Source organism: Esox lucius, chromosome 22, assembly GCF_011004845.1.
Source record: "Esox lucius isolate fEsoLuc1 chromosome 22, fEsoLuc1.pri, whole genome shotgun sequence".
Lineage (NCBI taxonomy): Eukaryota > Metazoa > Chordata > Actinopteri > Esociformes > Esocidae > Esox > Esox lucius.
The window spans coordinates 22,628,221-22,772,399 of NC_047590.1; the positions used below are offsets into that span (position 1 = coordinate 22,628,221).

General features: G+C 41.2%; 2 protein-coding genes across 5 annotated transcripts; both read right to left on the reverse strand.

Moving 5' to 3' along the window:
• Positions 1-3,982: 3,982 nt before the first annotated feature.
• LOC114830095 (zinc finger protein 385A-like) lies at positions 3,983-58,229 on the reverse strand. The gene is made up of 3 exons (XM_029116878.1): positions 58,155-58,229; positions 4,429-4,782; positions 3,983-4,122 (listed from the first exon to the last, which is right to left on the reverse strand). The coding sequence occupies exons 2-3, from the start codon at positions 4,778-4,780 to the stop codon at positions 3,983-3,985; spliced, it is 492 nt and encodes a 163-aa protein (XP_028972711.1). The 5' UTR covers positions 4,781-4,782; positions 58,155-58,229.
• A 3,725-nt stretch (positions 58,230-61,954) lies between these two features.
• Positions 61,955-72,637, reverse strand: LOC114830034. Of its 4 annotated transcripts, XM_029116545.2 has the most exons (11): positions 72,397-72,637; positions 72,211-72,260; positions 69,876-69,968; positions 69,359-69,523; positions 67,314-67,465; positions 67,076-67,212; positions 66,874-66,967; positions 66,391-66,714; positions 65,926-66,094; positions 65,701-65,822; positions 61,955-64,757 (listed from the first exon to the last, which is right to left on the reverse strand). In XM_029116545.2, the coding sequence occupies exons 3-11, from the start codon at positions 69,958-69,960 to the stop codon at positions 64,443-64,445; spliced, it is 1,563 nt and encodes a 520-aa protein (XP_028972378.1). In that variant the 5' UTR covers positions 69,961-69,968; positions 72,211-72,260; positions 72,397-72,637; the 3' UTR covers positions 61,955-64,442. The 4 variants fall into 4 exon arrangements, with proteins under 4 accessions (XP_028972378.1, XP_028972380.1, XP_028972377.1 ...); XM_029116547.2 differs by having other exon boundaries at positions 67,314-67,390; positions 72,211-72,637; XM_029116544.2 differs by having other exon boundaries at positions 72,211-72,637.
• Positions 72,638-144,179: the final 71,542 nt, after the last annotated feature.

Here is a 144,179-nt window from a genome sequence, read left to right on the forward strand (position 1 = left end):
CTTTTGGCAAAGCCTTAGGAAGAGTATGTGTAAGAGGTGGTGGAGGACGAGGAAGAGGACAGGGATGAGGAAGAGCAAGTCAAAGAACAGTAATTTCAGATGAAATTCGGGCAACTGAGGTAGACCATGTTCTTTTTTGTGGAATGAAGCCAGACAAAGAGTACAACCCAATTTGAGCAGACTGAGCATAAGGACTGCTATGTTCTCCCAAACAGAAAGAGGCTCTCATTGTTGATATGGTCCTTTAAAACACTGCGTGAAACACAGCAAAGAGTTGTTGAAGACAATGTAAACTTTGAAAGAATCAACAGTGTCAGGCTTTCTACCATTGACTGTGTCCTCCTACACAACTTTGTGCTTAACTCAGAAATGTTAAAAAAAATAAGATTTCAGTATGTGCAAGTACACTCACCTAAAGGATTATTAGGAACACCATACTAATACTGTGTTTGACCCCCTTTCGCCTTCAGAACTGCCTTAATTCTACATGGCATTGATTCAACAAGGTGCTGAAAGCATTCTTTAGAAATGTTGGCCCATATTGATAGGATAGCGTCTTGCAGTTGATGGAGATTTGTGGGATGCACATCCAGGGCACAAAGCTCCCGTTCCACCACATCCCAAAGATGCTCTATTGGGTTGAGATCTGGTGACTGTGGGGGCCATTTCAGTACATTGCAAGGTTATAATCGTTAACGAAAACGAACAAAACAATGAAAACTAGGTGGGAAAAAACATTGTCGTTAACGGAAATAAAAATAAAAACAAGGCATTACAAAAAAACGATAACTAACTAAAACGGTAATGTGTGGTTGACAAAACTAACTAAAATAAAATTATAGAGTAAATGTTCTTAGTTTTCGTCTTTGTCAATGCTGTTTACATATTTGTGCCCATATGTACATTTTATGTACTGGTTTTATTGTTGAATAAATATTTTCTAAAATTGTATGATGTTTTTGTTGAGTTATTATTACACAATACTTTTTCGGATCTTTTTGAATCTTGCCCCTGACAAATAGCCCATATTACAAAAAAAGACTAAAAAAAATTAAAACTAAACTAGCAAACCCACTTTAAAAACTAATTAAAACCAAACTGAATAAAAAATAAAAAAACGTCAAAACGAAATAAAAATAAAAACTAATAAAAAATGCAAAACTATAATAACCTTGGTACAGTGAACTCATTGTCATGTTCAAGAAACCAATTTGAACATCCAGGGCATGAAGCTCCCGTTCCACCACATCCCAAAGATGCTCTATTGGGTTGAGATCTGGTGACTGTGGGGGCCATTTCAGTACAGTGAACTCATTGTCATGTTCAAAAAACCAATTTGAAATGATTCGAGCTTTGTGACATGGTGCATTATCCTGCTGGAAGTAGCCATCAGAGGATGGGTACATGGTGGTCATAAAGGGATGGACATGGTCAGAAACAATGCTCATGTAGGCCGTGGCATTTAAACAATGCCCAATTGGCACTAAGGGGCCTAAAGTGTGCCAAGAAAACATCCCCCACACCATTACACCACCACCACCAGCCTGCACAGTGGTAACAAGGCATGATGGATCCATGTTCTCATTCTGTTTACGCCAATTTCTGACTCTAATGTCTCAACAGAAATCGAGACTCATCAGACCAGGCAACATTCTTCCAGTCTTCAACTGTCCAATTTTGGTGAGCTCGTGCAAATTGTAGCCTCTTTTCCTATTTGTAGTGGAGATGAGTGGTACCCGGTGGGGTCTTCTGCTGTTGTAGCCCATCCGCCTCAAGGTTGTGCGTGTTGTGGCTTCACAAATGCTTTGCTGCATACCTCGGTTGTAACGAGTGGTTATTTCAGTCAAAGTTGCTCTTCTATCAGCTTGAATCAGTCGGCCTTTTCACCCACAGGACTGCCGCATACTGGATGTTTTTCCCTTTTCACACCATTCTTTGTAAACCCTATAAATGGTTTTGCGTGAAAATCCCAGTAACTGAGCAGATTGTGAAGTACTCAGACCGGCCCGTCTGGCACCAACAACCATGCCACGCTCAGAATTGCTTAAATCACCTTTCTTTCCCATTCTGACATTCAGTTTGGAGTTCAGGAGATTCTTGACCAGGACCACACCCCTAAATGCATTGAGGCAACTCCCATGTGATTGGTTGATTTGATAATTGCATTAATGAGAAATTGAACAGTTGTTCCTAATAATCCTTTAGGTGAGTGTATGTGTACACTCAGACACTTTCAGCACTGATGCCCACAGTACAATTCAATGCTACTAGCCTACTATTACTGTAAACTGCACTATATTGTAGTGTTTGTAAATCAGGTGCACATAGAAATATACTATTGCAGAAGTATTACTAAACTACTAAACTATTATATGTTTTCATATAGAAAGAGTTTGAATTAAATTCCATGGAAATGCCCCATGAATACATTTTGGAAGATGAAGCAGGGTTTAATCTGGCGAAGAGGAGAAAGAAAGGCAGGAACCTAATTGGCCAACGTGCCATCATGGAAATCCCTTTTCAGAGTGGTGTTCAGCGTGGTGGTCTGCGTGGTGGTCACCCTTGGTGCAGCCATAAGTAATCGTCAGGTTCTCCACTGTCATGCAATCCTGGGGCCACATTACAATTGATTATCTTCTTCCATTTCTGGGTGGTCTTGTCAGGTTTTATCATGGCATCCGGATGCACAAGTGGTTCAACATCAACCAGCGATTCATACATTTTTGCCTTCCACCATACAGCCCTTTCCTCAACCCAGTAGAAGAGTTTGTCTCTGCGTGGCAGTGCAAGGTCTGTGACCACTGTTTGTAATATTTTTTTTATTGCAAAATGCATTTATGATGTAAAATACATTTTTTAAGTTCTGTAACCACATGCCCTGGATGCTTGGAAGATAGGGTACTGTGTTTAAAGTTTTGAGAAAATGCATGAAGGTTTCAATAAACATGTCTTAGCAATTGTGAAAAACTTTTTAATTATTTGACACGTGTTCCTTGTTGTTTCTTCCCGGTGCACATGGTACTAGTAGTAATGTTTCATGTATGTAATTAGATGGTATTTCAAGTGCCCTTTGTTACGCATGCAAGTACCCTGTATGTGCGTTTGTGTTTGTCCCCTCCTCCCGTTTCCCCAGGTGTCCTTTATGTTCCTGATTGTGATCGTTGGTGTTTCCCACCTGGCAGTCATGAGTGCATCGCCTAATTGTCCAATCAGTGGACACCCCTCCTAATTGCACCACCTGTTCCTTTTTTCCAGTACCCAATCACATCACACATCCCTGGTTTAAAAACACAGTTGATTCTCCCAGAGAAACTATTTTGCTTTACCCCACATGGACATAGACACTCGTGAGATATGCACCCTTTTTGATAGACAGACACTTTGTTAATTCATACAGCAGTTAGTTTAGCACATCTCACTTTGTCCTGTTTCATGTGAGTAGGTATTGCTGTGGTGTTTTGTTTTGTGTTGTCCAGTCATTTGTTTGCTGTTTTTTTTTAGCAAGTCGCCCTTGGGCATACACAACCCGTAGGAACGTTTTCTCTAAAAACTTTAGTTAGAACTGAGTGGACCACCCACTGTATTTTTGTATTGGTTAGTAGTTAGCTAAGCGGTTCTTGAGGCAGGCAAGTTCAATTTAGGGGTGTTTGGACTATTTCATTTTCTTTCTTGGTCCAGCTCAGCCCCTTTTCCCTAATCCCTTTACCGTGTGTTTATAATGAACATTATGTTTGACGGTAGCTTTGGTTGTCTGTGTTTGTTCTCACTGTTTTATTTACACTAAACTAATTTGCATGAGTTTTATGTTATTGGTCTCTGTACCATCCTCCCTAGACTTCTAGAGCCACAGGGTTTGTAACACCCTTTCCAAACTGTCTACAGAAAGGTGGCCATGGTAACTGTAGTTAGATCATTCTACCTTACCCCACATGACCTATGTAATCCTCTCTCGACCCAGCCGACTCACAATCCCAGTGTCGGTTCAGGCACCCCCGAGCTCCAGCCCCATCCAACCATTAGCCCCAGGCTTCCCCAAGCCACATTGCTTCTCCTTGTGAACTGTTTTCTTGAGGTATGCAGGTGTTTGGGGCCCAGACTCTGGACCTACACAGGCAGCCCCAGCTGGGTGTATTCAGGGGAGAGAAAGGGGCACAGCCAGGCCCATCACAAGCCTCACCGACCCCACAGGGACTGGGAATCTCCTTTGCATGAGTAACCCGCAGATGTCCTTTTCTCTCACTCAAATAAACCACACTCACACGCCCATTCACATACACAGTACAAATGAGTGAGATAAACTGAGTCACGTAAAGGAGTGGTTTGGGGCAAATAGCGGAATACTTATGTCTCAGTTGATGGACTATTATGCCAATCTATTGATATTGTATGTTCCAGTAAATTACTGAAGGGTGAGTTGTCCCAGCTAACCTGTGTTGGAGCAGGTGACCACATCGGCTGGTGCTGGACTGGTGCCAGTGCTGTCGTTCAGAGGGAGTTCTCCAGTGTTGAGCTGCTTGACTCGGCGCAGGTGGGAACGGCCGTTATAATGAACCTGAGCCTGGGCGGGGGAGTTGAGCTGGAGGTTACAGACCTCGCAGAGGGAGTACAGGAGTCTTTTCTTCTGCTGAGGGCCTTCCAGGTGCCCCTGATGTCCAGAGTGTCCATCTTCCAGCTCCTGGAGAAGCTCGCCACGTATGCTGAAGGGCAAGCATATGGTGGTGCCATGGCTCCCGCCACTGCCATTTCCCATCAGCTGGGTGGGACTCAGAGGGCGTTTCATACCTGAAACAAAAACACAGCATGGAAACTTGATTCCGAAGATGAGAAATTCACAGAAATGCGTCTAGGTCATTGTCCTTCAGAAGAATTCTGCCCTTACATTTTCTATTGATTTTGAACACCTCAGGTACAAAAGGCTGGGATTTGGTAGAAAAACTTGCTAGGCAATCCCAAGAGTTTAATAGACCGAAAATGGATAGGAGGATGGTATTACAAAGTAAGGTAAGAGTAGTAGTAGTTCTCGTGCATTTCTCACAATATATTCAACAGTAAGTTCTCCACACCTATTCAACACAGCCTGTACCACCTGTCCAAGGACAAAATGTCACTATATCTTACAGACTAGAGTGCCATTTAAGACAGCAAATTGTATAGCCCACAACTGCCATCACTAATTTATCGCCCAATCGCCTGTGAAAGGTCAAGTGTCTATAGTGTGATGTATAGATGAAAGATGACATGTGTCAGATATATGTTGTGTCAAACACACAGCCTGGGGTCCAGAGATGAACCCAGCGCTTATCAAAGCAGTGTGGCTCCCTTTGTTCCAAATATAAGCCAGTTGGAAGTCTGCAGGTCACATCCACTCATATCCGCACAATCACACATTCACATGCAAAGAAGTCTGGGACAGACATAGGCTGCATTTACATAGGCAGCACAATTGTAATTTGCGTGTTAACATGGCCATACATGTCTGTAAAGATTAAATTCACCACTGTCAATGGAGCACAAGGTCCAATCCAAATCTGACTTTCTCTTCTAACACAGTGCCTTGGGGTACAGGTTCTGCTACTTTGGGTGTCCAGGGAGTTGAACAGCAGATTTTTTCCCCTTGTAGTCTCATGTATTTAATCTAGCAACCTGGTAGGATGTTCTAACCACTATAGCTTTATTGGTAGAGTGTGATGCGTGTAATGCCAGGATTATGGGTTTGACTCCTGGGGCCACCTACATGGAAAACGCCACACGCTGGAATATTAGCTGCTTTGGATCAAAGTGTTAGGTTAATCACAAATAGTATTACACACACACACAATCTCATGCAATCACTGGCACCCCTTGTGTACATCTTAACTTACAAAAGCACTAATGCGAGTAGTCACGCTAGTCTCAAATGTGTGCTGCAAATCTTTAACAAACACTATAAACCCTAATGTTCTGTCATTACTCAAAACTTTTGAGGAACCAATTGTGCTAAAAATATTTTTCTACAGGTAGTTACTTAAAATTGTTTTGTAGTAATCCGTCAAACCAGTTAAGTCAAACTGGGTCCAAATGTGAATTGTATTTGCATAAAACTATTGTGTGATATACTAAGCCACATTCCAATATATTTGCACATTATGCATTGCCTGTCACAGCGCAGGTGAGGCAGCACATGTGGAGCACAGCAAGATGGTATCATCCTTTTATTATTTCTCTCCAAAAAAAATAACAAAAGAAAGGGCACACCGCAAACTGAAGGCTAAAGCACAAACACAAAGCAAACGCCAAACATTGACAAACAACCAAAGGAAAAACAGGGCAACTTAAATAGGGTCCCCAATTAGAGACAATGTGGCACAGCTGTCTCTAATTGGGGAGAACAGAAAGCAGTACCCCAGAGATGCCTAGAGGCATAAAGTGTTATAAAGTTAAAACATTTAATACATTACAACGGTGTTACTTTGAAGACTTGCTTTTCATTGTACAGTGGCCAGATAGACATGGTAAAAAAAAATGTTTAAACTTTCCCCAAATTTCCTGATTTCCAGAAAATAACATTACTGAGATTTCTGGAAAACCTGAGACATTTAAAAGACTTGTGCAACCCTACCTGCAAAGGGAAAGGTAATTCCTATTAGAATCCAGCTTTAATTTGGACCGCAATATGAAATTCTTACTAGATTATTGGATTACTTTAGAAAAATGTATGTTTAATCTGTGTTGTTAAGATTAATCAGTCAGTGTGCATGCAAAAAAGGATAATAATACAATTCCATAATGTAAAAAAAAACTTAAATTCAAACTTTCAAAACGTGAGTGAAAATCAGAAGCAAACATTTTATGTCATTGGCAAAATGTCACTAGCTTTGAGTTGAATTTACTAGAAATATTTGAATTAAAATGCTTTGTGGTTTACAACACTATCCAGTCATCAACTTGTCCTACACAGAGGCAGTGAGGTGTTCCGATATATACTTTCCTTGACTTTGATACTCCCTGTTAAATAGCCTGTTCCAAACCTAGTGTTGACAGAAGCTTCCCTTTGGGCCGCAACAGCAACCCCTAACACAACTCCCTGTCATCAGTGCCAACTGCACAATTAGCTACTGCAACTGTATTATTCTGGCAGATGATTGGCCACTAGACATAATTACTTAGGATGTCTCTTTCTTCAGTAACCTTCTGAAAAAAATATCCAAGTATAGAGCAATGCTCCAACACTACTTGTTATAAAAGACATACAATAGTACCAGAATAAGTTCAGTATGCTTGCGTGAGAGCCATTACTTTCCGTCACATCTCCAATACAGAGACAGGTGGGTGAAAAGGCATATCCTAAGCATCTCAGTTGGTAGAGCATGGTGCATGCTATGTGGGGATTGTGGCTAGGGTTAGGCTAAGGTTAGATACAGTTTTTTTTGTCTCTATTATGTACAACCATTGAAGGTAAACACAATTAATATTTTTCCACTTTTTTGCATGACAGTTTACCCACTATAGCCACTGATGTCTTTTAAATCTCTGTAAAGAGTGTATTATTCTTGCCAAATACAATGATTTGATTGGGCTCATATTTCCCCTTTTTTTCAAATGGCAACCTAGTTCTGTATGTTGTAGTACAAACACAAATAATATGTTTTTTAGGACGCTACCTCTGTGTTTGTCAGCAATACCAATAAGTAGGGTAACAGCTGGGGAAAATGTCTCTTAGTTCTCCTATCCAGGTCAGAATGTTCTTAATAAACTTGCCTCAGGTTGTTGGTTTTCTCATTTAGCGTATTTGACACACTAGTCTTCAAAGGATTTCAATGCCAAACAGAAGCCCCATCACGGAACGTTGATGAATGCGGGAATTTAAACAAGGAAAACACTGAATGAAGAGTTTACAGAAAGTGTGTCTCAGCACAATCTATATTATGTTTCCCAATAGGGGCTCCCAGTAGACTTTTTTTAGTATTTTATTTCCCTAATTTAGCCATACTGCCTCTCCATGGCTTGCATATTGCCAGGTTTTGTGTGGACACAGGGCTGTGAGGTAATGGCCATACTGGCAACTGAGAAGCGAAGCTACTGTATTTGAATGTCCATATTGTGGACAATAATCAATGTCATATTTTTAAGTACTATAAATGCATTTTGTTTTTCTATTAAAAGTCCATTAAAATATTTCGGTCAGTGATGTGTCAAATACCCCAATTACAATAGGCCTGTTGTTCAGTGTTTTTCTATGCTGATAATATAAAAAATACCAAATGTATAAACTGTAGCTGTAGGAGAATATAAGGTAGGGAAGAAGGGTATATGTAGGGGAGAGGGCCAAAACATTCACAGCCTCTGCAAACATTTCATTTTGTTTCTCCTGGGAGGGCTCTAGACATGGTAGTGTTAGTGGGGGGGCAAAGCAGAGAGGGTATGGGGTAAGACTAAACCCTCCTCCATCTGTCATCCCGGGCTGTGGAGAAGCAGAAGTCAGAGTGTCTGCGGTGTAAGCACCTGCTCAGCACAGCACCCTGGGCAGAGCATGATATCATTACTATGATGACGGACACACCCGCTAAATGCATTCTGAATGTCAGTTGACTAAATCTCTCACATAAACACCTGGTCTGGTCTACTGGTAGCACTGCCGAATCCAGGCCATATTACATTTTCTAGTGATTGGTATCATGAGTCATGTCTCATGATATAATTATACTGTTTATAATGTGCTGTTTCTACACAAGAGCAAATTGGGTTAACTGTTGCTCAAGGACAGAACTACAGATTCTACACATTGCCACCTTACCCTGTAAACAATTTAAAGTCAATTCAACAAATTATTATTTAACCAGTGCTTATTAGGCTGATATATATTTACCTTCCACCCTCTTAACAATCTTTTACATTTTTATTGGATTGCTAATTTCGCTTTGGTCCATTTACAGATTGATTGGATAAGCAAACACTCAAAGATTTTAACCAAAACAACTATCCCTTATAAGCACAGTGCTTTCTCAGGGGGAGTTTTATATCGACAACCAGAAAATAGTCATATTAAGTTATTTATTGGATGGGCCATCATTAAGAATAACTAATTCGACCAGGCCTCAAGCACCGACCAGTATCTATATTTTCTTATTTGGTGTCAATTCACCACTGATCTGTTTGGTCAAGCACATACGATTCATGAACATAACGAGTCATTATCACTCTTTATGCTGTCAATGGGCTCTCTACATTAGGAATCTGTGGATCACCTACTGCCTCTGGCACACGTTTGAATCTGGCCTGCTTGTTTTTGCAACAACTCTCTCCTCTATTGTCCACACTTTTGTGTAAAATAAAGCATAAAATACCTGTAATCTTAACTATTTAAAAGAATACCAGATCTTCAGGATGTCACTTAATTAACAAATCTACCAGTGAAATGAATGAGCACTTATTCAGATTGAATGCACGTGCCTTTCTAAAAAAAGTTAACAACCATTAGCAGTTGTTCAGATTATTATTTGGTTTATGTTGACTGAATTTGAATCTTCTTAGCATATGTAAAGCATAAACATTTTGACTGGATTGAAAAATACATTACATAAAGTTAGTTCTGGAAATAATTGGGACACTGACACAAGTTTAGTAATTTTGGCTGTTTGCCAGAATATATTCAAGTTACAGTTAAATAATGAACATGGGCTTAAAGTGCAGACTCATTTTAATTTGAGGGTATTCACATTCAATTCGGAGGAAAGGTTTCGGAATTAAAGCTCTTTAATAAGTAGCCCCTTCTTTTTCAAGTGACCAAAAATCATTGGACAATTGACTCAATGGACATGTGTGGGCTATTCCTTTGTTATTCATCAATAAAGCAGGTAAAAGGTCTGGAGTTGATTCCAGGTGTGACATTCACTTTTGGAAGCTTTTGCTGTGAACCCACGACATGTGGTCAAAGGCGCTCTCAATACAAGTGAAAGAGGACATCCATAAAAAACACACATGTGAATTCGTTAACTGTAATTATTTAAACCGAAATACAATTATTTGGCTGGAAATATAGCTGTTGATTACAACCATTAAGTTATGGTATGCTAATTGCATACTTTTACCAAGTTGTCAAGGCTAATATCCCTTTCAAACTTTTCTTTAGCCTCTTGAGGTTAGAGAAGGAGTCTCTTCCATACACATGTCCATTAAGCACTCAAGGAGATGCAGTCATAACAAAATGCTTCGGTTTATTGATCATAATATCCGGCTGTGAGCATCGATTACATAGCATGATTCATGTGATTGAAGAAACTTTTGCTCTCCACACTCTAACCTGACTCTGCCAAACAATTCTTCTTAATTATTAACACCTGAGTTCACGCACCGTGGTGTGTCAAGGAGGAGGAGCTAATACATATACTTAGTCAGGTTAGTCCAAGTATTAAAAATTTAACATAAAATGTCATTAAACATTTAAATCATAATATTTTAAGATGCATAAAAGTAAAGCAAATGTAATCTTTCAAGTTCAATCATATTCCTGATAATGCACAAAATTCAAAATACGGCTCCAACATCCTGGCCCCTAATTGTTAATGCTTAAGCAGAACAATTATCAAATATAAAATATCTAATGGCGCTAGAACTAAGAACTAGATACAGTCTTGCCATATGTGCAGTATACCAAATCAAATGTCGATTCATATTGCATTTCATTCATCATTGGAAATACATTGTGATATTCCTTTTTTTGTTTTCATAACAACACCCATAAACCCCCCCCCCAGGGTCAATGCCATACACATGTGGCTAACGCACATTCCATAAGGAAGGAGACAAAGAGTCCAATGGGTGTGTAAATGTGGTGCAAAAGATGAAAAGTCCATGAATGTGCAGAATTTGAGTGTATATGTGTGGCTAAATTGAAAAGTCCATATAGGTAAAGATATGTACTGGTGTGTGAGCACGCAATGATATATGTAGGTTTGTCAGGATATGTGAAAGCGTGCATATTGAACAGGCCATAGAATGCTGACATTGCATTGTCAGGATCTCTCAAGCTGACTTGTCAGCTTCCAGAAGCAAACAAAGTTTGGTGATGGGTCTTTGCAGAACAGTAGTATTAGTCTTCAGTATGACACTCCGGACAAGACCTTTGGGCCCAGGCAGGGTCTTAATCACACGAGCTAAGGGCCACAAGTTTCTTGGTGCTGTGTGGTCCACTATAACTACTATATCATTTACCTTGAAGTTTCTCTTGGGATCGACCCACTTTTGCCGTTGCTGCATCAATGAAAGATATTCAGTTATCCATCTTTGCCAGAAAAGGTTTGCAAGGTATTGCACTTGTTTCCATCGCTTTCTAGCATACAAGTCATCCCTATTGAAGAGTCCAGGTGGCAAGATTGGTTTGGATTTCAACTGCAGAAGGTGATTTGGCGTTAGGGGTTCAAGATCATTTGGGTCACCGGATACAGTTGTGATGGGCCGGTCATTGAGAATGCACTCAACTTTGCACAAAACTGTTTGTAACAGATCATCTAGCGTCTGTTGTTTCAGGACAGAAAGCAGTGTCTTTTTGACTAGCTTGATTAATCTCTCCCACACTCCTCCAAAGTGGGCTGCAAATGGTGGATTAAAGGTCCACTTGACATGATTGCTCAGCAGTCTCTTGAATTTTGTGATGGTCCATCTGGTTCAAGGAGGCCTCTAATTCCTTCTGGGCACACACAAAGTTTGTGCCACGATCAGTTCTGATGGTCAGTACTGGTCCCCTGCGACATAAAAACCGTTGAATAGCATTGATGCAAGAGTTTGTGTCTAGCGTGCATGCCACTTCAAGATGTATTGCTCGGCTTGCCAAAAATAAATATAACCCCCCATCTTTTCACATGTGAGCGGCCTCGTTTGACTTCAATAGGTCCGCAGTAGTCAATACCTACATGTGAAAAAGGTGGTAGGTCAGGAGCGACACGTTCCTCTGGGAGGTCAGCCATTTTCTGTTCTCCAACTATAGCTTGCATTCGTCTGCAAAAGACAAAAGACTTTATTATCTTTCTTGCAGAGGAGTTTGCAGATGGTAACCAGAACCTCTGAACCAATCTTGAGAGCATGTAATTTCTTCCTGAGTGTCCAGCCCTTTGATGGATATCACGCAGGATCAGTCTGGATATATGCAAATCTTTGGGTAGGATAATTGGGTTCTTTAGACTCACTGGCATGGCTGCTTTACTTAGTCTTCCTGCAATCCTCAACATGCCATCATCAATGATTGGATCCAGTTGTATAAGGAGATATTTGATTTGATGAGTTTGTCTTCTTTCAAGAGCGTGATCTCTGAATCGAAGTAGCGCTGTTGTTCATAGAGAATGACAGACTTCTCTGCTTCGTCCAAATCATCTGGAGTTAATCCTTTTTGTGCCACTTTCCACTTGGAATCTATAGTAAGACCTTTGTCTTTCTGATTTCGAAGCATCAAGAGTCCTTTGAGCCGTAGCCACATAGCTCTCAATAGTTTCCTCCATGAAGAATAGTACTCAATTATTCTAGTAACTGCGCTGTTCTGCAGGTTCAAGTAGTTGGTAGAGAGTTCTCTTTTTACCTCAGTTTCGTTTGGTGAGATGTAACTGAGATCTTCTGGCATTTCAGGCCATTCAGATTTCTCCTTCGACAGGAAGTGAGGACCATTCAGCCATCTTGTGGAATTCAGGAGGGATTCTATCTGTAAACCATGTGAGCTGTCATCTGCCAGGTTGTCTCCAGAACATACATACCTCCACTGATGTACTTGCGAGAGGTTATGTATCACTGCAATCCTGTTGGCAACATAAGTATGAAATCGTTTTGTTTGGTTATGGATGTACTTCAGTACTACTGTACTGTCTGTCCAGAAAGTAGAATCATCCAGTTCCATGTGAAGTTCCCTTTGCAACATTCTATGCACCTTCACAGCCAGGCTTTTCCCAGTATGAAGGTGACATGAACATTTTTGACACTATTTATAAGTTTGAGGTAACTTGCCGTCCCATATCCTAACTCAGAGTAAATCCTCCTAGGGTGCATATATCTCTGAGATCTTTAATGAGCTTGATTGCTTCTTCCAAGGAAGCCACAGATTTGAGACAATCATTGATGTAAAAACTATGATTAATTGTATCAATGACCTATGGGCTGTATCGTTCAGAATAATCAATTCCTGTTTGCTTTAATGCAAAATTGGCAATGCTGGGAGAAAATACTGCACCAAAAAGACGAACATTCATCCTATAGGCTTCAAGTGGCTGGTTAACATCCCCTAGTGGCCACCACAGGAATCGAAGAAAGTCACGATGATGATTTTGAACTTGTTCCTGATAGTACATTGCTTCGATGTCTGCCATTATTGAAATGTGTTCCTTCCTGAATCTAAGCAGCACACCAAGAAGTGGGTTGGTCAGGTCAGGACCTTGGAGAAGTTCAGAGTTTTGCCTTTGAATGAAGATGAACAATCAAATACAATCCGAAGTTTCCCCTTCTTCTTGTGTAGCCACGTTAGCGGATGTGTTCCGTCGCTTAGCAGCAGCCTCCCTAACGCTGAATTTAGCGAAATGTGATTTCGGCAAGGCAACAGTGACCTACTTAGGGAAGGAAGTAGGTAGGGGCGAGGTACGTCCCATAGTTAAGAAAGTGGAAGCTATCGTTTCATACCCTGTGCCAACCACCAGACGCCAGCTGCGGCGATTTGTTGGTATGGTTGGTTATTACCGTACATTCTGTAAGAATTTCTCTACCGTAATAGCTCCTCTCACCTCATTGCTGAGCCCGAAGGTACAGTTTACGTGGTCTGCAGAGTGTCGACAGGCATTTGAGTCAGCTAAGGCTCTTCTCTGTTCCTCCCCGGTTTTAGCAGCACCCGATCCCAGCAAGCCGTTCAAGCTGGAAGTCGATGCCAGTAGTATGGGTGCAGGGGCAGTTCTGATACAGGAGGATGATGAAGGGATCGATAGGCCCGTTTGTTTCTATTCCAAGAAATTCACACCCTGTCAGACACGTTATTCTACAGTCGAGCAAGAGACGTTGGCACTACTGTTAGCGTTACAATTCTTTGAAGTGTATGTTGGGTCTAGTGCCTTACCTGTGGTTGTTTACACCGATCATAATCCTCTAGTTTTCCTCAGCAGGATGTACAACAGCAACAGGCGTTTGATGCGGTGGGCGTTGATTGTGCAGGGATACAACCTAACTATCCACCATATTAAGGGTTCCAACAACGTTGTTGCTGACGCGCTCTCGCGAGTCTGGTGAGACTTCCGCTGCCGGAGTGATTGTCTACAGGGAACGTTGTGTACAGATGGGTGACACGAACTATTCGTTGTGTCTTTTTGTGGTGGGCGTGTTACGTCCCCTGTTCAAAATCCCTGTAGTGTTCTGTGTATGTGTCTTCTCAGTACAGGTGACAATATTCTTCAATCAAGCTCATCAATGACTCCGCCTACCCCGTTACCCGGTTCAGCTGTTTCCACTCACCATCTGTCCCATCATGCATTTCTGAGCAGTATATGTACTTCTGGTTTTTGGTCATTCTCTCTCTCACTCTCCATCCGTAAGGTTGTGTATGTGGTTTCTGGTTAGTTGTGAAGTGTTTTGTGGTTTTGCGTGGTTTAGAGTGAGAGCTGTGTGTGTGGTTGAATTGTTTGTGGTTGAACTTTTGTTTGTACAACTGGTACGTTGTCTAACACTTATTTCCTCTTGTTTCTACAGGGAGTGAGGAGTAGTTTAGCCCTGCTCCGGAGTCTACATCCCTGCACGTAGGGTAACTCCCCTGTCTAGGCACACTAGTTACACCTGGCTGGGCCACCTACTGTAAGTTTGGGTAGGGCGCCCTGACAGTGTGCCAGATCAGCTTCTGTGTTTTGGGTGGGAGTTAGGACAGGTAAGGGGGTGGGAGGCTGTTTGTTTCTTTCTTTGATTTGGTACCGCCAGTTCTCCTCATCTCCCTGATATTAATTTCTGTGGCTAAATAAAAGCCTGCTTTGTACGGTACTTCTGTGTGTTGTGTCCTTACTTGCACTACGACCCCATACCCTTTTGCTGGCTGCAGGGCGTCCTTGTGCAGTGGCGTGGCTCCCACTCCCCTCCTGGGGAGGACAGAACGTAACAGTATACACCATGATGTGGTATGTACCATACTTGACCATCATCCCTTTGGAGTTGTTCTTGCGGCACCTTTTCTGCGTATTCCTTCTTCAGCACATCCTCCATGAACACACTATACTAATTTGCATAAGTAGAATCCTTCTTGAATCTCTTAGCAAGGTTAAGTGTACGTTGTGCTGTCACATCGTAGTTGTTGGGCAAGGTTGGATCTTGATTGCGAAAAGGTAGGGGTAAGTGGTAATGCCCATTTTTGAGTTCCACTGAAGACGTTGCTATGTTCATGAATGTTTTGTCTTCTGCTGACATTTCTCTTTTCTCCTCATAATCCTTTTCAGGAAAGTCATGATTATATTGCCTGATTAGCAGATCTTGAAGATTCTCCATAGAGATGCGGTTGGCCATCACTGACGTTAATCCAGCTTCATCCAAAGACGGACAAGAATTGAGTGGGCCATTAACCACCCATCCTAACAGAGTCTTGACCACATATGGTCCATTTCCTTGACTGTTCACCATTTTCCATGATTCCATAGCCTTTGGAACATTAATTCCAATCAAGATTTCAATATCAGCATTGATTCTTTTCAGTTCGATTTCTTTCAAATAAGGCCATTTTTGAAGATCATGGTGAGTGAGTAGGTTATCTTTTGATACAGGGATCTTGGGTTGAGTGTATACTTTAGGCAGATCTATGTATCCACCTCCATCAATACTAGTTACTTCTAGTCCTGTGAGCTCATAGCTCTTAACAGGTCTCTTCTGCCCCATCGTTCTCAGAAGAATCACAGTTCTGCGTCCTTTGGAATTCAGCTGATTCATGAGATTCTCAGTGCAGAACGTCGCCGAACTGCCTGGATCAAGAAAGGCATAGGTTTTAATGATCTTACTGCCTTTGGCAACTTTAACTTGGACTGGCACGATTGCTAGTGCACATTCCCTACTGGCCCCAGTTGCATGATCAGCTGATACTAGTGCACTATTAACTGGCGTTTCCTTTGGTTCTGTAAAACATAGGTTTGGCAAAATCTGCTTCTTTGAGTTTTCATTGACAATGTGGAGCAATGTAGGATGTTCTCGTTGACATATCTGGCAATCCATTTTCTTATTGCAATCTTTGCTCATGTGACCCTTTTTTAAGCATCCAAAGCCGTGACCATTTCTTTTGAGGTTTGCAACCTTTTTGTTTTGGGATTCTGATTTTTATATTTTACAGTCAGTTCATGGTTGCCTTGGCAGATATTACAAGAGGTCAAACCAGCAACAGGGATGTTAGCTTGCTGCCGTGCTTTATATACCTCTCTGCACGCCTGCTCAACAGGTTGTGTCACCGTAGTAACAAAGCTGCTGCCCCTTTTAGGTATCCTCAAGCTGGCTGTTCTTTGTTTTACAACTGTACCTTTAACAGGAGTAGGATCTTGGATAGCTCCGAAAACTGGATGGAGTAGAATTTCAGACTGAGTTTCCAGAAATTCTACGAGATTTCTAAATCTTATATGAGTATTTGTTCTTTGGAATGACTCAAAAGTCACTGTCCGCCACCTTTCATGGAGCTTGGGAGTTTGGATACAATCAATTTCAAGTTTGATACAATGTTCAGTTCATCCATGTAATCTAGATCTTGCATGACGTTGCAACATTCTCTAAGGTACAGAGCATAGGCATGAAGTGATTTTCCATCATCAGTTTTGATGGCTGTCCAATTCAGTGCATCTTCAATGTAAGCACTTGCAATCTTCATTTCATTGCCGAAATGTTTCTTTAAGAGTTGCTGAGCTTCAGTGTATCCTCTGCGAGCTTCCATGTGCAGACAGCTACGAATAAGGTCTCGGGCTTGGCCAGCAGTAAACTGTTCAAGAAAGTAGAGCCTGTCCTGACTGCTGCTGGCCTTGTCTTCAATCAGGTATTTAAAAGCATGAATGAAAGACTGGTAGGACAATGGGTCTCCATTAAAAACTGGTACTTCTCTTTTTGGCTATAGAGAAAGATTTTGCTGCATAATCGTAAGATCAGTCATTTCCTTTTGCCTTTGGTTTAGGCTAAAGCCTTTGTTTGAGCCATTACTGACCTCCAACCTTGGACTTGCTGGACTTGCGGCTGCTGCTACTCGAGAGCCCTTTTGCCCATAACTAACTGCTCTCTGCAGTGGAGTTTTAGGTACTGCTGTAACAGGAGCAAATTCTATTGCAGAGGCATCAATAAAAGTGGGTCCAACGTTATCTTCCATGTTTGCATCATAATAGTCATTCATAGCATCACCTTGTGACTCAGCATTAATCGTCAGCACTTTAATCTTTGCATCTGCTGCTGCTATTTGTGTTTGCAGTTCTGTCCTTTGAATTTTTATTTTATAATGGCTTCTTCCATCTGCAACGCTTGTAAATCAGGCAGAGTTTTAGCGCATGCTTCTAACGCAGCCTTTTCAGCGGCAGCTAATTTGGCTGCAGAAGAGGCCTTAGATGATGTAGATCTTATAGACACTCTAGAAATGTTTGAAATACTGTCTTTTGGTTCGACTGCTGTTAGTTGACTTTGTTGTTCCTTCTTCAAATTTTCAACATCTTTAATCAGGTAATCAAAAGTCATCATTCTAGTTTCAAACCAATCTACATGATCATTTTCTTTTTCTTCTTCTGCCAAAAGCTCTTGCACTGCTTTATGCAAACTTCGCGGATATGAAGTAGTAATGCCGACATGCATTTCTCTACCTCTTCAACGATACCACCTTCAGTAAGCAGAGCTTTAATTTCATTCATTTTCCTCGTGCATATTCCTAGTTTGCCTCTACGCATTGCAATGCATGACTTTAGAAGCCTTTCAGCCGCAGCGGCCGTCTGAGTCTCCTCTTCCATCATGTAATATTCAGAATATAAATGCTAGCAGCTCCTTTTAGCGTTTAAACGCACATTGTATGTCTGTGTTTGCATGCGTGTACTCAAACATTCAATCCGAGCTCAGATTCATTGATCAGTTGTATTGTTTGTATCTGTCGTACTCACAGCTGATGCGTTGTTCATCCCTTAAAATCGTGCTCTTCATCTGTGGCCGTGAACGGCAGAGCTTCCAAGTTTCTTGAGAAGATAATCCGCAGTACAGTCCTTTTGTGTCACGACGCTCGATCTTAAGTGCAAGTTTCTTCAGTAAATTGTCAAGGCTAATATCCCTATCAAACTTTTCTTTTGCCTCTGGGGGTTAGAGAAAGAGTATCTTCCATACACGTCCATTAAGCAGGCACGGAGATGCAGTCATAACAAAATGCTTTGGTTTATTGATCATAATCTCCGGTTTACTTTTAAACAAAAACAATACATGAAACTTTCCAAGAAAACAAAATATTGCTATGAGCATCGATTACATATTACATACCTACATGCGATTGAAGAAACTGTTGCTCTCCACACTCTAACCTGACTCTGGCAAACAATTCTTCTTAATTATTAACACCTGAGTTCATAATAACTCAGGTGTTAATAATTAAATTACAATTTATTTTTTTTCTAATAAAATGGCGTTTGAACAGAACATGTAATTTTCTTATTTGTCTTATCAAAACGGCCAATATTCTGGACAAACAGAAGAGCTACCAGACATGTTTTAAATAGCCGTACTACGTATTACTGTGGGGATTTCTTTAAGACTGCAAGGGAAGCTCGGCTTCCCCTATAATGTAAAAAAAAATATGGTCAAATATGTACTATTGTGTAAACATTTTATTGACAAAAAATGCATTAAAACACGTTAATCTCTAAAACTAGTTAGTTCAGAATCAGCTACAGGTCGGTGACTCGATTTTCTTCTCATGCAATCCCGCAGAATCACAGTGCATTTCCCTGTTGAAGCAGAGCATCCATTGACTTCAATGGGGCTGCTTAGAACAGTTTTTTTCAGTGCTCCGAAAGTAGACGGTGATTGGATAAATACTGCGATTATGTCCCGCCAACGGATGATCAGCATCTCTGGAGGTGAATGAGGAGTGGGCTGGCCCGGACTCCGGGCTTCCACGTGATGATTGGAGGATCCAACGATCTGTCAAACTGCATCTCCTTTTGACTGACAGCGGTCTGTACTATAAGAAGTCACTGAAGCTATTTCGCGCTCAGTCCCATCGCGGATTTCTCAAGTGTATTCGAAAGACAAACTGATGCAATATTTCTTGATATTTGTTTGGCGAAATTGCTAGCCGATTTGCATCATACATTTCACACAATTATAGGCTACACCACAATCCTTGTTTCAGTTTTACAAAGTAATTTTAAATTTTTTTTTCCAGATCGCAATTATGTTTATAGACAATTATGTTTATAAAAGATCCAAGGCTATAGCCCGGACACCCAGGCCACTGGGTTGGAGTCTAGCTAGCGAACGGCACAATTCGCTTGCCACGATTAGGGCTTATTAATGTTAAGCCTTGTGTCGCCCTTGCGTTCCGTGCATACCCCCGTGTCCTGCGGGTCAGTTCGCGCCTTGCTGTGTACACCCCAACTCGTTCGTGTTGGGGAGACCCAAGAGAAAGGGCAGGGTGCTGTCTAACCGTGGGTCAGTGAGACCCGACAGGGAAAGGACAGGGTTCTATCTAACTGTGGGACATAGAGACCCCAGGGGAAAGGGGTTGTCTAACCGTGGGACATAGAGACCCCAGGTGAAAGGGCAGGGTGCTGTCTAACAGTGGGTCGGAGAGACCCAAGGGGAAAGGGGAGGGTGTTGTCTAACCGTGGGACATAGAGACCCCAGGGGAAAGGTGTTGTCTAACCGTGGGACATAGAGACCCCAGGGGAAAGGGGAGGGTGTTGTCTTACCGTGGGACATAGAGACCCCTGGGGAAAGGTGTTGTCTAACAGTGGGACATAGAGACCCCAGGGGAAAGGTGTTGTCTAACCGTGGGACATAGAGACCCCAGGGAAAGGGGTGGGTGTTGTCTAACCGTGGGACATAGAGACCCAAGGGGAAAGGGGAGGGTGTTGTCTAACCGTGGGACATAGAGACCCCAGGGGAAAGGGGAGGGTGTTGTCTAACCGTGGGACATAGAGACCCGAGGGAATGGGCGCGGTGCGGGACAACCGTGGTCTGAGCGACCCAAGGGAAAGGGCAGGGTGTTGTCTAACCGTGGGACATAGAGACCCAAGGGGAAAGGGGAGGGTGTTGTCTAACCGTGGGACATAGAGACCCCAGGGGAAAGGGGAGGGTGTTGTCTAACCGTGGGACATAGAGACCCGAGGGAATGTGCACGGTGCGGGACAACCGTGGGTCTGAGAGACCCGAGGGCGAGGGGAACCGGTACGCTAACCGTGGGAGGGAAAGAGACCCCAGGGAAAAGGGCAGGGTGCCGTCTAACGGTGATTCTCTACCTAGGGACAGTGGGTGGCGCAGGGACCGATATGCAAACCGTGGGTGACAGAGACCATTTTTTCCCCGGGTCAGTCCGTCTCTTCTTTTGTAAACCCCCAATCGGCGCACGTGGGACAGTAGGCATGCGTGCAGCGTTTGCATACGTATCTCTTACACCCGCTGCACACCTTGTGGGATTTACAGTCTTTCTTGGGCGGGCAGCTCTGACACCTCTTCCTCTTACTGGCAGGGGCACGGGCAGCGACTTCCAGACCCTCGGGGCGATCCCCTGCTCTAGCGCCCTGCGCGGCTTTCACGAGCGCAGCGGACGAGTGTGTGCGCGGGATACGCACCCTTCTTTCCATGAGCGGCATCACGAGAGCTTTTCCCAGCTGCTCCAGGAAGACTCTCCTCTTGTTCCACCTACGGGTCTTCCAGCCGGGGTTGAGCTCCCTCCATATCACAAAGGCATTGTAGGCGGACACGTCGATTATGTTGTGGAACACCACCAGCGGGCCGTCATCCTCCTGCAGCTGTAGGTTCCGACCACCTTGTCTAGGTTGTCCACCCCTCCTTTGTTGCTGTTGTAGTCCAGGATCACGGACGTCCGCGTCCGTGTGCAGCGTGCTCAGCAGTACCACGTTCTTGCTTTTCTTGGGCATGTAGGACACGTGAGTGGCGTTCAGGGTGAACGCGAACCTGGACGAGAACACCTCTCAGGCCCTTGGTCGCGAGCAGCGCGGCCGGGAGCTCGGGCTTGTTCTTGCGAACTGTGCACACCATCGTGAGCCCCCTGGCCAGGAGCCACTGTCCGAGTTCGTAGGAGTCGAAGAAATTATCGCACGTCACGTTGTGTCCCCTGAGCCCCTCTGTCACATCGAGCACCACCCGGTGTACACTTGCATCTTCCACGCATAGCTGGATTTCGCGTCGCACGCCACCCACGACTTGATCCCGTATCTCGCGGGCTTGCTGGGCATGTACTGGCGGAAAGGGCAACGACCAAGCGAGCACACGCGCGGTGGGGGGGACCAATGTTAGTATCTGTTTCTCGCATTCCGTACGGAGCACGTGTGGGAATGCAGCTCGTGTCAGAAGAGACCCTGGGGCGAGGGGAGCGCGTGCGGGCTAACAGTGGCCGGTGGAACGCTAACGGTGGGTCTTTCTGACCCCCGGGGCTACTCTAAGTGGGTCGCTACGTACCCTAGGGCCGGGGCAGGTGGAACGCTAACGGTGGGTCTTTCTGACCCCCAGGGCTACGCTAGGGCCAGGGCAGGCTGTCTGCGGGTCGGGCGGACCCCGGGACAGCACGAGGGTTAAAAAGAGGAAGAGGATTGATTAAGAAAATGAACCCAGAGGACAATGAGATCATTGCAACGTCTGTGGTGTCACCTATACTGTATGCTCAGTTTCCAAAGACTGGGAAGAGTTCATTATGTTGACTAAATAAAAAAACATTTGTTGGATCATAGAATGTGTTTTATTGCTGTTTAGATGTAGGCTATTACACAGTATGGTTATATATATTTTGACTGATTTGATAAAACAAATGTGTTGATGCAACAAAAAAGCCACTGACGCATTTGTCTATTAAATACAGTAAAAGTAAACTCTGACAGCCAATTCACAAACTGTCATAAGTCGTGTTTTTCTACCATGCCGTACTTCAAAACTATGATCGTAACAAATAGTTCTGCTTTGTATTTTATTATTACTTAAGATATTTCAAATGTTTAAACAAATAGTCTTTATTTCTGTGTAGGCTATTGGTGTATTTCTTTATTAATACATTTCGTAATTATATCAGTGATGAAGTTGCAACTAGAAACATTTTGCTTTTAAATTTGTTATAACCTGTTATTTTAGGAGAACATTGTGAATATTGTTTGTACTGTCGTTTAGAAAACGATTTTAAAGAACGAATAGCATTTTTTGCGTTCAAGCTCCCCCATATATGTGGAATTGTGCAATCACAGTTTGATGCAATCTACCTGATCTTGCTGTGGTAAGAAAATGCTGTCATTAAATGAGCAACATCTGTAGGATCCTTTCCATGGTAAAGAAAAACCTAGGTAAATACATCAGTTGTGCTCGTACAATTAAGACTTAATGCCAGTTAACAACCCATCAAGTATATATTAAACCTTGATGGATATTTAATGCAAAGCTCACAACTCACTCGCAGTGGCACTTGGTTTGAAATTCAAGAGTGAATCTGAGTGTTCTGTGACTGTTGATAATAATGTCCTATGGAAAATAAATGTTAAATTACAGTTAAAAATATCTAAATGTCAAAGCATATAGACACTGGAGCAAATGCTAAATCATGTATTTGTACTTCTTAAAAGTGTGCTGTCCTGATTCAGTACTTTGGAGACTCATGGGCTCTCCCATTCTAGATGTTACACTACGAACCATATTTTTGATCTAATCAAAGAATCAGAGAAAAAACACAGCATTAGGTAGGTGTGATATAAGTGTAATGAGTTAGTTATGTTGGATAAAGAGTTTGAGATGGTAAGAGTTTATCATTTTATTTGGTATATTTAGCTAGATAAAATAAAATTAAAAAAGGCATAATGGTATAATTTGTCTTAGTTCTATAATGTTTTTTCTATCAGAAAAGGTGTGAATTAAAACAAGGGAAACACTCTGACTGAGAAATGTTTCTTCAAGGAAGGTGAGACTGAGAGGGTTCAATACTGACTGAGATAAAAATATATACCGTAATTCCCCATGTATAAACCGCATCCACCAGAAAATTTTATAGTTTTGTGTGTATAAAACCGATATAAAAACAGCATTTGCCTGGAGAATTATGACTCGTACATACATTGTACATTAATATTAAACATCTATCATAGGGCACTACCAAAATACATTTGTTGAAGAATAAAATGTGTTTTTGAAAACCCTGTAATGCCAATTGTATCATCTTTGCTACATGAGTTTCTCAGAACTCTACGTGGTCAAGCAATCATCAATGAAAAAGTTCACCGGTGGAAACAGTCTTAAAAATGTTAACTTGTGGATTAGCCGCACCCATGTGTAGCCTGTTGAAAAAAAGTTACTTATAGATGTTCAGAAATTGTTGTACTGTTGCTTTAAAGCTGAAGGACGTAACTTTCAAAACAGGAAGAATTTCCACCTCATTTTCCCAGAATGCTCGGCTGTCACTTGTGTGACATCAAATCACTCAAATCACTCTTAAAGCCCCACACAATATCTGTGTGCTTAATTTAGCTCATCTAAAAATAATCTTAATCCAACCAGTTGAGTTGAAATACAGTTGTGCTCAAAATTTTGCATACCCTGCCAGAAATGTGAAATGTAGGCACTGATTTTGAAAATGTGACTGATCATGCAAAATAACTGCCTTTTATTAAAGGATAGTGATCATATGAAGCCATTTATTACATAGTTGTATGGCTCCTTTTTAAAGCATAATGATTTAAAACACAAAATGACAAAAACAGGTGAAAATGGCAATTAAAGGTGAATTTCTCACACCTGTGGCTTTTTAAATTGCAATTCGTGTATGTGTATAAATAGAAAAATGAGTTTGTTTGCTCTGAAGTGGATGCACTGAGCAGGCTAAATACTGAACATGGGAAAATAAGGAAGTGGCTTTTAGCTAACTTTACTTAAGTAAAGTAAAGTTAGCTAAAACACTAGCTACCTAGCTAACCTCACACTGCTGTTAGTAATTGCCCTATTGGTTTAAATGGGGCTAGATATTCAGACAGAGAGGAAATGGCCTGTTACTGACTGTACATATATCCAGCAGTTTTGCTACTACTACCAGCTTCTATGCACGGGGGATATGATCACTAGTATAGCCAGGAGGAGAGGCCTCATTTAGGGCAGTGAATTCATCAGGCTTTAGCCATGTTTCACACAAGCCAATAACATATAGTTTATGATCAGAGAATAATTCATTCACTGCAACTGCCTTTGGAGCAAGGGATCTAACATTTAGGAGTCCCATTTTGAGATGCAAGGTGATACAGTCATTTTTATTTGGGACCAATGCGGAGGAACGCTTTGTCTTAATTCTTACTACCATGTTTAACCTTTCACTATACTAGCTGGCTGGCCAACAGCCTGCAGCCTGACCTGCAACCTATCTCATGGTGAGGCTATAGGAATGAGACTCCTGTCAATGGGATGTCCGAAAAGAAAACGCTGGCGTCTTGTATTAAACAGTCCACGGATTACATTTACAAACAAAGGGCAACCATGGCATCCATGACAGAGACAATGAAAGATACACAGATTCTTGGAGTTCTGAAAGATTTTAGTGTGAACTGTAGCGAAAACACACCACATTGTAAACAAAGTCAATAGACTAAACGCAAATCGCAAAGGACTTCATATGTAATCAAGGGATTTTCCGCCTGCCGCAAAACATTCTTACATGTATACAGGTGAGTCTAAAGTTTGCTGACAATTATTTTTCAGAAAGTTGTCAAAGACCTTTGTATTGCTAGTTATGTACCTATATTGTAGCTAATAAAGTAACTGTTCAAGTTAACTAGCTAGGTAATAACATTAACTTACCAGCTAGCTAATATTTCCTGGTTTTTAGCTTGTTTGTTGTGTAACTATTTTTTTTTCATAAAAGTGAGCAAGTCAATTAGCTTGATAATAAGCTACCTTATTAACCGGTCATTCATCCAGGTGTGCAATAAAATGCCTCAGGAAGGCAATAAAAAGGGCAAAAAGCCAATACAGAGTCAAAGTAAAATCTCTCTACCAGGGCTCCAATACCAGGAACCTGTGAAGTGGTCTGAGAACCATCACTGACTATAAAGGTTATTCAGGCAGTGTGGGGGAAGTGCCGGCTTCTCTCCCAGAGGAACTGAACTCTTTCTATGCTCGCTTTGAGAACATCATCCCTGGCATGGACACTCAAATGGACCAGGATGGCTGCCCTTTACAAATGACCAGGGCAGATGTTTGCAAAGCCCTAAAAAGGATGAACATCCGCAAGGCTCCTGGACCAGACAACATCTCAGGCCAAGTTCTCAAGGTCTATCCAGACCAACTGGCTAATGTCTTTACTGATATCTTCAACCTGGGTCAAGACCCCACTTAGTGCAGATGGATCCTGAACTTCCTGACGGGCAGACCCCAGGTGGTGCTGATGGGCAACACCACCTCCTCATTGACTCTCAGTACTGGTTCCCCCCAGGGCTGTGTGTTGAGCCCGCTCCTATACTCTCTCTTCACCCACGACTGCCTGGCAACCCATGTCTCCAACACCATTGTTAAGTTTGCTGACGACACCACCATCATAGGCCTGATCTCTGACAACGACTAGTCAGCCTATAGAGACGAGGTAAGGTTATTGACTGCGTGGTCTCAGGAAAACAATCTACAGCTAAATATCAGCAAAACGAAGGAGATGATTGTTGATCACAGGAAGCAGCAGCGGGAGACCACGCCCCCATACACATCAATGGGTCTGCAGTAGAGAGAGTTCACAACATCCGGTTCCTTGGTGTCAATATCACCGGTGATTTGACCTAGTCTCATCACTTTTGGTGAAGGATCCCAGGAAATGGCTCTTCTTCCTACGCCGATTAAGGAGATTTGGCATGGATTCCAGGATACTCTTCAACTTCTACAGATGCACTATTGAGAGTATCCTGTCCAGCTGTGTCACCGCCTGGTATTGCAGCTTCACCGCCTTCGACCATAAAGCATTTCAGAGGGTGATTAAAACAGCAGAGCGCATCACAAGGTCTCACCTGCCATCCCTGCAGGATCTCTACACAGAGAGGTGTAGGAGGAGGAGCAGCCACCCATGCCATGGACTGTTTACAGAGCTGCCGTCAGGCAGAAGGTACAGGAGTATTCCGTCCAAAACTAACAGGCTACAGGACCGTTTCTTATTGATAGTTTGTGTTCTTCTTATTTATGTATTATAATTACTGTTACTTTTTTAACTTTTAACTGCAATGTCAGGGGTAGGAAAACCAAGCATTTCATTGCCATAACTTGTTATTGCAAATGACAAATAAACCTGCTAAGCCACTTTGTTAAGCCACTTTAACTTTCACTGTACTGTTTCTACCTGATGTATCAAGTGCATGTGAAAACAATTACATTTTATTTGGTTTGATATCATATGTGTTTATTTGAGACCAACCAGACCAGGCCAGAGTGCTCTCATTTGAATACTTAAATTGCTGGGTGGGGTTAAGAGGGTGTAAACTACCCTGAATGGGCGTAAACAAAGACTCTGGCAAGTGTCAATCTTTCAAGGCATTTTTCTCAGAACTAAGTAGAGCAGATTATCAACTTTTAGCTTCATCAAACAGTATTGTATGATATACCATAACAAACCTCTGAGTCTGGACATTTATAAAATGCAATAAAAAGCCAAACAAAAATTTTGCGATAGGACCCATTGCCCAAATTCCTGAAGTCGCATTTGGGTTACCGGAAAAGCCCAAATATCCAGTGGCAACGTTGGATTTAACGGTCGTCATACAACTGCTGATAGCCTACTACATATGGTTGTTCTTTGATCAACAAAGACAATCAGGGATTCAAGTACTTATTCTTATGAGGTTGGACATTTAAATTGACACAACAACCAGGTAATTTCGAAATGTTATTTAGCTCTTAGGGGTGAAGAGGTATTTGATTTGCCACTCCATTCACAAGCATTGGTTCCAGGCCTGCAAAGGGGTTTAATATATACAGTGGGCAGAACAAGTATTTGATACACTGCCGATTTTGCAGGAAAATTACATTGTATGATTTTTAAATAATTCATTTGCATTTTATAGCATGATATAAGTATTTGATCACCTACCAACCAGTAAGAATTCCGGCTCTCACAGACCTGTTTGTTTTTCTTTAAGAAGCCCTCCTGTTCTCCACTCATTACCTGTATTAACTGCACCTGTTTGAACCCGTTACCGGTATAAAAGACACTTTTCCACACACTAAATCAAACAGACTCCAGCCTCTCCACAATGGCCAAGACCAGAGAGCTGTGTAAGGACATCAGGGATAAAATTGTAGACCTCCACAAGGCTGGGATGTGCTACAGGACAATAGGCAAGCAGCTTGGAGATCAGCCCAAAACTACACAGCAACACCTGGTCAATGACCTGAAGAGAGCTGGGACTACAGTCTCAAAGAAAACCATTAGTAACACACTAAGCCATCATGGATTAAAATCCTGCAGCGCACACAAGGTCCCTCTGCTCAAGCCAGCGCATGTCCAGGCCCGTCTGAAGTTTACCAATGATTATCTGGATGATTCAGAGGAGGAAAGGGGAGAAGGTCATGTGGTCTGATGAGACAAAAATAGAGCTTTTTGGTCTAAACTCCACTCACCAAGAAGCAAGATGAGTACAACCTCAAGAATACCATCTCAACTGTGTAGCATGAAGGTGGAAACATCATTCTTTGGGGATGCTTTTGTGCAAAGGGGACAGGCGACTGCATCGTATTGAGGGGAGGATGGATGGGGCCATGTATCGCAAGATCTTGGCCAACAACCTCCTTCCCTCAATAAGAGCATTGAAGATGGGTCGCGGCTGGGTCTTCCAGCATGACAATGACCCAAAACACACAGCCAGGGCAACTAAGGAGTGGCTCCATAAGAAGAATCTCAAGGTCCTGGAGTGGCCTAGCCTGTCTCCAGACCTGAACCCAATAGAAAATGTTTAGAGGGAGCTGAAAGTCCATATTGCCCAGCGACAGCCCCGAAACCTGAAGTATCTGGAGAAGGTCTGTATGGAGGAGTGGGCCAAAATCTCTGCTGCAGTGTGTGCAAACCTGGTCAAGAACTACAGGAAACGTATGATCTCTGTAATTGCAAACAAAGGTTTCTGTGGTAAATATTAGGTTCTGCTTTTCTGATGTAGGGGTGCTACACGTTTTCAAAATCTGTGTTTAAGCTGCGTTTTATAAACAGGAAATTATGGTATATTTTTTTCAAGGTAGTTATCTCACCCCCCCGCCGCCCAAAAATTAACCTAAAAAAAATTGCTGCATTCTGGTAAACAATATGGCAAGGACTGGCAGACTTTTAAGACATTGAGAAACCTATGTATGAAACCAAAAACACTCAACTCACCCTCTTTGTCCGGTACCTGTGTTACCCGGCCAAATTCCCATATACATCCATCACTAGCTGGTGAATTGTGGAAGTTAATTCGGTGTTGGGGTCAGAAAGTCTAAGCAACGCAGAAAAGTACCTAATACCCATTGAGTATGGTAGCAGTTAATATAGGGTTAATTCTGTGGGCTTTATACAGGTTTGTAGAGGTGGACTGGACTTCCAGTTTTGGGGTGGGACTAGGGGTTGTAACTTCTGGTATGTGTAGATATATTGATTGTATAAGTTAGTGAACTGTTGTAAGCTGTTGTAAGCAATGAAGCAAAATATTAATTGTTTGTAATATGAGCTAAAACGGAAGGTGCAAGTAGGAGAACAGGAAACCCTGTTCAAGCGGTTGCCGGGGAGAGAAAGATTTAGCATGTCTGTCTTTTGAGAAACAGGAAGCAGGTTAGAGGCACACACACATAGTCAGACAGACAACACAGAAACCACAAGGGGGGCAAGGGGATACTTGCAGTTATCCTTATAAGGAATAGAACTGGGATTGGGCCAATGGCACACGCCTCTATCTTTTGGGCGTAGTTGAAGTATAAATGCTGTTTTGACCGTTGATCCTTAGACATTGTGCGGCGTCACTTGTCTCCGGAAGCTTCTGTAATAAATGGATATACGATACGATAATTGACCTGACTCTTGGTGTTTTATTCTCCTTTCCAACAAACCAACTCGGGGAAGTGTTGACTTCAACATATGACATGCATGTCCGGGGATGAAATATGGTATGGGGGTGTGTGGGTTGTAATTTATGGTTGCTTTGATGTTTAACAATGGGGCTCCAGGGGTCAAGCTTATTATATCCCAGACATTCAATGTTACGATAAGTAACGATAAGTTTGATGTTTAACAATAGATTGCCAGGGTTCAGGAATGTTAAATTCCCAGGCAATTGATGCTGTGATAAGTGCTATGTGTGTGCAACAGATGATTTATAAACAGTGGGTGGTACCCTTTCGTGTTTTACCACGCGATAGGTGGTAAACCCCGAGATACCAGAAGTCACATTTTATGAATTGTCCAAAGGTGAGGTGTTTAAGCAGGGTGTGACCGATCAAATTATATTTAATGCTAGTTTATGAAGCATCTTTCGGAAAGTGTTTTATTTGGGGCCAAAGCATGGGACACACAATATGGTAGATGTTTTGTATAAAGTCATTGAAGGAATAAAGCAGTTAGTTTGGAGCTATTTCCGGACAATGTGGGTGTATTAGAGTCTGGTTGCGACTGTGCACTGTCCGACTGACGTACAACCCTGAAACCCCGCCTTAAGCTAACACATTCCTCAACACATTCCCCAGCAGCCAACAGACTTTGCAAAACATCTCAAGAATATAATCAACCGGAGTTTGAAGAACCCAAGGCTGAGGACTGGATGTGTGACGCCTTGGATGACAACGCTGAATCCGGCTATGCTACCCTGGACCCAGATCCCTCAACTCAGCCGTCTTACCCACCAAAAAACAACCATTGGCTTGTCCCGCTTGGCTCTCAGCTAGGACCTCAATCTATCATACCAGTCAAATGTTGACACAAACTTGACAAATGTCTTGCACCACAGGTTTTAAAAATCATAAAAGCAACATTTGGTATGATCCTGAAAAACTTTGTAGCGGCAATTCTCCACAAAGCATGGGAAGTGGACAACCCGAGCTTGCGAAGACATTCTTGTCTTGACCCACTTGATAATTGTTTTGAGAACCATTATGACAACATTAAGGAGACAGTTTTAACACTGTGACTGAAACGTATTGAATACATGGATAAAGATAATACGAAAGCTGTATTCAACGCAGTAGCATCTTGGTACGACAAAGCCAAAGAGACTGTTTCAACATAAATCAGAATGTTTGCATTTATTTTCTTAAATATTTTGACATTGTGCAATTCTAAAAACTGAATCAATGCTCTACGATGTCTGAACAGGTTACGAAAAGTATATACTACGACCCATCAAACCCTGGTGATTATGTGGGTGGGGAGAGTTTGAAAAGACTTGGAGAAACCAGGGAGATCCTCAAAAATGGTGCGGCAAATTACTGGCTATTGACTCAGGATACATACACGCTACATAGGCCTGTAGCTAAAAGGTTTCTAATATGCAAGCTCCATTTTAGTTTAAAATGTTGTGCAAAGTTGGAAAAGATATTAGGCTTATAACCAGGCAAATGGTATGCCCCTATCCCCACAGATTTTCTGGCAGGGTTTAACACCCTATACATCTACAGTGGATATAAAAAGTCTACACACCCCAGGTTTCTGTGATGTAAAAGAATCAGACAAAGATAAATCATGTCAGAACTTTTTCCACTTTCAATGTGAACTATAACGTGAACAATTCAATTGAAAAACAAACTGAAATCTTTGAGGGGGAAAAATAAAAAATAAAAACCTTACAATAACCTGGTTGCTTAAGTGTGCACACCCTCTTATAACTGGGGATGTGGCTGTGTTCAGAATTAACCAATCACATTCAAACTCATGTTAAATAGAAGTCATTACAAACCTGCCATCATTTAAAGTTACTCTGATTAATCACAAATAAAGTTCAGCTGTTCTAGTAGGATTTTCCTGACATTTTCTTAGTTGCATCTCAGAACAAAAGCCATGGTCTGCAGAGAGCTTCCAAAGGATCAGAGGGATATCACTGTTGGAAGATATCAGTCAGGAGAAGAATACAAAATAATTTCCAAAGCATTAGATATACCATGGAACGCAGTGAAGACAGTCATCATCAAGTGGAGAATATATGGCACAACAGAGACATTACCAAGAACTGGACGTCCCTCCAAAATTGATGTAAAGACGAGATGAAAACTGGTCAGGGAGGCTTCCAAGAGGCCTACAGCAACATTAAAGCAACCGCAGACATTTCTGGCAAGTGCATCCTGTGTGTGACAACAATCTCCTGTATTCTTCATTTAAATGGGCTATGGGGTAGGGTGGCAAGACGGAAGCATTTTCTTACAAAGAAAAACATCCAAGCCTGGCTGAAGTTTGCAAAAACAAACATCAAGTCTCCCAAAAGCATGTGGGAAAATGTGTTGATATGTCTGATGAAACCAAGGTTGAACTTTTTGGCCATAATTCCAAAAGGTATGTTTGGTGCAAAAACAACACTGCACATCACCCAAAGAACACCATACCCACAGTGATGCATGGGGGTGGCAGCATCATGCTTTGGGGCTGTTTTTCTTCAGCTGGAACCGGGGCCTTAGTCAGGGTGGAAGAATTATGAGCAGTTCCAAATACCAGGCAATTTTGGCACAAAATCTTCAGGTGTCCGTTAGAAAGCTGAAGATGAAGTTCACCTTTCAGCACGACAACGAACCAGAGCACACATCCAAATCCACAAAAGAATGCCTTCACCAAAAAGACTGAGTGCTGTAATAAAATCATAAGATGCTTCAACAAAGTATTAGTTTAAGGGTGTGCACACTTTTTTTATTTTTCCCCTTCAAAAATGTCAGTTTGTTTTTCAATTGAATTGTTCACGTTATAGGTCACATTAAAGGAGGAAAAAATTCTGACGTGATTTATATTTTTCTCATTCTTTTACATCACAAGAACCTGGATTTTAACAGGGGTGTGTAGACTTTTTATATCCTGTAATTGATTATCAAAGAGTTGGGGACAACCATGTCCTGGTGTTGAGAGCTGTACATATTGCAAGGGGGAAGAAAACGAAGTTGTCACAGTAACGTACGACAAGCCACATTACGTACCTGTTAGCACGATTCAATTTGAGGAGAATTTAATTGAGGTAAAATCTTATCCATATCAGTTGGTTTAATTCGTAGTGGGGAAGGTGATTACAAAATCACACTTCAGACCAGTCAAACAATCTTTTAGACTATAAGATGCAGCCTGAAACTCTACAAAGAAGGTATGTTGTGTTAGAAATCAGCCCTTTCTTATAGTGTTTGAAATAAAGATTGCATACCCTGTTGTCAAATGAGAGAGTAATTAAAGTATTTATTGCAGCATTAGATAGTCTTGTTGATGAGGTTATGGAGCCGGTCTTCCTTACATAACCTCAATCTCATCTCACTCAATCTCAAAGAAACTTCCAGTTGTCCACACCTTTATAGACATCCCAAACTGAATTGGCTATTTACTGTTGCGCTTTATATGAATTTGATTTCCTGTGTACAGATAAACAAATGATCTTCTGCTATATAAACATAACAAGCATACACTCGACAGTTGAATACTATACAGCACAGGCCAGCAATGGTTTAGCGGGGTATCATGGTAGCACTGCAATGTACAATGTAATGGGTCCAGGGGCTCTTCTGGATGGCTTTAACTTTGTTGAAGCGCAGTTTCTCAATCACAAAAATTTGAAAAATGCAGTAGCCAAGGTCGTCAGCAACGTTATGGCACACCAAACAAAACAATAGGATGGATCTGGATTGATGGCTATGACTCAAGGTGTTAGAAAGGGACAGCCTGGTAGGAGGAGCCTCCTGAAGAGTAAAAAACACAAGATAGTGACAGAAACAAGAGCCGCTGTAAAAAGAAAACATACCGCTCAAAGGGAAGAGTTCAACAAAAAATTTCAAGGAAGATGGTACTCCTACACCTTAAATCTGGTGAATATAAGAAAACTGAATTAGATTTATTCACAGTCCCCTTCACACAGACATCTATTAAGAAAAATACATACGTTGAAATACCAACCCTATCAGCAATTTCAGACACAGCCCCTCTGGAGTTCTTTATTGCTGAAAATGGTGAAGATTACATTGATCTGAACAATACTTTGCTGTACCTACACATAATCCCTATATTAAGTACTTATGGTGAAGTCTGGTGGTGGATCTTTGATGTTGTAGATCTGTTTTTCTTGCAAAGGCTTTGGACAAAAAAGCATTAACTCAGAGTTTTTTTGTTTTAGCCTTGCTAACATTAGCTTAGTGTTCCTGGTTGCTATCTATACAGAGCTAGTCTAAGTCTTCTTTCGCTTCTTTGCAGTTTTCATAGTATAGGCTGTAGTAGACAAGAGAGGAATTGGCATTTTGTCTTCCTAGTCCCTAGCTGCCATTAGTTTCTTACAGTAAGCAAACTTTGCACCCTATGGCGTACATACGCTATAAATATCATCCAGGTAAAAGGCGCTTTCACAAAATAAGCCAAGGAGGAAGGAACGTCTCACAGAAGGCGATTGGCTGGAACGGGATTGCTGGAACAGAATTGGCTTGGAAAGTTGCGGCAACCTCCAAAAATAATGAATTAATATTCCAATGTCACAGAACTCGCTGTGTTGCTAAAGAACTCTTAGAGGTCCTCATTAGCTCATCTCATGTTTATAAGGGACAAAACCTTAGTTTTTTACTGACATCCTACCTAGTGCATTTTTGCTGGAACGCTTAAGTGGAACCGGCTAAGGAGTGCAAATGTCACCGACTGACCCACCCACCCCTTGTTAAATAGAGTAATGGTTAGAGAAGCAGACTTGTGAATTATAGGTCCTGAGTTCGTATCTCCTCGCAGGAGGTGCACATTATGAATTATAGACAAAATCTTATCTGGCTAAATCTGTTAGTATCTACATTATGGTAAGCCTGAAATAAAAAATGTACGGTTATATTGCGACTGTTTCTGGTGGATTTTCGACGTACGCATCCGTGCATGCGTTTTGGGTTAGTATAGACAAACACATTTGCCGGCTTATCAATGTAGTTACAATATCTTAAGCCTTAACTGAAACTGTATACAGTTATATTGTGACTGTTTCTGGCATGGAATAGTTCATCTTCAGTCTCATTAGCAATTGCTCAATTCTTATGATTATTCCTAGAAAGTTAGTAGATACTAGTAAGCCTATTTAAAACAATCTTCAATGGAGTTTAGCGACAGCTAACACTTGTAATGCCATGGCGTAATGGTTAACGACAGTTTCTCTCATATGGAAGACTTACGTTCAAATCTATTGAGAGCAATTACATTTATTAATTATTTCTGATTCCACGATTCTCTCGTCTTTTCACTTGATGAAAAAAGTTAGTAATCATTGCCTTTATTAATAGTAAATGTATGAATGTATGAACGAAAAAAATATGTTCCTATGCCATGAAATTAAATAGCTTTGGCAGACTTGCTAGCAATTGTTCAATTAAGTTAGTAGATACCAGTAAAGCTTATTACTGGCTAATACGCTGTTAAAACGGCCAGTGGCAATTGCAATACATAGCCACTATTTATGGTAGAGGTAAACTTAGTAAGAGACGTTAGTCAGTTTAACTGTATCAATTTCATTCATGAATGGCCAATTAACGATTAAAACGGCCAGTTTTAGAGGCTATACTAACACCCAGCAAAAGTACAGCTCTGTAGTATAGCCTTTCATGTGGGCGACCAGGGTTTGAATCTCGAGATGGCAACACTTTCTATTGCAGGCCGGCTGAACTAGGCTTGCCTGGTTTCATGTTAACTTTAATTAAGAGTCAGATTTTTGGAAAATTTTGAATGGAAGATTTTTTTGCTCATAATTACAATGGTGTCAATGTTAGTGGAGGGCACTGTATTGAATATAATCGTTGTGTACTTAATAGAATTAACAAAAATAATATGGGATTTCAATCCCACGACTGTTTTACACACATGTAGGAAATCATCCTTGATAAATATTACTTGTTCTCAGATTCAGTGCTTGTGCAGGACCATGGCTATTTGCATGTCAAAACATCCCTAACTAACCATACATGGTCAGAATTCAGAGTTGATGTCCATGGGAAACACAATGCAGAACCATGAAGTACATTGACACAACCCTATTTTTTTTTGGAGATTGAGATATAAGTATACTGTAGGCATTATAGTATAACATGTTGAATGCATCCCATCATTATTTATTTTGCTCGCAGCGTTACTACTAACAAAAAAAAAAGAGATGACAGTTAGGAAAATAAGCATTCTCTTGTATAACCTACACAAATGACATCAATATCGTTTTGCAGATTAAGGACTGCATGCGTTTCCAACTGAATTGAATGTATTCTTTATATATCGTTTAAGAAACTTAAAAATGCTAAATAAACAAATTGTTTATTTGATTCCAACCTGTTGACAGACAGGCTACTCCTGGGTGAAATGCCTGACTGACAAGGTCCTATTGAAAAGTGCTTGTTGCACTAAACCTGAAGGGGGTGGCATTTGGAAATACACTGCAATGGCATTTATCATCTTATTTTGCCACTCTAAAGATATGTTTAAAAGAAGGAAAAGGGCAAAATTATTTCTGCTGAGACAATGCAAAGTTCCCATCTGTCTCTAACAATGCACTCTCAGCGTATGGTAAATATATCCAAGAATAGGTGTCCCATTCGATTTACCATGTTCTCTGTCTTAGTCTCAGTTATAATTATTAAACAATGGTTTTAACTGAGGTGAGTATACTTAATACATAAATAAATTACTACTTTATATGGACTGTTATCTTTACAAATTAACAGTCGTAGTCAAACTAATTCTTATTAAATCCCACACTTTGTGTACTGTAGACATTATTGCACCCATAGTTAAAGAAGGTTCCCAAATTCAATAGGTGTAATTTCAATATGATTTCAGCTATTAATGTGTTCAGGGAAAACTGGTTACTTGGGTATGTTATTTTGCAGCCATTCTTCTCTTATCAGAGAGCATGATAGTCTATGATATATTTAAGTGTTTACTTTTATTTAACATCAAAAAGTAGTGCATATTGTTACTCAGTCTTTCATTTGGCTTTCCTCAATTTGGTATCTAATTAATAGGACCCAGTTGACATTTGCTACAGGGAATAGCACAGATTAGTTTGTCTCTAGAAGAGTTGAGGAGATAATAAGGGAACTTCAATTACCACAATGTGCATTCTTCACGTAAATCCCCAGCCAGGTCATCTATGATTAAGACAGATGACTCTGGGTAACAAAAGCTTTGTAGTTGGGTTACTCTGGAAGACAGGTAATGGATGTGAACCACCTGGCTTATTAGACCAGGTGTGTAACATTTGTTACTGTAGACCTATGTTATTATTTATTTAATTGAGCCCTAAGCAATGCTGCTCCAGTATGGCCCATGATGCTCAGCTTAAAATTGCACAATGCTTATTTTCTTAAGATTTTAATGGGCTGCTCCCACCCAAGCAGAAATGATAGAGCGTCTTGGTCTCTGCTCAAGCCAAAAAAAAGCTAAGCATTCACTTTAGCAGTTAAAACATACTATTACAGTGGGGAGAACAAGTATTTGATACACTGTCGATTTTGCAGGTTTTCCTACTTACAAAGCATTTAGAGGTCTGTAATTTGTATCATAGGTACACTTCAACTGTGAGAGACGGAATGTAAAACAAAAATCCATTTTATTGCATGACATAAGTATTTGATCACCTACCAACCAGTAAGAATTACGGCTCTCACAGACCTGTTTGTCTTTAAGAAGACCTCCTGTTCTCCACTCATTACATGTATTAACTGCACCTGTTTGAACATGTTACCTGTATAAAAGACACATGTCCACAAACTCAATCCTCTCCACAATGGCCAAGACCAGAGAGCTGTGTAAGGACATCAGGGATAAAATTGTAGACCTGCATACGGCTGGGATGGGCTACAGGACAATAGGCAAGCAGCTTGTTGAGAATTCTGGTGTTCTCTGGTGAATGCCAATTGTGGAGTCTGTTTCTGACCATTTGGTCAGAAAAATGCACACCAGTAGCCCGCTGGAGGCTCTGGCAGTGCTCCTCTTGTTCCCCCTTGCACAAAGTAGCTGAAACCGGTCCTGCTGTTGGATTGATGCCCTTCTATGGCCCTGTCCAGCTCTCCTTGTGTAACTGCCCATCTCCTCCATGCTCTTGAGACTGTACTGGGAGACACAGCAAACTTTCTTGCGATGGCATGTATGGATGTGCCATCCTGGAGGAGCTGGACTACCTGTGCAACCTGAATGTGCTGCAGGTACCACTTCATGCTACCATTAGTGACAAAAACATAAGCAAAACGCTAAACTAGAGAAGAATCAGTCAGGAAGGATAAGGAGAGAGCAATAGTCTGTGGCCACCATCTACAAAATAATTCCCTTTTTAGGGGTTGTCTTGCTGTTGCCTCTCCAGTGCACTTGTTATAACTTTCATTTGCACCAAAACAGGTGACATTGATTCACAATCTCTTATGCTTCCTAACTGGACAGATTGATATCCCTAAAGTTTAACTGCCTTGGTGATATACTATGATAATTGAGTGTTCCATTAATTTAGAGAACATATATACAATGGGGAGAACAAGTATTCGATACACTGCCGATTTTGCAGGTTTTCCTACTTACAAAGCATGTAGAGGTCTGTCATTTTTATCATATGTACACTTCAACTGTGAGAGACATAATCAAAAAAAAATCCAGAAGATCACATTGTATGATTTTTTTAATAACTAATTTGCATTTTATTGCATGACATAAGTATTTGATCACCTACCAACCCGTAAGAATTCCGGCTCTCACAGACCTGTTAGTTTTTCTTTAAGAAGCCCTCCTGTTCTCCAATAATTACCTGTATTAACTGCACCTGTTTGAACTTGTTAACTGTATAAAAGACACCTGTCCACACACTCAATCAAACAGACTCCAACCTCTCCAAAATGGCCAAGACCAGAGAGCTGTGTAAGGACATCAGGGATAAAATTGTAGACCTGCACAAGGCTGGGATGGGCTACAGGACAATAGGCAAGCAGCTTGGTGAGAAGGCAACAACTGTTGGCGCAATTATTCGAAAATGGAACAGGTTCAAGATGAATGTCAATCTCCCTCTGTTTGGGGCTCCATGTAAGATCTCACCTCGTGGGGCTTCAATGATCATGAGGAAGGTGAGGGATCATCCCAGAACTACACAGCAGGACCTGGTCAATGACCTGAAGAGAGCTGGGAGTTCCAGAATATCAACAGTCACCTTGCCAGGAAAGAAACATTGCATTGCAAGCTTTTCTCATAAACGCGAATTCAAAGGGCTGCAAAAGCTGGTTGATGTGTAACTGTAGCTAGCTAGCAAACGTCAGCTAACCGCTAGCTGACAAAGCCTGACCTGTAATTCAGTGCAGGGAAAATGAATAAACCATATAAAAAGCATAGCGGCGTCCACAACGGGTAAAATAACTTCAAGAAAGTTTTTACACAATGATTTTGACCGGTTGTCAGGTTTTCCAGGAAATAGTAAGATGCTCTATATAGTCGCTAATATCGTTCGTTTTTGTGTATTATGTTTATTGTAGAAAAATATAACTGCTAGTGTTGGCTGCTGTTAGTACATAAGTAACACTGATTTGAATGCGTGCTACCTGGTTAATATCATAGTGTGGTCTGGAAACAATTACAATCAGGAAATAAAGTTATAAACACTGTTTGAGCTAAATGTGAGTAAATACCAGCGCGGTCTGACCAGCCATTGTTACTTTACTTGTACCTAGGTGTTCTAATGGTGCGTTCTAAACAATACGTTCTAATCACACCAGTGTGATCGTAGCTTCAGGGACCACTCTAGCCTGATCGTGTGATCGTACCCGTCAAAGGGCTAAAATCCTGCAACGCACGCAAGGTCCCCCTGCTCAAGCCAGCGCATGTCCAGGCCCGTCCGAAGTTTGCCAATGACCATCTGGAAGATCCAGAGGAGGAATGGGAGAAGGTCATGTGGTCTGATTAGACCAAAATTAAGCTTTTTGGTTTAAACTCCACTTGCTGTGTTTGGAGGAAGAGAAAGGATGAGTACAACCCCAAGAACACCATCCCAACCGTGAAGCATGGAGGTGGAAACATCATTCTTTTGTGCAAAGGGGACAGGACGACTGCACCGTATTGAGGGAAGGATGGATGGGGCCATGTATCACGGGATCTTGGCCAACAACCTCCTTCCCTCAGTAAGAGCATTGAAGATGGGTCGTGGCTGGGTCTTCCAGCATGACAACGACCCGAAACACACAGCCAGGGCAACTAAGGAGTGGCTCCATAAGAAGCATCTCAAGGTCCTGGAGTGGCCTAGCCAGTCTCCAGACCTGAACCCAATAGAAAATCTTTGGAGGGAGCAGAAAGTCTGTATTGCCCAGCGACAGCCCCGAAACCTGAAGGATCTGGAGAAGGTCTGTATGGAGGAGTGGGCCAAAATCCCTGCTGCAGTGTGTGTAAACCTGGTCAAGAACTACAGGAAACGTATGATCTCAGTAACTGCAAACAAAGGTTTCTGTACCAAATATTAAGTGTTTCTGATGTATCAAATACTTATGTCATGCAATAAAATGCAAATTTATTACTTAAATCATACAATGTGATTTTCTGGATTTTGGTTTTAGACTCCGTCACTCACAGTTGAAGAGTTCCTATGATAAAAATGACAGACTTCTACTTGCTTTGTAAGTGGGAAAACCTGCAAAATCGTCAGTGTATCAAAAACTTGTTCTCCCCACTGTACCTTACTGCAGAGGCCTTTACCTACTTTCTATCTACTGTTTAACATACTTCTTTATGTTTTACTACTTGAGCTGACCTCTGGTCTATTCAGAAACACAGCTTGATGCTATCACCTTGATGGTGTCATACATAGAAAAATACACCAAAGACGATGATGATGCAGTATTAATGTAATGTGCTCAGATTGAAATTTTTATTTTATTTTGCGGCAGTACACTGATGGCCATTCTCATGCTGTATGCTGAATTAGTGTTTTACAGGCGCACATTATAAGTGAATACAAATGTACTTCATATGCAAGTAGTAATGGTATAAAGAATGAGTAAATGACCCAATGCACAATAACTACATGATAACTTGCCCGTCTGATCAAGGCAGCCATTTACAATAATAATAAATGTATTTTCCTTTCACATTTCTAACTAATGTACAAAAACTGACTACATATGTCTGGGAATGTCATGACAATTAAACTAGCGGCAGTAATGATCATAAATCTAAAATCATCTGACTAACTCTTGATTAGACAAGGTTAGGCTACATTTCAGTAGGGGTCTGTTTATAATCGGGTCCATTCAGAACAGTTTTTACATTTTTATTTTTATTTATTCATGTAAACCTACCTGTCAATCAATCAAATGTATTTATGAAGCCCTTTTTACAACAGCATTTGTCACAAAGTTCTTTCACAAAAACACCCGGCCTTAAACCCCAAGGAGCAAACAACAGTAGTGTTGAATTTCACCCGTGACCATTCACATCTGAGAGACACAGCTGTTCATTAACAAAAGTAGGAATAGTAAGAAACCTTGAGATGCACCTAGTGCCATAAATAGGCAAAATGTGCAGTACTGGCTAAATAAACTACAATTACTTATTGTAAGTTACATGTCTGGTCAGGAACATGTAACCGGTCCACTCAAAGAATTACATTGTACATATATACATACAGTACATGGGATTTGTAGGAAGTGTTACACTAAGTCTGTGCTAAAAAGCTCTAATTCACTGAATGCAAATGTATTGTACTGTAAGCATTGTTAATGACAGAACACTTGATTAAGTGAGTAGATATAGATTAGCTTTGTTCTTTACTTTTCTTCATCAAATCACTTCTCTTAAAACTATTTTGTGATCTCATCAACAGCAATCAGCTGCTTCCTTGAGTTTTGTTTATCAAGGGAAACACGGAAGATAACAGCATGAATCAAAAAGAGAGCTTTTCCTTTGCAAAACATTTTGAAACAGAGTACACTAATGAATACAACCCCAGATGCTGTGGATAAAAAATATTGAAATGAGTTACAACTGAATTAGTGCTGAAAAGAGTTGGAAATACCATGTTGGAAACCAGTGCTTTATATCTGTCTCACTTCCTCTTCAAAATGGACCCGCTGACTGGCGGAGCTTCAACACGTCACGTAAACTGACCTCAGTTTAATGAAGCAAATACAGCCCGGGGAATAGCTGTAGCCTGTTATTCATAAGCCCTTTTCTTTGGAAAAAGAATGTAGGAGAATTAGCCATGTTTTGAAGTTGCATAATGGCTTTAGAGCTCAGAGAGTAGAGAGGAGCGCGTTAACAGAGATGCGGACAGCAGTCTCTTGAGATTAGGCACTTTTCTCTGTTCTGTCCTCCAACAGTCAAATATACATTTTCTCCTATCCTTCACTCTGCCCTTGATGGACATTAAGTGCACAAGCACACATGCTGTCCATGCTGTGGGGGATGTGGCATATACATCTGACAGCCAGAAAGGGGCCTAGATTAGTGTCTCAAACCCCTCGGGGGTGCATGTGCAGGGTCACACCGAATAGAGGTACAGTAACCTGTACATCTCCACTGAAGGGCAGAACAGGACAAACAAACCAAGACAGCCTTGCACAAAAAAGGCTAGCAAATAATCATCAATGACCTGAGATGAACTACGGTTCACGGCATACCTCCACTCGCCTGCCCTCTCATCACCCAGCTGTGAGAAGGCTAAAGAAGAGGGGTGTGTGTGTGTGTGTGTTCCTTAGACTGAAGATTCTCACCATAGTATAAAAAAAAAAAGAACGTCATGCAAAGTAAGGACATTTGGCCGGTCCTCACTTTGAAGAAGCTTTATCTGATTTGTGGTTTAGGTTCAAGGGGGTTTAATTTTATGCTGGTTTATAAACTTAGGGTTAGAATTAACATTGGGTAACAAATAGGGTTAGGAATAAATATTAGATTATTCAAGTAAAAGTTAGGCTAAGATTAGGAATAATAGTTTTGTTTTAATGGTACTAAATATACTGAACAAAATTATAAACACAACACTTTTATTTTTGCCCACCTTTTATCATGAGCTGAACTTAAAGATCTACGACTTCCTCTATGTACACAAAAGGCCTGTTTCTCTAAAATCTGTTCACAAATCTGTTAAAATCTGTTTTAGTGAGCAGTTCTCCTTTGCCGAGATAATCCATCCACCTCACAGGTGTGGCTGATTAGACAGCATTATTATTGCACTGGTATGGCTGGCCACAATAAAAGGCCACTCTAAAATGTGCAGTTTCACTGTATTGGGGGGTCGGGGGGTCTGAAAAGCAGTCAGTATTTGGTGTAACCACCATTTGCCTCATGCAGTGAAACATCTACTTTGCATAGAGATGACCAGGTTGTTGATTGTGGAATGTTGGTCCACTCCTCTTCAATGGCGGTGCGAAGTTGCTGGATATGGGCAGGACCTGGCACACGCTGTCCTATACGCTGATCCAGAGCATCCCAAACATGCTCAATGGGTGACATGTCCGGTGAGTATGCTGGAACTGGGATGTTTTCAGCTTCCAGGAATTATGTACAGATCCTTGCAACATGGGACCGTGCATTATCATGCTGCAACATGAGGTGATGGTCGTGGATGACTGGCACAACAATGGGCCTCAGGATCTTGTCACGGTATCTCTGCCGTCGTAACCCACTCAAGTCGGTTACGATGACAAACTGCAGTCAGGTCGAGACCCAGATGAGGACGAAGAGCATGCAGATGAGCTTCCCTGAGACTGTTACTGACAGTTTGTTGAGAAATTCTTTGGTTATGCAAACCAATTGTTGCAGCAGCTGTCCGGGTGGCTGGTCTCAGACGATCTTGGAGGGGAAGATGCTGGATGTGGAGGTCCTGGGTGGTGTGGTAACACATGGTCTGCGGTTGTGAGGCCGGTGGGATATACTGCCATATTCTCTGAAACGCCTTTGGAGATGGCTTATGGTAGAGAAATTAACATTCAATTCAAGGGGCAACAGCTCTGGTGGACATTCCTACAGTCAGCATGCCAGTTGCACACTCCTTCAAAACTATCGACATCTGTGGCACTGTGTTGTGTGATGGAACTGCACATTTTAGAGTGGCCTTTTATTGTGGCCAGCCTAAGGCACACCTGTGCAATAATCATGTCTTGATATGCCACACGTGAGGTGGATGGATTATCTCTGCGAAAGAGAAGTGCTCACTAACACAGATTTAGACAGATTTGTGAACAATATTTGAGAGAAATTGGCCTTTTGAGTACATAGAGAGTGTTGCGTTTATAATTTTGTTCAATATAGCTTGTTCTCACTGAGAGTAAAACTAACATGAATGTGTGACAGCTTCTGTGCCTGCAAGTTCATGTACGTGTGAGTGTAACCTACAAGTAAGTGTAATGGGGGCAATACATGAGCGAAACAACAAAACTTAAAAAACACAATGTGACTTTAAAAAGACTATAGCTGTTCAAGACCTTTTCTACTTTTTCCCCTCTGTTTGCTACCCCAAAATAGCTCTACCTGACAGGAATGATTAATCGGTCAACTGTAGAAGTCTTCCTCAGCCCTTTATTCTTCTAGCACCACTCCTTCCAGACTTCAGACTGTCCAAATGGCATCGCATTTCCCATATAGTGCACTACATTTGATATGAGCCCTATGTTGGACCTGGTTAAAAGTTGTGCACTACATAGTGAATAGTAAGCCATTTTAGTTTCAGACCCAGACTACTTTACTCTGTGTCCTTATTGCTAATTGCTGGAACCAGCTGACCTTCCCAAACTCCTAGTTTTGTCTCCACAGCGATCATTTGTTAAGGTCCACCGAGACACCCAAGACATGGAGCCAATTTATTTCTGTCAGGTTCACTACCCAGCAACCCCTCTAGCAGGATCCCCCAGGTGGAGAATAACATTTTAATATCATAGCAATCGCAGATCCCCACAGTGTATATTCAGTGTAATGTTGATAGTTAACATATACGAATCACCCATTTTTATTGAAGGTAAATAAATATAGTACAGAATAATATTCTACTGGTCTCAACCACAGCCCATATAAAAAAAGATCTACATTTTGAATAGATTTTTTGGAATGCATTTTTTTTAATGCAAGTTAAAAATAAAGAATTGTCCAAATAACCTATTTTTATGCATTCTAAATGAATTGTAATGCAAACAAAATTAAAATGTTCACACTTTTCTTTTTTGTTGGGGGGGTATGAGAGTGCAGTATTTTCATCTTATCTATTGATCCTGTTAACAGAACAGCAAGCAAGCCGATAATTTTGTGCAACAGACATTCTGGATCAGTCAGGCAAACAGTACAAAACAAAATGTGTGTCTTTTCTCTACACTACTCAGTCTACCTGTTAGGATTACAAAAAAAAGATTATCTTTGGTGGCTCAATGCAAGGGTTGTGGTATCCATTTAAGCTGAACAATCTAATTTCAGACTATTAAATACAATTCCTTTATATTATAAAAATAAGGGTTATACAAAAGTACAATACATCTATATACACTCACCTAAAGGATTATTAGGAACACCATACTAATACTGTGTTTGACCCCCTTTCGCCTTCAGAACTGCCTTAATTCTACGTGGCATTGATTCAACAAGGTGCTGAAAGCATTCTTTAGAAATGTTGGCCCATATTGATAGGATAGCATCTTGCAGTTGATGGAGATTTGTGGGATCCACATCCAGGGCACAAAGCTCCCGTTCCACCACATCCCAAAGATGCTCTATTAGGTTGAGATTTGGTGACTGTGGGGGCCATTTCAGTACAGTGAACTCATTGTCATGTTCAAGAAACCAATTTGAAATGATTCAAGCTTTGTGACATGGTGCATTATCCTGCTGGAAGTAGCCATCAGAGGATAGGTACATGGTGGTCATAAAGGGATGGACATGGTCAGAAACAATGCTCAGGTAGGCCGTGGCATTTAAACAATGCCCAATTGGCACTAAGGGGCCTAAAGTATGCCAAGAAAACATCCCCCACACCATTACACCACCACCACCAGCCTGCACAGTGGTAACAAGGCATGATGGATCCATGTTCTCATTCTGTTTACGCCAAATTCTGACTCTACCATCTGAATGTCTCAACAGAAATCGAGACTCATCAGACCAGGCAACATTCTTCCAGTCTTCAACTGTCCAATTTTGGTGAGCTCGTGCAAATTGGAGTCTCTTTTTCCTATTTGTAGTGGAGATGAGTGGGGTCTTCTGCTGTTGTAGCCCATCCGCCTCAAGGTTGTGCGTGTTGTGGCTTCACAAATGCCTTGCTGCATACCTCGGTTGTAACGAGTGGTTATTTCAGTCAAAGTTGCTCTTCTATCAGCTTGAATCAGTCGGCCCATTCTTCTCTGACCTCTAGCATCAACAAGGCATTTTCGCCCACAGGACTGCCGCATACTGGATGTTTTTCCCTTTTCACACCATTCTTTGTAAACCCTAGAAATGGTTGTGCGTGAAAATCCCAGTAACTGAGCAGATTGTGAAATACTCAGACCGACCCATCTAGCACCAACAACCATGCCACGCTCAAAATTGCTTAAATCACCTTTCTTTCCCATTCTGACATTCAGTTTGGAGTTCAGGAGATTGTCTTGACCAGGACCACACCCCTAAATGCATTGAAGCAACTGCCATGTGATTGGTTGATTAGATAATTGCATTAATGAGAAATTGAACAGGTGTTCCTAATAATCCTTTAGGTGAGTGTATACTTCAACACAAATTCGTTTTTCGTAAACAAAGTGTTGCTCTTTTGTTTGTCTAGATTTCTAAAAAAGCATTGGAGTAGGAGTGAAGCTAAGCGGTCAAGGCTAGTAAACAAAATGTAACTTGTTCAAATCCCCAAGTAGACAACATGGAAAACCCTGTTGTTCTGTCACTGAGCACGATTTCTAACCATCATTCGTCCCTGGTCATTGCTGTAAATAAGAATCTTTTCTTAGCATACTTACATTGTAAAATATAACACAAAACATTTTTAAACAAATGGCTATATGTGTATGAGTATATTGCTTTTTCAGTCAGTTGTTCTCTATTTGGTGCCTAATACATCCTACCCATCCAGTACACTACTTCTGTAAACGAGGCTAGTGAACTCCCATAACTCAGCATGACCAGAAATGTCCCATACAGGCTCATTCAATATCCCTTCCAGAAGACAGTGCCTTTACCAAGTGTTGTATATCACCTAATTTTGTCCCCACAGTGCATTAAACCAGGCACATTTGAAGTTGACATTAGTGGCAGTAACCATGTAAGTCTTAAATGGTAAACTTACTGAGTAAACTACAATGTGCCTTATTCAACAACCATTCTTGAGAACAAATTCCTTCTTCTAACCCACTTACATTTTCCACAAAGATTCTGACATTCACCATGTCACATTCATAGCCCTGCAGAATCATGCCCTTTCATGGGGACTGGCGGGGCGTTTACCTATGCAAATTAGGAACAACTGGCACACGCTTTCTGTTTACAAGGACAATGGGATACATCGTTATAAAAACATAGGTGCAAAAAATTATATGGTTTAAGAATGTAAATAAATCTGATGTAGAGTTTTATTATTTGTGAATGAAGCCCAGTATTTTGTAGATTGCAGAAAATCAACCTACTACAATGCTAAAAAAAATTAAGGGAACACTTCAAACACACACCGAAAATCTAAGTAAACAATTGAAATCACAAGCTGTTTCAATTTGCGTGAATTTTATCACGACAACTCATAATGTGACTCAGTAGTGTGTATGGCCCCCACGTGCCTGTATGCACTCCAGACAATGTCCGGGAATGCTCCTGATGAGATGGCGGATGGTGTCCTGGGGGATCTCCTCCCAGACCTGGATCAGGGCGTCAGTGAACTCCCGGCCAGACTATGGTAATACTTGGTGGTGTCGGATGCACCGATACATAACATCTCAGAGGTTCTCAATTGGATTCAGGTCTGGGGAATTTGAGGGCCAGTAAATGGCATCAATGCCTTCGTCATCCAGGAACTGCCTACATACTCTGGCCACATGAGGCCAGACACTGACCTGCACCAGGAGGAACCCAGGGCCCACTGCACCTGCATAAGGTCTGACGATGGGTCTGAGGATTTCATCCTGGTACTTAATAGCAGTCATTGTACTGTTAACATGTGGAGGTCTGTGTGGAGGTCTGTGTGATGTCATGGTGAACGTTATGCAGACAGCATAACGTTCACCACGACGTCTCCAGGCTCTTTCACGTCTGTCACATGTGCTCAGTGTGAACCTGCTCTCATGCGGGAAGAGAAAGTCACCATTAGCGGACCTGCCCATTCTGGTATTCTCTGGTGAATGCCAATCAAGTTCCCACTAGAGGACGTTGGGTCCTCATGCCACCCTCATGAAGTCTGCAGTCAGACAGTTTTGGTCAGAAAAACGCAAACCAGTAGCCTGCTGGAGGTTATTTTGTAGGATACTGGCAGTGCTTGTCCTATTCCTCCTTGCACAAAGGAGCACGTACCGGTCCTGTTGCTGGGTTGATGCCCTTCTACGGCCCTGTCCAGCTTTCCTCAGATCCAGTCTAAATCCAGTCTAACCTCAGCCAGTCACCTACTAAAAGGACAATTATAACCAGCTAATGTAGAAGACTACAATCTCCTTGACCTTAACCAGTCAGGATTCAAAACAGGCCACTCCACAGAGACTGCCCTCCTCTGTGTAACAGAAGCTCTTCACACTGCCCAAGCGAACTCTCTCTCCTCTGTTCTCATCCTCCTTGATCGATCTGCTGCGTTAGACACTTTTAACCATACCAACCTATTTTCTATCCTCTCTGATTGGGGCATCTCAGGCTCAGCTCACTCTTGGATTGCTTCCTACTTGGCAGACTGCTCCTATCAGGTAACGTGGAGAGGATCTGTGTTTTCTGTGCAGCCTCTTACTACTGGTGTTCCCTAAGGCTTAGTTATTGGCCCTCTTGACTTCTCTCTATACCAAAGGTCTCTTGTTCAAACCCTACATCCCTACCCGGGCTCTTTATTCCACCACTTCTGGGCCCTTAGCCGTCCCACTCATTAGGAGTAGTGCCCAATCCACACAGTCAAAACTCTTTTCCGTTTTGGCACCTCAATGGTGAAACCAGCTTCCCTTGAAGGCTAGCATATCTTCCAAAAACACCTGAAAACTCACCTTTTCACAGAATACTTAAAATAGTTCCACTGCCACCACCAGTCTATTGTCTTCAGCTAACTTTTGTTTATATAGGCTTCTTTCCAGCACTTTTGCCAGTAACTAATTAATTGAGTAGAATGCACAAACTACTAAACTGTGTGGTTGTTACACCTAGCTATTTTAAAATGTATGCGATTACTGTAGGTCACTCTAGATATGAGTATCTGCAAAATTACTAAAATGCAAATAAATTTAAAAACCTAAATGCAATATTTCTTCACTTAGCTAGCTTGTTACCTCACCATCTAATTATTAATTCAGTATACATTAATTATTAATTAGCAATCTGTTATTAATTTACTAATTATTAGCTAGCTAGATCTTGTAAAAATAATGGCGTCATAATAAGTGTTAATAAAACAATAATTGTAGTATACAGTGTCCAAAGTTATTTGGACAGTGAAAACTTTTTTGTTTCAGTGCATGGATAAGAGAGTCAATGTTTAGTCTTGAATTTTGGCTTTGCATTTGCAAACAAACCAAGAAAGACCTGAATAGTGGCTGACAGTGAGGGTTTTGGCAACTTGCCATCCAGTTTTGTAGTTAGTCTTGTGACATCTGGTGGTAGTGGCTGACCCGCACACAGTACATAGACAATACCAGTCAAGTTTCTAAACACCAACTCATTCAAGGGTATTTCTTTATTTTTAATATTTTCCACATTGCAAAATAACAGGGAAGACATCAAAACTATGAAGTAACACATGGAATCATGTAGTAACCAAAAAAGCACTTACAATAATGGAAAGGGTAAAAGGCACAAAAAGATCACACACAAAAAAACACTTAAAAGGATATGCCACAAAAAACAGAGTGATTAAGTCTATCTCTGTTATTTTTGTTTGTTTGTTGCTTAGTGAAAACTGATGATTTAAACCATACAAACCATCTGTATGGAAAAATATGAAAATGTACTCTCTACTCGATCTGGATAGGAATGTTGGCCAAATTACTAAAATGAAAAAAATTATAAAAAACTATGTCGGGATATTTAGCTAAACTGCTTAGGACCATTTACTTACCATTCTAACATAGTAACACAACAGATTCAAGTTAATAGTTTGCATTATAACAATTTTTCATGATACCTCATAACATGAAAAATACTATTCTTTTATTTCTATTTGCTTATTCATGAATTTTGCACCCGGTGCAACTTGTTTTTTTCTTTTTTTTCTTTCTTATCTAGGAGGCAGTACCCAGCTGGAACCACAGGCCTCGACTCAGCACAGCTCACCTGAAGTGTACTTTTCTCATGAGAGGGGAAGGCGTATTTGCTGAAATGGCACATTTACTTACCTACAGTCTTTATCTTCCCACAATATCTTTCCTCCATGTACAAACTTATATGGAGGCACCTGCAGCCTCCTTGTATCTACTATTTGCAAAACATTTAGATAGCACTTTCCTAAATGTAAGACTTTCCTGTTTGGTGCCTTCAACCTTGTTTCATTTTTACATTAAAAAAATTATGATACCTACTGCAGCAGTACATATGACTACCAGACCACACTAAGCCACTACAACCCTTTGTACATATGTGGTTAACACCTCCAGCTCAGAAAAAAACAGAACACCCCACCACCATAGATGTCCAATGCCTCTTATTTGATACTTTCTGCTCCATCATAATAAAATATACAGGAAAGACTAGGCATTTACCAAATCAGCCTTCGATTATCCCAATTCCCGTGCCAAATGGTTAACCATGACAATGGTGTAGTTGACAGCCACTCAGCTGACAGTTCAACACACCGATCCACACATACCCATAAGCTCATAAAGATGTGGAGCATCTTGAGCTCTTTAGTTAGAAGACACATTTAAAGCTGTTTATTGTATAGCAATTATAGCAAATATATTTATATATAAATATAAATGCCCATACCATATTTTATGTACATTAAACTGATATTTTTATGCTTTATTTGTGGAAAGACTGACATTAGGAACACCTGTTCAATATCTCATTAATGCAATTAACTAATCAACCAGTCCCATGGCAGTTGCTTCAATGCATTTAGGGGTGTGGTCCTGGTCAAGACAATCTCCTGAACTCCAAACTGAATGTCAGAATGGGAAAGAAAGGTGATTTAAGCAATTTTGAGCGTGGCATGGTTGTTGGTGCCAGACGGGCCGGTCTGAGTATTTCACAATCTGCTCAGTTACTGGGATTTTCACACACAACCATTTCTAGGGTTTACAAAGAATGGTGTGAAAAGGGAAAAACATCCAGTATGCGGCAGTCCTGTGGGCGAAAATGACTTGTTGATGCTAGAGGACAGAGGAGAATGGGCCGACTGATTCAAGCTGATAGAAGAGCAACTTTGACTGAAATAACCACTCGTTACAACCGAGGTATGCAGCAAAGCATTTGTGAAGCCACAACACACACAACCTTGAGGCAGATGGGCTAAAACAGCAGAAGACCCCACCGGGTACCACTCATCTCCACTACAAATAGGAAAAAGAGGCTACAATTTGCATGAGCTCACCAAAATTGGACAGTTGAAGACTGGAAGAAAGTTGCCTGGTCTGATGAGTCTCGATTTCTGTTGAGACATTCAGATGGTAGAGTCAGAAATTGGCGTAAACAGAATGAGAACATGGATCCATCATGCCTTGTTACCACTGTGCAGGCTGGTGGTGGTGGTGTAATGGTGTGGGGGATGTTTTCTTGGCATACTTTAGGCCCCTTAGTGCCAATTGGGCATCGTTTAAATGCCACGGCCTACCTGAGCATTGTTTCTGACCATGTCCATCCCTTTATGACCACCATGTACCCATCCTCTGATGGCTACTTCCAGCAGGATAATGCACCATGTCACAAAGCTCGAATCATTTCAAATTGGTTTCTTGAACATGACAATGAGTTCACTGTACTAAAATGGCCCCCACAGTCACCAACCCAATAGAGCATCTTTGGGATGTGGTGGAACGGGAGCTTTGTGCCCTGGATGTGGATCCCACAAATCTCCATCAACTGCAAGATGCTATCTTATCAATATGGGCAAACATTTCTAAAGAATGCTTTCAGCACCTTGTTGAAACAATGCCACGTAGAATTAAGGCAGATCTGAAAGCGAAAGGGGGTCAAACACAGTATCACATTGTATGATTTTTAAGTAATTATTTTGCATTTTATTGCATGACATAAGTATTTGATACATCAGAAAAGCAGAAATTAATATTTGGTACAGACACCTTTGTTTGCAATTACAGAGATCATACCTTTCCTGTAGTTCTTGACCAGGTTTGCACACACTGCAGCAGGGATTTTGGTCCACTCCTCCATACAGACCTTCTCCAGATCCTTCAGGTTTCGGGGCTGTCGCTGGGCAATACAGACTCAGCTCCCCCCAAATATTTTCTATTGGGTTCAGGTCTGGAGACTGGCTAGGCCACTCCAGGACCTTGAGATGCTTCTTATGGAGCCACCCCTTAGTTGCCCTGGCTGTGTGTTTCAGGTCGTTGTCATGCTGGAAGACCCAGCCACGACCCATCTTCAATGCTCTTACTGAGGGAAGGAGGTTGTTGGCCAAGATCTTGCGATACATGGCCCCATCCATCCTCCCCTCAATACGGTGCAGTCGTCCTGTCCCCTTTGCAGAAAAGCATCCCCAAAGAATGATGTTTCCACCTCCAAGCTTCACAGTTGGGATGGTGTTCTTGGGGTTGTACTCATCCTTCTTCCTCCAAACACGCTGAGTGGAGTTTAGACCAAAAAGCTCTATTTTTGTCTCATCAGACCACATGACCTTCTCCCATTTCTCCTATGGATCATCCAGATGGTCAATGGCAAATTTCAGAGGAGCCTTGTGTGCGCTGCAGGATTTTAATTCATGACAGCTTAGTGCGTTACTAATGGTTATTTGAGACTATGATCACAGCTCACTTCATGTCATTGACCAGGTCTTGCCATGTAGTTCTGGGCAGATCCCTCACCTTCCTCATGATCATAGATGCCCCACGAGGTGAGATCTTGCATGAAGCCCCAGACCGAGGGAGATTGATTGTCATCTTGAACTTCTTCCATTTTCTAATAATTGCGCCAACAGTTGTTGCCTTCTCACCAAGCTGCTTGCCTATTGTCCTGTAGCCCATTCCAGCCTTGTGCAGGTCTACATTCCAGCCTTGTCTCTGGTCTTGGCCATTTTGGAGAGGTTGGAGTCTGTTTGATTGAGTGTGCGGACAGGTGTCTTTTGTACAGGTAACAAGTTCAAACAGGTGCAGTTAATACAGGTAATGAGTGGAGAACAGGAGGGTCTCTTAAAGAAAAACTAATAGGTCTGTGAGAGCCGAAATTCTTACTGGTTGGTGGGTGATCAAATACTTATGTCATGCAATAAAATGCAAATTAATTATAAAAAAAAATCATACAATGTGATCTTCTGGATATTTTTTTGATTATGTCTCTCACAGTTGAAGTGTACATATGATAAAAATGACAGACCTCTACATGCTTTGTAAGTAGGAAAACCTGCAAAATCGGCAGTGTATCGAATACTTGTTCTCCCCACTGTATATATGTTCTCTAAATTCATGGAACACTTAATTATCACAGTATAACACCAAGGCAGTTAAACTTCAGGGATATCAATCTGTCCAGTTAGGAAGCATTAGAGATTGTGAATCAATGTCACCTGTTTTGGTGCAAATGAAAGTTATAACAAGTGCACTGGAGGGACAGCAAGACAACCCCTAAAAAGGGAATTATTTTGTAGATGGTGGCCACAGACTATTGCTCTCTCCTTATCCTTCCTGACTGATTCTTCTCTAGTTTAGCGTGTTGCTTATGTTTTTGTCACTAATGGTAGTGGTACCTGCAGCACATTCAGGTTGCACAGGTAGTCCAGCTCCTCCAGGATGGCACATCCATACATGCCATCGCAAGAAAGTTTGCTGTGTCTCCCAGTACAGTCTCAAGAGCATGGAGGAGATGGGCAGTTACACAAGGAGAGCTGGACAGGGCCATAGAAGGGCATCAATCCAACAGCAGGACCGGTTTCTGCTCCTTTGTGCAAGGGGGAACAAGAGGAGCACTGCCAGAGCCTCCAGTGGGCTACTGGTGTGCATTTTTCTGACCAAATGGTCAGAAACAGACCCATTGGGACCCATTCACAGATGAGAGCAGGTTCACAATGTGCTGAATGTTCTGTTAGTGATAAGCATGGGGCACAACTTGTGCAACTTGGAATCCTTCAGAAAAAGGCCAAACATAGAGGAGGAGCTTTGGAGAAGTTGAGGTTAGATGGCAAGGTGCTCATGAGACCAAGAGCTGGGGGAGCTATGCTACCTGTCTGGCTCCGGTGGAGCAGCCCGTCTCCCTCGCTGAACACATTCGTCCTCACTCTGCTCAAGCCATGTTCCTCTTGGTGTATATTCTAACTACTGAATACCTTCAGCTCTGTCAGACAGTTCTACTCAATAACTACTCTATCGTAGTCGTTTTTTTTCTACACTGAAAAGCGCTATAGAAGTTTAATAAATTAATATTATGTGACAGACGTGAATGAGTCTGGAGATGCAGTGGTGAACATTATGCTGCCTGCAACATCATCCAGAATGACCGGTTTGGCGGTGGATCAGTGATGGTCTGGAGATGCATATTCTTGGAGGATCACACAGACCTCCACATGCTAGCCAACGGTACCCTGACTGCTGTTTGGTATCGGGATGAAATCTTCAGCCCCATCATCAGAACTTGACTGGCCCACACGTTCCCTAGACATGAACCCAATTGAGAACCTCTGGGACGTTATGTATCATTGCATCCGACGCCACCAAACAGCACCACAGACTGTCCAGGAGCTCACTGATGCCCTGATCCAGGTCTGGGAGATCCCCCAGGACGCCATCAGCCATCTCATCAGGAGCAAGCCCAGACGTTGACAGGAGTGCATACACGCATGTGGGGGCCATACACACTACAGAGTTGCTGTGATGAAATTCACGCAAGGTGGAACAGCCTGCGATTTTTTAATTGTTTCCTTTGATTTTCTTTGTGAGTTTGAATCCAGCCCTCAATCGGTTGGTGATTTTTAGTTTTCAAAGAATTACACAATGTACAGTAAAGATTGATCTTTAATATATTTCCTTAATCGATTCTTGGTGTGTTATTTACGTGTTCCTTTAAAAAACATATTATGATTACATATTTGTTCAAAATCTGCAACATACTCAAAATAAAATAATTCTCTCAGGCTCCTGACATTTCAAATGAACATGTTGTAGACTGTGCACCTGATCATACTGTGAGTTATTTTGTATCTCCATCTAATCGCAGTTACTCTAGTGAGACATACTGCAGACTGGTTGAAAAATATGTTGGTATTAAATTACTGCATTGGAGCAGCATTGTGCAGCTTTCTAAGACTCTACAATTGTTTCACTCCACCAGCCATCACCTTACCTTACCAATTGTGCGTTTTCTCCACCTTTAGCTTATGTATGACCCAAGAGGGTGCCACACAGAAGTTAATAGTTAGTCCATTGGCTTTAAGATCAGGCTGTTTCCCAGACATGTCCTCTACAATATCATCAGCAGACTTCATCATCTTCTGTCATCCTCATCGTCAAGTTAATAATGCATATAATTACTCATTTTTAATAATTACAACTTTATTTTCTCTGTAGCCTATGAATTAGAGGAAGGAAGAACATTTTAAAATGTAGCCCCTTTACTACCTGTTTCAAACAGTTATCTCCCATGTTGTGCCCTATGAACACAGCCCAGGTACATGATAATGACCAAGTGAGTGGCAGATGATGTGGTGGAACTGGAGAGGCTTTTTGAGCAGGAAGCTTGGAGGTATAATTACATTTTACCTGGTAGGCAACACTGTTGTTTCAGTTTAAATACAGCATTTATTTTAAAATGGGCAGGTCTGGCCATAGATATTGATTGGTTATGGTTGCATTCCAGCAGGCATTCATCCCGCTATAAACTATAGCTATGACTGTGAAATGCCAGGTTAAATGTTATATATGTATGTCTTATTAGCACACAAATGACAAGAAAAAATATAACACCAACAGTATGTGGACAGTTCTTCTATATCATCATGACATTCATAAACATTCTGAACTTGGATACATTTGTGCCAACATAATTTCTGTCTTAGATGAGCTTTGATGGGTAACAGCAAAGTCAGCAACACAGAAAAATAAAGGAGGAAGCAGTAAGCTTTGACTGCATAAAGTGCAATTACAGTTCTTATGAATACACGCATAAACGTGACACAAAGCAGGTGTCATTAAGTCATCACAAGAAAATCATACAGGTGGCACATTATCTTTCAAAGCAAACCAGCAACAACCCTCTATTTGATAAGTTATTTCTTTAGATTAGCTAAAGCTTTAAAATACATAAAGTAGCAGACATGTCGAATAGATCCCTACAGACCACCTTGTGATAAAAATATAAGTAAAAGATATGAGATATATGAGATATGAGAAAGATATATCTCATACGTTTTTGTGTCACAAATACACACATTAGAAAACATTCATTAGGAGGCCATGAAGTGCCCTCTATACAAAATAGCACAAAATGAATTACATTACTAGTCTTCAATGGCATCAATGCACCTGTACACAGGAGATGTGTTTTGGTATTAATTAAGTACGTTTTGCAGCTGTAAGTTGTTTAAAATTAAACCACCTTACACCGAATTACACCGAAGGATGACTGTTATCTGTATAAAAGAGAAACATTTCTCTATTGTTCTCACTCTTTAATGGAATGGAGTGGTAAAATTGAAAACCTTATAACACACTTGCTGTCAATTATTGCACACAAAAATAACGGCACTTCTGATAATGTAAGCTTACCAGAAGACTCATCCTGAATTTAATAACCACTCGATCGCTCCATGGACCGAGATGTAGATGGCTAGTCAGGCTAATTCTAAGCATCTTTTTTGCTCCCAATGTAAAAAAAATTATTAGAATTAATACAAACTTTCTAGCCTCCTAAACTGTATGACTGATAAGTTATTCATTACCTTCAATAAAAACACACTTCAATAAAATGATTATTTGCATTTTGTGTTTTTTGTCTTTGTGTACTGATACAGGGTTAGGACAAAGACAACGCGTTAACACCCCTTAATCTTACAATAAGTTCCATGGGTCTATAGTGACCAGGACATACATGCATCTGAAAGACGCAATGCAACGTAACATAACTGCCCCTTCCCTGCACTGGGGGATTCTTATTTATCTGTAGACTAGAGGTAAGAGTGCCCCCTAGTGGCCGTTGAACACTTCTTCAAGCAGCATGTTGGGGGACCGATCATGAACAACCAAGCTTAGCTTTAATAGGTAAGCCAGCAGTGGGGTGCAGCGTGCTATGCAGTGTCAGTCCAGTGCCCAGTCCAGTGTCAGTCCAGTGGTCAGCTCAGTATACTGTATGGCTGGAAAAATGGTCTAGCATCCTGTGTCATCGTTAGCTACACTAAGAAGTTGGGTAATGTTTAACATAGGCTGATGGCTATTATTAGAAATATGTATCATTGTTGTCATTTCTAGGAACTTCTGACATGATATCTTGGCTGTAGCTAACTTACTAGCCAGGGAACCTCAGCAGCAATGTTGTCTGAGGGATTATCTTTTAATAACCTTCTTATGTTTATGGTTAGTTCTGGTTAGGCAATACATCTCTCTTATTTCTCCAAACAACCTGTGTTAATCAAAATCTGTAGTTGGCTAGTTATTATTTTAGCTATCTCCCTAGTTATATTTTCTGTCAACCTGCCATATCATTGTTTTATTCTGTATGGTATATTATGCAGCGTTAATATTCAGTTGTTGGCGTCTATGTCAGCATGTTATAACTAAATCAATGCTTGCCACCACCAGCATTATTTATTCCAAAAGTCAATATTTTATAAATGTATTTTGGTCTTTGTTTGGATATATTGGATATGTCGATTGCTTCGATTGACTTTGTATAGAAACATATTTAAAAAAAAATATATGTATTATTAACTGGATTTCTACAGCTGTGGGGATTAAATAACAAAACATGCAGCCAACTCTTGGACAGAAATGGTTTCGCCAAATTTAAAATTTGGGCTTCATGTATGTGATTTTTTATTTGGTGACATATATTGTTGCTTTTAGGGTTAATGAAAACTTTCCAAGATAATACAAATGACCTGACTAATAGTGGACCAAGAAGATTAAAAATCAAAACATGGGAATAGTTAACTAGGGAATACGACATTGATTTAAATGTTTTAGTGTAATACAAAACCTTTATATTTACAAGTAAGCAAATTAATGAAATAACAAAGATCTTTTTCACTTGTTAGATACCTGAGCAAATATCATAAGGTAAGAAATTATAAAGATGCACATGTAAAGACTGGCATTTCGATTTGGAACAGGTTGCAGCATTCTGTTAGGAAATGTCCTGACAGGGTTGTTATTTTGAATGCGAATAGGGTCAGATGCACAATTATAGGATTTCTTGCATAATTACTGATTATTAGCTCGTAGAACAAAACAAAAAAACATCCACAATATCGTTTTAGTTTACATTGTTGGACATATAAACGCTTCTTGACAATTCTCACGGACAGTAAAGTAACTTGTCCGATCAAAACCCAGTTCAGAAGTACGAACAAAACTTGCGCACTGCATCTGACACGCAGACTAAAGAAACGTTATATCCTTACCTGCGGACAAGCGATAGGCGGAATTTTCAAAAGCTGCCAGTGGAATACCGAGTACAAACGTGATGATAACGTAGTGTCCTCTCCGCTTTGTGCGCTCCAAATGTTTGACAGCGATGTGATGCGTGTCGGATTAGAAAAAACATCCACGCATGCTCATCTCACGGCCTTGAGGGCTACCTTACCACACGGTTGTCCTACTTTTTCTCCTTGACGGTGCCGGTGTCTTTCGGTTCAGTGTGATGGCAACGAGAAATAAGGATCCCTATTTGATTGCGTGTTGCAAAATAGCTTATATATTTCCATAATTATGTTATTATATTTCTTATATAAATCAATTAGATATGTCAACTTCATTAGGCAAAGACGTATAACATGCCGGCCTTACATGATCTATTTCTAAAACCTAAAGCTACTTGAGGTAGTGTGTCAAATTCTATAGGTTGTGACTTTAAACATAAATGATTTACTGATATGAATGTCATTTTTAACCCATGTTTTGGTCATTTTGCAGACTCCCTTTTCATGTATATGTCTGTAGATACAGTAGTTTTTTCAGGGTTTAAAAAAAGGACCATCTCCCTGGTGGTGCCTTTAGATACAGCACAATGTCTTGTTATCCTATTCATATCAGTGCTGAGAGTTACAAACCGGAGAGGGGATTAAAAAAAGTCTGGGTGTGAGTGTGTGCCAGTGTGTAGAACAACCTGATCGGGTTGGAACAAGACCTCAACATACTTTTCTGTGGTAGGAGTTACCGCAGCTCCTAACTCAGACCAGTTACATACCCCATTTCTCAGGAGCTCCCTCTTTCTACACTCCTTTTCATTCCCTTGCTTATTTGTTCCAGCTTCAACAAGTGCTTCAAAATCACATATCCAACAGGTTGTTCACAAGTACTTTTTTCTGCAATATCAAACAATAAATATTTGTATTTTAACCATATTGTGATTAAGCACAGTACTGTCAGCACATTGTCACTGATGATAGATGTGTTAGTCACACAAGCCATCACTGATTATTGTTCAATCAGACTTGATAATTAGAGTATGAGTAAATGACACAGCCTTCTGATATTTGCTACTGAGGACAAGATGCAAAATTCCTTCGAACGTCTGTCAACCATCAGCCAGTGGACATCATCCACCGGTAAACCATCAATATTTGCGTAATTTCAACTCCCCCTTCTCTTTTTGTTCATGCACACACACCTAAACACATAGACAATCAAATAAATCGCTATCTTGGATAACTCTGACCAGACCGCCACAACTTGAGGAGATGATTTATAAATAAGCTTGCACTTGGGACTCTTCTGTGATCCCTAAAACCTAATTTCATCACCACCCCAGGCATGCAGAGCAGTGTTCTTCACTGTAAAAAACTGAAACGTTGAGGGAGCTAAGTAACAAAGTTGTGTCAACATATTTATGCAGGTTTATTTCAGGAAATGTATTTAATCTTCTTGACAGAATGACTCTGCAAATATGCTGATTGAAGTGGCATATTCAAATCCAATCAACATATGTTCCCTGCCTGAATAGCTAAGTTGCTGAGTTAAGTAATGGATTCAAATCCAGTCAATGTATTTTTTGTCCCCAAAGGCCACAAGGGTGACAGGTGTATGCACACTAAATCTGAGAAAACATGTACATGAAGCTATCAAGACAATCTGAACATTCAAAACGCTAAATCCCCATTGGATCAAACCATTGTGAGGCAAATGGTAGGGGTGTCGCAAACGTAAACCTGCTTTAAGTGTCTATAATCAGCAGAAGTGCTTTCATTGCGTCTTATTACTATTATTGAAATTACATAGTTATGTTTACATTTATGTAGGGGGGGGGGGGGGTCATAGTTTTCCCCAGGATGGGGGGGGTCATGTCCCCCCTGTCCACCCCGGGATTTATGTTCTCTATCTAGCTGATGTTGGCCTATTTGCAATTTTGCGCTGCAACACACAACTACAGCATTGCAAATACCGGCTAATTAAGGTTACATTAGTTACTAACTAGTTCATATGGTGTTTTGGGCATAGCTAAAATCTAGTAACGTTAAACTAACTCACATTAACGAACACAGCTAGCATGTTCAACCTAACTCTGGGAGTCATTAGGCTTGTTGTTTAAGTGTTACAACCGAGTGGAAACTCGTTTTTCCGTTCATATTGACTTCGCTAGTTATATAATTAAATTAGCTAGGCTTGTTTATTTGCTGGCTATCATTTAAAGACAAAATGGCACCTGAGGTGATTTCTATGTTCATAATACACCTTTTTAGCTCCTCTTGGCCTTATTTGCTATTATGTTTGTGTTTCCAGGTGTACATGTTCCCCACACCAAATATGTAGGTATTTTAACCTGTTTTACAATATAAGAGTCAAATGCTTGCTAAAGTTATCTAGCTAGCTTACAACTATCTAGCCTGTGAAATGTAGTTTAAAAAATGCTGATTTAATAACCATGTATTCTTATGTTTTTGTTTTATTAAATTGTATGCTGCAGCCAGGTTAGGGAAATATGATTGAATACATTAACCATAAAAAGTTTACATTACACTCAGCCACACTCACTCAGACTTTACACCTGGCTCAGATAGAGAGACAGGATTAAAACCCCACAATTAACATACAAATGAAACTGCCTCCTATACAGCACAAAGATACCTTCTGTCTCCAGCCCCCTGATGTTCTAGTCTAGGTTAGGACAATAGAATGTAAATTACTGTAACCTGGTTAAGATTTCACACCTGTATGCAAAGAACCTGTTGATCTATGACCGAGATTTAGAGCATGTCCGTCTTCATTGGATTGGATTCATCCAACATGTCACCATGTCAACAAAGAACCAATAAGGATGGGTTTTACTCACGAGACTGAAAAGTAACCGCCCCTGTGGCGGGAGTATTAAAACCAATGTTCGATCTTTATTCGGCGCGAATATTTTGTGGAAGCTCGAGGGTTGAGCAAATATTTGACCGCTGCAGTGTATTTCATGTATTTTGACTTATCAATTCTTATTAATAAATCTTTGTTCTAAATTTCCATTTGGACCGGATCCTTGTCCTTCTTCAGAAATTCTGAATACCTAAGTTCGTTCAAATAAAAATAGTAAGTTGGACTTAAGAATGGTTTAGTTGACTTAACTTTATTTTATTAACTAAGAACTACATTTAACGTTAACATCACAAAATTTAAAATTGATTCAACTAAGAATAGAAAGTTATAATTACATATGATAAAGTAGAATTTACTTCATTTGTTAATCTAACTTAAAATCACAAAACTTCATGTATTTTGAAATGAAATGTTGTTCATTCAACTAAGAATTGTATATCATTCTGTCAACATTTTAGTGGACTTAACAGTCAATTGTTAGTCAAAATAAATTTGGTATGAGCTAGGATTACGTTAAATGTTAAGTGCACTGAGCTTGGAAAAGGCCATGCAACTACACAGCAAATTTCAAAGTGTTAAATCAAAACTCACAGTGTTGAAATTAACACTTTTTCGGAGTTTATATAGGTCCACACTAAATAGAGTTAAAATAACACTTTAAATAGTGTTACTTTTTTTTACACTTGCTTAGTGTAAAAACAACACTATAAGTGTTCACTGTTAACACCATTAGTGTTTCACCCCCCTCATTTAAACCAAGTTAGTGTTGAAATGACACTAGGTGTGTCAATATCTCAACACCAAGAGATTTATTTCCACACTTAGTGTTCATACAAACCCTGCTTAAGTGTAATTGGTATTTTGACTAAAAAAAACATGTGCAATGTGCATAAGTCAAAACGCTGTATCAGTTTGACATTTTATTTTCAACAACAGATTAAACAATTACACCAACACAAAGGAAGGTACAATATACTCCCCATCATCTGACCCATATACACACTGCAGATCAAAAGGCCTGTAGAACTTCAAGCTCTTGGCTTTTACAAGGTCACCCAACTCACAGTATCTCTCTACTTTAAATGCATGATAATGTTCTGAAAATCTTTCTGTGAAAAGTTTGTCGACAATAAAATACACAGTGCTGTCAATGAAGAGTATTTTTCGAATCTGATTGAAAACAGGAATTTCATTCTCAATTTCATTGCATACAATGAGGTCTGGTCTATATTCTGTCCCATCTAGTTTAACCCAGCTCATGGAAAGCATGCTTGTTTGTACTGGATTCTCCAGCATTCCTGACAACTTTTCACCATCTTCAACATCACTCCAACAAAATGGTTTCATTGGTCCGCACACAACTTGACTGAATGGTGTTGTTTCCCAAAGATAGCCTATTGACATCTGATGACTTTTTGCCAGAGATTTGGTGATGTTTTTGAAATTCTTTAGTGTATTCTTAAAAACTTTATGCTTAGCCTCAAACCTCATGCTCCACATGTGGACTAACGGACCAATTTTGCGAATACAGGCCGGATAATGCACCATAAAATGGTGTTTGGGCAGCAAGTTTTTTTGTGGATACAACTCTTTAAATAACTCATGGTGCTCAATTGTTAAATGCTTCAGGAGGACAGTCATACCTTTAGAAATACAAGGGGAAAACACCAGATTTAGAATTTGAAGTAAGAGCAGGAGCAAACGCCAATTTTTATCACCTATCCCCACGAGATCACCAAACAGCAATGGAATGTTTCTGACAAGACAGAGTGCCTGGATCGAATTGAGCCCTATGCTATTTCCACTATGCTCTAGATTAACCTTTGTGGGACGATTTTTTCTCTCTAAATAACCATAATCGTATGAATATATTCTGGAGAGCAATTCACTGTGTGTAACAAAACTTTCTGAAAGATACTCAAAAAGTAGCTTCATTTCAAATTGCACAATTCCTTCTAGGAGATCATGCATTACATCTAGAGAGTAGTTGTGGCAAACATGAAAATACTGGAGACTATTTAGTGTCGACTTTCTTTTGAGGCCATGTGTTGACTTAAGTTGAGGGTCAGATTCTAACTCACTGCAGTGCTGTTCATAAATTGAACGATCACGCAAAATAACTCTAACATCATCCTCATTGTAAACTAACTGGATATCAGCCTTTTCAGTTAAACATAGACGACAGGAGTAATGTCCACTAAATGATTCTATGAACCCAAGTATTGAGTGCATCCCCAAGTTGTCTCCAATTACTTGACATATTGTTCCATAAACCCTATCCGTTGATATGGGTAGTTCAATTCCATCGGTCTCTAAAATCTTTATCTCACGAATCAATGGTTCCAGGATGGGGTCAAATCCATACTTTTTTACATCTTGCGCATGAAATAGAGCAATCAAATGGATATTCATCAGTCTTGAATTCAATTTGGGTGGTAGATTTCGAAGCACAAAATAAAGAGCACCAACCTTGTGTACTCCACGTTTAGAACCAAGAGGGTTTGCGGTTTCAAATTCATCGTAGTACACCTGAATTTGTAAAGCACTGGGATGTTTTGAGAATAATGGATGACTCTGGAAGTAACTTCCATCACAAAAGTCCTCAAAATGGGATTTCTGCCTTCCTGTAAACTCTGTCAGCAGAGTACATACATCTAAATTTCTGCACATAAATTTTATAGTTTCCAAAATTGGGACATACACGAATGTATCTTTTACTGGGACCTGATCATAACATCCAGTTTTTTTGTTTCTCCTCATGTCGTATCTCATGCCAAGCACAATTTCAACTGGCTCCACAACACCCCATTTGTCAATGAAATAATTAGTTCTTTTAATTTCGGTGTTGAACATGGAAAAGGGACTCTCAAAATGAGCTAAACTTTCTTCGACAGCTGATCTGACAGGGTTATTAGGAGGAATGACAGAAATCACATCTTGACGAGTTTGGGTATGCATTTCTGTAGTGAGGTCCTCAAGGTCTGAAACAACTGATGATACCAAGCTATTGGCTACTCCACTGCACTGTAATTTGGCTACAATTGAAGCACATATATCTACAGTCTCTCTCCTGGAAAAGGTAACATTCTCAATGAGAGCAACTTGGGGATCACTTTCTCCAACAAACAAAGAACTTGGCTGATTATTATAAACATTTTGAGACGACTGTTCACCTGAAGACAAATCAAAAGCGGGATTGCCATCAACAGCATGAAAACGGATCAAATGCTTTCGAAACCCAGAATAGGAGCAAAACTGCCGACTACAGCCATCTTGCGCACACAACAACTTAAACTTTAACGAAGGATAGAAACTGTGTGTGACTCTTAAATGAGCTATCAAAGAGTGGCTGTTTCCATGCAAAATTTTACAAATGAAACACTTCAACATTTAAACTAATTTAAAAGCTTTGCACGCAGTTCCCTTACTCTGGGAGACTCACTTGAAAGACCAACGTCTATGTTGTAAACTGTGGTCTGCAGGAAGGTAAAGAAGTTGACCAGGGCTTCCTCGTAGGACAAGTTGAAGACATAGTGAACTTTGAAAAGTTCATCAAAGGCACTTAAGGAGCTGGTTCCAGAGCAAGGGATAAGACGCTTGTCCACAACAACGTAAAAGTGATCGATCCTGCCCTTGATCCTTCCTGATCCCAGTAGAAATGGCTGGTGGCCCTCCCTCCCACTGAGATGGCCTTCAATACTGGTGCAGGACTGAAAAAAATTAGATTAAACAAACAGGGGAAAAAAACTAATTACAATGTGAAATAATAAATGCATTAAACATGCTACTGTTAACTTCCTCACATTTAAATGAACTAAAATAGAATTAAAATCAATAAAATAAAATATCTGACACACCTTAACCCAATATGTGCCTGTCAAAACCAGTTACTTTGTGTATTACAATGAAAGGATAAACATTAAAAGAACACCCCCCACCACCAACAACATTTTTGTATCAGCCAAACCAAGCTATGTGACTGACTTACTTCATTAGAACAAAGAGTTGTAAATGGAAATTCGAGAGCTGTAGGTCAATATAATGCAAGTGAATGAATGCAATCAGTTAGAGATTTTAAAAGGTACATTTAGACTGTCACATTATGCAAGCAATTTTCAATCCTGGTCCTGACCAACAACTCTGCACATGTTGCATGTCTCAATTATTATACTAACCTGTTTCAGATCTTCACCTCATTAGGTAAGAGCTACATACACTAGACTGAAGGGTTAGTTCACTCAAAAATGAAAATGTCATTTACACACACTCAACTTGTTCCAAACCGGTTTACATTTCTTTGTACTGCTGAACACAAAGGAAGATATTTTGAAGAAAGTTTGTAAACAGGCCACTTTGGGCAGCCATTGACTTCCACAATAGGAAAAGAACAGTATTATGACAGTCAATGGCTGCCCAAAGTGGCTAGTTTCTTCAAACTTTCTTCAAAATATCTTTGTGTTCAGCAGTAGAAAAATGTATACAGGTTTGGAACAACCTGAGGGTGACATTTTTGGGTGAGCTAACCTATTCTTATGCGTGTCAGGACAGAGAGACAAAATGTGCAGAGGCTTCAGTCCCCAAAGACAATTAATGAAAACCACTGCATTTTAGGGTTTATAACCCAAATCTTTGAAACAGCATTGTGAGTTTTACCTTATGAAAATGCACAAGTCTGTCAATTGCCTCTGTTGGACTGATCTTAGTCTTCTTCCTCCCTGGAGGAGGAGGCAGAAGATGCAACAGCAGCAGGACAGATGACATGTCACTGTCCCAATCTGAATGAGTAGATTGGGGTAATAAAAAAAAAGCCTTAGTGCTCACAATAGCAAGAAACCAAAGCAAATATTAAATTATAACATCCTCACAAATCATGCCAACCATTTTCAGATCCTTGTCCACCAGCAGCATTGAGAAGACACCGAATTTCTGCTGTTGAAGTAAGAGACTTGGCTTCATTGATGATCTTTTGCTTGAATGCAGTCTCCCACCTCTTAAGAAACTTGTTGGATGTTCCAGCATTGAACAGCAGAGCAAAGTCCTGATTTATCTAATGACAAAGCATATTAACAAGATTTCTGAGAGGTTACTTGGGACTTTTGTTTTATCCTTTACCACTAAAATAGATAGTGTGCATGTTTTGATAGACTTTGAAAGAATTCAAGTAAATACACATTCATGATTTCTTAGTCTATCACTATGTCTGAAAGGCATGTACGAGCAAGAGTGATAAATATATGAACAAATAACTCAAAGTAGCAATTATGTTAAAGATTAAACAAAAGCAGGCATTTCTAAAATACACTTAAAACAATCTTTGAAAAGTGGAATAAAAGTTTTATTTACCAATCCTTTTACATCCAAATATCTTGGGAAAACATCAAGGACGTCAGCTGATCGGTCAGGATTATGGACCAGTTCTTGTCTATGCTTAAAAGTTTCCTTCATCTTCTGCATTACTTCAGTTTCATCAGCTGTGTGGACAAGGAAAGAAATTGCCTCTCTGCATGCATCTCCTTCAAGTTGTTGCACATCATCTATCCTCCTTCGTCGACTTGGTCCTCCACTTTCAGACATCTCTAAGCGAACACGTTTTGGATTTTTCCTCGACAAAGTTTTAAGGCGCCAGGAGATGAACCCCGTTCCCTTTTCCGGATCGTAGAAATGCTCCTGTCAAAAAAGACGAGAACACTAATCTGAACAAATTATGTCATTATGTTATATACAATTTATAATAATAGACACTTCTATAACATGCCACAAAAAAAGGAGCATATAACATGTCAAACTAAATTGTAATTCAAGTACATCAATACAAACGATTCTTACATAGCCCTTTGCTGAAAATGGGTCTTTCAGGCTAGGAAAGAGAGAAATAATGCCCAAAGCATAAGTTTCCCGCTGTTTGCGGGTGGGGATCCTCCTGCAATTTAAAAAATAATATATATATATATAGTCATGGTCAACAGTCTTGTTTTCTACATCAATTGACAGCTGTGTGTTTTATTGCATTTGTGCTTTAAAGTCTTACCCATGAATTTCTGTCATGTGACTGACAACAATATTAACAAGCTGACGTCTGGTGCTGTGCTTTAAAGTTTTTGTTGTCTGGTATTCTTCAAGCACTTCCTCACCACCAGATTTTTTTTCCAGTGCATCTTGGACAGTCTGATTAAACATTGACCACAATACAGTTGAACACATGAAGACTAATAAAATGGTGAAAATATAGGGAAAAGTTAACCATAAGGAAAAACATGCATACATACCCGTTTTGCTTTTTCAGCGTCTATGTTAAAACTGTTGCTGACCATTGCTGTTTGATTTTCCACTGCGCTCTCGGGCTCTTCATGGTCAGTTGAAGAGAGTGAAAGAGTGTCAGTGCATGTGCTGGGGGTTGAGGTTCTTGTCGGTGAAAACTCTTGACAGAAAAAAGGTAAACATAATTTTTAAGGCATTAAATCAAACAAAATCTAATGTTCTTCTGAAGCAATCATTTTCCATCACAAATAAAAATTAAAGGGTTAGTTTAACAAAAAAATTTAAATGTCATAATTACTCACCCACATTACTTTAAACATCCATTTATCTTCGGAAAGGCAGATAGTTTGGCCAAAAATGATATTAAACCCATGATTTACTCACCCTCACCGTTTGAGATGCAATAATTTTTCAGACGAACACAATTTCAATTATTTTAGAAAATGTCTTAGATCTTTCAGTGGTTATAATGAGAAGTTATGGGATCCACCTCCTTTAAGTCCCAAAAATTTGCTTGCAACCTTCACAAAGGTAATCCATCCGGCTCCAGGGGGATAAACGAAGGCCTTCCGAGGGTAATCCGTGCGGTTTTGTTGTAAAAATATACATATTTAAAACTTTATAAAGCAAAATAACTGGCTTCCGGTAACTGTTCACGGAAGCTGGATCCTGGAGTATGACGTAGGACGTAGCGTAGGAAGCGTTGTGACGTGGAACAAACAGAGTTTTTATTTTTTTATTGAACATATATTAATGTACAAACAATATGGCAATAACAATGGTTCTTATCCTTAAAACATACAAAACAGGTGCAGGTATTGAACAGAGTTTTATTTTGCTCTCTGCGCTGTCACGTTCGTTTCACGTCACAACGCTTCCTACGCTACGTCCTACTCCAGGACCCATCTCCTGTGAACGTCCGTCAACAACTACCGGAAGCCAGTTATTTTCCATTATAAAGTTTTAAATATGTCTATTTGTATTTTTACGACAAAACCGCACAGATTACCCTTGGAAGGCCTTCATTTATCCCCCTGGAGCCGGATGGAATACTTTTGGGAAGGAAGCATTTACATTTTTGGGACTTGGAGGTGGCCCCTTATAACTTCTTATAACCACTGAAAGATCCAAGAATTTTTTTTTAAATAACTGAAGATGTGTTCATCTGAAAAATGATTGACATATGTATCTCAAACGGCATGAGGATGAGTATTTTTTGGCCGAACTATCCATTTAAGATATTTCTGATGGAATCAGAGCTTTCTGAACCATCCATAGGCAGCTACATAATTGCAACTTTCAAGGCCCAGTGCTGTGCTGCCCTTTACTAATTAGATGGCGTAATGGAAAGCCATGGGAGAGATATTGTTGAATAAAGTAGTTGCCCACTGAAAGTATTCTAGTCACTTTATAACATTAAAGTTGAACCACTGGAGTCACACTGACTATTTTAATGTCTTTACTACCTTTCTGTGCCTTGAAAGTGGTAATTACGTTGCTGCACATTATCTCTGATTTCATCAAAAATCTCTTAATTTGTGTTCTGAAGATAAACAAAGGTCTTACGGGTTTGGAATAACATGAGGGTGAGTAATTAATGACATTTTAATTTTTGGGTGAACTAACCCTTAAAAATAAAAATTGTAAAGATACACCCTTGTAAGTTCTCATTTTGCTATATCTAACTGCACTATATATATATATATATATATAACTATACCAGAACCTTTTGTCCACTTATTCATCACTGGATCTCAAACTCATGTTCCCCGTTTTATATATTAACCCAAACAAATCAGTGACAATATTCAATAAACTGCTAAAAACTCATAAGTGAACACTTAATTGTATCCTGCTAATGTTGTAGCCTGGACTATTTTCGACAATGTTTGCATGATTAGCACCTCTCATGTTACTGCCGACTCGTGATGAATCCCTTGTTGTATTAGTGTCTGTTAAAGGTAAATGCGTTTCTGACCCACATGCATTTTGTCCCCAGGATAATTACACTGGAGTCCTCGAAAGTATGTCTCAATGGTTATTACAGACTTACCCTCAGACAAACCGGCAGAAATATTTTCTTCCGGACATCTTACAGTTAGGCATAAATGTGGACTGCCTTCGATCAATTCATGGAAGATGTCCTCTTCCACATTGGTGTCGGTGTCATCAAAGACTTGAAGAGCTGCAGTTCTGGCTAAGCCAAATTTGCCCTTAACTGAAAAGTAATTTTAACAACAGCATAAACAAATATAAATAAAGTTTTGTTAGTCACCATGCACTAAGAATAAACAATAATTTTGTTAATTACACTTGTTTATGTTCATAAAAAAGTAAACATTTTCTAATACATTATAAAAATCAAAAGTTGTAGGCCTATCTGTTAACATAAATGCACTTTGAACTTAAACAAAGGTTATATTTTTAATAACTAATACTAAAATTAGTTGCATTAATGTTTCAACAAATTAGACCATATTGTAAAGTGTTAACATACACAAGCCCTGTGTACTTGAGTCGGCTTATACTATAAGCATATTTCTGTATGACTACATTTCTAAGCTTCTTACCTTCATTGAGAAAATCTTGGAACGTAGAATCGCTGAGATATTTCACAAATTTCTTTACACCTTGATACTGAACTTTAACCAGCATGATGAAAGCTGTTGGTCAAGAAAAAAATATATAAAGAAAAACAACAGAAAGACAAGTATAATCACAATAATTTATTTATGGTAATCAGAGATGGGGACAAGTCACACACAGTCAAGTCCAAGCAAGTCTCAAGTCTTAACCATCAAGTCTCGAGTCAAGTCTCAAGTCACAGTTCAGATAAATCAAGCAAGTCAAGGGTTCACCCTAAGCAAGTCAAGTCGAGTCCTTATAAGTTTCAAGTCAAGTCACAGTACTAAAGAGATGAACACACACACACACTGTCCTCTGATTCTGACGTGCGCTCGCTGCGAAGCTCGATTTCAAAATCAAATATTTTTCTCCTCCGCGGTACAATGTTTTTGGGGGACGAAGCGGATGGATCTTGAATCAGCCTAAACGGGTTGTATTCGCTATAACAACCGCCTCGCTATACCTTATCCTGCTTATTACATGGCTACCTACCAAATAAATCAATAATTTTACACAAAATATTGATTTCAAAAGGAATTTATTGATTTAAAAACGATTGTATTGCTTCCTCTAAAGAAAATAGTCCGTTCCGTCTCTGGTTAGAATCCTGCTGCGGCCATAGCAACGCGCTGTTTTTCATGGCAACGGTGTTATCAAGAAATAACACGCATTCTGCACTGGAATTCAGCCAATCCATGTAATAAGGGCTAATAATAATAACCTTATAAACTAATTAGTGTGACTGAAAAACTGCCTAATATGTAATTACGCTGTAATTATTCTTGTCTGTATGAGTAAAAAAAAAAAAACTCTTCGAAATATTTAGGTGCTAGTAATGTTAGCCTTTCATGTTAGCCTTTCATGCAGTAAAGTTAACTGTTATGGTGTAAGCACAATGCTTTTTAGTTTCCATGCGGAGTTCACAAACACTTTAAAACGCGCACATTTAATACAGACATTATAGCCTACGTGTAATAATATACATGCCCGCTCATTTTAAGATGCCCATCAACATAAAAATTCAGGCTATGCAACTGTTATAGTCAAATTCCCTTACATCTATTTACCAGACGTATTCAGTAATGATAATGGTCACATTTCTAACAAGAAAAAAAAAACATATGCAACCACGGCCAAATTATGACAAACAAAAGATTAATTCATTACATTAGTAACTTAATCGTTATAGATCTTGGTGAAACTGAATATAAAAAGATGACTTTCTTACCTTCCCTTCTGGTTCTTAAAATGACGAATGAAATTCGACGTTGTTGCATATTTTGCATCTGGCAAATCTGTTTTTATTCACACGGTCCAGTTCAAAGTCCTTTTTGTGGAGCTCGATTAACGTTACTGTCTGCCATGTTTGGCGCGGTTTGAATTGTGCAGCGTTAAAGGCACATACGCTGATTAGTGGTGCTGATGTCACAACAGATATATTAATTTTATTGCTGTTTGTCATGTCATGTCATCTTCTTCCGCTTATCCGGGGCCGGGTAGCGGGGGCAGCAGTCTAAGCAGGGATGCCCAGACTTCCCTCTCCCCAGACACTTCCTCTAGCTCTTCCGGGGGGACACCGAGGCGTTCCCAGGCCAGCCGGGAGACATAGTCCCTCCAGCGAGTCCTAGGTCTTCCCCGGGGTCTCCTCCCGGTGGGACGGGACCGGAACACCTTCCCAGGAAGGCGTTCCGGAGGCATCCGAAAAAGATGCCCAAGCCACCTTTATTGCTGTTTGTTTATTATAAGTTCAAGTCATTGTCGAGTCTTCCACTTCAAGTCAAGTCAAGTCTCAAGTAATTTGTTCTCAAGTCAAAGTCAAGTCATTTTCATACTTTAATCAAGCAAGTCACAAGTCCTGAAAATTGTGACTCGAGTCCCCCATGTCTGATGGTAATACACTAACGTCACAACACAACATATATTCACAAAATACATACATATTATTAGCTTGATGTAATCCAAACCTTTAGAATCCATTATTTGCAAGAAAAAGATCCAAACGCAGGGCATAATACACAAATACAGTGATCTAAAGCTTGATCGTAAACGTCAAACTCCACATTCGTTATGATTCAAAAAATCCGCCCTCAAGAAGGGTTACGACAGGTTATGGTTACGGCAGTGATATCAAATTGGGTGGATGCTGTTATTTGCCTCATTAAACACTTAAGTTAACGTTAAGCTAAATCACAGACTATATCCTGTTATCTTTTACAGATTCTAAGATATAAGAAAACTTATTCAAAACTGCTAACTAAAATTAACTTTTGTGAATCTTACCTCAGTTTGCCAGCGAACTAGCAAAACGGCCGCGAGATCCTATCGATGGTCTTTCGTCGTACATGAGAGGAAATAAAGTTGGCACTCAGGCAATGTTGATAAACGTACTACTAACATTATTCTGAATTGTGAGAAACATTAAACATGAAAATTGGTAATAACTTAAGTGGTTATTAAAAATTATACCTGTTTGAACTCTCCTCTCCTCGTGATCATCCGCCATTAATCAAAAAGGAAACGATGTGCAAAAACCGGAAATCAGATCAACTCATCACCAGTGTCAATTATGTCAACTCGCTGTAATTACGCTGACTCCGACCACTGATTCACTCTGGAAGTGTTGATGCCACTCAAATCAACACCAGAATCAACACTTTTTAACTCAGAAAAATTAACACCATAAAAACAACTCTAAACTACACTGGATATTTTGCTGTGTAGATGACTGGAATTAAGTTGAAACAAATAATACTTTACAGTGCTGTTACTTAGCATGCAAAAAGTTCTTCATGTATCTACAAATGCCATTCAAGAGATAATTGAATTGAATCTAAATGATCTATCACTTTCAAGCTTGCATACAGCTAAAGTTATTGAGGACATTTTTTGTAGAAACAATTGTCACTAACAAAGCTGTAATCTTAGAGGTATCTGAAGCCATACATAAATCTAATCCTTTTCTAATAACTAGTGGCAAAGGAGCCCTTGCCGCACAACGTCAAAGAAAAGCTTATTTTAGAAAATATTTAATATATTATAGAATATACTCACAGAAGACCAAACAAAAATTAATTTGTCAAAGTTCCCTTTTTGAAACTCTTAAAGACTTTGTTGAATCAAAATTATGTTTTTGAAAAGACTGTAAATTAATCAGTGGACACGCAAGGATTGTCCACATCATTCACAGACGGACTGTACTAAAAAGAGAAACTTTTCCAGGATCATGACCTAAATATTGGCCTTATACATTGACGATTTTAAAACTGCCAACACACTCGGTATGTCCCAAAAATAACTGTACCACTGGGTTGTACTCAACTGGCCACCACAGTTTTGCTCAAGTCTCAGTGCCATTCAGTTGACTCTGTTGGGAAGGAGTAATGATGTGAAAGAGTTTGGTTATGAGAAAATGTTTCATCCTCTACTCAGTGATTTAAAAGTTTTGGAGTTTTTGTAGAGCAGCTGCATTAAAATCTCTAGGGAACTGCCTTGGTGTGCATAGTCTTGCAGGGTTTCGTGTTAGATATATTTTGTCGTATTGGCTTACCTTCCAAGAATGAAAATCAAACAAATGAGGTGCGTCAAGGAAACTTTATGTTAAGGACATCAAATATACACAATTTTCTGGAAGAACTTAAAGCTAATGAGAGATTAACAAATGTTAATGGTGTGAAGGCAGATTGGCCCTCATTTATCAAAAGTGCGTACACCAAATTTCCAGCGTACACCTGGCGTACACCCAAAACAACGGTGACTTTGAGATTTATCAATATGGACGTTGGCGTACGGCACTCTCAAATCCTACGCCAGCTCAGGAGGTGGTGTACACACGTTTTGAGTTAGTGCGGAAATGCGCAGAAAAAAAAATCCTAACGCACTGACAAACTAAAAGATATGATATATTATGACCCACTGTAAAAAAAAATAACAACATAATAATTACAAACTTCAGTGTTTATTTTTGTGCAACATGGAATTCAATGTTTAATTTGTGTGACTTTACCAAAGCATTTGATTTATAGGTATTCCTTCAGATGCGAGCCTGTGCGCTTTACATGACGTTTCAGGGTTAGGCCCGGCAGTTGCTCACGGACTGGTTTCAGTAATAAAAGGCTTTTAATGACCAAAATATAATTCAGACTGACAAAATAATAAAAATGACATTCTTCTTCTTTTAAATAATAATAATAGAAATAATAATAATAACGACATTCTTCTTCTAAATAACAATAAATGTCATTACTAATAAATATCATAAAATAATAAGACAAATATTACAAATTGTCATGCAATTATTAATGTGAATGAATGGTACTCCACATCATCATCTTTTATTCCGCTTTTTAAACTGCCAAATAAAACAATTTTATTTCTTTCTACCTCCCTGGTGATCGTCTCAATCTCCACGTCAGAGAAGTTTCTCTTTTTTGCCGTCTTCCGTGTCCATGGCGTAAAATGAGGGCGTGGGGGAAGCAGAGACTTGAATATATAGGGGCGTGTTATTCTAATGACGATCGTTTTCATCCGCGGCATTTATCAAGGGCAGGTATTGCGTACACCTGGATTTTAAAGGTAGTGTAAACAAAATCTTACGCCAACATATATGCCCGTTTCTACGCAAGAATGATAAATGAGGGCTTTGTGTTTTGATGAATCACCTGTCATTTGTTTTCATCCTGCAACTGGCTTCCCTCCAGATTTGCTTCATTAGTTTTTTGAAGGCATTGTCCCTTTTGAAATTACTCTTTGTTTACAGGAACTTATTTCAGATAAGATCTTCACTTTAGATAATCTTAATAACATCATACTCTCATTTCCATATGACCATACGGATAAAGTAAATGAACCACAAAAAATTCCCAAGTTATTTTCATCCAAGAAAAATATCAGTGGTAATGGTCATGAAAATTGGGTGTTGTTGAGTCTCCTTTTTCAGGAGAATCATTGTGTTATTTGGACACTAAGAATGACTTAAACCCAAGCACCACTTTGTTTGAACACAATGCCCACCTTATTCACTGCTTTGGCCCCTAATGCCACATTTTCACTGGTGCTTTACCCCAGCACCAGTGTCACACCGATGATTTATGCTAATGCTGGCTCCAGACTTTGCTGTTTCCACTATACATTTGGTACCAAGGATTTAAGGAGGGGCTTAGGTGGGGAGGGAAGAGTAAACTATCAATGCAATCTAGTGTTCTGGTTACGAAAAATCTAATATTTTTCTTGTAGATAAATACAATAAACAATAACGCCATGCTGTTTGTTTACAGATGAAAACCATTAGGAAAAGCCTAAAACAAACGATACACATTGGCATTTGTATAGAACAACATGGCGTGTTTTCACACCACGTCACACATAAATCCGCAAACCCCGCCCTAAATCTAAAGTCCGGGGTTTGGCACCAAGTGAGAGCCGGGCCACTAGGGCCGTGGCCGACTGTCCCTGGACCGTGTCAGTGGAAACAGAAAAGTCTGGACTTTAAGGTAAAACACCAGTGTTTGGAACAAGTGGAAACCCGGCATTAGTAGACTTGTGGACAATGCGATTTTAATCTAAGCATAGATTTTTCAAAAATATAATCTGCAAAGACAAAAATGTACTTCAAACTTTAGCGAAAAGACATCAGCTAATGGAGGCATATATACTGGACTCGTCTAGTTTTTTCAAACCACTGCTTCAACAGGTCATCGCACATTATATTATTAACATTCATTAGGATGAGGCTCAGCACCCAAGGCTCTGTCACCTATTGCCTCAGTGGTGTACAGCCCTCTTGCCCCCTGGGCTCCTGCCCCCTCTCTCCAGGCCCTGCTCCTGCCAGTCCAGCAGCAGCTGGTGGTGGTCCTGTTCCATCAGCATCTCTGTTGGAACAGAAATTGGATTTGGGAAATAGTTTATTAAAGAAACAGAATCGGCTTGTTGAGGCACAGGAGAAGGTCCTCATGGAATGCAGTAGTATCAATGCAGTATTCTTCTTTATCAGTTTATTTCATGCATTTCCCATATTGCATATTTATATGGTTAGGCTACTTCATTTTTCAGCGTCCATTTATTCTCTTCCCGCTCGTCAACTGGCTATCACTTCAGTCAAGATATTCGGTCTCCTGTAACTGCTAACGAAGGCAAACATGCTTGGAAAATAAACATTTCAAGGCATTTGGCTACATAATGATGACTTCAAAGACTGGGTGTTAAAAGTAGATGACAAAAAAATATATACAGTAAAGTTTTTAAAACTATTATTGATCTATCAAATATGGGCGAGGGAGCCCTTAGCAGCCACATTAGCAGCCAACAGTAAGAAGCATGCTACCCAAATGAAGCCTACAGGACCCTCACCTTAATGATGATCATAATTGTGCATTACATCGATCAACCATAACATAATGACCACCTGCCTAATATTGTGTAGGTCCCCCTTTTGCCGCCAAAACAGCCCTGACCTGTCGAGGCATGGACTCCACTAGACCAAGACGTTAGCGGCAAGTCCTTTGAGTCCTGTAAGTTGCAAGGTGGGGCCTCTATGGATCTGACTTGTTTGTCCAGCACATCCCACAGAGGCTCGATTGGATTGAGATTGGGGGAATTTGGAGGCCAAGTCAACACCTTGAACTCGTTGTTGTGTTCCTCAAAGCATTCCTGAACCATTTTTGCTTTGTGGCAGGGTGCATTATCCTGCTGAAAGAGGACAATGCCATCAGGGAATACCATTGCAATGAAAGGGTGCACATGCTTAGGTAGGTGGTACATGTCAAAGTAACATCCACATAAATGGCAGGACCCAAGGTTTCCCAGCAGAACATTGCCCAAAGCATCACACGGCCTCCGCTGGCTTGTCTTTTTTCCATAGTGCATCCTGGTGCTGTGTGTTCTCTAGGTGAGCGATGCACACGCACCCTGCCATCCATGTGATGTAAAAGAAAATGTGATTCATCAGACCAGGCCACCTTCTTCCATTGCTCTGTGGTCATCTGACCACATGACCCTGTCATCGTTTTACCACTTTTCCTTAATTGGACCACATTTGATAGCTACTGACCATTTCAGACTGGGAACACCCAACAAGGGCATCATTTTTGGAGATGCTGTGACCCAGCCATCTAGCCATCACAATTTGGCCCTTGTCAGAGTCGCTCAGATCCTTACGCTTGCCCATTTTTCCTGCATCTAACACATCAACTTTGAGGACAGAATGTTCACTTACTGCCTAATATATCCCACCCATTGACAGGTGCCATGATAACGAGATTATTGTTGTTATTTACTTCACCTGTCAGTGGTCAATGTTATGGCTGATCGGTGCACAGTTATCTAGCCAGTTTTTTTCCAAGTTGTTTTATTCATTGGACTATGCACCTGTTTTTGTGGTTCACAGCAAGCGCATTTATAATTTTCTGGGTATCCAAGGCTTTTGTTCTATCTTGAGTTGATGGCCAGGAAGGATGTTGTGGTTTTGCACATCTCCCATATTGTTCCTTACGGTACATTCACACTGTTCGCGAAATATCGGATAGCCAAAGCTTAAAGGAATTGCACGTGAGAGGCACCGTTTAAGCTGTGTATTAAGGTTTGAGCATAGCAGATTTGTATGAAAGAACATCAGATTATTACAATGGTTGAAATTGGAATAGATACGTGTTTTAATAAATTTTTACATTTTATATATCTACTCAATTCATATGCCTCATTGATGTAATTCTTACAACCTGCAATGCTAGCTAGCAAACCAGTTTGCTAGAAATACAGAACTTTTTCCACCTTTAATGTGACCTATAACATGAACAATTCAATTGAAAAACATAAGTTGCATAAGTGTGCACACCCTTAAACTAATACTTTGTTGAAGCACCTTTTGATTTTATTACAGCACTCAGTCTTTTTGGGTAGGAGTCTATTAGCATGGCACATCTTGGCGTGGCAATATTTGCACACTATTCTTTGAAAAGGTGCTCCAAATCTGTCAGATTGCGAGGATATCTCCTGTTCACAGCCCTCTTCCAATCACCCTACAGATGTTCAATTGGATTCAGGTCTGGGATCTGGCTGGGCCATTCCAAAACCTTAATATTCTTCTGGTGAAGCCATGCTTTTGTGGATTTGGATGTGTGCTTTGGGTTGTTGTCATGCTGAAAGGTGAACATCCTCTTCAGCTTTCTAACAGACGCCTGAAAGTTTAGTGCCAGAATTGCCTGATATTTGGAACTTTTTATAATTCCCTCCACCCTGACTAAGGCCCGGTTCCACCTGACGAAAAACAGCCCCAAAGCATGATGCTGCCACCACCATGCTTCACTGTGGTTATGGTGTTCTTTGGGTGATGTGCAGTGTTGTTTTTGTGCCAAACATACCTTTTGGAATTATGGCCAAAAGGTTGAACCTTGGTTTCATCCGACCATAACACATTTTCCCACGTGCTTTTGGGAGACTTGATGTTTGTTTTTGCAAACTTCAGCTGGGCTTGGATGTTTTTCTTTGTAAGAAAAGGCTTCCGTCTTGCCACCGTACCCCATAGCCCATTCATATGAAGAATACAGGAGATTGTTGTCACATGAAGCACACAGGATGTACTTGCCAGAAATTCCTGCGGTTCCTTTAATGTTGCTGTAGGCCTCTTGGAAGCCTCCCTGACCAGTTATCTTCTTGTCTTTTCATACATTTTGGAGGGACGTCCAGTTCTTGGTAATGTCTCTGTTGTGCAATATTTGAAATGTTAAACTATTTAAATGTTCAAAAGTTAGCCATCATCGCCTTCATTGATAGTTACTGTATAAATGTCATTCATGAATGAAAGAAAAAATATGTTGTTTTGCCATGAAAGTAAGAAATATGAAATGAAATAGCTTTGCTAGCAATTGCTCAATTCTTAGGATTATTCCATTAAGTTTGTCGCTTCGCTAGCAATTGCTCAATTCTTATGACTATTCCATTAAGTTAGTAGATATACCGGTAAAACCTATTACTGGCTAATTCGCTAAAACGGCATACATAGACGCTGTTTGTGGTGGAGGTAAACTTAGTAAGAAACATTAGTCAGTTTTACTGTATCAATGTCATTCACGAATGGCCAATTATCCATTAAAACGGCCAGTGGCAAAAAAAGGATTTGTTCAGGATATACAGATGCCAGGTGTCAGTATAGACAAGAGGCTATTCAGACAGCCAGCAAATGTATGGCTCTGTGGTGTGGTTGTTAATGATACAGCCTTTCACGTGGGCGACCTGGGTTCGATTCTCAGGATGGTCTCAGTTCCAAGGTGTTACGCTGCTATATTATTGTGCTGGGGGATATGAGGAATGCACTTTCTAACTTTTCTCAGTCTCCTCCAGTTTTAAATTTTAGGAGGAGATGAGGTCCTGGTCCACACCTGCGGAATACCTGGTTTGGGGGGCCAGTTGCTGTCCCTGTCCTTGTCCACCTGGTCATACTTTTGACCTAGTCTAGAATCAAATAGACTCTGGATTTAGCCCAGAGAAATTTATTTATTATTCTAATTGGACCCTTAATATCTCACCCGGCACAGCCAGAAGAGGACTGGTCACCCCTCTGAGCCTGGATCCTCTCTAGGTTTCTTCCTAAAATTCAGCCTTCTTAGGGAGTTTTTCCTAGCCACTGAAATCCAACACTACTGTTGTTTGCTCCTTGGGGTTTAAGGCCGGGTGTCTCTGTAAAGCACTTTGTGACAACTGCTGTTGTAAAAAGGGCTTTATAAATAAATTTGATTGATTGATTGATTGATGGCTACATTTTCTATTATGGGCCGGCTGAACTAGACTTGCCTGGTTTCTTGTTTTTGTTTGTATCTCTGTAGGAAAACAGCGTGCAATCATACAATCATAATGCCATAACTGCTACTAAATGCTTTAAAAAACATTTGTTTTTAGAACGGACTGCAAAAGCAGTTCTGTTCTTTTAATTGTAAGGAGGGCATTTCACAACCACCTATGCAAATTCCCATGTTTGGTTAGTCCCTGACAATAGGCGTGGGTGATTTGCATAAAGACTGTTCAATTCCCTATACTTATCTTGAGCATTTTAAGAAATGCTTTAACCTGTCAAGATCAGATTGACGCAACACAAGTTCTTTTATATTTAAATCCATATGCCTGATGTAATTGAACCGCTATTCGTGTTTTCATGTTTTGTCTTGACTCTTTCAGTTGGCTTAGAATGTAGCATGATAACTACTCATAGAGAGAAGGTGGAGTTGGGCTCTACCTTCATCTCTGTTCCTTTTTATTTTTATTTCATGAATAATAATTTGTTTCTCTTGTTTTAATTTTCAAATACAATGACACTCATCTGTTTTTGTTTTTATTGAAGCTCCAGTCATCTTGGAAAATAGCTGAGTTCTACTTCAGTTTCAACATGATTAGAAAACATTGACAAAATTGCAAGTATACAAAAAACCGAGATGGATGTCAAATCAATCAATCAAATTTATTTATAAAGCCCTTTTTACAACAGCAGTTGTCACAAAGTGCTTTACAGAGACACCCGGTCTTAAACCCCAAGGAGCAAACAACAGTAGTGTTGAATTTCAGTGGCTAGGAAAAACTCCCTAAGAAGGCTGAATTTTAGGAAGAAACCTAGAGAGGACCCAGGCTCAGAGGGGTGACCAGTCCTCTACTGGCTGTGCCGGGTGAGATATTAAGAGTCCAATTGGAATAAAAAATTAATTTCTCTGGGCTAAATCCAGAGTCTATTTGATTTTAGACTAGGTCAGAAGTATGACCAGGTGGACAAGGACAGGGACAGCAACGGACCCCCCAAACCAGGTAATCCGCAGGTGTGGACAAGGACCTCATCTCCTCCTAAAATTTTAAACTGGAGGAGACTGAGAAAAGTTAGTAGAGCATTCCTCATATCCCCCAGCACAATACCATAGCAGCGTAACACCTTGGAACTGAGACGGGGGGGACGGTGACACTGTGGCTCTACCCGGGGGAGGCCCCGGACAGGGCCCAACAGGCAGGAAATCAATCCACCCACATTGCCAGGCATCAACCAAAGGGACACCCACCAACCGCAACCCCCCTGAATGAGGGCAGAGTATTGCTAGCAGCGTACAGCCCAATTGCACAGGTGCGCAACAGAGAGTCAACAACAAGCCAGTGACTCTTCCCCCGAAAGGCATTGGAGGGAGGTCATCCCAAAGGCGACAAGAGCCCACCTGGCAAGACACGCCCCTGGGCCAGGCTACACCTAATTATAAACCGTGCTGTAGAGATGCGTTTTTAGTAGAAACTTGAAAGTTTGAACTGAGTTTGCATTTCTAACCTTAATTGGCAGATCATTCCACAGGAGTGGAGCTCTATGAGAAAAGGCCCTGCCGCCAGCTGTTTGTTTAGAAATTCTAGGTACAATTAAAAGGCCTGCATCTTGAGATCTAAGGTTACGTGTAGGTATGTATGGCTGGATCATTTCAGCAAGGTAAGTAGGAGCAAGTCCATGTATTGATTTATAGGTTAAGAGTAAAACCTTAAAATCAGCCCTAACCCTAACAGGCAGCCAGTGTAAGGACGCCAGGACAGGAGTAATGTGTTCAAATTTTTTTGTTCTAGTTATGTCAATGATGATGACTGCTGTACTAATAGTACTGGTTGCCATGACCTATACATATGCTGAAATAGAACAGCTGGTAAAGCTATCCATGATGAAAATTAAGTCATTAACTATCTTCTGTTTCATTTTTATTCAAGCAAACAAGGTGAATCATAATTACAGATATATCACATATTTCTGGGACACAGTATAGTTTGTTCACTTCTAATAGTGGAAAAGGGTATTTTAAGGAACCTCTGGTATAATCTTGTAAATGACAAAGTTGGATTGTATTTCCATGCTAGCAAGTCAACTGTGAAAGGACTATTGCAAAAATACTAAACCAGTGCCTGGGCAGCGGCCTGACCAACTGGCCCAATACTAAATGCCGGAAAACCCTTTCAACTGAGGGCCATACCAGATTTGGGTGTAACTCTAGAAACCTGATCACAGCGATTCTATCACTCGGAGACTAGGGCTGTACAGTATTACAAGCATTATCTGGGCCTGGGCAGGGGGGGATGTGGTAAATGTGTTAAGGAAGGTAAACTGGGGTTATGCTCTGGCTGCTGTCTAGGAGGATGGCAATATCGGACCCTTAGTTGCATCACTCTCAAATCAATCTTCCAGAGAGCTTTGATGCACTAGTTCACTCCCTATGCGGTGGTTCTGAATGCAATGACCCTTGACTTTACCCTGAGCAGGGAATTAGCGGCAGTGTCGTGTGAAGACCTTTGGATCAAAGAGAGAACGACTAAAGCAATTATTCTGTGCAATTGATGATAGACCAATTGCATTGCTGGGAGAAGATGTTTTGATCAGGTGCTGATCAATGGCACACCACTAGTTGAACCCGGTGCACCTCTTCTGCAAAGGACGATTGGTAGCGCAAGCTATTCGCAGAAGATTGGAGGCAGGGCAACCCTACTTCCTGTGGCTATGCCCAATCAGGCGGAGATATTTAATGAAAGATCAGCAGTGCCTCAGTGGGAGAAGTTTCCTGGGTTAAACTGTCGCCTGTCACTGTGACAGAGGCAAGCATTCATTTCCTGTGTGAATTAATGGGTCCTTAAAATGGGTCATTAATTTCAATAAATGCTTTAGTCCTGAATAACTCAGTGATCCTTTGGAACAAGTTGAGTATATTTCTGAAGAGCCCATCAATAACTGTCTTGGCTCTCACCTCCTCGGATACTGGCCCTGTGTTAAGGAAGAAACAAGTGAGGAAACTGCTTCTGCGATATAACGCAAATGTAAAAACTGTAGGTATCTGTCCATAGTATTTTAATTTTCAGTTTTTGGAATAATGTTTAGCCTGCAGCCTTAAGTTTGACTTTTGATCCTTGTGTACCTTTTATTTCTGTTCCGAGTGAGACATGGATTTTCGACTGACTCATTATAAAGACTTATTTACTCTGTGTACCAACAAAATCACTATAAAAAGAGACAAAACAGACTGTGTCTGATTGTTGCAGACCAGCTCTACGTTGGTTAATAACCAATAGAACCTGCTTAACCCAATAAGTGTTAGTCTTGCAGACCCTGGCATTCTAATATTGTGCAAACATCAGAAAAAGTAGAAAATAGATTGAGCTATCCTTTTATCTTGACTTATTATTGAATAATTAAAATACCTGTAAACTCAACATTAAATTGTAGTAATGTTCACATGATATATTAGTAGGTATCTTAATCACCCACCAAGAACTATATGAAAATTCATATTATTTTTATTGCATTTTCATAGCTGATGCAATGGGCATACAATTTATCCTCATTAATATCCATAGCACTTTGATGTCACATGAACAAATTCCACATGTGAAGCATGCTACTACCCAGTGAAGATTTCACGTTGATTCAACGTTGAAAGGATGTTTATGTACAATGTTGATTCACCGTTGATTTCAGGTGATTAATGAAAGTTGACAGGATATCCTTTGTAGTTGTTGAAGAGGCTTCATTTTGAGACAGTTTTTTTTTTTTTTTTTTTTTAACAACCTTAAATTACATCTTGACAACTTTCATTTATGCCCCTAGAATCAACGTGGAATCAACGTCATACATATACTTTTTTTCAAAACTAGCATCAATTTTGAAAGAGTAGGATGGGGAATATGAAGAATGTCAGAAACAAAAGGAGCAGGACGAAGGCAATATCCAAAATATGTGCGTATGTCAAAAAGGCTCAGACTAGGATAAGCTAACTCGTAAACATGGAAGGCATGATACGATCAAAGAACGTTAGAAAGCTTTCACAAACTCTTGAACAGGCTTAGTATTTCGGTGATTGGGTGCTGCGTTCATTGTGATTGGGATCTGGAGGCTAAATGTCATCCTGGTGATGTGGTTGAGAGATGGAACTGTGAACAGACCTTACAGATATGGAAAAGAGTGAAACTTCAAGTCTACTCTTCCACATCCATTGTGCATTTCTTATGATTACAGCATTTTCCACAATTACAAATATTATACTGAAATTCACCATCGAAAATGGACCAGCTAGGCGATGCAACCTATCTTCTCACAGGTTGTTGATGTTAAAGTTCACGCTCACCTCGTGAACTTTTAGAGTGGCCTTTTATTGTGGCCAGCCTAAGGCACACCTGTGCAATAATCATGCTGTCTAATCAGCATCTTAATATGCCACACCTGTGAGGTGGATGGATTATTTTGGCAAAGGAGAAGTGCTCACTAACACAGATGTAGACAGATTTGTGAACAATATTTGAGAGAAATAGGCCTTTTGTGTACATAGAGGAAGTCTTAGATCTTTGAGTTGAGCTCATGATAAATGGGTGCAAAAACTAAAGTGCTGCATTTATAATTTGGTTCAGTGTAGTTTGCTAGTGCCGGGTTTGAATTCAGCCAATTCCGCCGGTTGTTTTTCCAGAATACCTTACTGAACGTAGTTTGAAGGTGTTTTGGAGTTGTTTTCCGCTTTCATTTAAGCTTTGGTATAGTGAGACGCATAATTTCCATTCTTGAATTTGGACAATGCTAATACAGTGGGGAGAACACTTATTTGATACACTGCCAATTTTGCAGGTTTTCCTACTTACAAAGCATGTAGAGGTCTTTAATTTTTAATTCTCTCTGTGAGAGACTGTTGAAGTGTACAAAAATACAGAAAATCTCATTGTATGATTTTTTTATAATTAATTTGCATTTTATTGCTGATCAGTTAAATTAGTAAGTGAAGTTAGCTAAAACGCTGGCTATCAAGCTAACCTCACACTGTTGTTAGTAATTGCCCTATTGGTGTTAATGTGGCTAGCTATACAGACAGAGCAGTCATGGCTATAGTTACTGACTGTACATCTACCCAGCAAACATTGTTTGTACAGTACAATGTTAGCTGCCTAGAAAAACCTCCTACTGTTGTTAGTAATTGGCTCTAACTAATTTCCAGGCAAAAACTAGTTAACTTTCCATGGATAAAGAGGCAAGCTGCTATCTGTTCATGTTGTTTGCTTTGTTTAATAGCCTAGCTAGTAGTACTGAAATCGGAAAACATTACCAGAGCGAGCTTAGACTAGTAGCTGGCTATTCTCATGTTTCTGTATGTATGCTATATCAGATACATTGCGACAGATCACACCAGCGACAGCCGATATTCCTGGGAAAATTAGGCGGAAATACTAACTGTATCTTTGAGCTTTAGGGTTTGACCAAATAAACTACTAAAATCCTGGAAAATGTGTAGTACTTTTGAAAGTGGTAAGTATTAACCATTGTTTGAATGTTTTAATTTTACTTTTATTGGGTTCCAGTCTTAAGCTTAAATTCCCCTCCTTGAACTGAATGTAACCCAAACCCATTTGACAAATATAAGAACACATAGTACAAGACATTGTTTACCACCTTTGTATCAGTTTCAATTCCTTCTTCATTCTGAAGTTCTATGGAGAAAGGTTACTTGGTGCCCACTGCAAAATCATGACAGCTGGCACCAATGACCACAAATACCCACATGATTAATAAACTCAAAGCAATGAAATTTAAATGCATTTTTAAATCTTAAAACTACTGTACCATCAACAGCATATTTTACCCTGACTGAGGACCACTGAATACAATTATGGTTCTAGCAATGCCAACAGTATTAAGTCACAGTATTAAGTAGTACTTCATTAGTAATAAATGGACTAAGAAATATCCTGACTTCAACCATCATATTCTGGGACTTCAACCCTCTAGACAAAGTAGGTCTTGATGATGTACATTGACCCAGAAGGCATTTGCAGAATGTCCTGAGGAGAGAAACCTGCAACTTTGAAAAGAAACCCAAACAATACCCAAATGAATACTCAGTGATGATGACAAATGTGCAGCCAAGACATTTTTAGATATTGCCCACCATCTGCTGCAGAATTTCTAACTGACCAAGTGCAAAAAAGTGAGGACAAATGGAGAAAGAGAGTGATAATGCAGGATTCAGTAGAGTCTGCCTCTACACTTCAGGCAAACTCCCACCCTTATATAATGATTGTATGATTATATTTAAGGGATAGTTCAATCTAGTTTCATATTTGGGTTCCGTTTATGCTAAGTTTTTCTCAAAGGCACAACAAGCTCTGTCCCAGCCTCGATTTTAGCATTGTCCAAATTCATGAATTAAAACAGTTCCTCCCAAGCCACAAAACAGCACCATGTTCACCTTTTCAATTAATGAATTTGGATAATGCTTACAATGCTAATTCCAGGGACAGAGGTGAATTATGGCTTGTTGTGAAAAAAATCCTCAGTGGCCCTTCAAGAACAACTCAGGGTAAGAAGAATTTCACCCAAATAGGAATCTAGGTCAGAATTTCAGCCCAATTTCTTATTCGATATTTACTAGAAACAGTGCTCTTGTTCTCCTGCAAATATGTCTCATTGGTTTGTGCAGCAAGCCCACAGGTCATCTTTTTTTACTTTAGAACCTGCGACAGACACCACATAAAATATAGTAATTGGGATTCCCCAATTTTGTTTGAACTGTTAGTGGAACATTAGTCCTGCCAAACCACGTTAGTGGAGGAAGAGCAATATAACTCACAGCTGCTGAATTCGTTCTAGCTCAACCATGCTCTCCCAGAGGGATAGTTGCGTGCATAGTGCATAGAGAGGCAGTACAAAAAATAAGGCAATTTCTAAACTTGGTTTAGATCAGGGACAAGCCCAGCGCAAAAGGCCCAGTTATGATATGAGAGTCTAGACAATTGCTTCTTCTGTCTGATAGTATGGCCATGTGTTAGTCTGCCACTGAACCAAATTCCTGTTAACTCAAGATGATTTCAGAGTACTTCACGCATGTAAGACTGACACAGTAAAGAGGAATAGAAGAAACCATTCAATTCCCCAAACACAAACTGATTTGACCCACAAATAAGGCAGCAACTGCATATGCACATTGAAGTCTCTAGAAAAGTAACAACATGTTCATTTAACGGTGCTGCACAGTGGAACATGCTCAGCATCCAATGATTTGTTGAGACCATTAATTTTATTTTCCATTTGTTTCATTTTTACAGGAGATTGCGAGGGGCGGAGGTGATTAAGCAATTAAAGGGGTGACTGATCCTTCTTCAGTGTGACCTTGTAACAGAGGGACACCAGGCCTCTGATGAGACTGTCTCATCAAGTTGGAGTGGCTTAACTTAATAAAGCGGATGGTGGGTGAGGAGTATGGTATCTGCCCTCCTGTTAATGTGCCCTCCTGTTAATGTGCCCTCCTGTTAATGTCAAATAGGTGTTTGTGCGCGCACACACATACACACACATACACACACAATATATTTTACCAGGTAAATTGAATTGAACACATTCTAATTTAGAGAAACAACCTGGGGAATAGTTACAAGTTAAGGAGTAGTGATGAAGGAGCCAAATGGAAGCTAGGGATGATTACCTAGTCATGCTGTTATGGAAATATGTCTATCACATGGTGTAAAACCACTACTCTTACAATTAGTGCCATGGGACCTTAGGGACAGACACAGTCAGGACATCCATTTAATCTCCCTCCCAGTGCAAAGAAGGGACCGACACGGACCTACCCTGTTTAGCTCCAGAAGCAAGCCAGCAGTGGGAGGTACAAAAATTTGACAGAGCTTATTTAGTACATTCTATGTTATCTTCATTATCTTAAAACACAGTCTGTAAAGCGGTCAGCATTCAAGCAATTGGCTACCCTATGTCACAGTGCAGGTGAGGCAGGACACAAGGCGCAAAGTTAGGGAACATTCTTTTAATGGTTCTTCTTAGGAAATAAAACAAAAACCACAAAAGGAGTATATGCTCATGAACTTAAGAGCAGCAAACCACACGCTAGCTACAAACAATGACCAACTTAAATAGGATCCCCAATCTGAGGCAATAGGGATTGCCTTTGATTGGGGATAATTAAGCAGTAGTTCACATAGAGATGCCAAGAGGTACCTCTGCAGTCAGGCCATGACTGTGGCCTCCCGGCACATAGAGATGCCTAGAGGTACCCTAGCCAGGACCTGACACCCTACAACTATGACAAATGACTGATGTAACTAATGTATGGACAGAATTTCTTAAACAAACAAATTATTTATTCACAACCAATACAACAATCTCAAAATGATTTATGCTCCATCTGTCCACTGAGAAGCAAATAGTCGACAAATATTTAACATGACAAAAACCTTTAACATGGACTCCCTTGAAAAATATTCCCAAAAGCCACAGGAAAAATTATAAATCAGATAAATGCCAACCCAAACATAACATCTGGAGATTTGTAGAGTTCCCTTGCTGCATTTCATGTTACTTTGCATGCTTCGACAATAAGAACACTGAATCAAAATGGCATTTATGGGCAGGTTGCTAGGAAGAAGCATCTGCTGTCAAAAAGAACCAAACAGCCTATCTTAACTGTGCCATAGACAACCTCAACATTCATTTTCTGGACAGATCAGTCCAAAATTTACCTTTTTGGTCACAATCAAAACCGCTATGTTTTGCAAAATCTCAGCACTGCCTACCACCAAAATAACCTTACAAAAAGTCAGTGAGGGTGTCAAGAATGTCAAGATCTGTGGATGCTTTTCCTCCTCTGGACCTGGTCGATTGCTCTGAGGTGTAACAGGAGATTCTTGAACAGAATGTCAAGAAATCAGTCAAGCAGTTAAAGTTGCATGGAAAGTAGGTCTTCCAACGAAATCAAATAATGGCTCAGAAGACATACGATTTGTGTTTTGGTTTTGCCAAGTCAAAGTCCTGATCTTAATCCAATCGCGATGCTGTGGCAGGACCTGAAGCTGGCAGTACATGCCAGACAACCCTTAATCGTCACTCAGTTGGCTGAGCTCTGTAAGGATGAGAATCCCCCAAAATGATGTCAGCGACAGATTAGTGGCTATATTAGTTCACTCCAAGCACTAATGGAGGTGCCAAAAGCTTTTTCACACATTAAATTAAATTATTGTTAAATAAACCACTTTTGCTAAAAATATATCATATGACTGACCACAGGGCACTGATGGTAATGTGTGTTATAAGTTAGTGCACCTCTGTGGGCACTTTTGGAATATACTGTGTGCCGTCTATGGATGGGTTCCCTAAGGGATAGACAACCATAAAAAGCTAACTTTGCCTGGTGTTGGTGAGGGTTATTGGGGTGCTTTGGTTCTTTTTCTTGAAAGGCCTTATTGTGGCGGAGTGGGTTTATTAAACGGCTTCCCTAGGGGCTGTTTTGTTTTTGAGGGGGTGACGGTGACCAGTATGGAAGTGAAGGTAGAGGGACCTGCTGCTATATGATAATTAAATTCCTTTAAAAAATAAAATATGAATTTTACTTGAAATATATCAAAACTAATGATAACATTTGATGAGGATCTCTGTTGGTGAGGTTCACCTGAGGAAAAATGTCAATAATACCATGTCACAAATACCATGTCACAAATACTCATGGGTGATAACTGTACAATTCACCAAAAAGACAAGGCATTCTACTAAATGTATAAATAAGGTTTTATACAAACCAGTGTTATAATTTCTGTGCCACAACCTTGAGTGCATAGCACCGGAGAACTAATAAGAACATGCATGAAGGAATACATGAAAGCATTATGAAGAGAGAGTGATGAGATGGGAGCGAGAAACAGCAGGAAATAATTCCATGTTTAGTCGAGCTAATAAGTCTGCTTAGGGTTACAATTATATGCCAAAAGAGACTATGCAGGCAGCATGCACATATTCACACACATATTCCCACATCCCTACACATCTAGCCAGAAAAAAAAATTATCTTCAAAGAAAGAAAATATTAATAAACAATAAGTCATGAGAATATACAGTATATATAAGTATAAGTTCAGTTAGCATCTGGTACTCTGTCCATTGTATACAGTAAATCTACATGTTTTTTTGACTCTAGGTGTCAATTTTAGATAGCTATACATGTAATGAAGAACTAGAGCATTTACTGTATGTACACACCTTGGAGTTCCTTTAAAGAACCATTGCTAGCCAATGTTTCATACTTGCACATTTGGTTAGTTGAGGGTGTATTGGAAGAATTATGAAAGAATGATTCAATATAGCAATGGGCTCCTGGAAGAAACCTAGAGTGTTTCAGAAGCAAATACTGTATATAAATCTATATCTACAACCCCTTTTCCAAAAAAGTTGGGACACTGTGTAAAATGGAAATAAAAACAGAATGCAAATCATTTAAATCCTATATTCAATAGAAAGTAGTACAAAGACGACAAATCAAATGTTGAAACAGAAAAATATTATTGTTCCTTGAAAAAATATATGCCCACTTTGAATTTGATGCAAGCAGCACATTTCAAAAAAGCTGGGACAGGGACAACAAAAGACTGGAAAACAGACAGGAACACTTCCGAAAACCATTGTCTGTGAACACAATTTATCGCTGCACTCACAAATATAAGTGAAAACCATGCAAAGAAGAAACCATATATAAACAAGATCCAGAAACACCTCCGCCTTCTTGGTGCCCAATCTCAATTATGATGGACTGAGGCAAAGTGGAAAACTGTCCTGTGTTCTAATCAAAATGTAAAATTATTTTTAAAGATCATGGATTTTGCATCTTCCAGGCTAAAAAGGAAAGGACCCTTCCGGCTTGTCATCAGTGGACAGTGCAAAAGCCAGCATCTGTGATAGTATGGGGGTGCAATAGTGCACACGGCATAGGTGACTTGCACTTCTGGGAAGGCACCATAAATGCTGAACAATATACACAGGTTTTAGAGCAATATGCTGCCGTCCAAACAACGTATTTTCCAGGGAAGGCCTTGCTTATTGCAGCAAGACAATGCCAAACCACATTCTGCATGGCTCTATAGTAAGAGACCGGGTGCTAAGCCTGTCACGCATGGAAAACTTTTGGTGCATTATGAAATGAAAAACACGACAAAGGAGTCCCCAAACTGCTGAGCAGCTTAAATCCTATATGAAACAAGAATTGGAAATCATTTCACTTTCAAAACTATAGCAATTGGTCTCCTCAGTTCCCAAATGCATAGAGAGTGTTGTTAAAAGAGGCAGTGATGCAATACAGTGGTGTTTTGGAAGCAGGGTTGTAACATTTTCTATTACATTCATGCTAACACTTTATTTTGAGAGTCCCAACAGTGTGCCTATAGATGCTCTATAGATAGTCTACTTACTATCTGTAACATTTTAACTATCTACTAACCCTAAACTTTTTTAATATTCTAACCCAAACCTTCATTCTAACCCTAAACCTTATTCTAAACCTAACCTTAGCAATCAGTTGTTTATAGTATTACTATCTATAGAACATCTACAGATGGGAATTGGGACTCTCAAAATAAAATGTAACCAAATTCAAAATTTGAATAACCCAAATTGAACATTTGTATCCAAATTAGCTATAATTTATATTTGTCATTTGTTTTTTACTAGTTCTGGGCATAGCAGTTCAGAAATGTCTTAAGTTTTGTGATATATTTGCAAATCTGCTATAGCTTAATATTATTGTAAAATTTTTGTAATAAACCTGTATTACAATGTAGCCTTCTGATGCTTGGCGACATGAACACTGACTCCTCAAGCTCCAAACTCACCTCTGATTTCACTGCCGTCCAGGACTGGTTTAATAACACCCAACATGTTAATTTCCCAACCCACATTAAGGGCCACATTCTTGACCTAATTTGCACTGTGGCCCTCAACATCACTCACATCTCAATTTCAATGTTCCCGTTCTGACCATAAGATCCTGAATTTCTTTTTCCTCAAACATACCACACAATACTGTGTAACGACTCATCTCCTTCCGCAATATAAAAGCTGTCCCAGTCACTCTCGGATGCAATCTATTCTGCCTTTCCCCTGGACCTTGCACCTTGCACGCCTGAAGACCTTACCAACAAGCTCAATACTACTGTGTCTGCTGCCCTCAACTCCATGGCCCCACATCAAACAAAAAATGTCACCTACACATCCTCTTCACCCTGGTGTACATCGGAGATCCGTGCCATGAAGCAGGAGGGCCGCCAGCTTGAACATCGAACCAGAACTGGCCTAACTGTTCATGCTGAAGCCTATAAGCTTCACCTCTCCTTGTACAGAGATGCTCTTCATGCTGCCAGAACCTCTTTCATTTCCGACCCCAATCAATCAATTAAATGTATTTATAAAGCCCTTTTTACATCAGCAGTTGTCAGAGTGCTTTTACAAAACACCCGGCCTTAAACCCCAAGGAGCAAACAACAGTAGTGTTGAATTTCGGTGCCTAGAAAAACACCCTAAGAAGGCCGAAATTTAGGAAGAAACCTAGAGAGGACCCAGGCTCAGAGTGGTGACCAGTCCTCTTCTGGCTCTACCGAGTGAACATATTAAGAGTACAAATTGTAATAATTAATAAATACATGTTGGCTGAGTCCAGGTCAGAAGCATGACCAGATGGACAAGGACAGGGACAACACGGGGGAGGGTGAGGTGTCAGCACAGTGGCAGCTGAAATCTTCAGGTATCGTCTTGATCTGCAATACAACCAGGAGGAGTTTGGACAGGGACAGCAATGGGTCTTTCAAGCCAGGTACTCCTCAGGTGTGGGCCAGGACCTCATGTCCATGTCCTCCTAAGTTTAAAAGGGCAGGAGACTGGGACAATTTAGAAAATGCATTTCTAATATCTACAAGGATTTATAGTGGAGATCAAGAACTGACCCTACTCCCCCAGCACAATAATATAGCAGCTTAAGACCTTGGGGCTGAGACAGGAGGTCCGGTGACACTGTGGCCCTATCTTGGGGAGGCCTCGGACAGGACCCAACAGGCAGGAAATCAATCCACCCACATTGCCAAGCATCAACCAAAGGGACACACACCAACCGCAACCAACCTTAATAAGGGCAGAGTATTGCCAGCAGAGTACAGCCCAATTGCACAAGTGCGCAACAGAGAGACAACAACAAGCCAGTGACTCCGCCCCCGAATGGCTTTGGAGGGAGAGCATCCCAGTGGCGATGAGAGCCCATCTGGCAGATGAGCTTCCCTGAGATGGTTTCTGACAGTTTGTGCAGAAATTCTTTGGTTCTGCAAACCAATTGTTGCAGCAGCTGTCCGGGTGGCTGGTCTCAGACAATCTTGGAGGTGAAGATGCTGGATGTGGAGGTCCTGGGCTGGTGTGCTTACACGTGGTCTGCGGTTGTGAGGCCGGTTGGATGTACTGCCAAATTCTCTGAAACGCCTTTGGAGACGGCTTATGGTAGAGAAATGAACATTCAATTCCCGGAGAAAACAGCTCTGGTGGACATTCCTGCAGTCAGCATGCCACTTGCACGCTCCCTCAAAACTATCGACATCTGTGGCATTGTGCTGTGTGAAGGAACTGCACATTTTAAAGTGGCCTTTTATTGTGGCCAGCCTAAGGCACACCTGTGCAATAATCATGCTGTCTTGATATTCCACACCTGTGAGGTGGATGGATTATCTCTGCAAAGGAGAAGTGCTCACTTACACAGATTTAGACAGATGTGTGAACAAAATTTGAGAGAAATTGGCCTTTTGTGTACATAGAGAAAGTCTTAGATCTTTGAGTTCAGCTCATGATAAATGAGCTGAACAAGTTTTGCTGTTTATAATTTTGTTCAGTGTATGTCCAAATAGAGTCCCGGTGTAGAAAAGTTGGGTAAAAGGTCAACAGATACAAGTATTGCATTGGTAAACTCTTCACCTCCAACACAAACTCATAGACTCCACTATCAACAAACTCCTACAACGCAGTGAGCCCTCCACACCTACCACTGTGCTCGCAAACTATTTTCTTCAGTTCCTCATGGACACGATTATTCACATTAATGCTTCCTTGGCTAACCCATCTCCCCCAGATCCTTCTTCCACTGTCAACCACCTGCCCTCTCCTGTTATACACCTTCACCCTTGCCGACTCACCATCTATCACAAAAAGTATTGTATATTTAAAAACAACTACCTGCTGTTTCAATCTGGCTTCTGACCACTTCACAATACTATAACTGCCCTCCTCAAAGTTGTTGTTGACCTTCTTGTCTCTTCTGATGCTGGCGCCCTCAGCATCGTTATCCTGCTTGACCTGAGTGCTGCCTTTGACACAGTCCATCACCAGATCCTCCTCACCAGGCTCAAAGCCTTGGGTGTTGAGGGAGCCGCACATTCCTGGCTACACTCATACCTCACCAACCTTACAACATTTCGGTACATGGTTATAAGTCTGACTCAGCTGCAGTCACACAGGATGTCCCCCAGGGTTCCCTTCTTGGGCTCCTGCTCTTTATCATCTACATCCACCCCCTTGGTCAGATCCTCTGTCACCTTTAACTGGATTTCCACTGCTATGCCGATGACACTCAGATCTACCTCAGCACTAAATCCCTCACCAACCCTCCTCTGTCTCATATTGAAACTTGCCTGGCAACAATAAAAACCTGGCTGCAGCAGAATGTCCTCAAGCTTAACGGTGACGAAACTGAACTTTTACTTCTTGGTACAAAATCCACACTAACCAAAGCCAGAACCTTCAACCTTACTATTGATGACTCTCTTGTATCTCCATCCCCTCATGCACGCAACCTCTGTGTCAGCTGTGTGGACTCCTTACTCAGCTTCGAACAACATATAAAACAGGCAGTCATTCTTTCACCTCCGCAATATTGCCAAGTTACAGTCTTCTCTGTCACGCACTGCCGCTGAAACCCTAATACATGCATTCATTTCTGCCCATCTTGACTATTGCAGTTGTCTCCTTTCTGGCATTAACTCTTCATCTCTCCATAAACTACAACTAGTTCAAAACTCAGCTGCAAGACATTTCACTCCAAATCCTGGCAGCACATCACCCCCATTCTACAAGAACTCCACTGGCTTCCAATCTCTATACGCATCAACTTCAAAATTCTTCTTCTCATGTATATAGCCCTCCACCAGCTTGCTCCACCAATACCCCAATACCATTCCTCCAGGTCACTCCGCTCTGCCACTGCTGGCCTCCTTATCATCCCTCGATCCAAGCTGCAGAGCTTTGGGCACAGGGCTTTTTCAAGGTCTGCTCCAAGACTTTGGAATGCCCTTCCACAATTCATCCATGACTCTAAATCTGTTTCCATCTTCATCCACCACCTCAAGTCTCCTCTGTTCACACAAGCCAATCCCTTGCCCCAGCCCTATGTTGTTTGACCGCCCCCCTTTTTGTTTTGTTAGTTACCATTTGTCTCATCTGTAGTTGTTTATTATGTATGTATTGTAAAGCGTCTTTGGGTCCTTGAAAAGCTCTATATAAATGTAATGTTTTATTATTATTTATTTGATCAGATATATGTAATTATCCATACTTGTTTTGTACTACATCTACCCTATTTACCCCTATAGCAATACATTTTGAATTAACTGATTTTGCAGAGTTTTAGATCCACATTGACAACAAATATTGCTTCAGTACAGTTTATTTTTGTCCACTATGGACCTGAGCATGCAGCAGGTCCACGATTGTTGGTACTGGCACTTCAGGGAGTAAACATACTATATGTCTTAAATACTTTATTGTAGTAATACTTTGTTTTTTTTTCTTAAAGAGAGTATTTGTTTCTGTGCATGAAAACCTATCAGCATATTTTGTATGGAGTTCTAATATTAGACATACCAATCTTTTCACAAATGACAAAAGTCTTACATCTTGCTACTCTCCATGGATTTATAACAGTTTTAACCAAGTGCTGCCAGTACAGTTTTAGCCTCATATAACTGAGTAGGGAAAGCAAACCATTTTCTACTCAAATGAATGGCTTTAATTCTACTTACAGGTGCCAAAAACTTTGACACAGTACTGTATGTTTTATGGAACTTAATTAAGTAATAAAGCCTAGATCAGATATAACAGCCAACATTAAAAGACTATCAACCTGGTAGTCTTAAAATGTCATGTTGTACAACAGCTGTCAAATACTGTACAGAGATGCGCAGTTTAGATAGTTGCCACGGTATAGAGTTGCTTCTTTAAAAATGATGTGAAATAGGTGTCTACTTGTTGGAGGGAACTACTGTCATGATGCATTTTTAGGTAACAACAGTAGTGTTACTGGAGTATTGGAAATACCTTTGACGACATGTTAAGATCATAAAACAGTTTATATCAAACAATCTGTCCTGTCCTCATAATAGAGTGCCCTCCATCAGTATTGGGACAGTAAAGTCAAAATTGCTATATTTGATGTTCACTCAAGGCATATGAAAATACTGTATTATTGCAAGATTAATATGAGGCCAAATTACCGAATGGCACTTTTTATTCCTGTCTGTTTAAACACTTATGTTTAATCAACTAAGAGTAACAGCACTGTCTGAGTTCAGTAATCTAATTAATTGACAATAAAATTGGTTTTGTAAGAGTAAAATTAATAACTTACAAATTGTGAACATAATATGATCCAACACCTAATTCCACAGTTAACTGTTTAGAGATTGCTTGTTGAAATGTACAAATGTAGGTATAATGATGAATAAATAGCAAATTAACAAACTAACTGTAAATGGTTTATTAAGGGACCTTAAAACTGTTTACTTCCTGGTCTCTTTCCACCTACCTAGAAGACAATTTCATGACAGCTGCGGGTGTTGCTGCAGGCTGACTAGCATCTCGCCCCCCCACTGACGTAGCATGGTGACGCCGAGCAAACTGTCCTTACAGCCAGTGCGCCCACCACAGTCCGTTGGTGACCCAGCTCTGCTAGACTGACATTAAACCGTTACTCTTCTCCCTGATTCCCTGTTTCCCTTGATGGATACGCGATATCACATTAAATCCTCTGTCTCTTCACAGGTTAAGGAGAAATTGATTAGATTACAATCAAGCTGCCGCACTTCGCCGAGCTATTTAATAAGTCAGATTAATTAGCCATAAAACAGTGGCAACCACTGGCAGAGGGACAACTTAATAGCACATTAAACACATCACCATCTCCATCCCACACCACCAGTCACATATACAGTCTCTCCTTTGTGTCCCTCTCTATTTACTCTGACTCCTCCCCTCTCTATCCATTGTCCTTCGCACCTTGTATCTTTTGCTCACTCCCTTCACATGTCTTTCCCTAAATCTTTCTCTCTCTGCTCTTCCACTCTCAGTCACGTCTTACTCCACCCTCAATAAATCTCTGTCCTTTCTACTACTTCCTTCTGTGCCATTTTCCTCTCTCTTCTCCTCAAGGTTAAAGTCTGACCTTGTGCTACACTTAATGACACAGCACACCAGTACCATCCCAACTACTATTAAAAAACTCTGGCCGACTGTAAAAATAATCATTGTCTTACAACCAATAGTAAAACATGATGACAGTACTTGCCAGCGTCTAGGGGATCATTATAGGAGTTATGGTGTATATAAGAGCAAAGCAGCAGTGGGGTTTAGGAGCACTATGCATCGTTATATGTGTTAAGTTGCTAGTTGAATCTTTGAATGCATTGCGAAGAGTATTTCATTCCCCATGTGGTGCACTACTTTTAATGCCTGAATGTAAATTAGTGTAATTATAATGCATTCTAAATTTGGAATGCATTTTTTGTGTGTCCTAGGTAAGTTAGCCAAAAGACAGAGGTTCCATATCCCTGCTGCTGCCCATTTGTTTAGAACAGCTGCCCTCAGAAACAGGCCAACTACTCAACCTCAGAGGAATGTGTTTGTGTGTGACAGTATGGACTGTATGTTTGTGTGTATCTGCACCTCCGTGTGTAACCACAGAAAAATATATAATATGCCATGTTCCTTGGTTCTTAATTCTGCTGTGAATATACCAGTACATTACCAGGTACACGGCTACCTGCAATAATTGTAAACCCACTCAAAGGATGCAGGCATCAGAAAGCAAATACCCTGCTAAGCATGCATGACTGAACTCTGGCTTGTGGCATCGCTGGGTTTTGGTGCCATGCATAGTAATAGACCTCAATGAGGGCAAATGGGCTATTCTGGGGACTTGCGGTTGGATGATATACTGTTGATGCATGTGTCATATCCTTGTAAATGTTTGCACCGGGTGCTTCCCATTGAGGCACTCCAGCACCTGAGTCATGGAGTTACTGAATCACAGATTTAGGTATCTAACATCTGAGGAAAACTGCTACATTTCACAGCTATTCACTAAAGCTTTGAGATTCTTGAAAACTGTTATACAAATAGTATGTTTTAGTATGCTATACGGTATGTTGCAATTTTGTGAAACATTTGTGTTCCTATAAGCACTTTTTCCAGGTACTTATTTTATGAAATATTTAAACTTACATGAGACTCATTTCATGCTGCTAATGGACATGAGGTTTAGAATTTAACCCACTTTCTCATGACCTCAATATTAGCCTACAAACAACCTAAAAAGCTCAGAGGACTCGGAATTATGCCCTTGACACATTGGCAATACGGACGATGTGATGAAATGAAGCCATATTTGCCTTCATCTGGTTGAAATTACAGACTTTTCCCTGCTCTTGAAATAGTTCATTCCAATATTCTGAGAGGAGGTGGACTCATTTCAAGTTTTATTTGGAGAGATGCTTTGCAATAAGGTTAAAATGGAACTTCACAAATCTTTACGTGGCCTTCTTGCACTTAGAAGTATTTCTGTGCTTCTAAGTGCAAACCAACTCATGTACAGTGACTTTGGTAAATATGCAGACCCTTTCTCTTTTTTCACAATTTCTGAATTGAGTTATTTAATTAATTATATTAAATCCGTAATTTTTTTGTCATAACCGGGGATTTTCACACAATACCTGGTAATGACAAAGCATTTTGGTATGCCTCTATTAATGTATCACAATATTTTTACAGCTTTTTTTACAGCAGTAGTTGTCCCAGAGTGTTTGTACAGATACCCAAGCTAAAATCCCAAAGAACATACTACAAAAACAAATTGATGCGTAGTGGCTAGGAAAAAACCTAGAGAGGAGACAGACTTTGAGGGGTGATCAGTCCACTTCTAGCTGTTACGTGTGAAGATTATAGGTACTTTTTGGGCTACATCAATCATTTTGCATGTGGGTCAGTGACTACAGCTGAGTCTTTAAGTAGAATCCAGATCAGCTGCAGAACAAGGCGGACAAGAACAGGGACGACCAAGTAGGCTATAGGCAGTGACAGCAGAAGCTAGATCTGCAACACCAAAAGGTGGACTTTGGACAGGGACAGCAGGAACTGCCAGGCCAGTGAGTCCAAAGACATGTTCCAAGTAGTCAGGTGCTACAAAGATTCAAAAGGACACCAGAGAAAATAGATTAAAATTTGTAAATAGTTTTTACCAAATATTGACCAAAGGAGGTGAATTTATGCAATGAATTATTTCCGGTTTTGTATTTGTAAATACATGTAGATTTATTTTTTTATTTCACATTATGAATATTTTTGTTCAAGCAAGACATACCGAACCAATTTTGTATCAAATGGTTTCTCCATACTTCAGTGTAGTAAACTATTAAATTCAGTGAGCTGTCAAGCATTCCACGTGTACTTCTGTAAAATGGATTTTGTAGAAATTCTATTTAATCTGAATGTTGTTTACCATGTAAGGTGACAAAAATAGAGTTGGTAAGGCGGTCACAGATGCAGTGATCACATACAGGGGGAGAACAAGTATTTGATACACTGCCGATTTTCCTACTTACAAAGCATGTAGAGGTCTGTAATTTTTATCATAGGTACACTTCAACTGTGAGAGACGGAATCTAAAACAAAAATCCTGATAATCACAGTACGATTTTTAAATAACGAATTTGCATTTTATTACATGACATAAGTATTTGATCACCTACCAACCAATAAGAATTCCAGCTCTCACAGACCTGTTAGTTTTTCTTTAAGAAGCCCTCCTATTCTCCACTCATTACCTGCATTAACTGCACCTGTTGGAACTCGTTACCTGCATAAAAGACACCTGTTCACACACTCAATCAAACAGACTCCAACCTCTCCACAATGGCCAAGACCAGAGAGCTGTGTAAGGACATCAGGGATTAAATTGTAGACCTGCACAAGGCTGGGATAGGCTACAGGACAATAGGCAAGCAGCTTGGTGAGAAGGCAACAACTGTTGGCACAATGATTAGAAAATGGGAGAAGTTCAAGATGACGGTCAATCTTCCTCGGTCTGGGTCTCCATGCAAGATCTCACCTTGTGGGACATCAATGATCATGAGGAAGGTGAGGGATAAGCCCAGAACTACACGGCAGCACCTGGTCAATGACCTGAAGAGAGCTGGGACCACAGTATCAAAGAAAACCATTAGTAACACACTACGCCGTCATGGATTAAAATCCTGCAGAGCACACAAGGTCACCCTGCTCAAGCCAGCGCATGTCCAGGCCTGTCTGAAGTTTGCCAATGACCATCTAGATGATCCAGAGGAGGAATGGGAGAAGGTCATGTGGTCTGATGAGACAAAAATAGAGCTTTTTGGTCTAAACTCCACTCGCCGTGTTTAGAGAAATAAGAAGGATGAGTACAACCCCAAGAACACCATCCCAACCGTGAAGCATGGAGGTGGAAACATCATTCTTTGGGGATGCTTTTCTGTAAAGGGGACAGGACGACTGCACCGTATTGAAGGGAGGATGGATGGGGCCATGTATCGCGAGATCTTGGCCAACAACCTCCTTCCCTCAGTAAGAGCATTGAAGATGGGTCGTGGCTGGGTCTTGCAGCATGACAATGACCCGAAACACACAGCCAACAATTAATTACTTAGAAATCATACAATGTGATTTTCTGGATTTTTATTTTAGTTTCTGTCACTCACAGTTGAAGAGTACAAATGATAATAATTACAGACTTCTACATGCTTTGTAAGTGGGAAAACCTGCAAAGTGATTAAAGTGACGAGTTTGAGAATATACTACAATTAATTCCAAAACTGAGAAGAATGACAGTTGAAGGAAGTGTTGACTTTAGGGATGAGTAGTGTGAGGTATCTAAAAGAGTGCCACATTCTGTGAGGTAGACTGTTATTGTATCCTTAACCGTTTCCAGCTGCCCTAAAGAGATAGTGGGAAGTACCTTTTTCTGACTGAGTGCACTGTCAGGGACACCAGTTGTATAAAAACACTTCTAAAAACTGCAATGACAACATAGGTGTTTAAACTACAATAAAGGAGAAAGTATCAGTACAATATTCTGCTCCCAGGCACTTTTCAGATGCCCCGTGGGTGGGTGGCAGCAGATAAGCATGACTTTAATTCACATATGCTTTGCAGTAGCTCAGCAAAAGCTGTGATTAAAAATTATTACATGGACACTTCCGGAATTCCCAATGGAAGGGGTTGTACTGAACAGTATACTTGAGGTGAAAATTGGCAGTGAACTCAATTAAAATAAGCCAAGCAGAGTTGATGATAGCCACAAAGTATGACATGACTTTGGAAATCTTGGAAAAGGCTGCCACTTAATTGTCTACGTAGTGTGCATATGTGTATTACTTAAAAGGGAATAACAATGGATATCTATAATTTGTCTAAAGTTCATAAATCGCCTGAAGTATCTGTTGGACTGTCTCTGTCTGCACTTGAGTGTGGCGTCATTTGGTTGTATTGCTTTTACCCTCCAAATATGATTTGATAGAAATTTGCTAAATAATTATTATCTACCCAAAAAACAAATGTTCTGTCACAGCAAAACACAGATTGATCGTGGCACACAACATGTACATTTTATTGAGTGGTGGTGTGTAAGAAACAGGCACGAGCAGCACAGGAGTTCAAAGAAACAGGCAAGTTTAATCCAGTGAACTGGTCAGCGAACAAATCCAACAGTCTCACAACATACAATAAGGACAGAAATAAATACACAGGAAAACAAGGAAACCGGTGAGTACAAACACAAGTGAGATAGATGAAACTGATGAACTGAGTCCGGGAGGGAAGACCAAATAAGGACAAGACCAAACCAAAACTAAAACAACGACTGGGATGATCCCGTTGGGCTGGGATCATTACAATATATGTCAGTTGCGTTATTCTTCTAACCATTTCTAACATCTCTCATAGATGTCTCTAGGGCTTACTACACAAGCCATGTTTTTTTTAAATGTTAGAAGAGGTTGCTGTCAAGCAATCAACAATATTGATTGCTTGACAGATGTCAATTGTGATATTTTATCAAAGTCCTAATGTATAATCTATTTTCCTCACCTCTGCCAAGTTTTTGTCTAAGTAGCTCATTTGGTCATGTTTCATTCCAACCACCAGTAAATTTGATCAGAATTCATTGAATATGGTTAGGATTAAAACATTAAACATGCACATACAAAATTGCAGATGCTCTAATACAAATTGACTGATGTGTCAGGTCCTCGCTGGGGGCCTCTAGGCATCTCTATGCACCTCCCCATGTTATTCAATGGGACGCGAGACCAACTAAACAATTAAATTACCCTTCAAATATCTTTTTTCCGAAGCTGGTTTCTGTCATTTACTGTATTTTGTATCATGCTAATGTAAATTCAAGAGTTTGTTTTTAAAATAAGTTTGTTTTTAGTTAGTTATTTAATGCTCTAAAAACGGTGGTGTGACGTCGTGATTCACAGCTGTGATTGACAGCTATCTGAGCCGAGGAGCCACTGAATCTTCGGAGGACTGAGGAGATTGGAACTTTACATTTAATCTCTAAATTTCTATAATTGATATAATTTCACACGGACATAATGGGTTGTTCTGCAGTACATTGTGCTAACCGATCTGGCATTTCCAATCGATCTTCGAATTTTTTTCGGTAAGTAAAATTTATAAGCTATTTAATTAGTAAATAAATGTAATGGGCTAGCTAACGTTAGCTAAAAGACAACAAGCCTCGTTAATAGCCATGTTAATAGCTAGCAGGTGATCGTTAGCTAGAAGTTACCAATTATTTTTGTATTAGGCCTATTCTAAATTAAGGTTAAACATGATGTAAGTTAGGCTATAACATATCGTCTAGGTTTAACAAGCAAAGGTTGTACTGTACTTGACTTGCGATTGATTACGGTATGCGCATTCTGCGAGGGAGAGTGAGGGCGGGGCACAGGGGTGGGGCCGTTGATTTCGCAACTTTACGGCTTTACTTCCTTCTCGCTACTGCGCATAACTACTGCGCAGAACTGGTCCCAAGATCGCTATCTGCGCAGACGCAAGTCCAAGATGTCAGCGCCGTATCAGGACACTGGTGGCTTCAAGAGCGAAAGGGCGTCGTCCATTATTTTTACAGTCTATGGTTGGCCCCAATTAGAGACAGCTGCTCCATGTTGCCTCTAATTGGGGGCACTATTTATATTGCCCTTTTGGACCTTCAGTTTGTGGTAGTGACGAACAAGGTCTTGTTGCTTCGAAAAAAGATTAATTACTTGAGGCCTCGTTTAACACTATACGCTAGGGACACCTGCAGGTATAAATAATTCAGAGCATCCAAATCCTTATAGATCATGGTGCCATTTGTTGCAGAAACATTAACGTATTAGCCTTCACCATGGTGTTCCTCAACTTTTTAGAAGTTTTGTATCCCCTCTGAAAATGTCAGACTGATATGCTGTCACCAGCTGGGTAGCCCATTTGGTATCAAGTAATTTTGAATTTTTTTGATTTCGCTGTCTGCACGCCTGTCAGTAAAGTAATTAACTATTCAAAATGCTTGCGTCAATGACCAGTTTTGGTCTAGTTGCCTACGACCCTGCCCGTATATAACATATTTCTCACATAGGTTATTAACATGTCAGTCCACTACAAATTGCTTTGACTCTACATCACATGAGTCAGCAAGATGCGCTTGGTGTGACATACACCGATCAGCCATAACATTATGACCACCTGCCTAATATTGTGTAGGTTCCACTTTGGCTGCCAAAACAGCCCTGACCCATCGAGGAATGGACTCCACAAGACCTCTGATGTTGTGCTGTGATATCTGGCACCAAGACATTCGCAGCAGATCCTTTAAGTCCTGTAAGTTGCGAGGTGGGGCCTCCATGGATCGGACTTGTTTGTCCAGCACATCCCACAGATGCTCGACTGGATTGAGATCTGGGGAATTTGGAGGCCAAGTCAACACCTTAAACTCGTTGTTGTTCCTCAAACCATTCCTGAACCATTTTTGCTTTGTGACAGGGCACATTATCCTGCTGAAAGAGGCCAATACCGTTGCAATGAAAGGGTGAACATGGTCTGCAAAAATGCTTAGGTAGGTCCACATGAATGGCAGTACCCAAGGTTTCCCAGCAGAACATTGCCCAAAGCATCACACTGCCTTCTGGCGGCTTGCCTCCTTCCCATAGTGCATCCTGTGCCATGTGTTCCAGGTAAGCGACACAGAGGCACCCGGCCATCCAAGTGGTATAAAAGGTAACGTGATTCATCAGACCAGGCCACCTTCTTCAAATTCCTCTGTGGTCCTGTTCTGATGCTCACATGCCCATTGTAGATGCTTTCGGCAGTGGACAGGGGTCAACATGGGCATCCTGACTGGTCTGTGGCTACGCAGCCCCATACGCAACAAACCACGATGCACTGTGTGTTAGGGATAGGATGAATGAACAAATCTTTGAAGCACCTTTCAGTTATCCAAGCTCTACGGTTTCGATGCAGTGTACCATAAGCTTGTTTCAAAGTACAACAACACGTGACCAATGACGTTTGAAGCTTCGGACATCACACAATCACCTTCAAGTTCAAACCGATCCCAACAGGTGTCGTTTTGGGAATGGCCTTTTTGAATCTGCGTGCATAAAGGTTTTATGAAATCACTACGCGGGTTGTTACTGGGGTTTGAGCCATGCAAGCGAATGGAAATTAGAAAGTAGGATTTGAAAGAGCCAGTTGCAATAAGCATTTTCCACTGGCTTCTTACATTTCAGACATTTCACACTTCCATAATGTGCACAACACGGTGCTTACAATTTTTATAAATAGGCCTAATTGTAGGCAATATCAACATTGTAAGTGAAACATTATGACATGTCCCATTGGCCTTATTTGATGTGGTGATATGTTTAGGCTACTATATGTTAATGAAGTAATAACTGTAATTGGACAAAAATTTGACTAAAACATAATGGCATTTTGTTGACAAAAATGGCTCAGTCATTATTCAAATTATAAAAATGCGACTAAAACTGAAAAATATTTTTGTATATTAGTGATTGATGACATCCGAAGCTTCATTTGACCAAGTACTTTTCAAACCGGAAGGCAGCACCCCACAGTGCATAAATGACCAAATTCCAAAGTAACGCATCTAATACTGTGGCACATGCATATTATTCCAGACTGCTGTTAACATTGTCACAGATTTGATTCTTCCAGTTGCGGTTAATATGATTCTGTTAAACTCAAAATGTCATACTTTCTCCCTCTACACATTCCTGTTTCATTGTGGTTACCCTTTTCAATGGTCTTATTATTATAACTAAATAATTAATTAATCCTTATCATTACTTCGAATACACCGCTCCAGGTTAAATGGAATTTGTCTAAATCAAACATGTCATATTACATTTTGTCCAGCAGATGTCCTTGCCGTGCACTGTGTTGGAACGCTTCAAGCAATGAAAGTTTTTTTTCGAAACAATGGTTCTCAATGGTTCAGAAAGCCAATTTGAGCTACAGTAGCTCGTCTGTTGGAATCGGACCACATGGGCTCTGCCCCAGTCAAACCCCCACAATTTGGCCCTTGTCAAAGTCGCTCAGATCCTTACGCTTGCTCATTTTCCCTCCTTTTAACACATGAACTTTGAGGACAGAATGTTCACTTGGTGCCTAATATATCCCACCCACTGACAGGTGCCATGATAACGAGATTAGGTACAAGACACGCTTCGGAGCTTTGGCCTCATCCGTATCATCACTACTTTGTGGATCATTATTTGTGCCACTTTAGTGTGTGGAATCTGGGCATTAACAATTACAATATGAATGTAAGTTTCATTGGAAGTGCATGTGTCACAATAATGAGAACAACAGAAACATCTTTGTTTAGATTATCTCTCTGTAGGTTGTGCTTGAATGACTAGAGGAATGTTTACCATGGCCATATGGCATGGGGGGTTGACTTCTAAAAACATGGTCTTTGCTAGTTAGAAACGCCTTCAGTGTATATATCAGCTTGTAACCAACATTACAGTGAGAAGATAATGGAACGTTCACCGAATGACATCTGTGCTGCAATTCTCCAATAAACTTGAGCGAACTTCTCCCTCGATTTGATACGGGTTCTACATTATTTTACCACTATACGTAACCGCCGATTTCTAACAATTTGGTGCTGTGAGCCGTATGGTTGGAGATTTTGATTCTACCAAAAACGACTGTTCTTCGCTGGAGTTTCTGTGACGAAGCTGGCTGCGCGCAACCGCAAGGGAGTCGACTTTGTTCCTGTTTCCTGTGAACAACTGAAAAGTTGGTGAGTCTGACAAATCAAGTAATACAAGAGCACAGGTAGCCAAATAAGCCCTATGACGACTAGGCCGTGATTTTTATCGTGTGGAATCTGTCTGCGGGTGCGGACAGTCCGTCTCAATTTAGTGAGGTGTTGACCGGTGTGATAAGCGTTAACTGTATTTCGTGTGACCATATATGACACTGTATGTTTTCTTTTGAAGATTAGAGTGTGATTATATTTTACGTGATTATACAGCAACTTGTATAAGTAAAAACAAAAAGATGACATCCTCCATTGATAAAACAGTGGAGAAAAAGGGGACTGCAGCCCCAGATCTCTCATTAAGTGATATGGTTATATTTTTAGCTGGTATCGTAACAGAATCGATGAAATTGGAAAAGTGTCAGCAAGACATCGTAAACATTTTTGGAATCGATGTAGACAAAGATGGTTTGTGGAAGTTGACAGATGTCCAGAAGGTGTGGAGTAAAGTGCGAAGGATGAGGAATAAGACAGATAAGACTCGTTGGTCATTAACTGTTTTGGCAGAGATGCGGAAAAGAGAGAAAAAGAATGTGACCGATGCGCATGATCGCTCGATTAAGAAGGAAAAAGAGAATGTAAGAGCTTTGGCAGAATTGAAGCAGGAAAGAGAAGAGGAATTGAAGAAAATAAAAAACAAATTGTCTGAGATGAAAATGAAGACGATGATTGTAACAGATGTTAGTTCTGTTCCTCCCCCCCTCTACCCGCATGCTGAGTTGAAACAAGTGGCAAAGCAATCTCACACGTGGTATGAAGAGGATCTGCCAGGGTGGGGGTCGAGTGAAACAGAAGAGGAGGAGATTATGAATGTGAGACCAATAAAGTCTAAGCTAATGAGAGGTCCAGATGAGGGACGTTCTCCTTTAATGGTTTATTCTCACAAAGCAGCTTCCCCTAAACAATTGGATGAATGGTCCAAATTATTTAAACACCCACGGGAGGTTGGTTCAAAAACATGGGAACAACTGAAAAGATACAGAACACTATATAATCTGCATCCATTTGATGCAACTCAACTTTTGGGTTTTATTCTCAACAATAGGGAACATGCTGACTTGGCAGATAAAGTGAAAACTGGACAAAGGAACAAGGTTCCACCAATACAACGTTGATGCAGAAGTTTAACAATCTTTCTACTGAACAGCAGCAGAGACTGCTGGATGCGGTGGAGGGAAACTAACTGACCCCCTCTTGCGGCCCATCTCTGCAGGTGTACACATGAAATCAGATGGCATATATGTTAGCATATTGGTAAATCTACATCCAGTTTAATTTTTGGTAGACACAGGAGCTGAAGTGACCGTGCTGCCTATTTCCTATGCATAACATATATTGCCCCAGTACAGGCTGGAGATATTGAGTCCGAGTGGACCATGTTCTCCACCGCCATTGTCGAAGCGGCCGCTCGGAGGTGTGGCCGTAAGGTCTCCGGTGCCTGTCGAGGCGGCAATCCCCGAACCCGGTGGTGGACACCGGAAGTAAGGGATGCCGTCAAGCTGAAGAAGGAGTCCTATCAGGCCTGGTTGGCTTGTGGGACTCCTGAGGCAGCTGACGGGTACCGACAGGCCAAGCAGACTGCAGCCCGGGTGGTTGTGGAGGCAAAAACTCGGGCCTGGGAGGAGTTCGGTGAGGCCATGGAAAAGGACTATCGGCTGGCCCCGAAGAGATTCTGGCAAACCATCCGGCGCCTCAGGAGAGGGAAACAGTGCCCTACCAACACTGTTTACAGTAGAGGTGGGCAGCTGTTGACCTCAAGTGGGGATGTCGTCGGGCGGTGGAAGGAGTACTTCGAGGATCTCCTCAATCCCGCCGTCACGTCTTCCATTGAGGAAGCAGAGGAGGAGGGCTCAGAGGTGGACTCGTCCATCACCCGGGCTGAAGTCACAGAGGTGGTTAAGGAACTCCTCGGTGGCAAGGCACCGGGGGTGGATGAGATCCGCCCTGAGTACCTCAAGTCTCTGGATGTTGTGGGGCTGTCTTGGCTGACACGCCTGTGCAACATCGCGTGGCAGTCGGGGACAGTGCCTCTGGGATGGCAGACCGGGGTGGTGGTCCCTCTTTTTAAGAAGGGGGACCGGAGGGTGTGATCCAACTATAGGGGGATCACACTTCTCAGCCTCCCCGGGAAAGTCTATGCCACGGTTCTGGAGAGGAGAATACGGCCGATAGTAGAACCTCGGATTCAGGAGGAACAGTGTGGTTTTCGTCCAGGCCGTGGAACACTGGACCAGCTCTATACCCTCTACAGGGTGATGGAGGGTTCATGGGAGTTTGCCCAACCAATCCACATGTGTTTTGTGGATTTGGAGAAGGCATTCGACTGTGTCCCTCGCGGCATCCTGTGGAGGGTGCTTCGGGAATATGGGGTCCTGGGTCCCTTGCTAAGGGCTGTCAGGTCCCTGTACGACCGAAGCAGGAGCTTGGTCCGCATTGCCGGCAGTAAGTCAGACTTGTTCCCTGTGCATGTTGGACTCCGGCAGGGCTGCCCTTTGTCACCGGTTCTGTTCGTAATTTTTATGGACAGAATTTCTAGGCGCAGCCAGGGGCCGGAGGGTGTCAGGTTTGGGGACCACACGATTTCGTCTCTGCTCTTTGCGGATGATGTTGTCGTGTTGGCCCCTTCAAGCCAGGACCTTCAGCATGCACTTGGACGGTTTGCAGCCAAGTGTGAAGCGGTGGGGATGAAAATCAGTACCTCCAAATCCGAGGCCATGGTCCTCAGTCGGAAAAGGGTGGCTTGCCCACTTCAGGTTGGTGGAGAGTGCCTGCCTCAAGTGGAGGAGTTTAAGTATCTAGGGGTCCTGTTCACGAGTGAGGGAAGGAAGGAACGGGAGATTGACAGACGGATCGGTGCAGCTTCTGCAGTAATGCGGTTGATGTATCGGTCTGTCGTGGTGAAGAAAGAGCTGAGCCGCAAGGCGAAGCTCTCGATTTACCGGTCAATCTACGTTCCTACTCTCACCTATGGTCATGAGCTTTGGGTCATGACCGAAAGGACAAGATCCCGGATACAGGCGGCCGAAATGAGCTTTCTCCGCAGGGTGGCTGGGCGATCCCTTAGAGATAGGGTGAGAAGCTCGGTCACCCGGGAGGAGCTCAGAGTAGAGCCGCTGCTCCTCCACATCGAGAGTGGTCAGCTGAGGTGGCTTGGGCATCTGTTTCGGATTCCTCCGGAACGCCTTCCTGGGAAGACCTAGGACACGCTGGAGGGACTATGTCTCCCGGCTGGCCTGGGAACGCCTCGGTGTCCCCCCGGAAGAGCTGGAGGAAGTGTCTGGGGAGAGGGAAGTCTGGGCATCCCTGCTTAGACTGCTGCCCCCGCGACCCGGCCCCGGATAAGCGGAAGAAGATGGTATGGCCCCAGTACACTGGCAAGGAGATGAGGGCTACAGGAGTTGGAGGGGGGAAAACAGAAATGAAACAAACAACACCTTTGCCTATCTCTATTGGTCCTATGATAATCGAAACAACATTGTGGTTTGGATCTTTTGATCAACCCATATTGGGCCTTGACGTTCTTATGAAATTGGATTCCACGTTGGACATACAAGATGGAAAAGACCTCAGAAAAATTGAAAACTCAAATCTGTCTACACATCCTATTTGGACTATCTCAAAGAATGAGTGCGTCTAACGGGTGAAGCACCGCAATGTACTAAACAATATCCTATAAGTAAAGAGGCCATGGATGCGACAAAGGTAGTCATTGGAGAGTTACATGCTAATGGGATTGTTGAAAAGACACACTCTGCTTCTAATAGTCCTGTGTGGCCTGTCCATAAAGCATCAGGAGCGTGGCGTGTAATGGTGGACTATAGGAATGCCAATGAGACGATCTCCAAATTGACCCCTCTGGTAGCAGACACGTCTACCATTTTTGCTTCATTAAAGCCAACACACTCAGTGTTTTCAGTCATTGATATGGCTAACGGTTTTTGGTCTGTGCCCCTACATCCTGAAGTGAGACCTTGGCTTGCATTCACAGTGGATGGTCAGCAGTATCAATGGACCCGTCTTCCGCAGGGACTACACAATAGCCCCTCCATCTACCATCAGGCATTGCGGAGACATCTCCAGGATTTGCCTCCAATGTCTTCCGTTGTCATACAATATGTGGACGACATTTTATTGGCTTCAGAAGATGAGATGACTCATGGGCGAGACCTACAAATTCTGCTTGACTTCCTCAGTGAAAAAGGGCACAAGGCCAGCCCTGACAAAGGACAACTCGTGCAGTCCCAGGTTGTTTACTTGGGGCAACTGATTTCTCAGGGGAAAAGGGAAATAACACAGAGCCACACAACAGCCATTCAGACTGTCAAAGAACCCACCACCATAAGAGAACTATGTTCCTTTATGGGACTGTGTAACTACAACAGGTGTTGGGTGGACTCATTTGCTGAAATAGCACAACCACTCAATGATCTCTTGAGGGGTGACCCACAATCCAGGGACCCTGTCCAGTTCTCTGATCAACAGAGAAATGCATTCATTGCATTGAAGAAAGCACTGTCGATGGTCCCAGCATTGGGGATCCCTGATACAGGGGAGCCATTTACTCTTTTAGTGGCTGAGAAGGATGGCTACATGACATCAGTTCTCACTCAGGACCACGGCGACAGTCTGAAACCAGTGGGTTATTATTCCAAGAAATTGGATGATGTGGCCCTGGGATGGGGCCCCTGCCTGAGAGCGATGCAAGCCACATACCTTGCAGTTTCAATGGTGGCATCACTAGTCCTTGACCAACAACTTATAATCAAGTGTCCACATGCCGTGCATACTCTCCTCACGATGAATCGTGCAGCTCAGGTTACTGCCGCCCGGTGGAACAAGTGGTCTACTGTCTTAGAAGCACCCAACATTGTTATTCAGCGTGGCACGCCCACAAACCCTGCCACGTTGTTGCTTCCTTCAGATCCCACATTGCTGGATCATGATTGCACAGAGCTGGTTTTGGATCAGCTTGCTGACGAGTTCACGGTCCTACATCCTCTTGTGAACCCAGACCACGGGCTGTTTACTGATGGCTCCAGCATTGTGGAGGGGGGAGAAAGGAAGGCTGGATGGGCAGTGACTACAGTAACAGATGTTGTTGCCTCAGGAATCTTACCAGCAGGAACATCTGCGCAGGTGGCAGAACTAGTAGCATTAACAGAGGCCTGTAGATATGCTGAAGGGAAAACAGCTAACATATATACTGACTCGAGATATGCTTTAGGTGTAACACATGATTTTGGAAAGATATGGAGAAACAGGGGTTTACTGACATCACTGGGAACACCTGTTCGAAATGGACCTGAAGTGTTGGCGCTGCTGGAAGCTCTCCAGTTACCAGCACAAGTAGCCATTCTGAAGACGAAGGCTCATGGAAAAATCCTCACGGAGGAAAGCAAAGGCAACGACCTAGCTGACAGAGCTGCAAAAGAAGCAGCAAAGAGAACACCAACCCCACCAAAACTAGTTCGACGATCTGTAATGGATACATTGACACATATCAGAGAAATGCAAGACAGAGCTCCAAAAGATGAAGTCTGGGAGTGGATGTCAGCTGGATGCAAAATGGATGGAGAGGGTGTGTGGAAATACAACCATCGATGGGTGGCACCAAATGCATTACTCCCATACCTTACCGCACAGATACATTCTGTGGGACACATAGGGACTGACAAAGTCCTAAACAGGTTCACAGGCAAATGGTGGAATCCGAAAGCAAGAAGAGAAATAGAAGCCACTGTAAAAGGATGCCTTACCTGTATGGAAAACAACTCGCATGGGAGAGTGAAGGTGCAGACACGTCGAGCACCTGCCCCAGCGGGGCCATTCAGACATCTGCAAATTGACTACATCACTTTACCCAAGAGTAAAGGTTATGAAGACGTGTTGGTGATAGTGGATCGGTTTTCACGTTGGGTAGAAGCATACCCGACCAAGAAAGGAACGGCACATCACACAGCAACAATATTAGTTCGGGAAATAATTCCCTGGTGGGGATTACCAGAACAAATTGATTCTGACCAAGGGACACACTTTACAGGAAAAGTGTGCCAAGAAGTGTCTCGGAGGATGAATGTGGACTGGAGAGTGCACTGTCCATACCATCCCCAGTCGAGTGGACAGGTTGAACGGTGCAATCGTGTACTGAAAGAGAGACTGTCAAAAATGCACCAAGAAGGAGTGAAATGGCCAGATGCACTCCCTACTGTTCTCTGCAGCATAAGAGCTACTCACAACAAAACCACAGGGTTAAGTCCATTTGAGGTCATCGCTGGATGACCAATGTCTCTGCCAGGCACTGTGGACTTAAGAAAAGCTGACATACATCTCATGAGCGATGCACTCCTTAATTACTGCATGACACTCACAGAGGCAGTTAAAGGAGCGGAACGGCAGGTTAGAAATGCATGGGGAGAAGTCCCAGAAGGAGGCCATGATATAGTGCCAGGGCAGTGGGTTATGGTGAAGAAACATGTTACTGACACATTAGGAGCCAAATGGGAGGGTACTTATCAGGTCTTACTGGTCACACGGTCTGCAGTAAAGGTACAGGGGAAAGATAGATGGATACATGTTACTCATTGTAGGGTCGTATCACATACCTCTGACGAAGAGCAGAGCCTAGAGACTACAAAACCGATCGCATCAGGTGGTCGGGGGCCTATCTCGGGTGAAGATGTCCCACTGCCAACGTCAAAACAGTAGATTTCCTATTGTAAAGCGTGCATATGTGTAAGTGAGGACGTTATACTCTCACCTTTTCTTTTGTCATTACAGGTGACGTGGATGTGTCAGCCAACCACACATTGATGCTCCGGGAGAGCTACATTGCATCTGATGAAGGCTACATTCGAGACACGCCAACCACAGTCTCACTGACCATTGGACAGATCGAACCATCTGTAGCTCCTGATATTGTGACTGGACATTCAATTGCTGTTGTAGTTTGTAGAATGGTGTAGTTGATTTTTTCTTATGTCATTACTGAGCATCTTGCAAAAGGACATTTGTGATCTAGATTATTTAGTCATTGTAATATTTGTTTTCTTTTGATTTTCTTATTTTGTAATTCATTTGTATTAATTTGTCAATGATGTTGTGTTTTCTGATATTTTTAATGATAAGGGTGGTTGGGTCCGCAGGGGACATCAGTGCTTCTAGTCATGTGGATGGGCATTTCAGTATCAACACATTTTTAGCATTGTCGTTGAAGTACGCACAGACGGTGAATCAAAGCAGCTGCTGGGTGTGTACTCACACTCCCTTCACAGCTATAGGTGGTATTCCCTTAGGTGTCATTCCGTTTACTCAGAGTGAAATGTTGGGTGTTTGGAAACATGCCGATTGGTTCAAGAGAGTCATGTCTAATAATTGGGTTATAGAGGGGCTGACCCCACTGACATTTGTTACAAGGATGTCTCTAGTCCAGGGTGTCCTACTATTCAGACCTATATTGACAGTTTAGGTGTAGAGGTAGAGTCGTGGAAGGGTGCATACCTGCCTCCATTTAACACTACAAGCGTTTCGTTTTTAGGCCTACCTCCACGTCTATTGGTCACAAGACCGCCGGATGGATGGTTGTGCATTGAAAGGACACCGTCTGCTGCATTACGTCGACAGTGGATGTCTATGTTTGTCAAGGTGGGCTGGAGTCAGTGTAGTCAAATTGCTGACCTTTCTGCTTGTGATGGTAGCGAGTTTTCTTTATGTACAATGTCTGCCAATCTGACTCTCAGTAATGGATCTGTTGCAGCCTTCCATCCCAACGCTCTGGGTAACATCAGGTCTACTTGAATGGTTGCACCGAATGGTACTTATTTTATCTGTGGCCCTAATGCCTATGCCATGTTACCTCCTTTCTGGATGGGTTCGTGCTATCTGGGATATGTGGTCCCTCATATTAGACATAGTTTGGAACCTCCGTTTGCCAAGTTACATAGACGAAGTATCTCTGAGTCTGAGCGATTCTTTGCCATAGCTTTTCCTTCCTATGGTACAGCCAAATTGGTGCAGGAAGTGATCAGCATGGCCAGTTCCTTAGAGGCCTTAGCCAATTTGACTGCTGATGGCTTTACGGGTATGTCAGCGGAAATGGTGGCTATGCGTACTGTGGCGATGCAGAATCGTGTGGCTTTGGATTACTTGTTGGCGGCGCAGGGAGGTACATGTGCTGTTATAGGTACGGAATGTTGTACGTATATTCCTGATGAGACAGATGGTGTTTTGGATCTGGCTGGTAAGATCAGAGAGGAGGGTGCTAAATTTCGTAATTACAACTTCGATGATATGGGGCTTATGGCATGGTTGTCATCAGTTTTTGGTAAATGGGGCACATTCCTGTTTAAACTCCTCGCTCCTATCGTTGCGTGTGTGATGGTCTTTTGCCTCCTTTTCCAGTTGTTCCGTTGCTGTGTCTCTCGGTGTCTTGCTGCTCGTGTCCATCGTGCTGTCATGTCGGAACTGCGTCCCCACTCACATCTACCATGCCCCTATGATGATTGTAGGTGGTGTTCACCAGGGGGGTGTCGGTTGCGGGATGACCATCTTTGTGGTGTCCTTCCTTCTGTTTGTGGTCTGTGCTCTCGCCGAGGTTGCTTGTTGTGTGATGACTGCCCTTGTGCTCCTCTGCGTGACTGTGCTGTTCTCGACCGCTTCCATCCTGATCATTCTGTTTTATTTTTGTCTAACTTTTATCTTTTGGACTACTTTTAGTGCCTTGCCCGTGCAGTTAGGTGTGGGTTATGTAGCTTTTTCTTTTTTGTGTTATCAATATGTCTTGTTTTTCTATATTGACAAGGGGGGAGTGTGGAATCTGGGCATTAACAATTACAATATGAATGTACGTTTCATTGGAAGTGCATGTGTCACAATAATGAGAACAACAGAAACATCTTTGTTTAGATTATCTCTCTGTAGGTTGTGCTTGAATGACCAGAGGAATGTTTACCATGGCCATATGGCAGGGGGGGTTGACTTCTAAAAACATGGTCTTTGCTAGTTAGAAACGCCTTCAGTGTATATATCAGCTTGTAACCAACATTACAGTGAGAAGATAATGGAACGTTCATCGAATGACATCTGTGCTGCAATTCTCCAATAAACTTGAGCGAACTTCTCCCTCGATTTGATACGGGTTCTACATTATTTTACCACTATACGTAACCGCCGATTTCTAACAAGTGCCTCAATTCACAGTTTGCCTCTCCTTTTATTGTTTTCTGTTCTGCTTGGCAAAAACCATCAAAAAAAATATTCCCTGTACTCGCTCTGCGCCTCGTGTCCTGCCTTCCTTGGAACGTGAAATGATGTTACAAGAGCAAGTAATGTTCAACACCCAGGCATTTTAGAGTGCTGTATTCATAAATTATACAATAAACATGAGATAATAAACATGTTTATCAGAAGCAGATGTGGAATGTTAAATTAATGATACCAGCTAGAAAGTTAGATTTCACAGAATTAGCATTAACATGTGACTCGTGGGATAACTGGCGGTAAATTACAAAAAGAACACTGATCACCTTAATATAATCACAGTAAGGCAGTTATCTTTTCATTTGATTAGTTTGCTGAAATCTTTACAACTGTGTTTGATATTCACTACTATTGTGAGGTTTTTTGCTGCTACCATTCACTTCCATTAATACCAAATGTAGAAACGGGTCCCTTGTTAAGACGTTTTTGATTTTAGAATGCCTCTTGTACTAACATAGTTAAACCTAAATCTAGCTTTGCTCATATGGGTACCCTTGCAATGGCTGCCAGTCCAACCATAAAAACATAATTTATTATTATTTCTATTTCTTACACCTCTGATACTAAATTAGAACAGAATATTGCTAGACATCCAAACCTAGGTTCTAAGCAGTAGAATGAATTGACTCACTACAAGACACTTGTATAAGAAAAGGTAAAACAGCTGGCCCATTTATTACAAAATTCACCTTACTTAGAAATGTTCACATTTAAGAATTGTCTTCACATTCAATATTTTGTTTGTTATCCCAAAAATATTTAATATAAAAAGAAAAGTGCTCTTTTGGGGAAAAATACCCAAATAAAATACTTCCCGGGTAGTATGAGACAAAACAGTTCAATCTTTTCTGAATCCATTGTCTTCTATCCAAAAGTTCAGTTGCTCTGCGCCTAAAGGAATACAAAGTGTTGGCCACAGTGCTTCCAAACGTTCCCTCTCTCCTGAGTATTCATTGGGACTGGCTCGCCATCAAGATTGAGCTCAACCATAGAATAGAATCCAATCTAAAAACCAATCTGCACATAGCAGTACATAATCAGTACTAATTACTATTATTGCATTATATATACAGTACAGGCCAAAAGTTTGGACACACCTTCTCATTCAATGTGTTTCTTTTATTTTCATGACTATTTACATTGTAGATTCTCACTGAAGGCATGAAAACTATGAATGAACACATATTGAATTATGTACTTAACAAAAAAGTGTGAAATAACTGAAAACTTCTTATATTTTAGATTCCTCAAAGTAGCTACCCTTTGCTATTTTGATAGCGCTGCAAACCCTTGGTGTTCTTTCAATGAGCTTCATGAGGTAGTCACCTGAAATGGTTTTCACTTCACAGATGTGCCTTGTCAGGGTTAATTAGTGGAATCTTTTCCCTTATTAATGGGGACCATCAGTTGTGCATCAGTTTTGCAGTGTTGTGCAGAAGTCAGGTTGATACACAGCCGACAGCCCTATTGGACAACTGTTAGAATTCATATTATGGCAAGAACCAATCAGCTAAGTAAAGAGAAACAAATGGCCATCATTACTTTAACAAATGAAGGTCAGTCAGTCCGGAAAATTGCGAAAACTTTGAATGTGTCCCCAAGTGCAGTCGCAAAAACCATCAAGCGCTACAACGAAACTGGCTCACATGAGGACCGCCCCAGGAAAGGAAGACCAAGAGTCACCTCTGCTGCTGAGGATAAGTTCATCCGAGTCATCAGCCTCAGAAATCGCAGGTTAACAGCAGCTCAGATTAGAGACCAGCTGAATGCCACACAGAGTTCTAGCAGCAGACATATCTCTAGGACAACTGTTAAGAGGAGACTGCGCGAATCAGGCCTTCATGGTCAAGTAGCTGCTAGGAAACCACTGCTAAGGGGAGCAGAAGACAAGCAGAAGACATTTGTTTGGGCCAAGAAACACAAGGAATGGACATTAGACCAGTGGACATCTGTGCTTTGGTCTGATGAGTCCAAATTTGAGATCTTTGGTTCCAACCGCTGTGTCTTTGTGCGACGCAGAAAAGGTGAACGGATGGATTCTACATGCCTGGTTCCCACTGTGAAGCATGGAGGAGGAGGTGTGATGGTGCTTTGCTGGTGACACTGTTGGGGATTTATTCAAAATTGAAGGCTTACTGAACCAGCATGGCTACCACAGCATCCTGCAGCAACATGCCATCCCATCCGGTTTGCGTTTAGTTGGACCATCATTTATTTTTCAACAGGACAATGACCCCAAACACACCTCCAGGCTGTGTAAGGGCTATTTGATCAAGAAGGAGAGTGATGGAGTGCTGCGCCAGATGACCTGGCCTCCACAGTCACCGGGCCTGAACCCAATAGAGATGGTTTGGGGTGAGCTGGACCGCAGAGTGAAGGCAAAAGGGCCAGCATTTCTGGGAACTCCTTCAAGACTGTTGGAAAACCATTTCAGGTGACTACCTCTTGAAGCTCATTAAGGGAATGCCAAGAGTGTGCAAAGCAGTAATCAGAGCTAAGGGTGGCTACTTTGAAGAAACTAGAATATAAGACATGTTTTCAGTAATTTCACACTGAATGAGAAGGTGTGTCCAAACTTTGGCCTGTACTGTATATCTAAATAATCAGTTTTCCAAAATCAACAATATTTTCCTTTTCACTAGAACCACAAAATGGTGACATTAGGAAAGAATTGCGTGTTACACATACCTATAACATGTTTCATGGGTGTTGGATTCCATCAATGGTTTATCGTAACAAATCAAATATTTACTAATTTACCTTTAGTAATGAAATTATACATATTCATCCGTCTGACAAATAGTTATAAAATAAATATTATTTATACTGCCTTTACTTCAGTAATATGAATTGAAACTTTACCTCAATTACCGTGCAATATCACTCGACCAAAATGCAAAGAACAAACATTTCAAAATACTTATTTCACACCGATTGGTTTTATAAACATCATTACACTCTAACCCCATTGTTCTGGAATATTCTTATCCTGGCAGCTAACAAGACCCCATGCTAAAAGGCATGCCCGTGCATATAACTTACCGAAGTTCTTTCTAGAAAAAAATTAAAAGTAGTACCCAACCCTTAATTTCACTTGCCTAACTCTGATTTCATGGACAACTGAAGAACATAAATATACTTTTATATGGGGTAATTTTTCGTTATGCCACAAAACAGGCTATGTGCACCTCTGCACCACCCTGACACACACTCACAGCTAAGCAGAATGTATTTAAGATGCAAGGCCCCCATCTGCTGGCTCTAGTGAGGAGTTCCAAGCACATTGTTGTTGTATACTAACTACTGTATATCTAAATCAACCGACATGAATTCATCAGACAAATTTGACTTAACCCGGATAAGAAAAACAATGATCATGATAAGGTTTTCAATCAAAAGAGTAATGGGGTGTGTAATTTCAGGCTCAATCAAACAAGTGTATAATAATAGTGTTATTGACTGCCAATTTCTGCTCATTGGACAGTTATTTACCCCAGCAGAGACTATTTGAAATAAATAAACTGCCAACTGTTATGTGTGAGTGATTGTCAAAACGTTCTTAAAAAGCTTACAGTGCTACATATGAAATCACAGCATTCTCCATGAGCAACAAATGAAGTCGGTAAACATTCTGCTGCTGTCCGCTACAGTAACTGTCCATGTAGAGTTAGGGTTGAAAGGATAAGAAAGCTATTTCTGTCAAATAATGAAGAAAAAGTAAGGTATTGAATGCAAGATAATGAGCATTTACAAATATGATTGAAAATGAAAAGATTACCACAATCACAAGTATTTTGTACAAAATGCAGGTTGGATATGGACTTGAACAAGATAGTAGATTTGTAATCTACCTTGATTCTATCAGCATCTTTAGTGGTAGGCTCTGTATCTTGAGGAAATCACATTTGATATGAATTGGAAAATGAAAATCAGCTAAAATAACTCTGACCCTTTGTTATGTAAGGTTTTTGACTGATTATTTTCATCTATGTTCGCACAGAAATCGATTGTACTGTACAAGTTGAAACACTGAAAGTATTCATATGTATAGTACCATATCTACTGAAAAGTAAGATTTAAAAGGATGTTTCTATAACGGGTGGTGGTAGTGGAGGAACCAGGCGCAGGTGAATATACTGTAGGGTTTTTAAATGAAAATCAAACACGAGCATACTAAACAAACTTAAAGAAAACAAAGGGGCTGAATCCTTAGACAGCAAACCAGAAACACTCACCGGTTCCGTGTGCATACAGACAGTACCAACAATGATCAACAAATGTGGGGAGCAGAGGGGAAACATTTAAACACATACTAACGGGATGATAGGGACCTGGTGTGAATAGTTGAAGACGTGACACGAAGACAAGTCCGGGATGTGTTTGTGGAGTGATAGGAACTGGAGGTGTACGGGACGGTGGCACTGATCCTCACCGCACCGTGACAGTTTCTACACCATTCATGAGCAAATATTTAAAGAAATCAAAATATCCACCATTTAGGATACTTTCGTGAACTACAACATGCATTTAAAATGTCTAGACTATCAAATGTATTTATATAATTTCAAATGTATATAATGAATCATATTTCCTGTACCTACAGTACATGCACAAATAATAAACAAACTCATTAAATTAAACGTACAGTAGAGCATGATGACATATATGCATGGTTCAATGTGATAGATACATTATCTCATAAGTGAGTACACCCCTCACATTTTTGTAAATATTTGATTATACAACACTGAAGAAATGACACTTTGCTACAATGTAAAGTACTCTGTGTACAGCTTGAATAACAGTGTAAATTTGCTGTTTCCTCAAAATAACACAACACACAGCCATGTCTAAACCGCTGGCAACAAAAGTGAGTACACCCCTAAGTGAAAATGTCCAAATTGGGCCCAGTGTCAATATTTTGTGTGGCCACTATTTTTTTCCAGCACTACCTTAACCCTCTTGGGCATGGAGTTCACCAGAGCTTCACAGGTTGTCCGATCCAGGTTGTCCTCTTCCATTCCTCCATGATGACATCACAGAGCTGGTGGATGTTAGAGACCATGCGCTCCTCCACCTTCCGTTTGAGGATGCCCCACAGATGCTCAATAGGGTTTAGATCTGGAGACATGCTTGGCCAGTCCATTACCTTTACCCTCAGCTTCTTTAGCAAGGCAGTGGTCGTCTTGGAGGTGTGTTTGGGGTCGTTATCATGTTGGAATACTGCCCTGCGGCCCAGTCTCCGAAGGGAGGGGATCATGCTCTGCTTCAGTATGTCACAGTACATGTTGGCATTCATGGTTCCCACAATGAACTGTAGCTCCCCAGTGCTGGCAGCACTCATGCAGCCCCAGACAATGACACTCCTACCACCATGCTTGACTGTAGGTGTACTCCTCACCTGGTTGCCGGCACACAAGTTTATCTTGGTCTCATCAGACCACAGGACAGGGTTCCGGTAATCCATATCCCCAGTCTGCTTGTCTTCAAGCTTTCTTGTGCATCATCTTAAGAAGAGGCTTCCTTCTTGGACGACAGCCATGCAGACCAATTTGACGCAGTGTGCTGGGTATGGTCTGTGAACTGACAGGCTGACCCCCCATTTATTCAACCTCTGCAGGAATGCTGGCAGCACTCATATGTCTATTTCCCAAAGACAACCTCTGGATATGACGCTGAGCACTTGCACTCAACTTCTTTGGTCGACCATGGCGAGGCCATGGCGAGTGGAAACTGTCCAGTTAAACAGCTGTATGGTCTTGCTCACTGTGCTGCAGCTCAGTTTCAGGGTCTTGGCAATCTTCTTATGGCCTAGGCCATCTTTATGTAGAGCAACAATTCTTTTTTTCAGATCCTCAGAGAGTTATTTGCCATGAGGTGCCGTGTTGAACTTTTAGTGACCAGTATGAGGGAGTGTGAGAGTGATAACACCAAATTTAACACACCTGCTCCCCATTCACACCTGAGACCTTTTATCACTAACGAGTCCCATGACACCGGGGAGGGAACATTTCTAAATGGGCCCCAATTTGGACATTTTCACTTAGGCGTACTCACTTTTGTTGCCAGCGATTTAGACATGAATGACAAATTTTGAGAATTGTTTTCAACAATATGTTTATTAGTCTTTTTAGAGTTTTAAATGACATACAACAGAACCCTCTCTCAGACACAAAATACAATGTTACCATATATAAAATGATATATCCATAATGCCCTTTGACACAGGATAACAGAGACCAACCATCTCCCTACGGTCAGATCACTGACTGTAAAAATTTTCATGAGCCTCATCCTCCTCTCGATCTTCTATTAAGTCTGTGCTTTCTGCAAAAAGCATGAAAAGTCTCCAAATACTTTCAAACAAGTCCTTTTTTCCTTTTAGAAAGTATGTGATACGTTCCAATGGAAGAGTAGCCAACATCTGCTTAACCCATTGTCCAATACTTGGTCTTCTTATGCTTTTCCAGTGCAGTGCAATCAACATTTTAGCTTGTAAAAAACATATATCAATGAACAGCTTCTCACTTTTTGTATATCTTGTGTGCTTGGGATACAAGCCTAAAATTATAAAAGAAGGTTCCAGAGGAAGGTCATTAGAAATAATATCCTTCACAGTATGCTTTATTGCACCCCAAAATATCCTAATTTCTCTACATTCCCAAAAACAATGAATAATGTTCCCTTTTCTTCTCCACATTTTGTGCATATGTCTGGGATATTTGGATTGTATTGTTTTAATTTAGCAGGAGTGACATAAACACGCATTAGCCACTTATATTGTAATAATCTCAACCTAGAGTTTAAAGTTTGCTTATGTGCTTTACTACAAGCCAATTCCCACTCATCTAGTGATACATTTATTTGCAGATCTTTTTTCCAGGCTTCTAATTTTAAGCTTGAATTATCCGGGGAGTGTGATAACAACAGTTTGTAAAGTTGTGAAATTGCTGCCATTTTAAAGCTATTTTCACTCATCATTTCCTCTAACTTAGATTTCATCATCATCTTCTTCCGCTTATCTGGGGCCGGGTCGCGGGGGAAGCAGTCTAAGCAGAGATGCCCAGATTTCCCTCTCCCTAGACACTTCCTCCAGCTCTTCTGGGGGGACACCGAGGCGTTCCCAGGCCAGCCGGGAGACATAGTCTCTCCAGCGTGTCCTAGGTCTTCCCCGGGGTCTCCTCCAGGTGGGACGGGACCGGAACACCTTCCCAGGAAGGCGTTCCGGAGGCATCCGAAACAGATGCCCAAGCCACCTCAGCTGACCCCTCTCGATGTGGAGGAGCAGCGGCTCTACTCTGAGCTCCTCCTGGGTGACCGAGCTTCTCACCCTCTCTCTAAGGGATTGCCCAGCCACCCTGCGGAGAAAGGTCATTTTGGCCGCATGTATCCGTGATCTTGTCCTTTCGGTCATGACCCAAAGCTCATGACCATAGGTGAGAGTAGGAACGTAGATTGACCGGTAAATCGAGAGCTTTGCCTTGCGGCTCAGCTCTTTCTTCACCACGACAGACCGATACATCGACCGCATTACTGTAGAAGCTGCACCGATCCGTCTGTCAATCTCCCGTTCCATCCTTCCCTCACTCGTGAAAAAGACCCCTAGATACTTAAACTCCTCCACTTGAGGCAGGCACTCTCCACCAAACTGTAGTGGGCAAGCCACCCTTTTCCGACTGAAGACCATGGCCTCAGATTTGGAGTAGGGATGCACGATGATATCGGCACGACATCGGTATCTGCCGATAAAAGCTTAAAATAACCATCATCGGCATCGGCAGATATGAATATTTCTGCCGATGAGCCTTGCCGATAGGGTGGTGTGTTTACTATGCACACGTGACGATCGTGAACGTAGCATGAGCGCCAGCAACTTAAACTTCCAACATGTTGGCTGTGTGGAATTATTTCGAGATCTGTAAAACGGATAACAAACTTGCTATTTGCAATACTTGTAAAGCACAAGTGATGTGAGGAGGCGTAAAACAACACTCGTTCAACACTACAAATATGATTACGCATTTTAAGAGCCATCATTAGACAAAGCTAGAAAATTCAGCAGCGACCACCCAAAGGTAAAAGAGCTTAACGACAAAATAATAGAATGTATTGCTCTTGATAACCAGCCGTTCAGCGTGGTGGAAGACGTTGGGTTCAGCAGGCTAATGACGTACCTGGAGCCGCGGTATGCTATGCCTAGCTGGCGCTACTTTTCTGATGTGGCCTTACCTGAACTCCTGAGTGTTGTCTCCAGTCACATTGAAAGGCTCCTCTTCGGCGCTAGTCACATTAGCTTTACCACGCACATTTGGACATCAAGCGTGAGTCCTTTCAGCATGTTGTGCCTCACTGCCCAGTGGATAGACAAAGAATTCACCCTTAAAGAAGCTGTCCTACACTCACAGGAATGCTCCGGTTCTCACACAGCAGCTGTAATTGCATCCGCATTTGATTATATGTTTGGGAAATGGAAAATAGAAAGATAACGAGTGCATGTCGTGCTACGTGACAATGCCCGTAACATGACTAAAGCTATGGTGGTGTTTGGTGTGGCAAGTCTACCGTGCATGGCATATACGCTGCAACTGGCGGTGCATGAAGGTGTCCTGTCTCATCGCAGCGTGGCAGATGTTGTGGTGGTGGGAAGGAGAATAGTTGGACATTTCAAGCACTCCCAGCTAGCGGCTGGAGGATGTACAGAATGAGCTCGGGAATGTTGGTAAAACGACTTCAACAAGATTTTATATGATGCAAAGCTTGGTCGAGCAGAAGAGGGCACTACAGAATGTACAGAATGAGCTTCCTGCAACTTTGACGGCAAATCTGTGGGGAATTCTAGAAAATATGATCACACTTCTCGCCCCCTTTGAGCAGCTGACCAGAGATATAAGTTCTGTAGAGACCTCTGCAGCTGATGTGACCCTAGTTAGTTGGACTGAAAAGGTTTGCACGACTCAAGTTCAAGTGAAGGATAAAATTTCCTTTTTTTGCAATACAGAGCACACTGTCACTGAGTTGTTACAGGACGGTAGCTGTTTCTCAATGTCAAGGAAGGATCCTTCGAAACCAGAATTTGGAGGATGCTACGTCATCGACCATTCCAATGTCGAGGATCTTCCGAATCCCACCAAGGACTGAGTCCTTCGTTCGGAGAATTTCCCATAGATGGCAAAGGATGCATATGTGTATCCTTCGCGCTCCTATATTACCCACAATCCTGTGCGCACGGCTCTGTCAACTCGTTAAAAAAAAAGTGACGGGGCAATATGCTTTTAAATGTAAGTATCTTTAGTTTAGTGTTTAACATTACTGTACATTATGGTAGTACATAAAAATAAAGTTTAACGTTTAAATGCCAGTACAAATTGCTATTGATAATTAGCTAGATACCTCACGAGCTAACGGTAGGCTAGCTAGCTAACTGAACTGGACCTGTCATATTAGCTAACAGTTGTTAGCTTGGTTGCCGTCACCGGCATTTCTTTTATAAATCACTACCAGACGAAGGCGGTCCTTTTCACTGACGTAATGATGCAATGATGTGCACTTGGTAGCCTGTTCCATTGTACGTGTTCTTCGAATGCTAAGGAGGAGCCTGGCCTAGCCTCTGAAGGATCCTTCCTTGGAAGGACTAGTCCTACCAAGGAAGGATCCTTGACATTGAGAAACAGCTTGTGTGTGGCTCACAAGACAATATATGGAGCTTGGTTTTAAGTTTGATTATACTTTAAAGTGGGTCCTAGGTCTGGACTAGAGCTGCTTTTTTGTGACCACTGTAAGTTTCAGTACAATGTCAACTACTATGTCAGGGAAGCATTTTGCAGACCTGTTCAAGTAGGAGATGGATGTACATTTTTTAATTGAAAATGTATTTTATTTATCTATTTTACTCGTAAGGACTGAAGTCTGAAATAACAAAATAAAATGTGGCACTGTCATTTCATTTATTCTCCTCCAAGTGAAATAATTTTCCTATTTTTCAGGGGTGAATGTCGGTTAACATTTGTAAAATGATACATTTATGGTAGAATCAAATGTCTTGTGTATTGCCATATCTACAACACATGAGTGTAATAAGGTAAAGGTAGTACAGGAGAGAGAATTGGATTTCTCTTCAGTAAAATGAAAGTGTATATATCGGTATCGGCATCGGCCAAAACGACCAGCCAGCACGACAACATCATCCGCAAAGAGCAGAGACGAAATTGTGTGGTCCCCAAATCTGAAACCCTCCAGGACCCTGTAGAGGGTATGAGCTGGTCCAGTGTTCCACGGCCCGGACGAAAACCACACTGTTCCTCCTGAATCCAAGGTTCTACTATCGGCCATATTCTCCTCTCCAGTACCCTGGCATAGACTTTCCCGGGGAGGCTGAGAAGTGTGATCCCCCTGTAGTTGGAACACACCCTCCGGTCCCCCTTCTTAAAAAGAGACGTGGAATTTGGAAGGATATGTATTCCTAAGTAAGTAAATTTAGAAACTGAATTGAATTGTGAAACAACTATAGGTGGATTTTCTCTCTCTCCTTTATCTAACAACAAGATGGATGATTTTAATCTGTTAATTACATATCCTGAAATATGACCAAACTCCTCAATACGTTTTAACAAAGCAGGAATAGATGAATTTAGTTGTGAAAGGAATACAATTATATCATCTGCATATAACGACAGTCTGTGTTCTACCTGACCAATTGTGATTCTGGTTATGTGTAAGTGTGACCGTACTGCTATAGCCAAGGGCTCCATTGCTAAAGTGAAGAGCAACGGAGATAATGGACACCCCTACCGACATTCCCGCCTAAAAAAAAATGGTTTAGACACGTTTTTATTTGTTAAAATCTCTGCAGTCAGATGTAAATATAATAACTGTATCCATTTTCGAATTTTTGGTCCAAATCCAAAGCGTCTTAACACATCAAAAAGATAGGCCCACTCTACCCTGTCAAATGCTTTTTCGTCATCCAGGGAGACAAGGGCCATATCCCTAGTGTTGTTTAATGCTTGAATGACATTGAGAACCCTCCTAACATTGTGCAAACCTTGCAGACCCAAAACAAAGCCATTTTGATCCCTGTGGATGATCAATGGAAGGGTTTCCTGTAAACGAGTTGCTAGTCATTTGCTGATTATCTTAAAATCTGAGTTAAGCAGGCTTATTGGTCTCATATCCTCACATTTATCCCTACATTTTCCAGGTTTAGGTAATAAGATAATTAATGCACTGACCATGGAGTTAGGGAGGTCGCCATCTATAAATGCTTCCTGTAACATTTCCAATAATGGCTTTACCAACTTCCCCTTAAATTTTTTATAAAAGTCGATTGGGAACCCATCAGGTCCAGCTTTTTTACCTGCGCTCATGTTATCAATTACTTTGACTATTTCATCTTCACTAATGTCACATTCTAATTGTTGGCCAAGGTCCTCTGCAATAGTTGGTATGTTTAACTTGTCTAAGAATATTTTTTGTGTGTTTATATCTGTATGGCCCTGAGAATCATAAAGTTTTTCATAATAATTTCTAAATTCTTTATTTATCTCTATTGGATCCACTATTGTTTCTCCTTTTGCATTTATTGTTGTAATTACATTTTTTTGTGCTTCCAATTGTTTAATTTGCCATGCTAAAATCTTACCGGGCTTCTACCCCTGTTCATAAAAAGACTGATTTAACCTTAGTATGTTGGAGGCTGCCCTGTTCGCTGTAGCTTTATTATACTGTGCTTTTAACAGCAACAGCTCTTTTTCTGCTTGAGCATTCTTATCTCTAAACAGCTGCATCTCCAGAGTCTTTATTTTTTCTTCTAATTGTTGTCTTATCTTGCGCCATTCTATAGATTTTGAAGAAATATAAGAAATGATATAACCCCTTATACAGGCCTTAAAGGGTTAGGGTTAGGGTTGTGGTTTGTGTTGTGTTTATACTAAAATATTCCTCAATTCTATTCCCAATATATCCTACAAAAGATTCATCCTTGAGCCATTTTTGATGCAAGCACCATCTAGGAGGGTCTATCAATAAATCTTTATGAGTGTATTTTATATTACATGAAGCATGGTCTAATATTGTAATACTATCATAGGAACATTCTCCCATATTAGGCAACAAGTCTGCCGAGATCAGAAAGTAATCTAAGCGAGAATATGTATTAAATGTTTTAGAGTGACATGAGTACGCAATATAAATTGGGTTATAATGTCGCCAAATATCTACCATCTGCAACTCCTTCATAAAGTTCTGGATGGTTTCTCTGCTTTTATGATGAGTCTGGTCCAGTCCAGTGGATCTGTCTAGATTTGGATTTAGAACACAGTTCCAAAATTTACTTAAGCCCCTGCAATTCCAGGAAGTATATTTCATTTCAAATTTTTGTGTCATCTAAGCAAAACATACAATAGCATTTTTTGCACAATACAAATGTGTCTGAGAGTTAACACACAATAGAACATTGGAACAAAAACTAAAAGCTGCGAACAGCACGAACATCTCAAAGACAAACCCACCCCTCCCAGTAAACTGGGTAAACCCCTGAAATACACTACTTCCAACCGCTAACACCGTCAGATTCCTGAGATCTGAACTGTTGTCAGTATAGAAACATATCAACGTTCACCTGCTACTGTAATCAAATAATGTATCCTTATTGAACAGTACTTGCTTTTACAACTTCAAAAATGCCTTGTCAAAAATACCTACAATATTTGGTTATTACGGCAGTGGCAGTGCCTAGAAACACAAGTCATTCTGTTTCTTCTGTATCCATTTGGATCTTCTGGACAAAGATCTTGGCCTCCGCTGGAGAAGTGAACTTGTGGACTTTCTCCTTGGATGTCAGCTGGTTTATGCAACTGTTTCCGCTGTCTGTGCACCTCCGTAGCGACATCAGCCAACATCTTCACGCGTTGGTTCTTGTATAAGATATCCTTCTTTGTTCTGGCAGCTCTTAGTATGGTTTCTTTCTGCTTGTAGTTAAGAAATCTCATGATTACCATCCTCGATGAGGTATCGGTGTCTCTCTTTGGCCCGACGCGGTGAGCCATTTCCAGGACTAAAGGGTGACACATTGGGTTTAAAACCAGCGCGTCTGGCAACCAGCTCTCCAAAATTCTGCACATGTCTGGGCCCTCGCAGTTTTCAGGGAGACCCACCAGCCTAAGATTGTTCAAACGTGATCTTGTTTCCATATTGACCATTTTGTCCTCAAGATGTTTATTTATTTTCTGTAAACTCTCGACCACCGCTTTCAAGTCGACCTGTTCGTCTTCCACGTTAGACAAACGCACCTCTGCCTCCGCCATCCGCTCTGTACATTCAGACATTTCCTTTCTCGTTTCTTCTATAGCTTTCAGTACACCATCAAATCTTCCCGCGAACTCTGTTTTCAAATTGCGTATCTCTCCCAATATCTCATCTTTAACCATATTTAGCAACTGTTGTTAGTCTTTGCCGGGTGGAATCAACGCGTTATTGTTCACATCACCTTCGTTAGTTTCTTTACTAGCACCGTTAGCATCGTTTGCAACGATAGCTTCCTTGCTAGTTTGCTGCTCTATGCCATGCGATCCAAAGCCTGTTAATTTGGATTGCGTAGTCGATTTAGGCTTATCTCTACTCCAATTTCCAGTGCCAGGCATTTCTGCACCAGTTTAACAGTTTTGGAGAGTTTTTGGCTCAACTAAAAGGATTAGTCAGGATTGTTGTGGAGAGCAGGTTCGAACGTGACCTACTAGCTTGCGGCCTTAACAGGAAGTCCACTCACTACTTTACATTGTAGCAAAGTGTCACTGACAGGTGTAGTGAATAACATTGATAATCTTGTTATCATCACACCTGTCAGTGGGTGGGATATATTAGGCAGCAAGTGAACCTTCTGTCCTGTTAGAAGTAGGAAAAAGGGACAAGCATAAGGATCTGAGCAACTTTGACAAAGGCCAAATTGTGATGACTTGACAACAGGAGCATCTCCAAAACTGCAGCCCACATGGGGTGTTCCCAGTTTGCATTGGCCAGTACCTATCAAAAGTGGTTCAAGGAAGGAAAAGCACTGAACCGGGAGACGGGGTCATAGGCACATTGATGCATGTGGAGAGTGAAGGCTGGCCCGTGTGGTCCAATCCAACAGACGTTAATGCTGGTACTAATAGAAAATTGTCAGAACACACAGTGCATCACAACTTTTTGCATATGGGGCTGTGTAGCCGCAGGCCAATCAGGGTGCCCATGCTGACCCCTGTCCACTACTGAAAGTGCCTAAAATGGACATGTGAGCCTCAGAACTGCACCACAGAGTAATGAAAGAAGGTGGCCTGGTCTGATGAATCACATTTTCTTTTACATCATATGGATGGCTGGGTGCGTGAGCATCACTTACCTGGAGAACACATGGCACCAGGATGCAGGATAATGCACCCTGCCACAAAGCAAAAATGGTTCAAGAATGGTTTGAGGAACATAACAAGTTCAAAATATTGACTTGGCCTCCAAATTCCCCAGATCTCAATCCAATCAAGCTTCGATGGGATGCACTGGACAAATAAGTCCGATCCATGGAGGCCCCACCTTGCAACTTACAAGACTTAAAGGATCTGCTGCTAACGTCTTGGTGCCACCTTCAGAGGTCTAGTGGAGTCCATACCTCAACAGGTCAGGGCTGTTTTGGCGGCAAAAGGGGGACCTACACAATATTAGGCTGGTGGTCATAGTGTTATGGCTGATCGGTGTAAATGTAAATGCTCCCATACAGGTGTACTGCATAACACAATAAAGCAGTTAATATCCTGGCATGATTGGTGGCATGTGTAAAAATGACCTTGTGTATGGATCAAGATGGCAAGAGGAAAGGATCCAATAACTTAAAAAAAGGGTTCACTGTTGGGTCACTTCCAAGATGACATTGCCCACATTAAGGAAGTTGATAGGTACCCCCGCCCCCCCCAAAAAAAGATAACATTCAAAAAGGAATTTACATTAAGACACTTAATATTCATGCATGAATACACATTTTGAAAAAAATAATAATTGCTAAACAGCTGGTTCCCCAACATGTTTTTGGAAGATTTCAATAATTATTAAAGATTATACAATTATATATACAGCTCCGTAAAAATTTTTTGAGACTGCACCCTTTTCTTTCCTTTCCAAAAAAGTTGAAAAGGAAGGTTTTGAGATAGGAACAGAAGGGTTAAAATTATGAGACCACTGCAAATTGAAGGCAGTGCCTCACTCAAAACCTTCCGGTAACACTTTCCGATAAGGGTACATGAACCACCATTAACAAATACAGTAATTAATGAATTATGAAACATGACATGAACAAACATAATGATAACCCTTCATTCATTAATGATTTACAAATGCATTCACTAAAAGCATGTAGTGTCATTTGTTCATGTTGACACAGGACATAAACTCATGTAGTTTTTGCAGGAACACACAGTTCATACTGTAATTGTTTAATATTGATGCAGGACATGTATTCATGTAGTTAGTTGTTTGCATGAACAGGGTAAGTACTATACATTATTAATAAGATAATAAAATTTGTTAATATGATTACAGTGCGGCAACCATTATTACTAAGGTAGGCTGGCTACTTGCGTCTTCAAATAGGTGTGACCATAGACTGTAAAAAAAATGGACGACGCCCTTTCGCTCTTTTCCATTGGTGAAAACTGAAGCCGCCAGTGTCCCGATATGGCGCTGACATCTTGGACTTGTAGTTATGCGCAGTAGCGAGCAGGAAGTAAAGCCGTAAAGCCGCGAAATCAACGGCCCCACCCCTGTGCCCCGCCCTCACTCTCCCTCGCAGAATGCGCCTACCGTAATCAATCGCAAGTCCAAGTACAGTACAACCTTTGCTTGTTAAACCTAGACGATATGTTATAGCCTAACTTACATCATGTTTAACCTTCATTTAGAATAGGCCTAATACAAAAATAATTGGTAACTTCTAGCTAACGATCACCTGCTAGCTATTAACGAGGCTTGTTGTCTTTTAGCTAACGTTAGCTAGCCCATTACATTTATTTACTAATTAAATAGCTTATAAATTTAACTTACCGAAAAAAATTCAAAGATCGATTGGAAATGCCAGATCGGTTAGGACAATGTACTGCAGAACAACCCATTATGTCCGTGTGAAATTATATCAATTATAGACATTTTGAGATTAAATGTCAAGTTCCAATCTCCTCAGTCCTCCGAAGATTTAGTGGCTCCTCGGCTCAGATAGCTGTCAATCACAGCTGTGAATCACAACGTCACACCCCCGTTTTTAGAGCATTAAATAACTAACTAAAAACAAACTTATTTTAAAAACAAACTCTTGAATTTACATTAGCGTGATACAAACTACAGTAAATGACAGAAACCAGCTTCGGAAAAAAGATATTTGAAGGGTAATTTAATTGTTTAGTTGGTCTCGCGTCCCATTGAATAACATGGGGAGGGCGGGGTTTATGACCTATACTGGGACCACTCACCAGGGGGCGATCGAGACGTTTTGGCTTCACTTTTCAGGGCTTGTGCGGCACGCTTGGGTGTGACGCGCACAAAATGTATGGTCGCATTTAGGGTTGCGTATTGTTTGAAATGGGAATGCATTACATATATTAAGGACACTTACTATGGTTGATCAGTAGGGGGCAGAGAGACGTGGTTGCTTTGCGTTGGGATTGAATTAGATCCAAACAAACACCTGTGCATTCTGGTAACTCTTGAAGGAAAAGCCATGTTTTATTATATATTTTTTTTACAAAAGTACACTAGACATTACGATACTTGTCAGTTAAAGTGTATGTAGAGAGTTGGAAAAGCATAGTCATTTTAGAACTATGAGCTAGACAGGAAACCCATGTTGAATGGAAAATGCCATGATGGTGGTGCCTTTCCGAATTTGTTACAGTACTTCTAAAACAACATTCCTGACAATATCCCTAGGATTAATATAATTTAATTTTGTAATTGTGTTGTTTAGGAACTTTGCTGTTGTTGCACTGTAAGGGTTAGCGATTAGCTAGTTCCTGTTAGCTGGCTCCAGTTAGCTGTATGCTAGCTCCAGTCAAGTGTTTCTTAGTTTCGGTTAGCACTTTGCTAACTTGCGCAGCCATATTATATTCGTGTTAACATTAAGGTAATTTGCAATTGTCTAAACCTTTTACCAGGTTTTACTACACTAGCTGAACATGAAAGTGTTATACAGATAAGTACAACATTACTGCTGTATAAGACATTTCTGATGTGAAAAGGGCTTGACAATTACATTTGATTGACTGATTAATATGACTGTTTATTTTTTTGCTTAAGACTTGCCTGTTTACACTTTTACAAAAAATACATTACTCATCTCTTCCTTCATGATGTCCATGTTTCCAAAGTGGTTGGTTTACAATTTGTCTTTATAGCCTACACTTAGTTAATCCTGTCATTCTTGAAGGGAGGATTATGTGCTATCATTAATATTCTAACACCACACAATTAGTTCATACTCTTTTGGCCCACTGAGTAACAATTGAGCCAGAATTAAGCATTAATAAAGGATACCTCACTATTAGGTAATTATTTTGTGTCCCTTTAAGTGAAGTGATTAATTATTCTGCCTTGACAGTCACTAACTAATGACCCATGGGTAGCTATAAACCCTTAATAACTGATACTTCACCATTAGTTAATTATTTTGTTTCCCCTTAAGGAAAGTAATGAATTATCCTACCTTAACCATCACTAACTAATGACAAATGGGTAGCTATAAACCCTTAATAACTGATACTTTACCATTAGTTCATTATTTTGTGGCCCCTTAAGTAAAGTGATGAATTCTCATACATTAATAATCACTAACAAACCACATGAGTTCATGTTCTGTCTCCACATAATCAATTGACAATACATTCTGTTAGTTAATGCATTTGTAAGTCATTAATAAAGTAGGGGTTATCATTATTAACCATTTGTTTATATCTTTGTTCATCATTTGTTGATGTTAACTACTGTATTTGTTAATGGTAGATCATGTTTCCTTATCGGAAAGTGTTACCAAACCTTCCTTTTCAACTTTTTTGGAAAGGAAAGAAGAAGGTGCAGTGGTCTCTTAATTTTTTCCAGAGCTATATATGCACGTCAAAATTATCAGTTCCTTTGGTTTTACTATTCATAGGCATGTGTTTGAGTAAAATTAACAGTTTTGTTTTATTCTATAAACTGACAACATTACTCTCAAATTCCAAATAAAAATATTGTCATTTATAGTATTTATTTGTAGAAAATAACAACAGGTCAAAATAACCAAAAAAATATGCATTGTTTTCAGAAAACAAATTAATATTAATTTTTCAACAACAAAATAATTATGTTTTAACGTAGGACGAGTTCAGAAATCAATATTTGGTGGAATAACCCTGATTATTAATCACAGCTTTCTTGCATCTTTGGCATGCTCTCCACCAGTCTGTCACATTGCTGTTGGGTGACTTTGTGCCACTCCTGGCACAAAAATTGTTTGATGGCTTGTGACCATCCGTCTTCCTCTTGATCAAATTCCAGAGGTCTGTCTAACCATTAGACAACCGGGTGTTGGGCAAAGCTGAAAATTATAAACAGTGGAAATCAAACATCCCCTTAAATATATTGATGCCCAGCCGGGTCTATAACTGTGACATAATTCCCTCCGTGTTGATGCTGGAGGCGTCCCAGTTGCTCCACGTTTCTTTTTTAAATACCAACAATTAAAATTGACAAAAGGACTATATTATGAATTGTATATACAGTATGAGCTTAGTACAAATAAAAGCTAGTACAAACCACAATATGTAATGAGAAAGGTAAGCATAAACTTTTGTGTTAAAGGGGACAGGCTAAGCTTTGGTTGGTTTTCAGAAATTAACTGGAATTAGGGTATTCAAGATATTTTTGGTTTCAATTATTAAAATAGATTGCTGGTGGTGGTAAGAGTGACACCATTTATGGCCAACTAAAACAAATCATTTTTAAAATTTCAAATGTTTAGATTATGGAAACATTTTGAAACCTTGTACTTCTATCAATATATCTACTGATAGCAACATCACTGATGCACTACACACTAATTTACTTGTAGCTCGATCAGTATAACATGGAGGCATTGTGGAATTAATGAAAACATGACAACTTAATTTAAAAAAAATCTTGCTTTAGCTTGCTTTCCCAATGCATGTTCTAAAGTAATAAAGTGTATGGTTTACCATTTGAAGCCTATTCCATCAGTACTTTTGGCAAATTGTGTGTTCTCACTGATCTAGAAATCTCGCAAATGTAATGAAATCCAACTTAGGTTCCCCCAGGGTGAAATGCCCCTTTTAAGAGCTGAGGAGCAATTATTTAAGAACCTTTTTCTGTTCAGTGTATCTCATAATGCTATAGGTATGATTAGTGTCACAGACTGTGCTTGTGATCCATTTATCCTCAGATTTTGTGCATATCAACCAAATCTCCTGATAATTTTATTTGAATTCTCATAGTAGATGCTGTGTCCATGTGATTAAAGATCAGTACACATTTACAAGTTCTGCTGTGCTGCAGGCTTTAGGGTCCCATGGTAAGCCAGATTACAATTTATGTCAGTCAGTAACAGTGATATTACTTAACACATTACTTCTGTTAGTTGAAAATCTGTTAGTTACCATAACTGTTTTTTGGGAGAAACACAAAGAGTCTGATAATTGATTCAGACCCAGCGCCACAAGGGGGCAAGAGGGGGCTTAGTACCCTCAATTGTATTATCTGCCCCCCCCCCCCCCCCCCCCCCCAGTTTAAGTTTCAAAAACCCTATCGAAAAATTGCCAAAAACCAGATTATCCCTCTCGCCGTTTTTAACAGCTCACTCAGTTACTTTGTTCTGGCACCAGGCCAGGATTGATTGTGGGTTTATCTTGAACAATAATGAGCTCTGAACTACTCAGTACAGCCAGCAGGTGGAGGCATTTACTTTTAAATAAATTCTACTAAGCTGTTTGTGTGTGTGTGGGTGGTGCAGAGCTGTGTGTAGCATGTACAATATTGTGCTTTATAAAAAAAAAATTAAAGCCAAGAAATGATTTCACCAACATAACAGAGTGGCCTTTAAAGTGTTCAGTTTCACAGACACAGATGAAGGCCATTCCAGGACTAATCAAGCTTTATCAAAAATCTCCATGGGAATGTATATTTTCATAGACTAGGCTTAATCTGCCTAGGAAGGCTGTCACTCCATTTTGCTTATGCCATGCCATACCCTGTGGATGACACTTGAGTGGAGACAATTTCTGCCTGCAACAGGACAATGACCCAAGCACAGCTCCAAACTATGCAAGAACTATTTAGGGAAGGAGTCAGCTGGTATTCTGTTTATAATGGAGTGGCCAGCACAGACACCGGATCTCAACCCTATTTAGCTGCTGTGGGAGCATATATAATATATAATAATGGTATATAAGAAGCGCCCATCAAGCAAATCCAACTTGTGGGGGGCGCTTCACGAAGCATGGGGTAAAATCTCTTCAGATTACCTCAACAAATTGACAACTTGAATGCAAAAGGTCTGCTAGGTTGGAAATGCAGCACATGGAAGATTATTTGACAAAAGCAAACTTTGAAAGACAATTATTATTTCATTTAAAAATCATTATTTCTAACCTTGTCAACGACCATATTACCTATTAATTTGGCTATATTTCCTATTCTAACAATTTTCGTATATGCTTTAATGGAAAATAAGGAACTTTCTAAGTGACCCCAAACTTTAGTTGAACACTCTTTGTAAATGGCCATCTGAAACTAAATTTATCAAGGAAACGTGTTGTCTTAAAAGTTAATATACTCATAATATAGCACAGCTAAAAGAGGACTCGCCATCCCTCAGAGCCTGGATCCTCTTGAAGTGTCTTCCTACCTATTTTTCCTTGACATTTCTACAGTATTGTATTTTAGAAACATCTAATTGATTCACCTCTCCTTGAACTGCCACCTTAACGTGGTGGAGGGGTTTGAGTACCCGAGTGACCCTAGGAGCTATGTTGTCTGGGGCTATATGCCCCTGGTAGGGTCTCCCAAGGCAAACAGGTCCTAGGCGACGGGTCAGACTAAGAGCGGTTCAAAAACCCCTTAATGAAGAAAAAACTCGTGTGTTCTGTGACGTCGCCCGGCATGGCGCAGCCGGGGCCCCACCCTGGAGCCAGGCCCGGGGTTGGTGCTCTTTCGTGAGCGCCTGGTGGCCGGGCCTTTCCCCATGGGGCCCGGCCGGGCCCAGCCCGAACGAGCGACATGGGGCCGCCCTCCCGTGGGCTCACCACCCACAGGAGGGACCATAAGGGGCCGGTGCAGAGAGGATCGGGCGGCAGTCGAAGGCGGGGGCCTAGACAACCCGATCCCCGGACACGGAAACTAGCTCTAGGGACGTGGAATGTCACCTCGCTGGCGGGGAAGGAGCCTGAGATGGTGCGTGAGGTTGAGAGGTTCCGACTAGAGGTAGTCGGGATCACCTCTACGCACGGCTTGGGCTCTGGAACCACACTCCTTGAGAGAGGATGGACTCTTCACCACTCTGGAGTTGCCCATGGTGAGAGGCGGCAGGCTGGTGTGGGTTTGCTTATAGCTCCCCAGCTCTGCCGCCATGTGTTGGAGTTTACCCCGGTGAACGAGAGGGTCGTTTCCCTGCGCCTACGGGTCGGGGATAGGTCTCTCACTGTTGTTTGTGCCTACGGGCCGAACGGCAGTGCAGAGTACCCGGCCTTCTTGGAGTCTCTGGGAGGGGTGCTGGAAAGTGCTCCGACTGGGGACTCTATCGTTCTACTGGGGGACTTCAACGCCCACGTGGGCAACGACAGTGACACCTGGAGGGGCGTGATTGGGAGGAACGGCCCCCCTGATCTGAACCCGAGCGGTGTTCAGTTATTGGACTTCTGTGCTAGTCACAGTTTGTCCATAACGAACACCATGTTCAAGCATAAGGGTGTCCATCAGTGCACGTGGCACCAGGACACCCTAGGCCGCAGGTCGATGATCGACTTTGTTGTCGTTTCATCTGACCTGCGGCCACATGTCTTGGACACTCGGGTGAAGAGAGGGGCGGAGCTGTCAACTGATCACCACCTGGTTGTGAGTTGGATCCGATGGCGGGGGAGGAAGCTGGACAGACTCGGCAGGCCCAAGCGTACTGTAAGGGTCTGCTGGGAACGTCTGGCCGAGTCTCCTGTCAGAGAGATCTTTAACTCCCACCTCCGGCAGAGCTTTGACTGGATCCCGAGGGAGGCTGGAGATATTGAGTCCGAGTGGACCATGTTCTCCACCGCCATTGTCGAAGCGGCCGCTCGGAGCTGTGGCCGTAAGGTCTCCGGTGCCTGTCGAGGCGGCAATCCCCGAACCCGGTGGTGGACACCGGAAGTAAGGGATGCCGTCAAGCTGAAGAAGGAGTCCTATCAGGCCTGGTTGGCTTGTGGGACTCCAGAGGCAGCTGACGGGTACCAACAGGCCAAGCGGACTGCAGCCCGGGTGGTTGTGGAGGCAAAAACTTGGGCCTGGGAGGAGTTCGGTGAGGCCATGGAGAAGGACTATCGGCTGGCCTCGAAGAGATTCTGGCAAACCATCCGGCGCCTCAGGAGAGGGAAACAGTGCCCTACCAACGCTGTTTACAGTGGAGGTGGGCAGCTGTTGACCTCAACTGGGGATGTCGTCGGGCGGTGGAAGGAGTACTTCGAGGATCTCCTCAATCCCGCCGTCACGTCTTCCATTGAGGAAGCAGAGGATGAGAGCAGAGGATGAGGGCTCAGAGGTGGACTCGTCCATCACCCGGGCTGAAGTCACCGAGGTGGTTAAGAAACTCCTCGGTGGCAAGGCACCGGGGGTGGATGAGATCCGCCCTGAGTACCTCAAGTCTCTGGATGTTGTGGGGCTGTCTTGGCTGACACGCCTGTGCAACATCGCGTGGCAGTCGGGGACAGTGCCTCTGGGATGGCAGACCGGGGTGGTGGTCCCTCTTTTTAAGAAGGGGGACCGGAGGGTGTGTTCCAACTATAGGGGGATCACACTTCTCAGCCTCCCCGGGAAAGTCTATGCCAGGGTTCTGGAGAGGAGAATACGGCCGATTGTAGAACCTTGGATTCAGGAGGAACAGTGTGGTTTTCGTCCAGGCCGTGGAACACTGGACCAGCTCTATACCCTCTACAGGGTGATGGAGGGTTCATGGGAGTTTGCCCAACCAGTCCACATGTGTTTTGTGGATTTGGTGAAGGCATTCGACTGTGTCCCTCGCGGCATCCTGTGGAGAGTGCTTCGGGAATATGGGGTCCTGGGTCCTTTGCTAAGGGCTGTCAGGTCCCTGTACGACCGAAGCAGGAGCTTGGTCCGCATTGCCGGCAGTAAGTCAGACTTGTTCCCTGTGCATGTTGGACTCCGGCAGGGCTGCCCTTTGTCACCGGTTCTGTTCGTAATTTTTATGGACAGAATTTCTAGGCGCAGCCAGGGGCCGGAGGGTGTCAGGTTTGGGGACCACACGATTTCGTCTCTGCTCTTTGCAGATGATGTTGTCGTGTTGGCCCCTTCAAGCCAGGACCTTCAGCATGCACTTGGACGGTTTGCAGCCGAGTGTGAAGCGGTGGGGATGAAAATCAGTACCTCCAAATCCGAGGCCATGGTTCTCAGTCGGAAAAGGGTGGCTTGCCCACTTCAGGTTGGTGGAGAGTGCCTGCCTCAAGTGGAGGCGTTTAAGTATCTAGGGGTCCTGTTCATGAGTGAGGGAAGGATGGAACGGGAGATTGACAGACGGATCGGTGCAGCTTCTGCAGTAATGCGGTCGATGTATCGGTCTGTCGTGGTGAAGAAAGAGCTGAGCCGCAAGGCGAAGCTCTCGATTTACCGGTCAATCTACGTTCCTACTCTCACCTATGGTCATGAGCTTTGGGTCATGACCGAAAGGACAAGATCCCGGATACAGGCGGCCGAAATGAGCTTTCTCCGCAGGGTGGCTGGGCGATCCCTTAGAGATAGGGTGAGAAGCTCGGTCACCCGGGAGGAGCTCAGAGTAGAGCCGCTGCTCCTCCACATCGAGAGGGGTCAGCTGAGGTGGCTTGGGCATCTATTTCGGATGCCTCCGGAACGCCTTCCTGGGAAGGTGTTCCGGTCCCGTCCCACCGGGAAGAGACCCCGGGGAAGACCTAGGACACGCTGGAGGGACTGTGTCTCCCGGCTGGCCTGGGAACGCCTTGGTGTCCCCCCGGAAGAGCTGGAGGAAGTGTCTGGGGAGAGGGAAGTCTGGGCATCCCTGCTTAGACTGCTGCCCCCGCGACCCGGCCCCGGATAAGCGGAAGATGATGCTATGATGCTATGCTAATTGATTCATAGATTGCGTCCAGGGGCTTGTTCACCCTATTATGATACCTGAAACTCATCCACATCTCTTTGAATCATTACATTTCCGAACATGCTGTATTGCAGATTAATTCGTTTGAATACAGTCTATTGGAGAATTACAAATTTTAAAATTACAAATCCATCCTCCGTAGAATGACCGGTAAATCGGTTATAAACAAAATTATTTGTTATTACTTCCCCTTATTCCTTTTGTATTGTTTTTATTGTTGCACCAATGGCCAGAACAAATTCCTTGTTTTTTGTGAAACGTACTTGGCAATAAAATCCTTTCTGATACTAGAAAAAAATATATATATATTTTCAAAACGAAAATACAAAGCTGCTGGTAGTTAATTCCGGTAGTGCTGGACTTCAGCAACCTGGTAACATTTTCCATTTTCACAACACTGAGGGTGGCAGACTTCAGGTTTGCGGACTTCAGAACAGAAACCGTATGAGAGCTTCTGTCCGAGACAAAAGCTAGAAAATAATAAATGTGCACAGTGGCGCGATCAGGGCACAAATCATGAACGTTAATGCGACAAAAAGTGGAGTACATTGGCCTTTACCAATTCACACTTACCCATTCCCTTTATCTATTTAATTGGGTTTCCATTGTGATTTCTTTAAAATGTCTGAAACGTGAGAGGCTTTTCCACTTTTATAACTGATTAATTTCATGAAATTATCATCAATAATATTTAGCTCAAATCAGGTTTTGTATCCTTGATATATATGACCACTCACAGGTGAAGTGAATGACATTAATAATCTCCTAACAAGGGCACATGTCAAGGTCTGGGTAGATTAGATGGCAAGCAACATTCATTTCTCCTTGTCAACGTGTTGGATACAGGAGAAATGGGCAGGTGTGAAGACCTAGGCAACTTTGACAAGGGCAAAATAATTATGGCCAGACGTCTGGGTCAGAGCATCTCTGAAAAGGAAAGGCTTGTCAGCAGTGGTGAGTACCTACTGACAATGGTCCAAGGAGGGACAAACCACAAACGGGTGTTGGGTGCCCAAGGCTCATCGATGCATTAGGGCAATGAAGGCAATCCGATCAAGTCTGAACCGACAGAAGGTCTTCTGTGGCACAAGTCACACATTTCTTTATGATGGTTACAGGAGGAATGTCACAACACACAGTGCATCGCTCCCTGGTGCATATGGGGCTGCGTAACCGCAGACCGGTCAAAGTGCCCAGTCACATTAAAATATGACATTATTGACATTAAGTAATAATTCATTAAGTATGTAAATCTGTATGTGTGTTGCCTCTACATAAGGGTGGCAATTACAGTGATCTCGACAACTACAGACTAATTTCTAGGCTTCCCTGTTAGGCTAAGAGAAGTTGGTAAATATAATAATTTATTGCAAAGTGCTTTTCATAATAGAGAAATAATCTCAAAGTGCATGAAAAAGAAAAAAAAGAAAATGATAATATTAGATAAATAAAAGCACTATCAGATAAAAAATGAAAGAAAATATGTACACAATATATACATTAAACTATAATTATAATACAGTAAATAAAAATTGTAATACATATTATTGTGTCTTAAGGCCTGCTTTAAAAGCCATGACTGTCTGTGCAGCCCTTTGGCTATCAGGAAGAGAGTTCCAGAGGTGAGGTCCAATGAAAGAAACGACGCAATCCCCAATTTTTTGGAGCCAAGTTCTTGGTTCATTGAGCAGATTGGTGTTACTAAACTATAGAGGGCATGGAGGTTCATAGGGGGAGAGCAGGTCAGATAAGTAGGCATCTCCCATGCCACTGATAGCTTTATAGACTGAAAGGATAATATTAAAGTCAGTTCTTTGAGGGACAGAAAGACAGCAAGGAGAGGTGTGATATGGACAGTTTTCTTGGATTGTCTCAGGATCCTTGCATGAGCTGTATGATGAGCTGTATTTTAAGAATTTAATTTGCTGGCAGGCCCCCTAGTACTGCATAAACATGATCAATTCAGGAGAAATGAATGAATGGATAAACCTTTCCGCATCAGAGAAGGTGAGTGAATGTCGTTAGCGGAAAATGTTCTTAATGTGAAAAAAATATGTTTTACAGACATGTCTAATGTGGGCCTTAAAAGTTTCAGGCCCAGATTGGTAATGACCGTGGCCGTCAAAGGCAGGTCAGATGTTGGTTGGTGATTGGTGATTTGCTGTGGGGTGCCTATAAGCATTGCCTCTGTCTTACTGCTATTGAGTTGAACAAAGTTGTTCTGCATCCAATGTTTTGCATCATCCATACAGTTGGACAGGGTTGACATGGCAGAAGTTTTTTCAGGTTTGGTTTTTATGGACACCTGTGTGTCATCTGCATAGCAGTGGAATGAAACAGTGATATCTGAAGATCTGGCCAAGTGGGAGTATGTATAGCAGGAAGAAAATTGGTCCTAGCACCGACCCTTGTGGGACACCACAGGTTAATATGAACTCCTTTGATTTTATATATATATATATATAAAATCAAAGGAGTTCATATATATATGTATATTAGGGGTGTGCAAAGCAGCCAGTATTTGTATCTGTATTTGTATTTGTTAAGTGGGAAAAAGTATTTGTATTTGAGTAAAATTCAAAATAGGCGTAAAAATGTTGGTTTTTTTTTGAGTTAGGGCTGGTTCACCCGATTGCAGCGTAAAGAAATAATATCCCGATCAAACTCTGCTTCCTGAAAGTTATAATTTGCCTTTGGAACCTAGTTAAGGTACAAAAATCTATTAAACAAAAGTTTTTTCCGCTCAGCCGAGCGCTCTCTGTTGCTGTGTGGAGAATGGAGATGTGTGGAGCAGCCTGTGTCAGTTACCGCTTTTATTCTTTTCCCCTCCCCCGACTGAACGTCACTCACTCACTCATCCGGGCATGTACTGCGGTCTCATGAGAAAACGCAGCTTTTTGATATAACGGTTTTCTTGTTCCCGAATACAAATATTTTGTAAAGTATTTGTTTGAAATAAGTATTTGTAAATACCACGTTATTTGTGCCTTTCCGAATACCGTATTCGGGTTCGGCTCCATCCCTAATATATATATATATATTCATACAGCTCCGGAAAAAATTAAGAGACCACTCCACCTTTTTCTGTCCTTTCTTAGGGAGTTTTTCCTAGCCACTGAAATTCAACAATACTGTTGTTTGCTCCTTGGGGTTTAAGGCCGGGTGTCTCTGTAAAGCACTTTGTGACAACTGCTGTTGTAAAAAGGGCTTTATAAATACATTTGATTGATTGCTTTCCAAAAAAATTGAAAAGGAAGGTTTTCACTCAAAACTTTTTTTAAAACCTTTTTAACTTTTTTGCAAAGGAAAGAAAAAGGTGCAGTGGTCTCTTAAACTGTGTAGCAATATACTGCAGTACAATCCAATCCAAATAACGCTAAAGAAGGTGTAGTAACACCGTATGTTCCAACACTGCTATTACACAGTCAGAGGGTGTCGTGGAAAGATTTCTCTTCTTGCCAAAAAGGATGCAACAACTCAAAAATATGCAATAACTCAGGATTTTGTGGATTGAAATTAGACTTTTAATGAGTATTCATAAAAGCTGAGTTGACCTGCTGGAACAACTGTCTTGCCAACTCAGGACACACACATTTATACAGTGATATCTTGTATAACCTTTCTGGCCATCCCCTTATGCTAATTCCTGGGCGGATTTTTCTCCCCATCCGCCACCATTGTTTCGCAACCTTCCAAGATCCGTTCCTTGTTAAATATTGGTGGTGCAGGCTTATTAGAGCCATTAGGGCCCTTCATGTTACTTGATTATTATACTTGGTATCCATGTATAATACATTATTATACAGTTATCATATTGGTTATTACCCATGTATAATATATTATTATACTGTTATCATATTGGTTATTATTGATTATTATATCCATTGATGATTACATTGATACATTGATGATTATACTGATGCATTCATAAAGTGTGAGAGATCAGAGTTCAGAGACATCCTATGACAAACCTCTTATATCTTATATTCTATAGTTGGTGCTGGTGTTTGATCCACAGAATGAAAAAATGACATCCTGAGCAGCAGGATGAGAGTTAATCAGTGGAATGTTCTTATTCACTTCATTATGTCTGAAACACAAGCTTCCAGGCAAGGTCATTTTTGGGCTTCTGCATGTTTTGTCAAGATATACAACTGTGT

Coding starts and splice junctions, on each gene's coding strand:
- LOC114830095 (XM_029116878.1), bottom strand. CDS start 4,780: ATGAAACGCCCTCTGAGTCCCACCCAGCTGATGGGAAATGGCAGTGGC. Junction 4,123..4,428: donor GGTCACCTGCTCCAACACAG/GTTAGCTGGGAC, acceptor GAATACACCCAG/CTGGGGCTGCCTGTGTAGGT.
- LOC114830034 (XM_029116545.2), bottom strand. CDS start 69,960: ATGCTGGTTAAAGTTCAGTATCAAGGTGTAAAGAAATTTGTGAAATAT. Junction 66,968..67,075: donor CACATGACAGAAATTCATGG/GTAAGACTTTAA, acceptor TTTAAATTGCAG/GAGGATCCCCACCCGCAAAC. Junction 66,095..66,390: donor ATTTGGATGTAAAAGGATTG/GTAAATAAAACT, acceptor CTTTGTCATTAG/ATAAATCAGGACTTTGCTCT.